The sequence below is a fragment of the Sorex fumeus genome, unplaced genomic scaffold (genome assembly GCF_029834395.1).
Source record: "Sorex fumeus unplaced genomic scaffold, SorFum_2.1 ptg000003l, whole genome shotgun sequence".
Lineage (NCBI taxonomy): Eukaryota > Metazoa > Chordata > Mammalia > Eulipotyphla > Soricidae > Sorex > Sorex fumeus.
The window spans coordinates 42,686,054-42,830,232 of NW_026606060.1; the positions used below are offsets into that span (position 1 = coordinate 42,686,054).

The 144,179-nt window shown below is 41.6% G+C and overlaps 2 protein-coding genes across 4 annotated transcripts; one reads left to right on the forward strand and one right to left on the reverse strand.

Moving 5' to 3' along the window:
- The first annotated feature begins 29,432 nt into the window (after positions 1 to 29,432).
- Positions 29,433 to 68,620, forward strand: METAP2 (methionyl aminopeptidase 2). Of its 2 annotated transcripts, none has more exons than XM_056116284.1 (11): positions 29,433 to 29,661; positions 31,695 to 31,802; positions 42,760 to 42,825; positions 47,558 to 47,660; positions 60,028 to 60,189; positions 61,160 to 61,341; positions 62,204 to 62,298; positions 62,615 to 62,711; positions 66,288 to 66,391; positions 66,891 to 67,006; positions 67,929 to 68,620. In XM_056116284.1, exons 1-11 carry the CDS (start codon positions 29,511 to 29,513, stop codon positions 68,179 to 68,181), a joined length of 1,437 nt encoding a protein of 478 aa, XP_055972259.1. In that variant the 5' UTR covers positions 29,433 to 29,510; the 3' UTR covers positions 68,182 to 68,620. The 2 variants fall into 2 exon arrangements, with proteins under 2 accessions (XP_055972259.1, XP_055972265.1); XM_056116290.1 differs by having other exon boundaries at positions 31,698 to 31,802.
- Positions 68,621 to 70,291: 1,671 nt separating this feature from the next.
- USP44 (ubiquitin specific peptidase 44) lies at positions 70,292 to 96,500 on the reverse strand. Of its 2 annotated transcripts, none has more exons than XM_056116272.1 (6): positions 96,465 to 96,500; positions 85,538 to 87,017; positions 76,112 to 76,307; positions 75,387 to 75,495; positions 73,217 to 73,422; positions 70,292 to 72,455 (listed from the first exon to the last, which is right to left on the reverse strand). In XM_056116272.1, exons 2-6 carry the CDS (start codon positions 86,945 to 86,947, stop codon positions 72,256 to 72,258), a joined length of 2,121 nt encoding a protein of 706 aa, XP_055972247.1. In that variant the 5' UTR covers positions 86,948 to 87,017; positions 96,465 to 96,500; the 3' UTR covers positions 70,292 to 72,255. The 2 variants fall into 2 exon arrangements, with proteins under 2 accessions (XP_055972247.1, XP_055972240.1); XM_056116265.1 differs by lacking the exon at positions 96,465 to 96,500 and adding an exon at positions 96,163 to 96,190.
- Positions 96,501 to 144,179: the final 47,679 nt, after the last annotated feature.

The following is a 144,179-nucleotide window of genomic DNA, read 5'->3' on the forward strand; positions in this document are numbered from 1 at the left end:
AGATGTTACTGGTGCCCACTCGAGCAAATCGATGAACAATGGGAGGATAGTACTACAGTGCTATTAAAACTAATTTTTTTTCCCTTTATTGTATTTTATTTTTTTTAAAGTTGTAGATTTACAATTTTTGGTGCTTTGGTTTCAATTATACAATGATCAGATACCCATCCCTCCACCAGTGCCCATTTTCCACCACCATGGATAATATCCCTCCCACCCCCATCCCCCCATCCCCCCTGTCTCTGTGGCAGGGCAATCCCCTGTGTTCTCTCTCTCCTTTTGGGTGTTGTGGTCTGCAAAAGAGGCATTGAGTGGCAAACATGTTCAGTTCATAGTCTACTTTCGACATGCATCTCCCCTCCTGGGAGGATCCTCCAAACATCCTTTATTTGGTGCTCCCTTCTCTATCTGAACTGCCCTTTCCTCTAGGATACCCGGCTGGCCTCTAAGTTATGGAGTAATCCTCCTGGTGCTGATCTCAGCTATTCTTGGGTATTAATCTCTTACTTTGTTACTTTATATCCCCCAGATGAATGCAATCTTTCTATGTCTATCCCTCTCTTTCTGACTCATTTCGCTTAGCATGATACTTTCCATATTGTACCACTTGTATGTAAATTTCATGACTTCATCTTTTCTAAGAGCTACATAGTACTCCATTGTGTAGATGTACCAAAGTTTCTTTAACCAGTCATCTGTTCTTGGGCACTCAGGTTTCTTCCAGTTTCTGGCTATTGTAAAGAGTGCTGCAATGAACAAACAAGTGCAGATGTCACTTCGACTATACATTTTTGCCTCTCTGGGATATATTCCCAGGAGTGGTATTGCTGGGTCAAATGGGAGCTCAATTTCTAATTTTTTGAGAATCGTCCATACTATTTTCCAGAAGGGCTGAACCAGTGGACATTCCCACCAACAGTGAAGGAGTGTCCCTTTCTCGCCACATCCACGCCAGCATCGGTTGCTTTTGTTCTTTTGAATGTGGGCTAGTCTCTGAGGTGTGAGATGGTATCTCATTGTGGTTTTGATCTGCATCTCCCTGATGATTAATGATGTAGAGCATTAAAACTAATTTTTATGTTTTATTTATGATTGTCATCTAAGAACTGTTCTTCCACTTTAAAACTACTGAAAAAAAATCATGATTTATTTTCTTTAGCAATTAGATAAGAATCAGAAATCTGTTGGTATTAAAAATAAATCAAAACAACAACAACAACAACAAAACAAAAAAATCAGGTTATCTGGACACCAGATCTCTTCTTGTATTAAGTTTTGGATAAATTATAAATCAAAGACAAAACAGTATTAATGTATAAAAAGAATGAATTTGTCCTGAGGAGAAAAATACAAATGTTTTCAAATCTTCAAAACTTCTCCCACCCCCCTTTTTTTTTTTTTTTTGCTTTTTGGGTCAAACCCAGCAATGCACAGGGGTTACTCCTGGTTCATGCACTCAGGGGTTACTCCTGGCCATGCTTGGGGAACCATATGGGATGCTGGGAATCGAACCTGGGTCGGGCCGTGTGCAAGGCAAACACCCTACCTGCTGTGCTATCACTCCAGCCCTCAACTACCCCCTTTCTTATGGAGCTAATATTCTAATATAAAGATATAGATGCTAAGAAAAACAAGGCCCATTACTATTATTCCCTGCCCCCACATTTGCTTATTTAGTAAAAAAATAATAATGCAAATGAATAGAACAAAGGAAAGCTTTGCTATTTTATAGAGGATACTCATAGAAGCTTTATTTAGTTAATTTAGTTTTGGTTTTTGAACTCCTTAGCTATGCTCAGGGACATGTGTGGTGCCTGGGATCAAACTCAGATCTCCAACATGCAAAACATGTGTTCAGCCCTTTTAGCTATCTCTCTGGCCCAAAGTATGCAATTCTTTTGTCAGTAATGACTAGCATCTATTATTAAACATTGCTTAACTTTTTCTTGGGATGGGATCATACCTAGTGGTACTCAAGATTTATTCCTGTCTCTGGTTTTGGGGATCACTCCTGGCGGTACTTGGGGGATCAACCCAGGTCAGCCGCATACAAGGCAAACACCCTATCTGCTGTATTATCACTCCATTGCCTTATTGTTTAACATTTTAAATTGCTCTTTTGGTAAGAATGCTGAAAGATTGCCAATGGCCAAAAAAGGCCAAAAATTCTATCTTTAAGAAGTATTTTTACAAAAATAAAATTCTCCAAAACCACAATGATATCTCACTAAACATCCATTAGAATCACTGAAATGGAAAAAAAATGATGTACTATAAAAAAATCATGTACTATAAGGATGAAGAAATGGAATCACTCAGCCATCACCGATGGGAATGTATAAAGGAATTCCCTAAGAATAACTCTAACAGTTTCACATAAAAATAAATATGCAATTAATATACAACCCAGCAATCATTTCTGGGCATTTATAAAAAAAGCTTACATTTATAAAATACTTTATATACGGATGTTGTAGAAACCTTTATAATATGCAAAAACAGAAAAAGACCTATGTATATTATTTAGGGAGTTCTTGTTTAAACCACTGGGGTATATTTATATATGGAATACTACTCAGCAATTAAGAAGAAACAAAATACCAATACTGATACATCCTAACTGGATACATTTCCAGAGGACTAAGTTGATTAAAAAATAGCCAGTCAGAAAAAGTTACAGGTTGTATAATTCCAGGTTCATGACATTCTTGAAACGACAAAAATATAGACATGGGGAACACATTGGTGTTTGTCAGAGTGGGGGTTAAAGGTAAGTGGTATGGCTATACAAGGAATCAAGTTAAGACATCTTTGGGGTTCAAATTTTTTTGAATCCTGACTATATTAATGTCAGTATCCTGGCTGTGAGCTGATAATATATGAAGAAAATAGGTGAAGAATCTATAGATTCTCTTTGCATTATTTCTTACAACTTCTTTTGAGTCTGAAATCATCTTAAAATATGTTTTATTTGGGGCAGAGCAGAGGCAGAGTAAGTGTATGCCTTGCATGAGTGAAATCTGGGGTTTGATTGCTTATATCCTCCCCTCCCCACAAACAAGGTTTAATTCAAGGTAGTGTAAATGTGGCTAGCATCATATTCCTTTTGGGTCATGCTGCTGTGAGAAAAATTGTAGGATCCCCTACGGCTGAGAAGATTGAAGCATAATAAATATGATGTATACTTGGTGCTTCATTTAGCTGGACGCACTACAATTAATAAAACCTTCCTCATGACATGCACAAATAACTTTTCCACATGATAACACAAACCAAATACTGAAACATAATGTTCTGTTATTTCATTTACTTGCTGATCTTATTCCTTAAAAAGAAAAAATCCTGGAAGAAAGACACTACAGGGAGGAAAGCACTTGTCTTGCAGGTGATTGCCCCAGTCTGATCCCCAGCACCACATTTGGCACCCTAAGCCCTGCCAGGAGCGATTCCTGAGCAGAGAGCTAGTAGTAAGCCCTGAGCATCCCCAGGTGTGGTCCAAAAACAAACAACATCATCATGGAGGATTCTTTATAAATCTAATCATTTCTACTTACCCTTTTTCCCCATATTTTTCCTGAGTTCACCAGGGTGGTGACCTTTTCCTTTCAGCTGATAACTGTCCTCAGGAAGTATATCTCCAGCAGAGTGCGTTAGGAGGACTTTGCATTTCTTTGAATCAACTATATCCTTGGACTCAGGATATTTGAATGAGTCCTGGTGTTTTCTCAACACTAAAGCTTTGGTTGAATACTCATAGAAACCTTCAGTAAGATCACGCCAACTGTAATCCACAAGATTTATAGCTCCCATGGGGAAAGTAATATTATAGTCAGCATATTTCTGGAATGTTTCCTCAAGTTCAGCCAGTATTTCAGCAGCAATGAGTTTGTATTCTTCAAATGTATTCTTTCTCAGAAGTATATTCCCTCTGCTAAGATCAGCAGAACCATGATGAATTTGTGAGTTGTTAAATGAGTACAACTCATATTCCTCCTCTGCAGACCATTTAGATAATACTGCCTTATCTTGTTCTCCATATTTTTCATACAATGTGCTCCTGTAAAAGACATGTAACCTACAATGTAACCTAGTAAATAAGCTTCTGGAAAATCATCTTAAAATATAACCAAAAGGAAATATTACATTTTTGCTTTAAATTGCTTATTGTAACATGGTTCAAAATTAGAAAAATTTTTAAATAGCTTAATGACTATCGGGTTGGAGAAAGAGTGAAGTGGTTAAGAATCAAGAAACAAAATCCAAATTTTACTTACAAGAGACACATTTTAACTCTGATGATAAACACAAGTTCAATGTGACAGGATGGGGGAAAAAATCATACAGGTTAATGTTAGGTTGAAAATACAGGGACAGCCATATTTGCATTAAACCAAACAGCATTCAAATGAAAGAAATAAAGTTAATGATGGATATTACAAAGTGGTTATCAATAGACTATCAATGGATCGTGAAAATTTAATTCTCTCTTTCTACGCACATGCACAAGTATGCACGCACACACACACACACACACACACACACACACACACACACCCTAAACAAAGGAGCAGCAAAGTTTTATTAATTGCTCGGGTGGGCCAGAGCAATAGTACAGTGGGTAGGGGTGTTCACCTTGCAATGCAGCAGACGTGGGTCCCCTGAGCCTGCCAGGAGTGAGTCCTGAGAACAGAGCCAGGCGTAACCCCTGAGCATTGCTGGGTGTGCCCACCCCTCCCCTACAAAAGCTACTGCTAATAGATCTGAGTAGATACATAGAAGTGGCAACATCACTCTCATCTTTGGACACATCAGACAGAATTAATAAGAAAACAAGAGCCCTAAACAAGAAATTAGAAGAACTGGGATTAATAGACATGAATAGTACCTTCTAAACACCGCCTCCAAGGCCAAAACAAGAAAATATTTTGAAAGAAGAAAATATGCATTATTCTTCAGTGCACGTGGAGCAACATCCAGGATACTCATGCTGGGGCACAATTTGAGCGTCCATAAAGTCATGAAAATGGACACTATATATCATCAATGACTGCACTGAAGATCAACATTAGATATAAGTTGGGGAAAGGTCCAATATATAGAAAACGAGCAGCATACTGCTGCTAAACTATTAAATAACTATTGTGTTAAAGAGGAAATCAAAGAATAAATTAAGATTCCTCAAGATGATACAACTGTACCTCATGGTGTCTCACTAATAAAAAAATAAAAATTAAAAAAAAAGATTCCTCAAGATGAATGAGAATGAAGGTTCAGGCTCTCAGAACCCACAGAACACAGCAAAAGTAGTACTTGGGATAGTTATCAGCAATGTAGGCTAACATTAGGAAACAAGAAAAAGTTAAAAACCTAGAGTGAAACAACTAACGTGACCACACAGCTTGAGAAACCAGTAAAAGAACAACAAATGAGTTCCAAAGTAGAAAGGAGGAAATAAAAATAAGACTAGAAATCAACAATACAGTAATCAAGAAAACTATACAGAAGGTCAATGACATAAGAGCTATTTTTTAAAGAATGACAAATCCTTAGCTCAACTCATGAAGAGAGAGAGAGAGAGAGAGAGAGAGAGAGAGAGAGAGAGAGCCCAAACAAGACGAAAAAGGAGAAATTACAACAGACAGACATCTCAGAAATACAAAAGACCAGAATGTTTTTTCTTCTGACACCGAGAAGGAGAATCTAGAAGAAATTTCAAGACAACTTAAAGACTCGCACAACCTCCCAAGATTAAATCCGGAGGAAGTAAAAAACTTGAGCAGATAAATCATGAGAAAGAAAATTGAAACAAGAATTTTAAATCTCCCTAAGACTTTTTAGACATGATCCTATTGCCGTGTTTCAAATGCAGAAGATGAAAGATGAAATAGGTCCTAAATCCTAGGTCCATTTACATTACATTGCAGATACCAATAAAAAAATACTTTAAATCAGCTCACTCTATTACTGCTTATCATTTATAAAACTAGAGAAAATAATAAGTTGTTTTCCTGGAAATGTGTGTGAGAGTGTGTGTGTGGGGGCGGGAGGGACTGTTCATTCTGGCATCCAGTAGACTGCAGTCCACCTTTCTTTCCTGATTTTTTTCCCTAAAAAGTATCCTTGCCACTGTTCTTTCTCAATCTGGATGGGTATATTCTGCTCACTCTCCTTTGAGAAGCCAGAGTTCCCTCGGTTTGATTACCAGCTCTCTCTCTCTCTCTCTCTCTCTCTCTCTCTCTCTCTCTCTGTCTTGTTCTCTGGCTCTCTAGCTTTATCTCACTCTCACTTGCTCTAACACTCTTATTCTCTCTCTCTCTCTCTCTCTCCCTTTGTCATTTGCTCACACTTTGTCACTTATTCTCTCTCTTCCTCTCTTTCTCACACATGCCATTTGCTCTCTCTTTTACTATTTCTGTTGCTCTCAGTCTTCTTTGTTATTTGCTCTCTTGCTCTTTGTCTCACTTTTCATTCTCTTGTTCTCACTCTCACTAACTCTCATTCTTTTACTCTCGCTTACTCTCTTATTTTCTTTCTTGCTCTCTCTTACACACTCAATCTTTCACTCTCTCTTTTGCAAGCTCTCTGCTCTCACTCTCTTTTGTTCTCACTCGCTTATTCTCTTGCTCTGACTCTTCTGTCTTCATTCCTTGCTCACCCTTGCTCTCCCTCTCCCTCTCTTGCTTTCGGTCTCTCTCACAAGTACTCACACTTTTGTTTTTGTTCTCTCAGTCCTCTCTCTCTCTCTCTTTCTCTGTTCCACCACTCATAACTACTAGCAATGTTCTTTTACAATTTTGTCTAATTGTTTTTGGGGTCGCACCTGTTGGTGCTCAGGGTTTACTCCTGACTCAGTGCTTAGGGATCACTACTGCAGGCTTGGGAGACCATATGTGGTGGCAGGGATGGAAACCAGGTGAGCACCATGCAAGGCAAATGCTCTACCAGCTGTACTACCTCTCCGGCCTCAGGAGTAATTCCTGAGTGCAGAGCCAGGAGTAACCCCTGAGCATTGCCAAGTGGGCGACCATCTCCCCTGCCTCCCCTAAAAAAGGAAAGAAAGCTATTCAGACCTTTCTTTTTTCCTCCCCCAAAAGCAAAAGAACTACCATGTGATGTGTGCTTTCTCTGTACCAGTAAGAAGAAACATGCTTATCACCAGTGAGGGAATCAGGGCCAAGAAAAATCTGTAAAACCGGATTTGTGAAACTCACTCTTTTCAAAGTGAGAGAAAGCTATCAGATGATTTCTCTGATATGTGGAATATTTATTAATTAAAGGAAGTGAACTAGAAAAAAGAACCAAGTAAACTCAGATTTGGTGAAAACTATGACTCACAGAAATAAAAGGGGTGAGGGGTGGTCCTGAGAATTGAGTACAGGCATCTTTTTGTGGCAGGATAGCACAGAAACTGGTTGAGTGACAATTACACACAAATAAAAGTGTGACAATAACTTCCAACTCCCTAATATTGTACACTAATGATGAATCAATTTAAAAAATTAATCAGAATAAAAAATACACAAATTCAATAAAAGGGATTAGTGTTGGGACATGTATGACTGAAACCCAATCATGAACAAATTTGTAACTATGTATCTCACAGTGATTCAAATTTTGAATTTTGCTGAATTTTTAAAAAAATTTGTTAATTTTTTAAAAAATTATTTTAAAAGAGTAGTCGTATTGGGGTTGGTGAAATAGTACAGGATAAAGTCACATGCCTTGCAAAAGCCAGGTCCAGATTAGATCCCTGGCACTGCATGGTTCCATGAGAAGGATAGGGTTAGCCCCGGAGTTCCCCAAGCACTGCCAGTTATGTTGCTGAGAGCCCCTGAGCATCACACGGGTGTTCCAGGTAGTCCCTGGCACCACAGAGCCTGAGCACCGCTGTATCTTTGGTCCCCATATTGAACTGTCCTGCCTAGTTGGCTGAGAATCACTGCAAAAAGCACCGGGGAAACTTGAAAACCTTGCTTGGAATATGCGCACACACAAACACAAAATCACACTCACATAGAGAAATCACACAGTATATTTTCATTTGTGATTCATTTCACTTAGCAGAATCTCTTCAAAATTTATAAAATTCATCTTGGATTTTTGCTTTTGTTACTGGCCCCAGGAATGAGCCAGTAACAAAAAAGCACCTGCCTTGCAAGCATGAGGACTTAAGTTTAACCTCCAATACTGCCCGCATGCACTTAAGCCAGTCCTGTGGCTCTGCTATTTGGGACTCAGTCCTTTCATGAAGCAACAGAGTGTGAAGTCCTTAGGTGGGTATGTGTGAGGTCCATAACTAAAAGTGTGAGCACTTAATGTCAGCTCCACAACCAGTCCCTGCAGGCCCTATGCCAAAGTGTTTTCCAATGACAGAACTAAAAGAGTGCAGACCAGAAGAGCATAACACAAGGGCTGCAGGTGAGCCAGGTGACCATCAGTGAGCACCTCATCTGTGCTCTGCAACCAGATGTGCAAGCCCCAGAAAGGGCTACAGCCAAGCATGTACCACCCCTGATTCTTGCAATAGCAGCAATGAAAAGAGAAGGATAGGAGGAAAATAAATTTAACCATGCTGTAGCATGTGTAAAAACTTCCTTCCTTTTGCAAGCTAAGTAATATTCCATTGTATCTGTGCACCAGCTTTGGTTAGTATCTTCAAATGGCTGTTTGGTTACTTCTTTCTCTTTGGCATTTGTGAGTGAGTAATGCTGAGAACATTGTGGGCAGTACCTAGTGAAGTCCCTGCTCTCACTTTTTGGGCATATACCCAGAAGTGGAATTTCAGAACCACAGGATAATTCTGTTTAAATTTTTGAGAATTTGCCTTATAATTTTCCACAGTGATATTTTCAATGCCATGAACATTACATGTGGATTTTAATTTATCCATATTTTTGCTAACACTTACCTATCTTCTGTTTTGTTGTTGTTTTATAATAACCACCATCCTAATGGGCATGAAGTGGCATATAATAAAATCTTTAAAAATTGTTTAATATCTGCCCCCGGTCTTTATTCAGTCATTTTATTTGTGTATGATATCACAAATAACATCTTTAAAAGCCACCCAAATCCTTCCTAATGCTAAATCCAGTGACTGCTATTCCATTCTTGTGTAGACACCATGCATTATCTGCCAAAAACAGGCCCTACTGAAACACTTCTTTTCTTTGCTTTTCTGGAAGCTTCTCCTCTTTGTTTTCCTCCTCTACTTGCTTTTCATATTTCCCAGTTCTTAGCTGGTTTCTCTTCATCTTTGGGTCAACTTCTCTCACACTCATCTTCTTAAATTTTCTTAGGTAATACTCTCTATGTGATCTTATTCAACTTAGAAACCATCTAGACCCTGACAAATAAAAAATGCATAACATCCAGCAAGATGACTCAAAGGACTGAGATATTTGTGGTAGCCCTGAGTTTGATCCTGGAACTACATGATCCCTGAGTACTGCCAGGAGTGACCCCTGAGCACAAAGTCAGAAATTCCCCTGATCAGCCCCAGTACTGACTCTCAAATAAAAACAAAATAAAATGTATATTCAATTCTGACCTCTTACTGACTGTAGACTTGTATATCCAACCTTCTACATAAAATTTGTAATAGGTATCTCAAATTCAGTTTAGTTCTATGTTCTGAACCCAGTTCCTGAGTTTTCCTACTTTCAATAAATGGCAATCCCATTTTCTCAATTATTAGCAGGGTAATGTCTCTGGATTTATTTTTGCCCTCTTTCTCACATATTCTATATTCTTTCCATAACAAAATTCAGTCATTTTTACCATACACTCCAGAATCCAGCCTCTTGCCCTCTTCCACCAGTTATATGGGCTGATTCCACATTTATGTGTCATCTGTATTATTATAATGAATGGCCTTTTATCTGTATTTATTCTGTTCTTTTTGCTATTCCTTAAATTTTTAATTTGACACAGAAGTCAGGAAGTTTAATTGGATCGAAGAGTCCCTCTTGGCTCATCTTCTCCAATAGTTTCCGATCTCTCTCAGTGTAAAAGTTGGTGTACCAGTAATCTTAAATATTCTTAATCTTATCCTCTCCCTCTCTTAGTCTGATGATCTTATCATCCATGATTCTGCCCCAACTGCTTCTACTGCAGTCATACTGGCTCCCTTGCTTCCTCTAACATGTATTCCAAGGTTGTTCCCACCTTTACATACCTGTACAGATCTCTCACTTCCTGCAAGTTTCTGCTCAAATACTATTGTGGGAATGAGACCAGTCTGGATGCCTTTTTTAGAAAAGTATCACCTACAGTTCCTTATACCTGTTTGAAGTTTTTCAAAGCACATCGCTATTCTATATATATCAATTTATCTACCTTCATTTATTTCATTTTTGCTTCAATGAAAGCTCCATGAAGCAGGAAAAAAGATCTTTTTTGCTTTTTTCCTAATACAAAGTATGCTCAACAGACGGAAAGAAGATAGGGAAATTTACATTAGTGAGTTCAAACTTTGTTCGGCTATGATTGACAAGGCAGAGGCCATGAGTTAAATACACATTTATATTTCACTGAGCAGACTCAAAAGTATCTCCACACCTCTAGATAATTGATACAATAAAATCTGAGGACTGCTCAAGCAAACATTGTGGAGGCACTGTGATCTATGAACTATGTAGAGAAAGCACTGTCTTTCCCTTTGAGGGATTTAAAATCTATACTTTGGAACTGGGCGCGGGGGATGAATCAAATGGTAAAACACATAATAACTACGCATGAGGCCCTAAGTTTGATCCATGAAATAGCATGACCCCCTCACCTAAGCACTACTGGGCTCTGAGAACTGCTGGGTATGGTCTCTTTAAAAGAAAACTTGTAATCTGGTCATTATCTTCATTCACTCATTCAACACACTGCAGCTATTTCACTAACTGCAGTGATTTTGGTACAAAAGCACTCAAGGGGGTATAATGCCACCAACAGGTCAACCTGTATCTGTGGGGTGAGTGCATCAGCAGCCTGATGGTGCCTTCAGGTTTCCTGACAACCCAAAATTGCCGCTGTGCCTTTGGCTGGATTCCAACAACTTGGGACCAAGTTTACCAAGAAATAAAATGGTTAAAAGTTAGGTACATGGGAGCCACAACCACAAACCACCTCCAGCCCAGCTATACAGGCTTATTTATTGGCCTTATTTCAGAGACCCATAGATAAATCTCGAAACAGATCAAAAGACACAGTTAATCTTGGACCCATGCATGCCGGAACAGACTGGGGTAAATCGAAGGGACTAGGTTGACCTGTGCCTGCCCAAGCAGAGCTCCCAGCAGACACTTGCTTCTACAATCTAAAATCACCACCATATCCCCAGCCTGACTCCACTGGCTCAGTATGGACCAAACCAAGATATATAGCACTGTAGCATTGTCCTCCCATTGTTCATCGATTTGCTCGAGCAGGCCCAGTAACATCTCCATTGTCAGACTTGTTGTTACTGTGTTTGGCATATGGAACACGTCACGGGTAGCTTGCCAGGCTTTGCCGAGCGGGAGAGATACTCTTGGTAGCTTGCCAGGCTCTCCGAGAGGGATGGAGGAAATGAACTCTGGTCGGCCGCATAGGCCACGTGCAAGGCAAACACCCTACCCTCTGTGCTATCGCTCCAGCCCACCCACCACCAAGATTAATCTGCTGAAAATGCTGGTATGCAGGTTTTGTGACTGAAATGTCGAGGCTTTCATGGAGTTGGGGTGGGGTAACCCCCCCACTTCCCAATACACATGGAAGCACTGGCAGTCACCACCACAAGCCAACTCCAGTGCCAACCTGTAAACTCTATTACTTGCCTTGCTTCAGAGACCCATAAACAAATCTCAAGAGATCAAAAGTCAGAGACATAGCAGTGAGTCCCGGAGGACACCACCGAGTTGGAAATCTCTCCGGGCCCCATACCGAGCCAACTTCACCAGGGCACCCCAGATGGAGCAGGTCCAGTCTCTCCGCCTACTCCAGATGGAATCCCGGCGACCAAGAGCTTCCACATGCAAAGCCCAGGCATGCGGGTTCCAGGACTAAATCTCCATGCTGCATGGCGCCAGAGGCACTGGGCTGTCCCTCCCCAGCTCTCGCCCGCTCACAGGCTTTGCTATCACACACAATGTGCCTTCAGGTGCCATCGAAGAGTACCAACAGCCCTGGTCCAGAGAAACCCAATTGAATCCCAAAATGGATTAGTGCCCTACAGAAATGTTTCTGGAACCCAACCATTTATAATCTCAGATTCCAGAAGCGCATGGGCATGGCACCCAAGATAGTCTAAATGAGTAATGGACAATAAATGATCTATCATCTCTCCCTGCAGGCAGGCTTGAATGGTGGGAAGATTTGAGCAAAATATAATGCCCAAAAGTAGAGAGAGAGTATTGGGGAAATTGCCTGCCACGGAGGCAGAGTGAGGACTGGGATGGGGGAGTGGGGTATGCTGGGGACACTGGTGGTGAAGAGTGTGCACTGGTGGAGGGATGGGTGTTTGATCATTGTACGGCTGAATCTCGAACATGAAAGCTTTGTAACTGTATCTCACAGTGATTCAATTTAAAAAAAAAGCACTTGAAATGTTCTCACCTCTGAAAAATCTCTAAACCAGATGCTCTGAGACTTCTAAAGGTGACTCCATCACCGATCACCATTTCAAAGTTTTCTTTTACCAAGTCAATATAGTGAAACATGTCAATACCTGATAGAGTTCACCTGAATAAATTTTTAGTTTTTGTTTTGTTTTATTAGGAAGAGTGGGGATAGGCACATTCACAGTACTAAGGGACTATTCCTGGCTCTGTGCTCAGAAGTGATCCCTGGTGGTACTTAGGGAACAATACATGGTGATGGAGATTCAAACCAGGGTAGTCAGTCAACCACTATCTCCAGGCAAGTTCTCTGACTGACTTCATGGTCAACTTTAAAATGGCAATTCCTTGATGCAACTACCCAGGGAATAAGGAATAAGATAGGATTGGTTCTAAGCACCCTATAGCCCTTGGAAAATGCAAAGTGACCCCCCAAATCCAAGCGTAACTCTAGTGGTTTACCTTGAGGTTCGTCTCACATTGGGATATAGGTCTTCGCATTCACCTTTCCCCCATGTTTTCCTTTTTGCTTTAACCTAAAATGAAATAAATCTGATTAAAACCATAGATTAAAAAAATACCGTTCAAATTTTTTTCTTTCTTTTCTTTTTTTTTCTTTTTAACAGTAAGCTATACTTTTGATGAAACTGAACTGAATCATTACCTGGTCAAAGTGGGCTAAAGAGATACTACTGAAGGTAATATATTTGCCTTGCTTATGGCTATGGAGGCTGCAAACCCTATTCAAACCCTTGGCACCACATATGATGCCCTGAGCACTGCCAGGGATCATTCTTGAGCACAGAACTAGGTGTAGCCCATAAATACTGCACGTTGTGGGCCCAACCTCCCCTCACCCTAATTTACTCAAAAGCAAACAAAAACATTACCTGGTCAAAGAAGTAGAGAGGGCCTAAATTTTGAGTTTGAGTAAAGTTTTCCATTGGGCCATGAACTCTAAGAAGAAATTGGAAATACAAAAACAAATTATTATGTCTGTAGGTGAAATTTCAAAAATAATTAGTGATTTTAACACTTAATGTTTTTTTTGTTTTGTTTCTGGGTCACACCTGGAGATGTTCAGGGATAACTTCTGTCTCTGCAGTCAGATTTCACTCCTGGGAGTGCTCAAGGAACATTATAGGATGCTGGGGAACTAAACCCACGTGGACCCCATGCAAGGCAAGCACCCTACCTGCTGTACTATCTCTCTAGCCCCTAACACTTAGATGTTATAGTTCTAAGAATATTTTAAAAAAGAATCGGGGGGATGGGGGTTCATAACCATGCCTTTATCTTCATTTTAAATTTAAAAGTTATTGACCTAACAGATGTCATCAAAAGGACTATGTACTATTGGCCAACAGCAATAGCAATCAATATAGCTTCCCAGTCTCTGCACTACTGATGCTTTGGGCCAGATCATTCCTTGTGGTGGGAAACTGCCTTTAGCACTGAACGATGCTTAATATCATCTTTGGTCTTTACCTATCAGGTGCTTGGAGCATGTGATTCAAAGCAACAAGAAGTGTCTCCTGACTTTGCCCTATATTCCCTGGTATCAAAATTGTCCCCAGTTGAGAACGACCATGACAATACAATGGGAAAAGACAAGTTTAGAGCAAAAAGTTAGCTTCAAGGGGTGGAGCACATGTTCTATCTGGGCCTCCACACTTCAATCCCGGGGACTGCCCTGACAACTGACCAGTGTAGCCACAGAGGCTTGCAGCACCATCAGATTGAGCAGCACCCCATCACTAAATCCAAAATCACCAAGTATGGCCCTCCATGTTTCCTGAGCAGCTCTGGGGAGACCCCAATTAAAAAAAAGTTTGATAGGAAAGGAATCGGTGGCTGGGAGAAGGAGGGATACTATGGGTAGTAAGGTCAGTGAAGTCAGAGTGCCTGTACCAATCACTACTGACTACTGCAGCTGGGACCCTGTAAGAAATAAAATCCTCAACTCAGGTCTAACCCACCATAATGTGTCATCCTCTCCAGAGAGAACAGCCAGGCATCGCCAGTGAAACAATCCCTCCAGGATCTTTGAAAGCATCGACTAAAGGGCCATATTTTATTTTATTTTTGATTTTTGGGTCACACCGGCGTTGCACAGGGATTGCTCCTGGCTCATGCACTCAGGAATTACTCCTGGCAGTGCTTGGGGGACCATATGGGATGCTGGGAATCGAACCTGGGTCAGTCGTGTGCAAGGTAAATGCCCTACCTGCTGTGCTGTCCCTCAAGCCCCTGAAAGGGCCATATTTTAGTCCGAAGCTTATTTAGACCCTGTGGCTGTGCCTTGGAGAAACAGAGGGTTAGCTAAACCAAAGGTCACTGGCCTTGGGGGTTGCAAAGAGGACGATGAGCACATGGTGAAGGTCAGGATGGCAGCAAGAGCATCAAAGGACATGGAGTTGACTGAGGCTCGCTAGTCACAATCATTCTTAATAGTAAACATTTTTGAGACTGGAAGATAGTTCAGAGGGTATGAGGACCCTCTCCCCCAGCACTGTGATGTGTAGCCCGGTGGCTCCAAACATCTCTGGGTCTGATCTTCGAACCATGACATTGGGTAGGTTCAACATTTCTGGAAATGGTCCCAGGGTCCCTTGAACATTGCCTGGGATTTCTCCCCCAGCAAAATAGTTTTTAAATTCAGAATTAATCAGTCCTTCCTTCTAAACTCCTACTGTTATTAACTTGTATTCATTCATGTATTATTTTTCACCATGCTTATTCTAGCTCATGCATGAGAAAGGGAACAATCCTGAACAGGAGGCATTTAGAAAAATTGGTGGGAGTGAGGTTGGAGCACACCTGGTGGTGATGAGGGGCTACTCCTGGGTAGGACAAAGTGGGACACATGCAAGCAAGGCAAGTAAGTGTCTTAAATCCTCTGGCTTGAAAAAAACTATTCTATTTTTTCTCTTTAATGTTATAATGAAACAATGTTGAACAAAAGAAATTATTCAAGGGGCTGGAACAATAGCACAACAGGTAGGGCATTTGCCTTGGACGCGACGACCTGGGTTTGATTCCCGGCATCCCTATGGTCTCCTGAGCACCGCCAGGGGTGATTCCTGAGTGCAGAGCCAGGAGTGACCCCTGTGCATTGCCGGGTGTGACCCAAAAAGAAAAAAAAAGAAATTATTCAAGAAACTGTTGTTCTCTATACTTTAAAAAAAAATTAGACAAGGTTTTTGGAAAACAATATGGACATTCCTTCAAAAACTAGAAATTGAGCTTCCATATGACCCTGCAATACCACTTCTGGGAATATATCCTGAGGGTGCAAAAAAGCACAGTAGAAATGACATCTGCACCTATATGTTTATTGCATCACTGTTCACAATAGCCAGAATCTGAAAACAACCCGAGTGCCCATGAACAGACGACTGGTTAAAGAAACTTTGGAACATCAACACAGTGGAATACTACGCAGCTGTTAGGAGAGATGAAGTCATGAAATTTGCTTATAAGTGGATGGACATGGAGAGTATCATGCAAAGTGAAATGAGTCAGAAAGAGAGGGACAGACATAGGAGGACTGCACTCATTTGTGGAATATAAAATAACATAAGACTGACACCGGGGACAGTAGGCACAAGGGCCAGGAATATTGCCCTATAGTTGGAAGCCTGTCTCATGAGCTGGGGAGAAGACAGCTTGAATAGAGAAGGGATCACTAAGACAATGATGGTTGAAGGAATCGTTCGGGATGGGAGATGTGTGCTGAAAGTAGATAAAGTACCAAATGTGATAACCTCTCAGTATCTGTATTGCAAACCATAATGCCCAAAAGTAGAGAGAGAGTATGGGGTACATTGTCTGCCATAGAGACAGGGGGAGGGTTGGGGAGGGGGGCTACTGGGGACACTGATGGTGGAAAATGTACACTGGTGGAGGGATGGGTGTTCGATCATTGTATGACTGAAACTCAAACATGAAAGCTTTGTAACCATATCTCACCATGATTCTCTAGAAAAAAAATTTTTTAAATAAATAAAAATAAAATTCACTGCAAGGGCCAGAGCCAGCCCGGGGTTCAATCCCCAGCACCACATATAGTCCCCAGAGCTCCACCTGGAGTGGTCCCTGAGCACAGTTGTGTATTGTTCAAAAATAAAGAAGTATATGAAAAATAAAAATGCAATGTGACTCTTCTTCCCCCTCTGATATAACTCTTTGAGAAAAATGGAATATTGACCCCTCATGGATTCCAGTAACCAGATTCCCTAATCTGGCAAATGTGTTTTCTGTGATTAAACAACCCTTGTGGTGATATTGAAGGGGGGAGATGATTCTTGATTTTTTGGATATACAAGGATCCTTATAAATAGAAGAAAGGAAGTGGGGGGCAGATACAGAATAGGGGACAGAGACGTGGCAAACCATAATACCCATAATAATACCCATAAGTAGAGAGAAAGAGGGAAATTGTCTGCCATAGAGGCATGGGGAGGGAGGGGTGTGACGGGATGGGGGAGTTGAGGGGGAGGGATTCTGGGGACATTGGTGGTAGAAAATGTACACTGGTGGAGGGACAGGTATTCAATCATTGTATGACTGAAACTCAAATATAAAAGCTTTGTAACTGTAGCTCACAGTGATTCAATAAAAATGTATAAAATATATTTAAAAAGTAATAAAAATAATGAAGAAATTAGGAACCTCATATAGTGCTGGAAAATGGTGTCGTTATTTTTGAAAATTGGGAATTCATCAAAAGGTCAAAATGGAGCTATCAGATGATTCAGAATATACTCTCAGGTGTATACAGACGAGAGAAATGGAAACATTCAAATAAAAACTTGTACAAGAAAGTGCATAGTGGAATTACTCATAATAGCCAAAATAGTAACAATACAAAGTATCTATTGATTGATGAACAGATGTCATTCTGTAATTAAATTGGGTGAGAGTTGAATGCCTTTAATATATTGTAAAAAAGAAATGTTCACTTTTAAATTATATATTTAATGGCCTGTAAATTATCTTCATTTGTTTAAAGGCTCTAAGAGCCATACCTGGCCCCAGCTTCTCGTCACACCAACCTTCAAGAATGAGTTTCTGGAGATCAAGTCCTTGAAAAGATCTTCCTTAAAAATATCTTCTATTCCATCAGTTTCTGCAACTTTCAGGCCCAAAGAATATTAGGGGTGTTTGTTCTCACCCCCAAATAATAACTTTATACCAAAGTTCCACTCAGAACCATTCATTCCATTCATAGTTTTTCTGTCACTGGAAATGTAGCATAGAATTTCTGGGTGACAGCTAACTGCATCCTTAGTCCTTTACATTCTGGAATTTAACTCAGCTATAGTGACCTAATAAACATCAAAAAAACTTAGGTTGGAGAGATATTTCAGTGGGTGTCAGTGCATGCTTTGTATACAAAGACCCTCTTTTGATCTAGTGCCAAATTGTCTCCTGAACACCAACAGGAGTGACCCTGGAGCACTGAACCAGGGGTGGCCCATGAGCACTACTAGGCATGGCCCCTAAACAAAACTAAAACCAAAAAGTAAGTATTCAAAATCTCTTAAAAAATAAAAGATATGGTGCTGGAGTGATAGCACAGCAGGTAGGGTGTTTGCCTTGCATGTGGCCAACCCGGATTCGATTCCCAGCATCTCATATGGTCCCCCAAGCACAACCAGGAGTAATTCCTGAGTGAAGAGGCAGGAGTAGCCCCTGTGCATCGCTGGGTGTGACCCCAACAAAATAAAATAAAAAGATGTATCTTGCATGAGTTTGGTTTTGTTTTGGGGTCTCACCCACCAGTGTTCAGGGGGCTCAAGGAACCATTTGGGGTACTGGGAATCAAGCCTTGGTCAGTGGTGTATAATGCAAGCACCCTACCCACTATACTATCGCTCTGACCCCTATCTTGCTTCTTTGGAGACTAGTCTAGGATTTTTCTAATTCAGTAGCTAAAGAACTTCATTAAGGTCTCAGCATCCTTCTAAACTTTTTTCAGATTTTATTTACAAGACTCATTCTCAGACTTGAAAACATCAAACAAAAAATGGAATTACATTTTTTGTCTTAAAAGACAACAAACCTTTTTTCAGAAGATTTCAATGTTTTTCTTCATGCTTGACAAAAATTGCAATACAAGTTTATGCCCAAACAAATCACTAGGAAGGGGAATTAGAATTGCTGTGTATTGATTCAGCCCCATTGGGATGAACCTTTGAGGCCAGGGAAGGTTTGCCTGGTTTGTCACACAAGTGGAGAAGCCAGTATGCCGAAGCCAAATGAGACATTCAGGAAAACCCACAGCACGGAAGTAAAAAGACTCCGAAAACTCTCCATCATGAGAGATAAGTGATATTGTACACAAGAGCTAATTTTAAGACCCTTATCTAAAAAATATGAACTTTAATCCGAAATTTAAAAATGACCAACAAGTAACCAAATAAGTAACCAACACAGCTGTGAGACTGGAGGTGTTTTCCAGGCCACAGCTCAGGGACAGGTCAAACAGCGTGGCAGTGCCCCTGAGCTGGGGAGACAGATACCCGATGTCAGGAGAAAGAAGCTGTCTGGAGAAGTCAGCCCTCAGGGAACTCCATGAGGTTAAAGAAAGGCATTTTTTATATTATTATTTTTTTTTACAATCATTCAAATTAATGATTATTTATTTATTGGCTTTTTTGAGTCACACTCAGAAATTGCTCCTTGGTGGTGCTTAGGCAGCCATTATATAGAAAAATGCCAGGGATTGAGCCTGGGTTGGCTGTGTGCAAGACAAATGCCCTACCCACTGTTCTATCACTCCAGCCCCGACAAAGGTACCTCTTTTTTTTTTTCTTTTTAGGTCACACCCGGCAATGCACAGGGGTTACTCCTGGCTCTGCGCTCAGGAATTACCCCTGGCGGTGCTCAGGGGACCATATGGGATGCTGGGAATTGAACCCGGGTCGGCCGCATGCAAGGCAAACGCCCTACCCGCTGTGCTATTGCTCCAGCCCCAAAGGTACCTCTTAAGGCAAGTAGGGGGTCATGAGCAGAACAATGAACAGAGCTTGCACAGTATGGGAAGTAAGGGTGTCCCAACCAGTCACAGAGAATAACTCCAGGAATCTAGCAGACATTCCATTAAGGTCATTCTTTTCTTTTTTTTCTTTTTGGGTCATACCCGGCAATGCACAGGGGTTACTCCTGGCTCTGCCCTCAGGAATTACTCTTGGCTGTGCTCAGGGGACCATATGGGATGCTGGGAATCGAACCTGGGTCGGCCGTGTGCAAGGCAAACGCACTACCGGCTGTGCTATTGCTCCAGCCCCCCCATTAGGTCAGTCTTTTTCTAACATTACACCAGTCTCATTAAAAAAACATAGCCTGTGTTATAAATGCAATTAATTTTTTTCTATTAGCTAATAGGGGGAGTAAAACTGGACATAAAAGTAATGTTAAAAAAGTATTTTATTGACTTCAAATATCCAAAGATAATAACTGTAACATGTAAAGAACACAGAAATTTATTGAGATATTTTACAGGGTTTTTTGTAATTTATTTTTTGCTTTGGGGCCACACCTGAAATGCTCAGGGGTTACTCATGGCTCTGTACTAAGGAATTACTCCTGGCAGGCCTTGGGGAACCATATGGGATGCTGGGGATAGAACTTGGGTCAGCTGCATGTGAGATAAACACTACAGCCCCATATTTTACAATTTTAAAAATAATGTCTTGAGGGCTGTTGTGATAATGCAGAGGATAGGATGCTTGCCGTGCACAAAGCGAGCCTGGGTTCCATCTCTGGCACTCCATATAGTGCCCTGAGACTTCCAGGAGTGATTTTTGAGTGCAGCCAGGTGTGCCATCCCCCCAGCCCCCAAGCTCCCTACACCAAAAAAAATTTAAAAGCCGTATTGGAAATTCAGTGTCTACTCGTATATATATTCAGCATTCATGCATTTTGTTTACTCATATTTTAAGTGCTTAATGTCATTAGAGAAATTCATATTTAGATAGAGCAGTTTTATTCGATAGTAAAGCCTACTTTAGCTGTCTTAAAAAAAAAACTTACAAAAAACCTTTTATATATGCAGTCTTCTACCACACCTCTAATCAAACAACTTTTACATCTCTAACATCCATATTCCTAACGGACCACCTGGTTATCTTTGCTTGGATGCCCTGCAGGCAGTTCAAACTGAAAATGCACAAAACTTATCTTTCTTCTGCCTCCCGTTGAAGCCTCCTCCCGCTCTATTCCCTATCTCTGGGAGTAGAACCATGAAACACTCTGGAACTCGAGCCAGAAGCCTGAGTCCCATCCTCAACTCCTCCCTCTCCATATTCAAAGGACTATTCAGTTCTCTTAGTTCTACCTTAGACGCATTTCTGCAATGCAGCAATGGAGCATCTCCTCTCTAGTCCTAATGGAGCCTCTCTTCTCTAGCTCCTATCCACTGCATTATCACAATGGCCCTCAAGACAGTGTTTTTAAAATTGTGAAATATGGGGCTGGAGTGTTTATCTCGCAAAGTTCTCATCAATACAATTAGCAACAGGATGTTTGGCAAGTTTTCACTAATTCCTTCCTTTCATTTTATATTCTTCCTTTAGATTAGAGGACATTAGACTGAGGGATTTCACCTCTGAAAATTTAAAAAATTATTTTGAGAACCAACATAATGTGGTCTTTAAAATTTTTTTTGTGAGGGCATAAGAAATAAACATCATTTTCTCACTTAGGTCTCATAATATTTTTTAAAGAGTATTCAATTGAAAACAAACAGAAAATAACACATTCTTGAAAGAGAAAACAGTTTTATAAAGATTTCCTGCTCTTTATTATTTCAACATGATGCCAGGAATCAAACCACATTTGCAGACATGTGCTTTATCACTGAGCCACATCCCAGACCCTGTATTTGGTTCTTATATGAAACACAGTTTGCTGGATGGGAACCACCATTCCACTCTGGACTCCAGGCTGTCATCAGAGTGATCTTTCACAGAACAAAAGTGGACCACGCTTCCCTATCTCCAAAATCTCTCAATGCTCTGTATAGACATATCAACTTATGTATATAACCTATAAGCATTATCACTTGACTCATTTCTGAAAACTAAATAGGATTCATTGCGTCAATATGGCATTGTTATGTCTGCTGTGGTCTTTATTAGGCATGTTTTAAAATGTCAAAAATTTAAATATACCTGTCACATACCACCTCTTCAAGGCATTACAATACAATCTACTCTTTTAGGGTAATATAGTAGGCCCTATACAACATGGTCTCAATTTCCTTTTTTCTCTAAAGAACATAAATTGGACCCATTCTTTGATGTGTACCTTAAAGGGTTTACTTTTATGAGGTATAAAAAGTATAAATGAGTGGCTGGCGCGGTAGCACAGTGGGTAGAGTATTTGCTTTGCATGCGGCTGACCCAGGTTCGATCCCTGGCATCCCATATGGTCCTCTGATCACTGTCAGAGGTAATTTTTGAGTGTAGAGCCAGGAGTAATTCCTGAGCATCACCAGGTGGACTCAAAAAGAAAAAAGTATAAATGACATATAACATCTTACATAAGTGTGACATAGCATTTTTATATTTTAATATTTAATTAAATTTGATACATGGCATAGAGTCCATCACCATATACCTCTACAAATTTTTTTTTTGTGATGAGAACTTTCAAGATGTACTTTTAGCAACCTCCCAATATCTATTATTTTAAAAATGAACTTATAGCATAAGTTTCATGTTTCCATAGTTATAACTTGATATTACAATAAAATATTACTGACTATAGTTACCATGTTGTACATTATATCTCCACAACCTGTCTATTTTATAGCTGGGAATTTGTACTTACCATTTTTTATTTTTCATTTTTATATAGGGGCCACACCCAGCAATGCTGGGTGCCTAAAACTGTTCCCAGTGATACTGGCCTTGAAGTGTGGCCCTGCTGGTCAGGGCTCAAGTTCTCTAGACTTGTGCTCTACTACTTAAGCCATATCCCCAGCCCAGTATGTACTCTTCAGTCCCTTTACCATTTCCTTCTTGCTCTGGCAACCACTAATCTGTTCTCTGTATCTATGTGTTCCCCTACTCTCTCTTTTGGTTTGCTCTTAGGCCACACCCAGTAATGTACAGAACTTACTCCTGGCTCTGCACTCCGGGATCACTCCTGGCAGGGCTTGAGGGACCATATGAGTACTGGGGATCAAATCTGGGCAAGGTACATTCAAAGGCAACTGACTACCCGCTGTATTATCTATGCAATCCCTTTTGTAAAAGACTTTTTTGCCAGGCATTCTCAACAGGATCAAGTTCCTGTCCCCTTCTCCATGGAGACAATTGGCAATGTGCGTTCATGGTATAAAATCTGTCCCTCCCCAAATTTATATGTTGAATCACTAACCTAATATAACTGTATCTGAGTATACATGTGTACATATATATGTCAATGAGTAATACATATGTTAGTGGTTATATTTGTACATAAATTAATGATTATGTATACTAGCCATACCAGTTATGATCGTACATTTAAGTTTTATGGCATTTTTAAACTATACATATGTATAAAAAGTCCTTAGTACTTCCTTTAATGTAAGATAATTAAATTGTTTCTAATAACTTTCTTTTTGGGGTTTTGGGCTTCACTTAGTGGTGCTCATGATCTTGTGCTTAGAGTTTACTCCTGGAGGTGCTTGGGGGACCATGCAGTGCCGGGGATGGAACTGGTGTCTGCAGCATGCAAGGCAAAGATCTTAACCCCTTGTACAATTTCTTCAGGCTTCAATTGATTTCTTATTGTATTTCTTGTTAATCTATCCAAAGGGCACTTAATACAAAGGTGTTAAAAGTAGCTAACCCATTATATAATGCACTTGTCAAAAGTCCCATATTATTAGAAGAACTTCAAAGAACTTTAAGTTGGGCTAGTGCAGTTGTCCATTTTAGAATAAAGGTTTTCTTTTTCAGCAAAACTAGATTTGGGGTATATTAGCTCTTTTATCACAATTCACTGACTTTTATAACAGAAGTAACTCTTTACTGGGGGAAAATACCCGGTTTCTGTCTACTTATCAGTATCTGTCTACTTATGTGAGACAAAACAACTTCTGTAATTAGGAAAATTAATATTCTAAGAGCTGGAAATAGCACATGGGTTAATATGCTTTTTGCACAAGGTTAACCTGGTTCAATTCCTGACACTGTTAGGAGTGATCCCTAAGCACAGTGAGGAAAAAGCCATCCTAAACACTGCCATGTATGAGCCTTCCCCACAGTCCGCCCTTTGAAAAAAATATTCTAGTCAGTGTTGGAACTGAGTCACACTTTCAAAACTGGACTCACTTTATTAGATTTTAGTAATAAATTTTTCATTAGATTTTTCCTTAGGTTTTCTCAATCCTTTATCCCATTCCATTTTACCTTGTTAAGAAAACTAAATGACAAAATAAGAAGTGAATCATTTACTGTGTCTAGCTTAGTTAACTCAAACTCTTGAATATCCTGCAAAATAATCACCTAACTGTGCAGTCTTTCTCTCTCTTCTTTCCCTCCCTCTCCTTCTCTCTATGTGTATGTGCATACACACACACACACACACACACACACACACATACACACACATGTATTCCTAGTCTTTTTTTTTTTTTCAGCAAAAGGAGCTAAGGTATAAACCCTTTGCAGCAAAGAGATTTCATGTTTTTCACTGAACAAACGTTACTTTGACATTGGTAATTCTGTAGGTCAACATGTACCTCAAGCACCCCCTTGTTATAATTCATGAACCCTAGGAGGGCTAGAGAGATAGCATAGCAGATTCGGTGCTTACCTTGCAATGCAGCCAACTGTGGTTCTATCTGTGGCACTGCATATAGTCTCCCTGAGCACTGGCAGGAGTTACTGCGAACCACAGAGCTAGGAATAGACCCTGAGAACCTATAGGTGTGACCCAATCCACTCCCCCAACAATAACAAAAATCATCAGCCCTGTTGCCCCGGGTTCCAGGACTCCTGAATTGGGCAGGAATAGTAGGTAGCTATGGTTCAGGTGTTTGTACAATTGACAAAGGAACTTGAAAGACTCACAACAAAGTTCAAAGACACTTTGGGGGATAAAGGTGTAGGGGCTTCTTCTCCAGTCCCTTTGGCAGGTTTATCTGTCCCACCCACCTATTTAATATTTTCTGAAAGCTTAGTCCCAGGCTCTCCTTTCTTGCTTGAGACTTCCACTGTTCAATAAAAATATTGAGCCACTTATAATTATAAATTTTTTAGTATTCATGTTTTCAAAAGTGAAATGAGGGCCTGGGAAAATGCTGAGGTGGTAAACACATGCCTATTACGCAGAAGGCCAAGACTGATCTCTGACACCACATGCCCCATCCCCACCACAGTCGCACTCAGCCTCTAGGCACTCCTGGAATGGCTTCCGTAAAATGGATAAAAATATATAATCATGTAAATGTTTTATTGTTTTATTTAACCCAATGTATTTTTAAAGGATTATTTTAACATATAGGTGCAAAACACAGTACAATAGGTAGGGTGCTTGCCTTGCACAGAGTCAATCCAGGTTTGATCCTTAGCACCATGTATGATCCCCTGGGCACTGCCAGAAGTCATTCCTGAGAACAGAGTCACAAATAAGCCCTGAGTATTGCTTGATGTGGCTCAAACCCAAAAAACCTGAAACACACACACACACACACACACACACACACACACACACACACACTCCAACAGCAACAAGATAAAACATAGTCAATATTCTGTTTTATTTTATAATGGGTACTTATAATCTGCTGGTGTATTCTAATTTAGAGGGCATCTCAATTTAGGCTAGCCATATTTTAAGTACTCCAAAGCTACATGTAATTAATGATTTTAGCTCTGTTAAAGATATGATTCTTACCTATTAGTCGATGATTCAAATGTTTATATCCAGTTCTGGCTCTTTTCTGAGCTCTAGTTTCGTACAGATGACAACTGGTCATCTCCACTCAGATGCCCCAAGACTTCTGACTCAGTATATCTATATCAAATTCATGATCCTTCCTTTCAAATCTAACAGTTTCTCTTTCTCTGAAATTTAAGCTACCATTCACCCAGTTTTAATCACACAATAAGGGATCTCTTTAATGTTTCCTTCTTTCTCAAGCCTCTTACACAATTCCATCAAGTACTACCCATTTTATCTTCCAAATATTTTTTTTCCAAATATTTCTTAAATCTATTCATTTCTTAAACGAGCCTTCTACCTCTACCTGACATACACCACTATCATCTTTTTCCTGGAGGTCTCTAACTAGCATAGTGTGTGTGTGTGTGAGTGTGTGTGTATGTGTGTGTGTGTGTGTGTGGAGAGTAGAGGGGGATGATTCCTACCCTTGTACTTTATTCTTAGACCAGATGGGGAATCAAAATATCATTAGGCAGGTTAGCAAAGAAACAGCTCCAGCCCTTAAAAACATAGGTGTAGAAAATTTAAATTAAAAGTCTAAAGACAAATTTCTGTGGGTTTTTTTTTCTGTTTTCACTTTTGTTTTTAGTCTGGGGGGCTACACCAAAGTGGTCAGGCCTTACTTCCTGTTCTGCCTTTAGGGATCACTCTTGGCAGGGCTTGGGGGACCACATGGAGTGCCAGGGAACAAACCCAGGCTGGCCCCAAGCAAGGCAAGTGCCCTGCCCATTGCACTATCTCTCTGGCCCCTAGAATTTGGCTATTTATTCTGTGTATCAAGGAGAGAGGACGATTTCACATAACAAGGAAAATTATTTCATTTTTACCTAGTGTTGAGGGATGAGTTTCTCAGAGAGGTAATTTTCACTGATAAATTATTTTAAAATAATAAACTATGAATTACAAATTATCTTAATTATAAATTATCTTCATTTGGAAGATACCCCAAACTACATTTTTCTGTGGCATAAAGGGTAGAAACAGTGACTGCTTCTTTGATAAGGAAAAGAGCAAATGACTTAGAAAAAGAAAAGATTGTTTCTTCTCAGCTTCTAGAGCTTTCACTGCTCTTAACAGAAAATAATCTGCATTCCAGGGCTGGTGACATAGTACAGTTAGGGTGCTTGCCTTGCATGTGGCCAACCAGGGCTCAATTTCCAGCACCCATATGGTGCCCTGAGCCCTGAGGCGGTGTAATCCTTGAGCGGAGCCAGGAGTAAGCACTGAGCAGCTCTGGATGTGGCCCCTAAATTTAAAAGAAAACAACTATGTTTCTTAAAAACAAAAGGAAATTCAACATGCTCCGCCTAGGCATTTATCCAAATGATATGAAAACATATTTGAAAAGGTATTTATACCCCTAAATATACAGCAGTATAATTCATAATAGCCAAACATGGAATTAACCTAAACTACTAAGCAGCTGACTGGATGAAGAGAGTTTGATGAATATTTTCAATGGACTACTACTCTACCATTAAAAATGATGAGGGGTCTTTTTGGTGTCACTGGAAGTTTGGTGGTGGAATTACATACCTATAGAGGTATATAATTATATATTTTATATATATAATACATATAAACCCTTGAAACTATACTGTAAATCAATGATAAATCAATTTTTAAAACAAAGGTACAGTCTAAAAAAAAACTGCATTACTTTCTCCTGAGGTCAATAGAAATATGACTAACCCTTATTTCCCCATTCAATGACAGGAGAAAAGGCCTAGTTTAGGCATATTAAGAAAAGCAGACTTAACTTTTGGGGTAACTATCCCTTTCAGGAGAAATGATTTAACACTAGTCTGCTTTCATTCTGGCCACCCCCAAACTCACTCAAACTCACTTCACATGCTGCAGCCCTGACAATTAAAAATTAAAAAAAAAAAGTCTTACCAGGTTTGGGGTCGGTCAAAGTACAGCAGGTAAGGCTCTGGTCTTGCAATTATGAACTGGGTTAAATACCCAGATCCCCAGAGGGTCCCAGAACCCACTAGGAGTGATTCCTGAGTGCAGAGCCAGGAGTAACCCCTGAGCACCTCATGGTCTGGCCCCCAAACAAACAAAATTTTACCAAGCTAATTGTAAATCTCATCAGCTTACTCTTTCATCCACTGAAATTCTTAGGGAATTTTCATTGTTCTTGGGACAAAGGACAAAGCCTAGGTCAATGGCCCTGAAAGGTCTCCTTCAGCCCTTTTCCTTTCTCCAAGGATTGTATTTACCTGTGCAGTAGCTTTTCAGCACACTTAAAACCCATCCACCTTGTTAGCCTCCTCACAGTGACTGTTCCTCAGCTCCTTACATGCGTCCCCCTCCCTCCTATTTATATGACAGCATAATAGAGCTGAAAAAAAAGGAGTTGTCCAAAGTTCCACCTAGGTAACTACTCTTAACACTAGAATCTTTAATCCTTTTCTTAAATATGTCAATACTCTCCTTATCCCTCTTTTCAGAGAATATTCTCCCTTCTCCTCTTCCCTATCCTTTGCCAATGATCTTTCAGATCTCAGCTTGTCAACATTTGATCAAAGCCTTACTGGATTATTTTGCCCAGGCAAATCCTTTTATAATGCCCTTGTATCATTAGTCATAAATTTGTCTTATTAGGATTATTAATACTTATTGGCTTTAGGATGACAAGGGCCATATCTATTTTTCCTTTTGTAAGACTCAAACACAAACACAAATTAAGCACTGAATAATGAAGGGAAGGACGGATAATGGCTTGTTTGGACGGAGGCTGGACAGAAGGAACAATGTGTGCGCACAATGCTCCAAGATCAGGAAGAAAGAAAAAAAAAAACTTTCGAGAATCAGAGCCCAGCACGAGTAGGAAGACGCAACAAGGCACCTTCGCGAAAAGGCAGATTTGAGAATTTAGCAAATTACACAGTATCTACCTCGATTTTTGTTCAGCCACCTCCAAAGTGCCAGCGTGTCAACTGAAAGGATGTAATTTAAGGGGCGTAAAAGAATGAAGGAAGTCGTGTTTAGGATTAAAGAGGCATTGCCTGAACCTCCAAGGCAGGTAAAACGTGGTCTTACGCAGCAAAAAAAGAGCTGACCTGAAAGTCCGGGAGCACCGGGAGCAGCCCCCGGTGCTCCCGCGAGCAGAGCCCGGAGTGGCTGCTGAACCCCGCTGGGTGTGGCCAAGAAAACAAAAGATGAAAATTAAGGGGGGCGGGGGGGGGGGGGAAGGAAGGCTTGCTCAAATTCTAACCTTTCGTGAGAAATTGATAAGGGAAATTGGAAATGTGAATCTTGGCATTCCAGGGCGAGAGAGGGGCGACTTTCCAATGTTTGGGTCATGCCTGGTTGGCAGAGGTGGGGGCGGGGGTGGTACGAGGTGAGTTTTGAACCTTCCCGGGTTGCGGGCACACGCGATGCACAAGGAATTCCAGTTTCCAAATCTGTCTCCAAGAGTCCCCCGGGCGGCCCCGCTGAGGAGCTGGGGCTGCTATGTGCATAACCACGCATCCAAGTTGGAAGGCTACCCGCGAACACGCGCATCCTCGCCGGCTTCCGGGGCGTTTTGGCGAGGCGCCCGGAGCAAACTTTTCGGAGCCCTTCCCCGAGTCGCTCCGCAGACGCTCGCACGAGCATCTCCCCATCGCTCTCTGGGGCTCGACCCTCTCTTTCGACTGCCCCCCACCCTCTCGGCGGGCAGATTCCCAGGAGAGAGCGAGGCCGAGGTGCGGGACCGACGCGGGCCGACGCAGGCTGGCCGCAGCCGTGGGTCGGCTGGAGCACGGCGCGGCGCGGCGAGGCCCGCTCGGGCCCCACCTCCACTCTGGGCGGCGGGCGCGCCGGCCACCACCTGAACGCGCGAGGTCCGGCCGGCGAGTCCGCCGCCGTCCCAGCATCCCCCGCGGCCGCAACCATCGAGAGGCGCTTCCGGCGTGGCGGGTGTAGGCGGGGAAGAAGGAGCGGGCCCTCTGCGCTCCGTCTCACTCTCGCGCTCTCTCGGGCAACATGGCGGGCGTGGAGGAGCCCGCGTCCTCCGGGAGCCACCTGAATGGCGATCTGGATCCCGACGACAAGGACGAGGGAGCGGCCTCGACGGCTGAGGAGGCAGCCAAGAAGAAAAGACGGAAGAAGAAGAAGAGTAAGGGGACTGCCACAGGTAAAAAAAAAATGGAGTTTGGGGTTGGTTTTTTTTTTTTTTTTTTTTTTTTTTGGCGAGGGAGGGAAATCTCTTAGGCTTGCCAGGGATGGCCGAGGCCCTCTAGGGGGTGGCCGGGTCTGCGCTCGCCCAGCCCTGGGACCGGGCTGGTTCGGGGTCCGAGCTCTTGATTGGTGGCGGGCTCCAGATGGTCATTCCCGGCGAGCGGCAGCGTCCGCCGCCCCCACCCATGTGGGGAACGGGAAGCGGGAGGAGAGGGCGCCTCAGCTTCCCGGGAGGTTGCTCCGGGGTCTCGTTGGACTCGAACTCCGCCAGGGCGGCGGGGACTCAACCCTTCAGACAGAGGGTGCCGCGAGGACTTGGAGCCGTGCAACCCCTCCCCCCACCCCCACCCCATGCCTTGCCCGGCCCTGCCATCCTCCTCGCTGCGGGGGCCACTTGCCGCACTTAGAGTGTGTGTGTGTGTGTGGGGGGGGTGTTCAGCCATCCCCCACCCCTCCCAGGTGCTGCGACCTCTTTGCGGGAGCAGCTGGCACTTATATTGTTCCCTGCAGGTGGAGGTGGAGTGGGCAAGTGTCGAGGCCTGTCGGCACCTACACTCCCCGCCACCTTGGGTGTCACGGGCCTGCGCTTTCCGGGTGGTCAGTGTCGGGCCGGGGGCTCCCCCGCGCGCTCGGGCCTCCGAGAGAAGGAAATGCAGCAATGTGGGGGCTGGAGTGTGGGGGGCGGTGGTGCGTGCGAGAATTTTCACCTGCTCGAACTCGGCCACCGCCTGGGCCCGGCTTGCGGCTGTCTTGGGCTGGGCCGGGATCTCTGCTCGCAGCCCGCCACCGGGCTCCCGGCTCCTCCCCGGGGCCCGGGGTCCGGCGCGGGCGGCTCTGCGGCGCCAAGTCGGGACTAACCATCATCCCAGGAAGCCCCGACGAGTCCGGCTTCTCCGGGCGCACCGGGGTGGGGGATGGGCGTGGGGGCCCCTGGTTCCGAGGCGCCGGCCCGGGCGTCTGTTTCTGATTAGGAGCAGCCCTCGAAAGAGAGCGAGAGACGCGCGCGCGCCAGGCCTGGCGGGCGGGCGGGCGGGCGGGCGGCGAGGGAACTTGGCGTGGGGCGAGCCTGGCTCGCGTCTTTTTCCGAGATTCTGATTGGCTGCGAGTTGGACGAGGGCGAGCGGTAGATGGCTGGGACCTTGGTAAAGGGAAGATTGAAACCCCGCTGTCCCCAAGTACCCGGGTCGCCTGCCGGTTTCTGGCTGTTGGATAGGATCCACGCCCCCCCAGGTTCTTCTCGAGTGTTCAGCGCAGTGTTCCTAACGGGTGTGCCTTGAGGTTATGTCAGTCTACCTTGCCTCCGTGTGCATATAGCGCATGCTCTGCATGCTCTGCACCGCACCGCCAAACTTGCGGTGCATACACGCGAGGCATGCGCTCTGTCACCGACCTGTATTTCGGCCGAGCAAAATGTATTTGCACAGCTTTATTTCCCCGTTGAATCTCATGCAGTAGCTATGATGTCACTCCATTATGCACTGCCTAGTTTTATGCTACCTCTTTCTGCACACACATGCACACTGCCTGGATTGTGTTCTATCCCAGAGAAGGGTCTGGTCTTCATGCCCAGTTACTTAAGACATTGTTAATTTTGGAGTATCTTTCCCATTTTTTTATTCTTCTGAAGCTTAAGAACTTTCTTCGTGAAAGTCCAAAGCTCCTAATAGCCCATGGAAATTCTCTCCAGAGGTCTTTGCCAGTTATTGTCTTTTATTTTGTTTTTGTTTTTGGTTTGGGGGCCACACCCAGTAGTGTTCCAGGTCTCCTCCTGGTCCTGTACTCAAGGATCATTCATGGCTGGTGTCTTGGGACAGTAGGTAGTGTTGGGGTTTGAACCTGGGTCTGCTCTGAGATCACTCCTGGAAGGCTCTGTGGATGGTACTGAGTGCTGGGTCAGCTGGGAGCAAGGCAAGCTGTTGTACTATCATCGTTCAGACTCTGATTTTTTTTTAAACAAACTATATAATTTGTCCTATTTAATTTGCTCAGCAGGGCAGCAGGAACCTGATAAGGAATCAGGAATGTCAGTTGATGAGGTTACAAGACAGTTGGAAAGACAAGCTTTGGAAGAAAAAGAAAGAGATGATGATGATGAAGGTAAATGATTATTTTTGTTCTTGTGGTGCAAAAAGCAAGAAAGTAGGCATTTTATAAGAAAAACCTATTTGTACATACAATATATTCTCTAATGTTTTGATTGACTTTTAAGCTTCATTGTCACAGCTAAACAAGAGATAGTATTAGCAACTCTTTAAAATAGTTATACATATTGAATGACTACTCATATTACATGCATCCAGCTTTTAAAAATGTACTTGGTAGGAGCTCCAGTGGAGCATTCAATTCGTGCATGGTACTTATAAAAATGTACTTGGTAAAAGGCCACATTGTGACTAAGTATTAGTGAGATAATATTGAAGTACTGTTTGATTTTTTTTTTTTATTGAACAGCTAGTACGTACTGGCACTATCCATGGAAGATTTCATTTTTATTACCCTCATAAAATTAAGCAAAGTAGGTGCTCTATTCAGGAAATGATTGTTTTTGTTATTTGCCAATATTACTGATAGTATATTTAGAATCAGTACAAACTTGGAAAATAGTACCTTGTCCAAAATCTGTTCCTTTAACTTTCTGCATCAAAACTACCTTTCACTACTTTCAAAGGAATGTATTGGAGAGTTTTTAACTTCTGTAAATTCCTTAACCCTAATTTCTTTGGGCGTGTTGTTGTTACATAGTCCTTTAAAGTTAGCAACTGGTGAAATTCTGGGAGTTGATGTTATCAGAGAGACAGTAGAAGGAGACATTACATTATAATTACATTATTATTATTATTATTATTATTTGACATCCCCTTTTGACAGAGTGGGAAATAGGTTGTCCATTTTTAGTTATATACAACTATCACTGTATTGTTCTGCCTAATCCCTGCCAGTCTGGGTTTACACCTTTCAGGCATTTGTAGAAATATATAGTCATAATTGTGTTAGGGTAATGCAGAATACTTACTTTTCTTTCGCTTTGGAAGCTATGTTCTCTGCTTTTAAGGCAAACAGTCAATTAACCTTTTTCTAAAACAGTTAAAACTTATTTCCTAATTTGATTTATGAAATAAGGAAGAAGTAGCTTCCAAAGAAGAGTAGGTAGCTCTTCTCTTCTTAGCAAATTTTTGTCCTTTCTTCGTTTCATAACCAGAGTCAACGATTAGTATTCTATTAGTAATGGAAAAGCTAGTATTTTATGGTCTCTGACTGTAAGGAAAATTTATGGTGGAGAGACAAAAAACATAAGTGAGAAATTATAGTTGGTACCTGCAGTAAAGCTTTGGAAATTTGGAGGTGAAATTTTGGGTGGAATATTGATGGAAGGTTTATTAGAAGGAAAAGGTCTAGAATAAAACTTAAACAGAAGAGACCATTTTGTGGGCAGGATAGTGATGAGAAAGTTTTTGAAGCATAAGGAACTGAGATGTTTCCATTGAGGGAGCTCTTGAACATTTGTAGCCCCCATATATCACCCCGCCCTCCCACCCCCTCAGTGGGTGTGTGGGTGGGTGGTGTATACTGGTCATTGAAAATGGAGTTTCACATCTGTAAGTGCTTACCCGTTACTGTATCTGCAGCCCAACTTTTGGGCATTTTAGAAAGAAAATGCTACAGGAGCCATAGAACAGCGGTGGGTAGGGTGCTTTCTTTGCACATAGCCAACCCAGGTTCAATCTCCAGCATAGCACAGGACTAAGTCCTACACACCACTGGGTGTACCCCCTCCCCGCCCTCACCCCCAAAGGGGCTGGAGTAATTGTACAGAGTGTCCACACTTGCCTTACATACAGTGGATCTAGGTTTGATCCTGATACCGTACTGGTCCACTGAGCCCACCAGGAGTGATCCCTGGGCACAGAGCCAGGAATAAGCCTTGAGAGCATCACCAAGTGTGGCCCAAAATGTAAACAAATACAAAGAATATTATGGAAATATATGTAGCCTTAAATAGATGCAGGGTTGTTAGGGAATAAGAAATAGGGATCATTCACAGATCATTTTAGGGGACACTTAGCAGTAGCCCAGATATATGATAATGACAGTTAATTGTTGGCCATAAATGAGACAGAATGGAAGATTTCTTTGGAACAGTGAGATATTATAGAAGCAGAATTCAGAGGACTTGGAGGCTTAGAGATGCAGTAAAGGAAGAAGGGGAATTAATAGAACTTGTAACAGTCTGAACATCCAGAGAGCTAGTTAAGAGATTGGGGATATATATTGCAGGCAAAACTTGTATGAAGTTTAATTGCTTAGGGTTTAAAAATATATATATTTTATTTCATTTTAGATATATTTAAAATTTATATGTTTGTATGTTATTCCTGTGGGCACTTAGCAATGTGCCAGAAGTAATTTATTCGATTAAAAAAATTTCTTTTGAACTTTGGTACATCTACACAATGGAATACTATGCAGCTGTTAGAAAAGATGGAGTCATGAAATTTACGTACAAGTGGTTCTACATGGAAAGTATCATGCTAAGTGAAATGAGCCAGAAAGAGAGGGACAGACATAGAAAGACTGCATTCATCTGGGGAATATAAAGTAACAGAATGGGAGTTGAACACCCAAGAACAGTTGAGATAAGTACCAGGAGGTCCAAGGCTTGGAAGCCGGCAGGCAGCATATGCTGGAGGAAAAAAGGCAGCTCAGATAGAGAAGGGAACACCAAGTATAGGATGTTTGGAGGTCTCGCTTGGGATGTGAGATGCGTGCTGAAAGTAGACTATAGACCAAACATGATGGCCACTCAATACCTCTATTGCAAACTACAAGACCCTGAAGGAAAGGATGAGCAAAAGGGAATGCCCTGCCACAGGGGTGGGATGGGGTGTAGGGTGGGAGTGCTACTAGGATCATTCGTGGTAGAGAATGGGCACTAGTGGAGGAATGGGTACTCGATCATTGTATAACTGAAACCCAAGCACGAAAGTTTGTAAGTCTACAACTGTACCTCATGGTGTTTCACTAATTAAAAAAAAATTTTTTTTCTTTTGGTGTTTGGGATTGAACCTGGGACTTTACACATGCAGGGCAAGTGCTCCACTACTTAGTATTGTTTAATACATTTTAGTCAGTTTTATTAAGATATAATTTGCCGAGGATAATGTTCACCATTGGGGATTGTGGCGGGCATCCCAGGCAAGGCAGTAACTCCTGATGTGTTGCTTAGAGTACTGTGCATTGGTTCAGGAGCTCAAATTCAGGACTTTCATATACGCAGAGTATGCACACCAACCCTGTGAACTATTTCACTCACCCAGTATTCACTTTTTTTTTTTAAGTTTCTTATTTCCTAGAGCAGTTTTAGGTTCACACCAGAATTGAGCAAAAAATAGAGGTATTACACTGTGTAGTCATCACATCTCCTTTTTCATGTTTGAGCCACACCTGGCAGAGCTCAGGGCTTATTCCTGGCTCTGTACTCAGGTATCACTCCTGACTGGGCTCAGGGACCAAATAGGGTGTTGGAGATTGACACTGGGTTGACCAGGTGCAAAACCAGTGGCCTGTCCACTGTACCATCTCTCCAACCCCATCACAGCATATTTTTAGCTAATACCAGCAGTTAAATAATAAACCTTTACTTAATGGTCTTATCCCATGGTTGTACTATTGTTGTTTGTTTGAGGGCCACACCCAGTAATGCTCAGGCTTAACTCCTGGTTTTATGCTCAGGAATCACGGGTGGTGGTGCTCAGGGGACAATATGGGATAACAGATTGAACCCTGGTTGGCTTTGTGCATGGCAAGTGTCCTACCTACTATACTAATTTTTTGGCTCTAACCCTCCCCCCCCCCTTTTTTTTAAACAAAAAGCAGCATAAAATCTAGAGTAGGTTGGGCAGTGTAATGCTGTATGCCCCTGCTGTATTACACATACATAACCTCTGCTATTAGCAACATTCGTCAGCAAAGATACCTTACTGCAATTGATGAACTTTTGCATATGGGAATCCTGTGGACTGCACTCAGAAATTACTCTTTGTAGTGCTCAGCGCATGCCAGGGATTGAAGCCTGGATGGCTGCTTGGAAGGCAAGTGCCCTACCTGATAGACTCTCTCTCCAGCTCCTATTTATTCCAGCACTTTTATAGTCATTTAACTTTTAAAACACTACTATAGTTGAATATTAAAATAAGTAGTGACTGACAGTCCACCACTCATTCACTACTGCATAGAAAATGTGACTGACAGTTCATCACTCATTCACTACTACATAGAAAATGCCAGCAGTGTAACTCACCCCATTAAGAGGCCTGACACTGAACACCACCCTTCATAAGCTTCTCCATTATAATGGTGCCATCTTTTAAGATTTGGATTAAATTCTACCAGGTTCACTTCATCAATCTCTTCTACTTTCTTCCTCCTGGTAAGGAGTTTTTCTAGCAAAGAGAATTTATTAGAAAAGAGCCATTCTCAGCAAAGTTTACCCTAAATTCAAAGGTTAGGTGACCCTTTTCATATAGTTATAATAAATTGGCATGCCTTCATATAGCACACTTGGTATCTCTGTGTTTTGACTATCTGATCTGGATGAAAAGTAATGACTAGTTGTTAAGAGTATGTATTGGCTTTTGGTAGCCACACAGTTCTTCAACCAACTGTATGTCCATACACACGAATAAATCTTCTCCCACCTAGTAAAAGCAAGATCTTCCTGATCTAAAATAATGACTGAAGTTTCCTGGCTTCAGTCTTGGTTTTTGGTTTCCTTCACTATGGAAATCACCTTCTCCCCTTCCTTTTCCTCCTCCTCCTCCTATTCTTTTTCTGCTCGGGTTACTCCTTGCTCTGTGCTCAGGAATTATTCCTGGTGGTGCTTGGGGGACCATATGGGATGCTGGGATCAAACCCAGCTCAGTTATGTTCAAGGCAAGCACCCTACGCTACCCAATCAGAACCCTAAATTCTTATTTTGTATGAATTCTTAATTTTCTTCCTTAGCTTTTGGGACAGCACAGTACTGCTCCTTTCTTACCACCTTGGCCTTCATCACGGTCATGGTCCTATTGTTCATCGATTTGCTCAAGCAGGCCCAGTAACGTCTCCATCGTGAGACTTGTTGTTACTGTGTTTGGCATATCGAATACGTCACGGGTAGCTTGCCAGGCTCTGCCGTGCGGGTGAGATACTCTCGGTAGCTTGCCAGGCTCTCCTAGAGGGGCGGAGGAATCGAACCTGGCACGGCCTGGCCGGCTGCATGCAAGGCAAACGCCCTACCACTGTGTTATCGCTCTTCGGCCTTCATATTTGTCACAAATTAATTCTTTTGCAGAGTGAGCTTTCTTACTGTATCCTTTCATAAATCTAATAAAACTACAAAGGGTTGATACACTACATTTTTACCTCTCCATTCTCTGCATCCTTCCTCCTCCAAAAATCTTATCAAAGGTAGAACCAAATCTTCCACCTCCTCCACCTTCTATAATTGCTTATATCGTATAGATCCTGTATCAGGTCTCATTTCTTTGTGGAAGAGAGCTTTACATAAGCTTGAGAAATCTGTTTAACATCTCTCTTTCATTTGGTTTCGTAGCGGGATTGTGCTTCAAGGCCAGTTTCCTGAAAACCTTTTAATGTTCTTCCTTGGTGCCATTGGGTTTGATCCCCAAAAATAGAGTAAGTGGTTTCTTTCACCATTTTCTACAACTGATAAAGTTGAGGCTGATTTAGAGAACCAACCTCAGCCTGTTGCTGTGTGCAGCTTAGCTGTCTCTCAGCCAAGCATTCTAGAAAGTTCCCTTCTAATGTATTCATAATACAAGTCTTTTTTAACACAGGTCTTCTACTAGACTTTTCCCTGTAGGGTGTGTTTCACTTTTTTATGGTACTAACTGTAAAGTAAAGGCCCTCCCGTTGATCGTCGATTTGCTCGAGCGGGCCCAGTAACGTCTCCATTGGAGACTTTGTTGTTACTGTGTCTGGCATATTGAATACTCTCGGTAGCTTGCCGGGCTCTCCGAGAGGGGCGGAGGAATCGAACTCGGGTCGGCCATGTTGGCTGCGTGCAAGGCAGACGCCCTACCGCTGTGCTATCGCTCCAGCCCCGGTACTAACTGTAGACTAATTGTAGAAAAGGATTTAATTTTGAGGGATCATTTACTTTTTTCTTTATGGATTATAAATTTTTATCTATTGGGATTTTTATATAAAGTGCAAGTCAAGGATTGAGGTTCCTTTGTTTTTTGCATGTTTAGTTATCTGTATCACTGTATCACTGTCCTCCCTCCCGTTGTTCATCGATTTGCTCGAGCAGGCCCAGTAACGTCTCCATTGGAGACTTTGTTGTTACTGTGTCTGGCATATCGAATACGTCACGGGGAGCTTGCCAGGCTCTGCCGTGCGGGCGAGATACTCTCGGTAGCTTGCTGGGCTCTCCGAGAGGGGCGGAGGAATCGAACCCGGGTCAGCCATGTTGGCTGCATGCAAGGCAAACGCCCTACCGCTGTGCTATCATTTAGTAACTATTCATTGATTTGGGCACATTGTTAAATATAGAAACTATGTCTGTTAATATCTTGGTATCTATGAAAGATAATACAAAAACTATGTCTGTTAAGAATATCTTGGTATCTATGAAAGTTAATACAAAACTATGTCTGTTAAGAATATCCTGGTATCTATGAAAGAAAGACATTAAAACTGAAAGAGCGATAAAATAGTTCAATGAGTATATAAATACTGAGTGTACCATTCTGTTACAAAAGTTTGATAGATGATGGCTATTACTTTATACTGGAATATCAGAGAACAATACTTTATCTTGCATTAAAAACAAAGAAATCCACAGTAAACACTAAAAAATTTTAAGAAATTGCACTTATTATTTTATTTATGTTTTTGGCTTTTTTGGTCACACCTGGTGATGCTCAGGGGTTACTCCTGACTCTACACTCAGGAATTACTCCTGTTGGTATTTGGGGGACCATATGGGATACCTGGGATTGAACCTGGGTCAGCCGTGTTCAAGGCAAACTCCCTACCCACTGTACTGTCATTCTGGCCCTGCAATTTTGTAAGTCAGAGTATTCTCAAATATTGGCGATTTCCTCCTTTTTATTTCTTAGATCATGTTACCATTGTCGTTATACTTCAAATATTTTGTTTCTCAATTAGTTAAAAAAACAAATAAAATGAGTACTTATCGTATGCTTGACATTGCTTAATTTGAGAAATGGTGCCTAAATCCTTAAAATGCTCATAGATGGGTCAATCATAGGGAATTAGTATTAAAAAAGTTGTGGTTAGTATATAAAAAAAATTGTATCTATTTTAGCAAAAGAGAATAACCAATCAGTCACGTGTGATTTTTTTTTCACTGTCTAAATTTTGATATTAACCACTACATTTAAGAGCTTATTCTTACGTGCCAGGGAGATATTACAAGAAGCACTGGGCCTTGCTTGCAGCCAGCCCTGGTTCAAATCCCTGACACCACATATCACCCCCCTCCAGTGGTCATTCCTAAGCACAGAGTAAACCTGAACACTTCTGAGCCGTAAAAAGAATCTCATGCTATACCAATGAAATAACTGAGCTACTAGATGAAACTAGATAAACATTTAAAAGGATAACCAGAGCAATAACCCAGTAGTAGGGCGTTTGCCTTGCACGCGGCCGACCTGGCTGACCCAGGTTCGATTCCTCTCCCCCTCTCGGAGAGCCTGGCAAGCTACCGAGAGTATCTCGCCTGCAGTGCAAAGCCTGGCAAGCTACCTGTGACGTATTCAATATGCCAAACACAGTAACAACAAGTCTCACCATGGAGACGTTACTGGGCACGCGCGAGCAAATCGATGAACCAACGGGAGGATAGTGCTGCTGTGCTACCAGATAGGGTAGTATGGGGGTGTAGATGTTTGCCTTGTATGAGAAGGACCCCCGTTCAGTCACTGGTACTGTGGTACCCTGTGCACTGTCAGGAGTGTTCCCTTAGCAAAGCCAAATGTGACCCCAAAATTAAAAAATTCAAGTGACAAACTAAGGATAAACCAAAGTCAGTCAACTTCTTATTATTTGAGAGACCACTTACTCATCTCTATATTCCATAGAGTTGTGCTTTATATTCGGTCCTTCCGTAATAGAGCCACTCCTGGTAATAATGCACTTGGTGGTGTAGGGTTGAGGGTTCATTGTTTGTCAGTGCTGTGGTTAATTTTCAACTATATGGATGTTTTTTCTATTTACTAAACAAGCCTAATCATCTGTTGTACATTGTTGGTACAGTTTTTCCTATGACATAAACATCAGTATCACTATCATCCTGTTCATCGATTTGCCTGAGCGGGTGCCAGTAACATCTCCATTCATCCCTGTCACGTGCTAGTGTAGCCTGATGGCATATTGGGGGTTCTTTCAGGGGAATGAGGACCATCATTGTTACTGTTTTTGGCATATTGAGTATGCCACGGGTAGCTTGCCAGGCTCTGCCGTGCGAGTGGGATACGCTCAGTAGCTTGTCGAGCTCTCTGAGAGGGATGGAGGCTTTTGGAGCAGCCTCTAATCACCTTTACAGGTGTTCCCAGTCAGGCATATATGCGGGCAGGATTCTCTCCGTAGCCTGCTGGGTTCTCTGAGAGTGAGAAATACTAGAGATAAGAGGTCACGAAGCCTTGAATGTGGCCGCACTTCCGGGAGCTTGGTTTTATAGTCTTTGGATCCTGGCCATTGATGGGGTTACACAGCAGATGGTGGGTGTAACTGTCTAGCTACTGGAAGATGGGAGATCTGGGTGGAGGAGGTCCAGTCCCAAACCAAGAAGGCTTGGAGATCTCAGCCCCAGGTCCCACACACCTGGGTTCCTCTGCTGGTTCCTTCATGTGTGAGACTTGTCCAAGTGTGTGGAGAGTGGTCTCAGCATAGCTGTGGCTGGGTCCCGGAGGTCTTCAGCTGCCGGGACTCTGCTCGGGGCGGAGAGGGAAACTCAACCTGTCCTACAAGGACCCGGTGAGGACAGCCAGGTGCCGGGGCAGGAGATGGCGTTGTTCTCTTTCGGGAGCTTGGTTTTATAGTCTCTGGATCCTGGCCGTTGATGGGGTTACACGGTAGTTGGTGGGTGTAACTGTCTAGCTACTGGAAGATGGGGGATCTGGGTGGAGGAGGTCCAGTCCCCATCCAAGAAGACATAAAAATATGAGACATTAATATTACATGCTGTCCAATAGGCTCTCCGAGAGTGAGCTACCAGTGCCAGGCATTAGCGTCTTAAACAGCATTTTCAGAAACTTAGATCAGATTTTTATACTTAAAGTGTTTTTGTTTTCAAACTCTTTGGGTCACACCTGGTGTTGCATGGGGGTTCTCCTGGCTCATGCACTCAGGAATTAATCCTAGTGGTGCTTGGGGCACCATATGGGATGCTGGGAATCAAACCTGGGTCGGCTGCGTGCAAGACAAACGCACTACCCACTGTGCTATTGCTCCAGCCCCCATTAAAATGTTTTAAGCCATTATTTTGCTTTATTTTTTTCCCCCTAAATGCTATCTTTTCCTTAAAGTTCAAGGGTATGGGCACATATTTATAGATGATTGTGAATGATCGGCAGATAATTATTTTGTGTACTCTTTGTCATGTTTTCCAAGATAGCTTCTTTTTTTTTTTTTTTTAATCATCAGGTTCTTTTGAGAATCTAAGAGCTATGGACTAGGAAAGGTGCCCTGTGATGTTTTGCATGTAATTTGATCAGAAAAAGAACTCCAATAACTATGCAGAAAAGATTTTTTTTCAAGTAAGGCAGGATAGTTTTTACTGAATGAAACTTGCTTATAAAGATGTGAGAGGAGTGAGCAAGGAGAAATGTTTTCAGTAGGGAATACAGGTTACTCCACAGTGGAAATAAGCAGGTAAAGAAACAGAGAGACAAATGAATGATATATTTGAGAGAGAACATGGCCTTGAAGAGGAAGGAAGGATTTATTTTTATTTTTATTTTTTTTTGCTTTTTGGGGTCACACCTGGTGGTACTCAGGGGACCATATGGGATGCTGGGAATCAAATTTGGGTCAGCCGTGTGCAAGGCAAACGCCCTACCCACTATGCTATCGCTCCAGCCCCAGGAAAAATTATTTTTTAATGTGAAACCCTAAATACCTATCATCGGATGAAGAATCTGATGACCTACTCTAGCAGGTCTAATGACCTGCTCTAGCAGGTTTCTATTTGGGATTATCTTGAGCACATTCTTGTTATCTCTTGGAATGCTTTGATGGTGGCATGATGCCGTGAAACATGTTTAAACTGCAAAGCAACATAAAAATAATGTAGCTACATGAAATAACACTCATTATTTTGGGTATATAACCTATTTTTAGCTTTTAAAAATGTGAAATTTAATACTTCAAAAAATTTTTTTTGTTTCATTTTTTGGGCCACACCTTGCTTTGCTCAGGGCTCACTCAGGGATACTACTGGTGGTGCTCGGAATCCATGTCAGGTGCTGAGGGTTAAATCCCAGTTAGGTATGTGAAGGACAAGTGCATTTCCCACTGTACTGTATCTCCAGCTCTTTTTTTTTTTAATTTAAAAAAAAATCTTAATTAGCAATTCTTTCCTGAAAGGCAAAGTAAAAAGTGTTACTTTTGATTCTACAAGTCAAATTCTAATACTTAAATAGCAGTTTGTAAAGTTTTAAGAATATTATTGTTCCCACTTGTCATATATTATTCGAGATGGATTTTTTTTATGATATCAAAAGGGAAGGGGGGGGATGATGTTGGGTAAGAGGGAGGGGTATTGAGTGAACAGTGATCTATGAAAACAAGACCTTTAGTGATGGGCATAATTTGATATACCTATATACATAGAATGAAGAGTTATGAAGCTCTATACCTGAAAATTATAGTGTTTATCATTTTTGCCTCAACTTTAAAGGAAAAGGATCTACTTGGGGATAAAATGTATATTCATAAAAGAAGAGTTGTGTGTGTATGTACTTGTCTGATTGCTCTTTATTCCTATACTTAGAAGGTTGAAATGAATATGAACTTCTTTTTCTAGATGGAGATGGTGATGGAGATGGAGCAACTGGAAAAAAGAAAAAGAAGAAAAAGAAGAAGAGAGGACGTTAGTGTCTTGAATTGATTTTACTTGATAAATTAGAAGTGGTTGCTAACAGGTTTAATAACAACTATTAGCAGGTTTGAAATTAAGATCCTTAGAGGTGGCATTTGGTAAAACTGATAACTTATAAACATGGTGTTTTCTTTAGCTGTTAATTCAGAGGGATGTTATGAGTTAGATGCATTTTGCTGCATATTAGAAATTGATTCCTTAAAATGTGATTTAAAACTTGACTAATTCGAGTAACAATCCAGTCAGGCTGTCACCACATGATAGGTAAAAGTTTAAAATACTTTACAGTCTACCAGTCAAGTTAAAAATTATGAGATTGTTGATGAGTATAGGTAATGAGGCTTCCTATTTCAGTTATATGTATATTGGGGCGGGAATGATAGTGTGGTGGGTATGGTGCTTGCCTTGCAGGCAGCTGAGATGAGTTGGATCCCTGGCTTCCTATATTGTTCCCTGAGTACCGCCAGGAGTAATGCCTGAATGCACAGCCAAGAGTAACTCCTGAGCATTGCCAAGTGTCACCCAAAAAAACATAAAAAAGTATGTATGTGGTGAAATTTTATTCATAGCATTATTTTGCACAATTTCAGATTTGTTTATAATCCTATTTGTATTTTGTGTATATAAATGGCATAACCAAGCTTTTTTTACGAATTTGTAGCTTGTTTAGGACAACCAATGGGAGATTATAGTGTACGAAACAAAGATTGGGGTGAGAAACAAAACACTTCAATCTTGAACGCCCTTTAGACTACTAAGCCATAGAGAAGCTTTCTTTTCCTTTCTTTTAAAATTGTTTAGGCTTAAATTTTGTGAATCAAGAATTTTGAAAATGACTTCAGTTATTACCTAAATTGAGAGAAATACATGTTATTTTTTAAGAAAGTTCTTGAATTTGCCAGCCATTTCTTTTGATGTTTTTTTCTAAGTGGAAAAGAAGTAAGTTTCTGTGCTTGTTAGACTTTCTCTTCTTTTCGGAGTCCTGTCCCTCCCGTGGGCTGTTTAGTCACTACATATTTGCATTCAGGAATCTTATTGGAATTATAAGATCATATTCCTTCCATTCAAAAATTGTTAAAAAAGTGTTTTTGTGAGGTGTGGTATTATTCAAGAAGTACCTGAGAGAACTATTTGACCAAATGCTCTTAATTTGCCCGCTACAAAGTTAGATAATAAGGAGTTATGCTAAAGGACTGCATTCTTTGGAAGAATTCTTCCACTGACAGGTATTTTAGTCTGATGCCATTCGCCTTTATGCCATTATGCCTCCTCTGAGGATGTTGAACTTACCATTTAATATTTAACTTTAAGAGCATTTTCAAGAGAGCTTTTTTGTCTTAGAATCAAGAATGTGCATTTCCTGAGTAGGTAATGTGTTTTTATTTCAGAAACATGAACTAGTGCAGTCACCAGCTTTTCTTTTTAATGATGGCTGGTAAAGGGCACAGAGCCAAAATCTGTGGTGTTTGTGTTGGCCATAGTTTAGACCCTATTTCTTTTGTTTTTAGATCACACCCTACTGCTGTTTAGGGGCTTACTCCTGGCTCTACGCTGAGGGATCACTCCTGGCATGGGTTGGGAGACCATTTGGGTGCCAGGGATTGATCCTTGGTCAGCCATGTGCAAGGCAAATGTCCTGCCCACTGCGCATCAGTCAAGTTCTATTTTAGATTCTATTTTGTTCCTTTTTTTTTTTTTTTGTAATTTTGATCCTTGTCTTGCAATTACATTCAGTATCTCTTACTTGTGTGTTTTAGATACTCTGGTAGACTTAACCATAACTCTCTTTGGTCCTAGCCAAAATAAGTAATCATGGGCATGTCTTTTGTTTTTTAAATTTATTTTTTAATTGAATCACTGTGAACTGCACAGTTAAAAAGTTGATCATGATTGGTTTCTTTCATGCAATGTTCCAGCACCCATCCCTTCACCTGTGTGTATTTCCCACCACCAATTATCCCCTCTCGCCACTACCAGCATGCCAATCATAAGCAGTCTTTGCCCAAATTTTTTTTATTTGTACATTGAGAAAATTAGAAATGATAGTCCATAATAACTGCAGTCTGGATTATTACAGATCATTAAATAGTTTTGGTTAATAACTTGATACACATAATTTTTATAGTATAGTCAAGATTTGATCTGGCTCTTCATATTGTAGATGAGAAAACTGAGAAACTATATTTTTCTAAGTCACAGTTAATAAGTAGTAAAACAAAGATTTCCACTCATAATTTTTTTTTATTGGGGGGGTTACACCCAGCAATGCTCAGGTGTTACTCCTGGCTCTTCACTCAGGCATTATTCCCGTTCGTGCTAGGGGACCTTATGGGATGCTGGGGATCAAACCTGGGTTGACTACATGCAAGGCGAATGCCTTATCTACTATACTATCGCTCCAGCCCCCATTCTTACTTTTTTTTTTTTTGCGTCACACCCGGCTATGCACAGGGGTTACTCTACCCGCTGTGCTATCACTCCAGCCTCACTCTTGCATTTTTATTATAAGGTATTTCTTTCTCTGGTTTTAAATTTCTGATAATTTTAAAAATCATCGTTTCTAAGTAACACTGGGAGAAATCTCTGGTATATAGCCAGTGACCCAAAAGTCAAAATTTAAAAATAACAGACATGAGGCTGGAGCCATAGCACAACGGGTAGGGGTTTGCCTTGCAGGTGGCCAACCCAAGTTCGATTCCCAGCATCCCATATGGTCCCCTGAGCACTGCCAGGAGTAATTCTTGTGCATTGCTGGGTGTGACCCAAAAAGCATTAAAAAAAAAAACTAGACATAAAAGTCAAAGGGGAGGGGCTGGAGGCATACATAGCACAGTGGATAGAGAGCACTTGCCTTGCATGCAGCTGAACCACTTTCGGTACCTGACATCTCACACGGTCTCCTTAACCTTGCCAGGAATGATCCAAGTACAGATCTAGCAGTGAGTCCTGAGCGCTACTGTGTGTGACCCATAAACCAAAATGTGCACGTGTGCGCGCGCACACACACACACACAGGACACAGTGATATGATCTTGTTTGGATCTTTTGTTTGTATTCCTGGCAGTGCTCAGAGATCACTCCTGTCAGGGCTTGGGACCATATAGGATGTCGAGGTTTGATCCCTAAATTAGCCACATGCAAGGAGTCTTGTTTGTTTAATTTTGTGGAGCCAGGGATTGAACCTATCTTATGTTTTAAATAGCAGTTGAGGTTTTATCCTTAACACCATATATGGTCCCCAGCACATTACCAGTAGTGACTTAAGAGCATAGAGCCGGGAATAGCCCTGTGCTCTGCAGGGAATGACCCAAACTCCTCCCCAAAATAAAAGTCAATTTTAGTACCTTAAATTAATAAAAGGAATGTTGACAAGTTCAAGGTTTGCAAAAATGGTTTGTCATAGAGACACTTAAAATTGTTATAGGGAGGAATCAGTAAGATAATCCATTTTTTAAAAGTTAGTTGCAAAGAATAACTAGAATACATGAAAGGGAAAGAGATGTGAAAGTAAGAAGAAAGAACTTTTTATATATAGCTTTCTCCAAATTAATAGATTTAACTCTGGGGAAATAGTAACTACGCCATTGTTAGCAGCTTAGAGCCGTTTGTCAGGGATGCTAAGACAGTGATTCTAAAACATAAAGCTAAATTAAATGCTGTCTTAGATTTTGTTTGGTTTTATAATTCTGAGTCTTTTTGGAGGAACCCATGACAGTGTTTCTCAAGTTTATTTCATCATTCATTGAACACGTCTAAGCATAGTGTTAAGAGAGAATACCAATTTGGTGTTTATGAGGTACCCAGAGTTTGACTTAAAGGCAGTTACTAAGAAGTTCTTAGATAAATGATTTATCTATAATTTTTTTCATAGATAAACACAAAGTATTTGCATTTCCTCACCATTGTAAATTAAAAGCAAAATAGTGCTAAGATTTAAGAAAAAAAAAACCAAAACGTAAAATCAGTTAAAATTTAAAGAAAGTCAAATACTGACAATAATTGTCAAAAGCTGCAGTATACATGGAAGGTCCTTTGTGACTACCTGAATTAACTCAACTTTCTGGCATTCCTTGGATATAGCATTAATCACTAAAAGGCATTTCATATGCTAAGAACTGTTCTTAAGTATTTTTAAAATGTAAGAAGATACTTTTAAAAAAACTTGTAGAAATAAATCTTGAAGTATCTTTTTAAAGCATCTAAATCTAGTGACATCTTTTTTTTCTCTCCAAATTTTATCAAAGCACCTTGAGTTATTTTAATGACATCTTTTAAAATGTAATTTAAGAAATAATGTCTTTGAAACAATACAAAATTACACAGCTTTTTAAAAGGTATCTGAAAGTCCCTATATGGTTATTTAAAGTCTTTTAGAAATATATTCTTGACTCTTAGATCTTTGAAGTTTTTTTCTTTTAACAGTAGTTTTCTATTTTTACTTTATTGCCCTAGATTTATTTTATTGCTGCTTCTTTGATATTTAGTTATGCCAAGGCAATACTGTTTAAAAGTATAATGGAATTCTAAAGAGTTGAATGTTTCTTTCCCTAAGCAAAAATGAATCAGATGAAGTTATGAACTTTTTTCTTTTTTTTATTCTAAGATAATAGTAAGGAGGTGACTCAAAATTAGAACCGAAAGCAACCATTAGGAACTGAAAAAACTGCAATGATAACTGCTTATTTTTAACTATGGATGTTAATGCTTTATTTGTATTTCACAGCAAAAGTTCAAACAGACCCTCCCTCAGTTCCAATATGTGACCTGTATCCTAATGGTGTATTTCCCAAAGGACAAGAATGCGAGTACCCACCCACACAAGATGGGTAAGGATCATAAAATAACTTTTAGTTTGACTTTTAAAAACAGTAGTTTAGTAGTAAAGTATACTTGATATTTTTTTCCCTCAGAACTTTCCTCCACTACCTTAATAAAAGCTTGTGAATTTGTAGTAGAAACAATATTAAGCAAAATAATTGGAACTGTTAATGAACTGTAGAGGTAGTACAGAGGTTAAGGTGCCTCACCTAGCACACAGCCAAGCCTGGTTAAATCTCCTTGGGCACTACCAGCAGTGATTTCTGAGCACAGAGCAAGGTGTATGCTCTGAGCACTACTGGTGCAGCTCAACACCTTCTCCTCCACCCTCACCCAAAAAAAGTATGCTGAAATATGGAGATCATGAAGAAGAATGAAAAGCTTATTGATAAAAATGAATATAAAACAGCTAACTTATCTGTGATTTAAAAACTTGATATTTGAACACTGATTTGCAGTGAACTCAACTTTTTTCTCCCCAAAAATTGTTTCTGCAAGGCATTGTGAATGACTTCCATTTTGAGTTTCTGTGAAGAGCAGGAACTGAATAATGTGAGGGCTGATGCCTTTTGGTTGAGTTTATTTCTGAAAATTATTTACAGGAGGTTTATCTTACAGAAGGTTATCTTCCTTCCTAACCCTATAGTTTTTAGCTATAAACTTAAAAAAATTTTTTTAATGATTTACCAAAATAATGTCGTAGAAACAATTGTTTCATGCAACATATGGTTAAATTGCAGTTATAATAACAAGTATAGGGTCTTAAACAGGTTTGGGAACATATTCAACCAATTCTGAAGGATTCATTTAAGCTGGTTAATAAACCTTCATGGTGGCATTATTTAGAATAATAAAAGATTTAAGGAACTGGAGAGATAGTACATTAGGATAATAAAAGATTTAAGGAACTGGTGAGATAGTACAGTGGGTAGGGTATTTGCCTTGCATGTAACCAACCTGGGATCCATCCATAGCTTGATATATGGATCACCCAAGCTCCACCAGGATAGATTTCTAAATGCAGAGCCAGAGTGGTCCTGGGCATCACTGGTGTGGTTCAAAAATTAAAAATAGAAAAATAAGAGTTGAAGTTAAGACCAGGTTACATGCATTGGAATCCTGGCTCTTAACACTTTACTTGCTTTTTGTCTTAGGTAGTTGTTTATGTCTGTGCTTTAGATTTCTCATCCATAAAATGGACACTTCATTGGTGGGATCAAGGGACAGTAGCATGTAAGGCGCTTACAAGAGCAGTAGTCATATAGTAAGAATTAAGTGTTGATTACTGCTATTACTCGGAAGTCCATCAGCCATATTGATACTTGAAATTCAATGGGTTTTGGTCATTGAACCAAGGAATCAAGAGAATTGTAATCTTGTGGTTGCAGTGATGGTGAAGAAAACTTATACTACAGCATTGCTTCAATAACAAATTTTTTTCTTGTAAAAAGAATGCAGTTCTATTTTTGATGCAGTTATATTTTCATACCTTCTTCACTCCCAGTACTCTATAAAATTGGAATTTATGACTTGGTTTCTTTACTTTGAACTTAAAGTTCCTCTATTACTGTCCCTGTCTTATGCAATAGAAATATTAATACAGTAATCGATTTCTTTATTAATCCACTGATCCGTTTATTTCTTAAGTAAATTCAATTTTGACTTGGTGTCAGAAACTAAACTTTATAATTTGTTTAAGTGGGTCTTCAGGGGCTGGAGCAATAGCACAGCGGGTAGGGCGTTTGCCTTGCATGTGGCCGTCCCGGGTTCGATTCCCAGCATTCCATATGGTCCCCCAAGCACCGCTAGGAGTAATTCCTGAGTGCTGAGCCCAGGAGTAACCCCTGAGCATGGGCTGGGTGTGACCCAAAAAGCAAATGAAAGAAAAAAAAGTGGGTCTTCAGTCTTTTTCTACACAAATAAATGCTCCGCGTGGTTTGGAAAAAATGTCCTGGTTCCCGCATGCCCGAGCTATGCTCGTAGAGACTCATGGTCACCAGGGTTCCATCTGGAGAAGGCGGGATGCAGCACCTACCCCTTCTGGGACCTCCCTATGAGATCGGCTCTGTTTGGGACTTGGAGTATTCTCTGGGAGCTGTGGTGCCCTCTAGCAGTGTTCTTCTTTGTTGCTGTGTTGTTTTTTATGTTTTCCTGAGCAACCAACCCAGGTTTAATCCCAGCATCCCCTGTGGTCACCCAGTCTCTGCCAGGAGTAATTCTTGAGTGCAGAGACAGGACTAACCCCTGAGCATCACTGGGTATGGCCCAAAAAGCAGAGAAAGAAAAAATTTTGTCACAAAAATTTTTAACAAAATGAAAACTTATCTTTTCCTCCTTAGTATGTTTATTGCAAAATAAGCATTACAAAGCTAGTTTAACTATTTTGTTTTTAAAACAATGGAAGATGATGTTACTAATATAATAACAGTACGTCTTGGGGTAATAGCTATAGATTGATCTTTTCTTCTTTTTCTGTTTATTGTCAGATATTAAATCTAGGGTGTCAGCCTTGTGAGGTGAGCACTTTACAGTTGAACTATATATTTCACTCCTTTCCCTCCCATATATTAAAGGCATCATTTTATGCTGTAGTGGTGAAATATAGGAAGAGATTGAGATTGTGGATTGTTTTCTTTTAAATAGTAAAATTTAAAAAATATTATATATTTTCTGACATTAATATAATCATTTTCAGATGGAGTAGAGGCAGTGTCTTTACAGATTTGCTAAAGCATTTCATATTCTGTATCTTGCTTCATTTCTTTTCTTAATAACTTCCTGAGAAATAAATGAATTAAGTCAAAGGACTTGCCATTATAATTACCATTCAGCTCATGCACTTATTAGCATTATTTGGGTTTAACTTGTTTTTATATTTAAAATGGTAATTCCAGGGACTAAGGGTTTGATTCAGCAGTAGAGTCTCAGAGTTTGATTCCTGGCACTAAAAAATTAAAATATTCCATACTATGTATATATGGTTCACTAGTGTGTAAACACAAAAAGATAGCAGCGGTCTATCTCTTCTGCCACCTGTGTTCGGTAGCCTCGCGCCGCTTGAGGTCGATGGCGGTGGGCAGGCAAAGGAAGGAGACAAGGGCCAGGCTAGTTGGTGTCAGTTGCAGTTTATTCCATTCCCATCTCCATTCTCCTCTTGATTCTCCTCCTGCTTCTGCCTCCCCTGGCTACTTCATTCTTCTTCTCTATCCCCCTTCATCCTCCTTCTCCTTCTGGAGACTGGATCCCTCAGCCCACTCTTACAGTCTCATTATATCCCCATCCTTCCCCCCCACCCCACCCACCCCCCCGCCCCCCCGCATGAGGGGTTGGGGTAACAATTACACATAGGTGTGGTCACAATCAATAGGGGTAAAGTTCTTTCTCTTGGGGAAAGCCGCTTCTAGGACAGATTCTCATTTAGCAGGTCCACCTACCCTAGGGCGGAATCCCATGGGTATGTGTCTCCTCTCCTTGTCCAACAAACATATAAGCATTCATAATATAAATCATTTTGTATGGACACAATAAGAAATACTTTAAGCTTATAGAATTGCCTCCTAGGGCCATCTCAATTTCAGACTGCAGTGCTCAGGCCAGATAGTCTTTCCTATCCTAGCAGGGTCCTAGTCTCATCGTTACTTCTGATCATGACAGCATTTGTCTATGATCAAGCTCTTATAGTTAAGAATCGTGGCACTTTGGCCTGGTCCATTTCGATGCCAGGGTAGCTCACAGCTTGCTCTGGGTTCATTCAGTACCTCCTCGGGAACCTGCTTTTGGGGTGCTAGGAACTAAGGGTAACTGAGGCTTAAGTCGGGATAGCAGATGAAAGTTACCCGGGAGTGAAAAAAAAAAAGCCCTCCCGTTGATCATCGATTTGCTCGAGCGGGCCCAGTAACGTCTCCATTGGAGACTTTGTTGTTACTGTGTTTGGCATATTGAATACGTCACGGGGAGCTTGCCAGGCTCTGCCGTGCGGACAAGATACTCTCGGTAGCTTGCCGGGCTCTCCGAGAGGGGCAGAGGAATCGAACTCGGGTCGGCCATGTTGGCTGCGTGCAAGGCAAATGCCCTCCCGCTGTGAATAATACCCGGGAGTGAATAATACTCAAAACCAATTAAATCCTAAATTAATCACTTCACTTAATCACTTAATCCCCGTTATTCATCGATTTATTCGAGTGGGTGCCAGTAACGTCTCCATTCATCCCGGTTGCGTGCTAGCGTAGCCCAATGGTATCTGTTCGTTTTAGGAACATGTAGAGCCTCAAACCGATCATTTAGGGTCTTGACGAAGAAGTCTGACCATCTTATAGGTGGGCGTCCACATGATCTTTTGATGTCTCGTGGAATCCAATCAGTAATGGCTCTAGTCCAGCGGTTGTCTGTAAACCTCATTACATGTCCAGCCCATCTGATTTTTGATGTCTTGGCAAATGAGACAGCGTCTCTGATTCTTGAGCGTTGACGAAGATCAGAACTCCGGATTCTATCTCTCATTTGAGTGAATCGTGATATTCCAAGCATAGTTCTTTCGATTCCTCTTTGAGAGACCCGAATAGTGTTCTCATCCTGTTTTCGTAGGGTCCAGGTCTCTGAGGCATATGTTAATGCAGGAAGAATAGTGGAATCAAAGAGATGTGCTCGTAGTTGGAGGTTCTTTGTCCTTTTAGTTATTTCTTCAATGCTCTTGAAGGCATTCCAAGCCGCTCTCTTCCTCCTGCGTAACTCAGGTGCCAGGTCATTCATCATGTTGATTTCTCGACCTAAGTATATATAACTGTTGCATTCGGAGATGGTGGTTCCGTTGAGAGCGAATGGAGCGTCAGGAACAAGGCTGTTTCTCATAAACATTGTCTTCGTAAGATTCAGCTGTAGTCCAACCTTTCCACACTCACGGTCAAAGTCCGCAAGCATTTGTGCCGCTTGGTTGATGTTTGGTGTTATTAGAACGATGTCATCAGCAAAGCGGAGGTGGTGTAGTTGCCGATCATCTATCTTCACTCCCATGTTTTCCCATTCTAGTCGTCGCATGATGTTCTCGAGGGTGGCACTGAAGAGTTTTGGTGAAATGGTATCACCCTGCCGAACCCCTCTCTTGATATGGATGATTACTTCTTTGTAGAATGGTGAGATCTTGGTAGTGAATCCGCAATAGAGCTCACGAAGGATCCTGATGTATTGAGTTTGTACGCCCTGATTGGCTAGGGCTTCCATGACCGCTTCCGTCTCAACAGAATCAAAGGCCTTCTTTAAATCAATGAACGTTAGACAGAGCGGCATCTTGAACTCCCGAGATACCTCAATGAGCTTGGTTATTGTGTGGATATGGTCGATGGTACTGAATCCTTTTCGGAATCCAGCTTGTTCACATGGTTGTCCTTCATCTAGTGTTCTGCTAATCCTATTCAGGATGACTCGAGTGAATAGTTTGTAGATGACAGACAATAGGCAGATTGGGCGATAGTTGCCAATGTCGTGGATGTCTCCTTTCTTGTATAGTAGTACAGTCTTGCTGGTTTTCCATTGGGATGGAACCTTGCATTCAGACAGGTAGCGTGTGAAGAGTCGAGCTAATGTATTGATGAGTACTGATGGTAAGTTCTTCAGGTGTTCAGGTCTGATCTTGTCTGGGCCAGGTGCTTTTTGTTTCTTTACCGATGAGATGGCATGTTGGATTTCGGAAGGGAGAACATTGGGAACGACATATCCATCATGTGGTATGTGGTATGTGGGCAAGTGGATGTGGCTATTAAAGAGATCTGAGTAGAATTCATGAATAATCTTCTCCATTGCCCTTCTGGAAGATGTGATAGATCCATCATGATGTCGGAGGGCAGTCATCTTGGTTTTGTAGTTGGTGAAGGACAGGCGGGCATTACGAATGTTTTTCCTAGCTTCTGCTGCATCTACTAGTACTGCTGCTCTCCTGTTTTTGAGGTCATCCTTGATGGCTTTTCTGCACTGTTTTGCCAGTTCGGACGTTTGCTTGTGGTTGCCTGAGGCACGTGCCACGCCACGTTGGCGAATAAGTTCAAGAGTGTTCGAAGAAAGACGGTTTTTTGTGGTTATCTCTCTCTTGGCATTCCTTGCACAATCATGGAGGTGCTGAATCATTCGATCGTATTCCTCATCAATGTTGTCAATGACGGCATCTTCCCATGTTGCTGCAACAGAGCCAAAGAGTTCCCAGTTGGTGGTTGTTCTGGGAGTCTTCTTCTTAAACCTTGCATTCTTTTCTCCTCGTTCTGTGAGGTAGAATTTTGCACGAAGAAGACGGTGGTCTGATCCCGTTTGGAATTTTGGGACAACAGCAACATCGGTTAGGCAAAACCGCCGATTGAATATGATGTGGTCTATTTCATTGTGGAACCGTCCATCGGGAGACTCCCATGTCCAACGTTTAGATTCAGCCTTTTGGAATTGTGAGTTACCATGGAAGGTTTTGGTTGACATGATGAACTCAGACAGTCTGTCACCTTGTTCGTTCCATTCCAGGCCATGGGTTCCGATGTGGAGTTCATCGACTGATCTTCTTGGTCCTATCTTGGCATTAAAATCACCGACAATGATCTTGTAGAAGGTGTGATCTTCTTTATAGAATTTCTCCAGCTCCATGTAATCCTAAATTACAAAGCATAATAGTAACTGTCTTCCTGTATCTATACAAAAAGGACATTGCATTAAAATAAACTATTCAAAAGACATAAGGAGAGGAGAAAGGCAATATTAACGTAAAATACAAGTTCAGTGTCCTAGAAGGATCTACCCTTAAAAATTAACAGAGTCTGATTAGGGGGAAAAGCTGATTAACTGATTGGGGGAAAAGAACATAGAGAAGTTGTTACAGATAAATGAAGGAATGGGAGTGACTCGGGAGCACTGTGATGGGTGTAACCTGATAAACCTAACCTCCTTGTGGCAAGAGAGAAAGGACAAATCAATTGTTATCCTACAACTAGTGTTCCTTAGCATTTTGCCACATTTAAGACATTCCACTTTAGTGTGGAAAATATGGGACCGAGCGATAGTGCAGCCAGTAGGGCATTTCACTTGCAGCCTACTTGGCTTCAGTTCCCAGTATCCCATAAGGTCCTTTGAGCACTACCAGGAGTAATTTCAGAGTGCAGAGACAAAAGTAACCCCAGATCATCTCCGAATGTGATGCCCAAAATAAACAGATCTTGATATGTTTTGAGCTGAAATCCGAAAGACATGTTGAGTATTAACTAGTTTCACCACGCAGCCCTCATTAACCTTCCCAGAATTTTATTCATAACACCAGATTAGCCAGCAACCTCCACAGGGTTCCTTGGACAATACTGTACTACAGAAGTAAACGTAAGTTACTCCTAGAAAAGGAGGGAAACTATGCCCTAAAAAAATTGGTATTGACTAAGAAGAAAATATAAGACTCAGTAAGAGTTTTTGGGGTCTGGCCAAAGGCACAGCAGCAATTTTGGGGTATCTGGAAGTCTGAAGGTGCCCTTGGGCTGTTGATGCACTCGCCTCACAGGTACAGATTGACCTGCTGGCGGCACCATACCCCCTGAATATTTACTTTTTATACTTTTTTAAGATTAGTTATTAGAAAAAAATTGTGATGACTATTATAGTATGTTTTTTAGATGTGATTTTTTAAAAATTTTGCATCTGTAGAAGTATGAACAGTTACTATGAAAATTTTAATAGTTATTTCTAAGTGTAGTAGACAGTTTGTGGAATTCATGTTAATTTTAGAAACTTTACATATTTGTAGAGAACGATTAGGAAATATATGTAAGCATAAAGAAAATAAGAATCACCTTAATTCTTCCAGTGAATTTAAAACAAGGTTAGCGTGTGGATTTTTTCTCTCCAATGCTTTTTTGTTTTTTGTTTTGGGGCCACGCCCTGCTGCTGTTTTCAGAGCTTACTCCTGGCTCTGCACTCAGGGATCATTCCTCCTGGTCCTCTTGTTGATGATGGGATGCTGGGGAGTACCTGGTCAGCTGTGGGCAAGGCAAAACACCCTACCTGCTACATTACTGCTCCTGCCCTTCTAATACTCTTTATATAAAAGGGTTTATTATGAATACCTGGGAATGTTTTCCTCCCACCCATCAACTCCTATTATTTTGTGTAGGTAGAGTCTAAGGCCTTATATATACAAAGCATGCCTGCTGTCCCTGAGCTCCATCTGTATCGCCCTTTAAAATTTGTTTTCATGTTTGTAAGGAAATCACCTAAATTTCTAATGACAGTATTTGCATGTTTATGTGTATGCCATAATTTGTCCACTTCTTTTTAAAAAATAGAATCACTGGGAGAAAGATCCATGATTTTCAGGTGCAAGATGTTCCAACAATCCCTTCACCAGTTTCCACTACCCTCCACCAATGTCTGTAGCAGTTTCTCTCCTGCTCCCCTTCCCGCTGCCCCTGGCCTGCCTCTGTGGCAGGTGCTCTTCCCTTCCACTGTTGTGCTTGTGTTCCCTTGCCTGATTTATCCCATACCCTAATCCACTGAATCAGAAATGAAAGGGGAGTTCACACAGATACTACAGAAATTCAAGGAACCATCAAAGATTACTTTGAAAATCTTCATGCCACAAAAATGAGAGAATTTAGGAAAAAATGGGCAAATTTTGTACTCTTATAATCTCCCATGGCTGAACCAAGATGATCTGAATCCTGAACAGGTTTATCACTGAGAAATCAAAATGATAATCAAGTGTCCCAAGGATGGCTTAACAAGCGTAACATACAGAAGTCATATAAAATAATAAACCCTATCAAATAAAGAAAAAGTAAAAATTATATTAAATGTAGAGAAAGCAATTGACAAAGTCCAGCACCCATTCATGATAAAAACTCATGAAAATTGAAGCAATTTTTGGCAAGATAGTCAAGGCTGTTTACCACAAAAGCCCACAGCAAATACTATAATCAACAAGGAAAAACTAAAAGTCTAAGATAAGGCACAAGACAAGGTGTTTACAATATGTTGAATTTCTAATTGTAATACTACATTTATTAGATGACATTCTGTAAGTAGAGTGTTTCTCTTTTCCTCTGGGGACAGACTAGACTTGGGCTCGAACCGTAGTACAGCAGGTAGGGCAGTTGTCTTGAATACAGTCAACTCAGATTTGTTCCCTGATACCACATATTGTGCCTAGAGCCTACCAGGAGTGATCCTTGAGCACAGCCAGGTGCAACTCAAAAATCAAAACAAAAATTAAAATTAAAATAGACTATAGTTTTTATACTTTATTTTCTTCCCTTTTTTGTGATAGTATTCAGGGGTAGGAATTGTTAAATCTTCATGTATATTTTAATTCTGGAATAAAGACAGGCATTTTGTTTTTTTAAGAGAGAGAGAGAGGTATTTTTATTTGTTTTGCTTTTTGGGTCACACCCGGCAATGCTCAGGGGTTACTCCTGGTTTTGCACCCAGGAATCACTCCTGGTGGTGCTTAGGGGAACCATATGGGATACTGGTAATCGAACCCGGATTGGCCCCATGCAAGGCAAACGCCCTCCCCGGTGTGCTATTGCTCCAGCCCTGGAACTTAATTTTTTACTGGGAAATGTGAGGAAATATTAAAGAGTCACATATCAAAGATATTGGAAGAATTTACATGGTGTATAAAATAATTCTTAAAAAGATGCTTTCAAATAGTTCTCTGGCTTTGTTTTATAGACAACAAAATTATGAAGCACTTTTGCCCTTTGTTAATCAAATGAATTAGTTGCCTTTTACGGTAATTGTTACAAGGTCGGAATGTTTGAAATCAATCAGATCTTAATAATTTCTGTATTTTAACTTGAACATCAAAAAGTTTTATTTAGAAAATTTACTCCTTTATAATATTCTACGTCTTTAATTTGAGCTTGAAATGTCAACTAAAGAACCTAGCAGTTTATTGAATACAGCTAAATTAGAATATAAAATTTGCAAAAGAACTTCTTCAAATCAGTTTCTGATGTGCCAGTGATGCAAAACATTACATAATGCTTTAAAGAAACACTGTCCTAAGAGCCAGCCATGTGGCCATCAGAAGTATGGAAGATAATTATTTGAGATATGTTGGTTTTAGTATTTGGACATTCCTATTTTATAAGTAAAATGATGGGAAGTTTCTTCTCTCCTTCAAAGGAGTTCTTTTAATGCTTCTTGCAAAGTTGGTTTCAAGGCTATGAATTTTCTAAGCTATTGCCTGTCTTATAAAATTCTGTATAGTTCTTTCAAATCTGAATGGTAATGTAGCTGGATAGAATATTCTTGAAATTTTACTGGCTCTTAGGACAGTATGTAAATATAAAATTTTTTAGAGCATTACGTAATGTTTTGCATCACTGGTACATCAGAAACTGATTTAAGAAGTTCTTTTGCTAATTTTATACTCAAATTTAGCTGTATTCAGTAAACTGCTAGGTTCTTTAGTTGACATTTTGGGCTCAAATTAAAGACATAGAATATTATAAAGGAGTAAATTTTCATGTCCCCAGGATATCCCCTCTACCCCCATCCCATTTCTCACCCTGCCTCCATGGCAGGCAGTTTCCCCAATACTCTCTCTTTACTTTTGGGCATTATGTTTTGCTCAAATTTCCCCATTACCATTCTAGCCTGCCTGCCAGAGGCAGATGCTAGATCATTTATTGTCTTTTGCTCATTTAGAATATTTTGGGTGCCACAGCCGCACACTTCTGGAATCCTCGATTGTAAGTGGTTGGGTTCTAGACATTTCTGTAGGGCACTAATCCATTTTGGGATTCAGTTGTGCGTCTCTGGACCAGGGCTGTTGGTGCGCTAAGATGGCACCTGGAGGCACATTGTGGGGGTGACAGCCAGGCCAATGAGTGGGAGGGGAGCCTGGGAGGGAAAACCCAGCACCTCTGCCACCATGTGGCCTGGAGATTTAGTCCTGGAACCCACATACCTGGGCCTTGTGGAAGCTCTTGATTGCCAGGATTCCATCTGGAGTAGGTGACTTACCATGTTCCTGATTTCTGCCCATAGTAGTTTTTTCATTTTGACTAGCATACTTTCTTGTGTTTTGCTGACGACCTATGCTATAATTTCTCTGAACTCAATGATCATCCTCATCATAGTGTCACTAAAGATACTGAGGATTTGCTGTTTGAGTAAAGCTGTACCTCAGCTACTGATGTGGCTGCTCACTTCAGGTGCTGTGATATGGCACAGATGTGGAGGCTGTGGGGACCCGGTAGTAGGGAGGGCTCTTCCTTCCATTCTAGAATAGGCCCTTTGACAGCAGAAGGCAGGCCTCACTTGGGATGGTGGATCCGTAAGCAAAAGGTCAGTAGGAGCTTTGTTCTCTCCGAGAACATATTAAGTCTGGAGGTATTCCATTGAATATCTGGTTAGAAGATGCCGTTGGAGTTTTTAACCTATGAAATTTATTTCCTTAGTTGTTTTGTTTGGGGGCCATACCTAGAGCTCAGGGGGACCTTATATGGTGCTGGAAATTTGAACCAGGGTCAGCTACATGCAGGACAAGAGCCTGTATTAACTTGGTGGCCCATAAGCCAATGTTTTTCTCTTTTGTGGGGCCACACCCAGCTAGACTCAGGACTTACTCCTTGCTCTGCTCAGGAATCACTCCTGGCAGTTCTTGGGGAAGCATATTCAGTGGTGCGAATAGAACGGGTGCTGACTGTATATAAAATAAGCTCCTTAACCTCTGTACTCTTTCCAGCTCTTGTTAAGGGAGTTTAAAACTCCCTGATTTTTAACTGATGGTATCATATTATTTCAGTTGTCTATTAATATAAGTAGATAAGAGTTAAAATACACTTCCAAACAAAATAAGTATGCCCCTTTTTAAGATTTAGTTGAATAACTGTGAGATACACATTTAATAAAGGTGCTTGTGATTGAGTTTCACAAATGCAGTGTATCAACCTAACTTTTGGCCGTTTACTTTCTTGGTAAACTTTGCCCCAAGTTTTTGGGGTCTGGCCAAAGGCACAGCAGCAATTTTGGGGTATCTGGAAGTCTGGCGGCTTTTTTTTTAAATGTTATTTTGCGTGACAAAAGATTTCCTCTGACTATAATGCATTATCGTGAGGATTTTTTTTTTCTTAGGAACCTAAAGAAGTTTGAGTTTCTTGGATTGATTGCAGGTGTATGACTGATTAGTTCACCAAATATATAATTAATTTCATTTGTACATAGTATCTGTGTGTACTCTATAATTATAAACAAATTATAATTTTTTATAATTACAAAGTATATTTTTTATGAATACAAAGTATATATAAAAATTGTTTAATTTTATCTCAAGTTCTTAAATTAGTATATTTTTATCTTTTATGTTTATTCTGTTTGTAAAATGACTAATACTATGCTGTGCCTGCTTTAAAGGCGAACAGCTGCTTGGAGAACTACAAGTGAAGAAAAGAAAGCACTCGATCAAGCTAGTGAAGAGATTTGGAATGATTTTCGAGAAGCTGCAGAAGCACATCGCCAAGTTAGAAAATATGTTATGAGCTGGATCAAACCTGGAATGACAATGATAGAAATCTGGTAAAGGAATATGTTTTGTGATGAGATAGAGCTTAAGCTGTAGAAATTATTCATTGTAACAAAAAATGCTTAATGTTAAACTTTCTTTAGTACCTTTTTAATACTTTTGAATTCTTATGTCTAGGTAACAAGTCAACCTTAAGAGACAAATATTTGCACCCCAGTCACCTTGTATAGTAATGTACAATATTCATCCATGCAAACGTACATGGTACTGACTCTTACCTTCTGTCTAGACATCTGTTCTGCCATCTAACAGTTTATATTAAATCAAAATTCTTGGACACACAACATTTATGATGCAGTGAAGAAACCAATAACAGTTATTTCTCCAGTTTTGATTCTCAGAAATAATTAGTACTTTAGTTATCTGATTACAGTTTTTAAGACTGCCAAAACTGAGCAAATAAAATGTTAGTTTACAACTCTTAACCTCCAGAGCTGGAGAGATTGTACAACAGATAGGGTGCTTGCCGTGCATGCAGGCCAGATCTGGTTTGATCCCTAGCATGCCATAATTCCCCAAGCATCACCAGGAGTAGTGCGGAGCCAAGAATAACCCCTGAGTATCACTGGGAGTGGATCAGAAACAATAAATTTAAAAATTGTTTTTAAAAAGTTTTTACCTCCAAATATGCACGGCAGAGCCTGGCAAGTTCCCCATGGCATATTCGATATGCCAGTGGAGTAATTACACAATGGAGACATTACTGGTGCCCATTCGAGCAAATTGATGAATAATGGGAGGACAGGGCTACAGTGCTACCTACAAATAAAGTAGGTAAAAATGGCAGTTTTGTTTCCAGATTTCTAATGGAATTAGATACTTCAGCTACTAGTTTTATAATATCATTGAACTGTTTTATTTATATCCAGAAAATTCCCATGTCATTTCCAGAGTTGTTGTAGAATTTCTGTATTAGATGTATATAAGGGTAAGAAAGTAATCCCCCCCCTTTTTTTTCTTTAGTGAAAAGTTGGAAGACTGTTCACGAAAGCTAATAAAAGAAAATGGATTAAATGCAGGCCTGGCATTTCCTACAGGGTGTTCTCTCAATAACTGTGCTGCCCATTACACTCCCAATGCCGGCGACACAACAGTATTACAGTATGATGACATCTGTAAGATAGACTTTGGAACGCATATAAGTGGTGAGTGCTTGGAAACAATTCTCATTGCACCTTCAAAAAATACCCATCATACCTATTGGATGAAGCTATAAATAGTGAACTCCCAAATTTCATTGATGCCTCACCTTTCAGTAGAGCTGTATTGAGGCAGATTTTGAGATTAGTTTTTAAGCCCTTATAGAAGACAGTGCCAACCTCTGGGTATAATTGAGGATTATTACCTTTTATATGGAGGCATGAAAAAATATGTCTCTTTAGATCATTCACTTTGACAGTTTATCAAATTATGATGACCTACATATTTTTAGGGGTGTGTGTGTGTGTGTGTGTGTGTGTGTGTGTGTGTGTGTGTTTTCCCTGAATCATGTTAGGTAAATACGTTATTTCCTTGTAAGTGTGTTTTGAATATGAGAAAGCAAAGCTTAAAACCTGTAACACTAACTGAATTGGAGAAGCTGGGACTGATGGCTAAGTAGCATGTTGTGATCTTGCACATTTTCTTTGCCCTGTACTGCTACTGTGTAGTTGCTGAAACTGTTCTCACTTTGATCTTTTTCTTTTTATATTTTGCTTAACTGCCTGAATGAGTACTGTCCAGAAGTGATACATAACATATGTTTACATATATATGTGTTTGTATGTATCTATACTGATTCTAGAATTAATCTTTCATTCCGAAATATTTATGTAGCTTTTTTGTAATCCACCCCCCACCCCCCCCCCCCCCCCCAATACACACACACACACACACACACACACACACACACGTTTATCTGGGTAGAGCTGCTATTATTTAAGTCAGTATTTTACTTCTGTTAGGTAGCAAGGTTAATTGTTACAGATGCAAAAAGTAAATGACTTAAAAGAGAATTTTCTATTTCAGGTAGGATTATTGACTGTGCTTTTACTGTCACTTTTAATCCCAAATATGATACATTATTAAAGGCTGTAAAAGATGCCACTAACACTGGAATAAAGGTATGTGCATTTTAAATACCTTTCATTGAATACTTCATAGTCTGATTATGGCCTTTGAGTTACAGAAGACATACTATGCTTGAGTCTTAGTAGTAGAATACTAGAGTTAAAATGTATCACGCAGTTGTTCTAATTTTTATTGTGTGAGGGGAAAGGGGGCTAGTTTGGGCACATTCTGAACACTGTTGGGGGACCATTTGTGGTGCTGGGGACCCAACCATGGAGAGAGGCCACCCGGAAAACTAGGATCTTACCCTTGTACTGTCTCTTTGGCCCTGCAGTCTAAGTAGCAAAATATACCTGTTTCTGTTTTTAGTGTGCTGGAATTGATGTCCGTCTGTGTGATGTTGGTGAGGCTATCCAGGAAGTAATGGAATCATATGAAGTTGAGATTGATGGGAAGACCTATCAAGGTATATACTTTAAAAATGTATCTTAGAAGCAGAGATGTGACTTTGTGATTAAAAAAGTGCATCCTTTGCATTTCTGAATCCCTTGATTTGAACCCCATCATCAAGAAAAAAGAGAAAGTAGTATTTAATTTGTATGTGACCTGCAGAACTTATTTTACAGAATAGTGTGCTTGCTCCAGGTTAACACTTCATCTTTATTTCTTGAGGGTTATAGAGGAGGAAAGGAAGGAAATTACCTGCTCATAGTAGGAATTCTTTGGGCACTACCTGGGAACTATTGCCAGGCTACCCTGGTTGCTGATATGAATATACCTTGCCTCAGAATGTATCTCATGGTGTCCAAAGTGTGACTAGGGGTTTTTGTTTTGTTTTCACTATCAGAAAGAAGCTCAGAGAGAAATTAGAGATCCTTTCCATTGATGAGCCTTTAATTTTATTTGGTTTTAGAGACCAGGTAATTCCTGTGTTTCCCTTCTTTCATCTTTGTTTCCTTTGCTTTCTGGTTTTTCCTTGACACTGCCTTCAGTGCACAGTCCCAGAGTCACCTGTAGTTTATGGTACTCACCCCCACTATAGCCGTCCTCCATCTCCCAGTGTCTGTCTGATCACCCCAGTAATGTCTCCTTCCTCCTCTTACCGTTTCCTTGCTCTTGAAGAGTTATAACTTTCTTTATGAACTATCTCCTATATTTCTTTGAACTGATTCTTCTCCTTATGGTTCTTTGAGTTTACACTGATGCTTTTTTTGCCCCTTTAGTGAATGCTTATCATTCAGCATTGATTGCAGTCCCCTGTGACACATACAGATTGTGATATTTCTACCGAGTGCAGAAGTAATTCTCTAAGACCTAACAGAAAGGAATCCTGTGAACATCTGTAGAAAAATTAAAATAAACCTTACACTTGTATAGAAGGTCTGTTTAAAATATATAAATGAAGATAACTTGTTTTGGGGTCAGGCACATCTAATTTGAGCCTGACCTCCTCTTGTTACCTGTAAAAACTAGCATTCTTCTGTTGGTGATATCGGTGATTTTTTTTTCTTCCTTTTTTTTTTTTTCTTTTTGGGTCACACACAGTGATGCTCACGTTATTCCTGGCTCTGCAGTCAGGAATTACTTCTGGCAGTGCTGAGGGGGCCATATGGGATGCCAGGGATTGAACCTGGGGTTGGCCATGTGCAAGGCAGCACCTTACCCACTGTACTCTCACTCTGGCCCCTAGTGGGGTTTTTTTTGTTGTTGTTGTTTTGTAAGAAATGTAAAGGTTTGATGCCATAAGAAATACTTATTGTCAAATTATCTCTCAGTTTTTCCTAATTCTGTAAATTTGATTGATGTGTTGTCTTTCGAGATATAGTAGGTGACCGTTTGACAGTGTGTGTTGTTCCTCCATACTTATTATGACTTGTAATATTGGAATCCTTTATAACCCTGGGCTGGAGTGATAGCACAGTGGTAGGGCGTTTTGCTTTGCACGCGGTTGGCTGGCCGGCAGACCTGGATTTGATTCCTCTGCCCCTCTCAGAGGGCCCAGCAAGCTGCCGAGACTATCTGGCCGACACGGCAAAGCCTGGCAAGCTACCCATAACATATTCAATATGCCAAACACAGTAACAAAGTCTAACAAAGGAGACATTACTGGGCCCGCTTGAGCAAATCGCTAAACAACGGGAGGACAGTGCTACAGTGCTAATATCCCTGCCTTCCTACCTTGTACAGTAAGTCTGTGCGACATTTTACGTTTTACTCTTTTTGCATTCCTTTTTTTGGTTTTTGCCTGGGGACTGCTCCCAGCAGTGCTGGGAATTGAACCAGTGCCATGGCCCAGCTGCATATTAGGCAGTTGCTTTAACATTTGTACAATCTCTCTGGTTCCCTTTATATCCCCCACCCCTTTTTTTAAGTGTTTTATTTTTTGTATTGAATCACCTGGAGATACAGAGTTGTTCATGATTGTATTTCCATCAAATAATGTTCCAACACCCTTCCCTTCACTGCCCCCATCCCCCTTTATAAGCACTGTCATTTGCAGTACTGTTACAAAAAGGTTATCAAGCTTATCACTTCACCTCCTTTCAGCACCCCTGCCCCATCCTCCTTGTGACAGACTTCCTACCATGAACCAACCAGTCCTAACTCCTGTTTCTGTTGTCATTAGGTATTATCCTCATATTGTTTATTTTATATTCTACAAATGAGTGCATCTCCCTCTGACTCATTAAACTCAGCATGATACTCTCCATGCCCATCCATGTATAAGCAAATTCCATGACTTCACTTTTCCTAATAGTAGTATTCCATTGTGTAAATGAATCAAAGTTTCTTTATCCAGTCACCTGTTCTTGCATACTCAGGTTGTTTTCTAGATTCTGGCAATTGTGAATAGTGCTGCAATGAACATATGAATGCCTATGTTTGGAGCCCCTAGAGTACATTCAGCAGTATTGCTGGGTCCTGTGGAAGCTCAATTTCTAGTATTTTGAGGAATGTCCATATTGTTTTACAAAATGGCTAGATCAGTAGACAGTTACCACCAAAAAATGAGAGGGAGGGGCTGGAGTGATAGCACAGCCAGTAGGGACAGCAGCCGGCCCGGGTGTATTCTCTGTCTGGCTCTAATTTTTCCTCTCTTTTTGATCACACCAGCAGTGATCAGGGTTTATTCCTCAATGGCTTAATCTGTGCTCAGAGATCATTTTTGGCAGGCTGAAACCCAGGATAGCCGCCCTGTGCAAGGCAGGTGTGCTACCTGCCGTACTATGGCTCTGCTAAACCCTCCTCTTTTTTAGTTTGTGAAATAAACACTGAAAATTCACACAAAAATCTATTTCCTAAGCCAGAATTGTAAAATCTGGGCCTCAGAGATAATACAGGAAGCAAGGCACTTACTTTGTATGTGGCTGACCTGGTTTGATGCCAGCACTGCATATGTCACCCTCTGAGCACTGCGAGGAGTCACCCCTGAGTGCAGAGCCTGGACTAAGTCCTGAACACCACCAGGCATGCTAAAACCCACATGACAACTCCAACCCCAAATAAAGAATTGTAAAAAAAGCTCTGGGACTTCATCCTTCAGAAGTAGAAGTAGAATATTGCTCACATTCCAAAAGCGCTTCAGTTCTAATATTTCTTCTCAACCACAGCAGCTTTCTCTATATTATACCACTGTCTTGAATATAAAGTATTTGCTTTTGCTTTTTTGTATTTATCTAATTATGCTTAATTTTGAACTGTATATATGGAATTGTAGGGGATTTTACAGATATTAAAATTATACCTGAATATTTTGATTGTTGGTTTTCTAATGTAGAAATCATTATTATACCAATCTATGACTATAACAACTTGTTACTGATGTTAAGGTCTTGGGTTTTTTAATTTTTCTTTAATATTTGAGTGGGTATCATTTACTGTCTGGTAATCCTTTCAACATAGATTCTTGTTTCACATTACCTTTAGTTCGTCACCTTAACAGATAATTGTTTCAGATTGCTTGAACTCTGAACTGAAATGCCAAGAGATATTTGTCTTTCTAGATATCTTATTTTCCCCCCTCTTTTTTATTATGTGCCAGTGAAACCAATCCGTAATCTAAATGGACATTCAATTGGGCCATATAGAATTCATGCTGGGAAAACAGTACCCATTGTGAAAGGAGGAGAGGCAACAAGGATGGAGGTATGTATATTATTAACTTTGGTTTTTTGTGAAAAATAGGTATTTTTTCCCCATAAGGTTAGTGATAATTTATAGGTAAGGTAGATAAGGTACATTTGAGCAAAATTAACTTGCCATACACACTCATCCCAACAGGAATGGACTGTGTGGGTGTGCAGATTGTGTTAGTTAAATCAGGGCTCCACCAGCTAGTACAAGTGGATATGTCACAGAATTTTTGAACACAGTGAATATTTATTGGTCTTCTAGTTTCCAGCGTCAGTTGGCAATGAAGATGTAGTAGTGAACAAAATTCTCTGTCCATGTTAAAGCTACATTCTAATTGGACGCAGAAGGATCAGAAAGTGCTAAGGAGAGGAAGCAGAGGAAGGTGAATGAAGCCGCCAAAGATGATTTTGTTGTTTCTTAAAAGGATTTGTTGGGGGGGGGGAATGTTTCAGCCTGCAGTTGAGTTATTTTTGTTTAGTTTTGAATTTCCCTTCTCTCCCTTACATTTTAGGAAGGAGAAGTATACGCTATTGAAACTTTCGGTAGCACAGGAAAAGGTGTTGTTCATGATGATATGGAATGTTCACATTACATGAAAAATTTTGATGTTGGGCATGTGCCAATAAGGTGAGAGACTTAATTTTATATGACTAAAGCAGATTGTCATCTTTGTTAATAGCATTTAAAAATATGAAAAGCCTCTACAGTAGTAGATTCATGAATGTTCTATAGTCTAACAGTGAGTTCTGTGATTTCTAGAATACTGCAAAGAAACTGCCTAAGTAAAGAATTTTAACTGATAAAAGTTGATGAAAATGCTGTAGGCAAATACTTTCTTTAGATCCAGTTTCCAGCAATTACAATAATTTCAAATAATACTACTCTGGTATTTTTAGGTTTTTTGTTTTTTTCTGTATTCCCAATATAGAAAAAAATCATTAAATGCTAGATTTACAACTCACACCTTGTTGCTGGATACACACTTGGATATTAATATGTTCAGGCCATGGGCCGGAGCAATAGTACAGCAGATAAGAGGTTTGCCTTGCACGTGGCCAATGCTGGTTCAGTACCTGGCACCCATAAGGTTCCCCTGAGCATTGCTAGGTGTTCAGGCAGCTCACGCTTGAGAAATTTTCATATATACTATTGACAAGCCTATAGTGAAACTTTGAGGCACACATGCTGGTTCATAAACATAAGATAGATTTCAGCTAACCAGCTGTTATGTGTAAGTAGGAATGGGTTGTTACAGATTCTGGTTTTTGAAAAAGGTTTTCTATTTCATTTTGAGGGGAAGGGAGGTTTGGGGCACACCAACTAGAGTGCTGGGGATCAAACCAGGCTACGCAACACAGAAGGCAAAGGCAAAATTAACCCTGTTATATCTCTCTGGCACCAAGAGGAATGTATTTTTCATACCTACTACCGATTTTGAACTGATGGCTTTAAAATCATACATGTAAGTGGTTTTATTTTTCAATTAGTAAGGAAAATGAGTTGGTGACCTGTAGGCCTGCTGATTAATTTTGGATTTTTCTCCTCTTAGGCTTCCAAGAACAAAACACTTGTTAAATGTCATCAATGAAAACTTTGGAACCCTTGCCTTCTGCCGCAGATGGCTGGATCGCTTGGGAGAAAGTAAATACTTGATGGCTCTGAAGAATCTGTGTGACTTGGGCATAGTAGATCCTTATCCACCATTATGTGACATTAAAGGATCATATACAGCGCAGTTTGAACATACCATACTCTTACGTCCAACATGTAAAGAAGTTGTCAGCAGAGGAGATGACTATTAAAACTTAGTCCAAAGCCACCAAAACATCTTTTATTTTCTAAGCTTTGTTGGATTATACCAGAATTAATTTGCAACATGTTGTCTGTTAACAGTGGATATAATACTTTTATCCATGTTTAAAAAGGAAGGAATTTGATCAAAGGCAAACCATCTAATGTAATTAACCAAGGAAAAAGCTTTCAGGACTTTGAGATTTAACTGTTCATCTTCCCCTCTCCCCACTTCTAGGAAATGCTATTAAGCTCAAATTAGTTAGAAATGACTGACATATTTTGAACACCTAAGAGATGCTTTTCAGTTATTTATATTGCCATATTCTTAATTGAATGCTTCGAATGACTACATCCGATTCTGCACCTATACCCTCTGGTATTGCTTTTTAAACCTTCCTGGAATTCATTTTCTAAAAAATAAAGACATTTTCAGATCTGAGAGCTACATTTCAATGTCTGTGGTTATAATTCTGCACAGGAAAATATTGGGAAATGTGTTTTATTTGGATTGTAGAACTCTAAAGTTGAAGCTTACATGTGGCTAAAACAAGATCTATACATGCATAAAGTTGGAGGAGAATCTTAATTATACTGCTTTGGAGACTGTTTTATTTTTCTTATTAGAACCTTAATAGTCCTTGTCTTTCATATTTTCCCCTGGCATTGGATATTGTAAATTGAAACATGAAAGAATTGTATGAACTTGGAATTTTTTACTGGAGCTTAGTTTAGTCAAATTTCAACATCAGATCCTTTATCCAGCAGTATTATTTATAGGGAAATTTATTTAACTGATTCAGTAAACCAAAAGGACATTTAAAATCACCAAAAAAAAAAAAAATCCACAAGAAAAACAGGAAAAATTACCATGTTTGGATCTTGTTCTAGTTAGCAAAGTTAAGTGGAATTTTTGGTTTATTTGGTAGTTGAGTCAAATCCTCGAATACCCCATCCCTCCCCTGGTGTAAATTCGTTATATATGGGAGCTATTTTCAGGAAGTGAAATTACATGACACCTTTATGGTAGCTAAGAACTTAAGTTGAATGTAAAACTTCTTTGAATCCCACTATCAACTATTGAACTGATTGCTTGAAGTCATACATGTAAAATGATTTGTTGGTAATGTACCAACAAGTTGAAAATTGTTATGTACCCAGGTATACCAAGCCTTAATTTGTATATGCTTTAGCACATAAGACTTATTGCCTCTAGGCTGTTTAGTTTGTATTTTGTTAAATGTTTCCTCATAGGAAGAAAAACCTATGATTTCTATATTTAGATCATTTATTATAAATTAAAAGGCTGCTCTTTAAACATTAGAGCTATAAATGAATGTCATCTTGTGGGATAGACAATCTAGTTTTTAGCTATATGAGCCATGTTATTATGGTGCTAATGTTCACTAGCTACCTTTGAATAGTTTCTCGTTTTCTGTGATGCTAATGGCTAATGGCATTTTCTGTGATGCTAATGGCAGAGCTCACCTATTGATGCCTGCTACTGGGCTTGGGCCTCCAGCTTGATCTTCTGGGTTTTAAGTCCAAACCTTTTTGATGTGCTCTGGTTGAAGGTATAAAATAAATATCTTGATTTTTAAGTCTAAGAATTTTAGAATTGATCCTGTGAGTGAAGAGTTTTGGAGCTTTGTATAGACCTCTTCAGTAGTAGTGATCTCAGAACTACCTATTCTGAGCTTCAAGCTCCCTTTCCCAGGTAACTTGGAAACAATGGTACACTGGATGCCCCTGGAATGGCCTGAAGGAACATGATCTTGTAAATAGGAAAGCTGTCACTTAAGGGAAAAAAATTGTATTGTTTACCTGTTAGCCATGTATCTTTTGAAATAATTTTGTCATGTTTACAATGATGTACCTTATTGGTAACAAATTCTTAGTTTGATGTTTAACAATAGTGCCTTTAGTAAATTATTTTATAACAAAAACATGTTGTTTTTTGTTAGATCAACATAGCAGAATGTAGAAAAGATGTACAGTAAGTTTTTCTATTCATTTTTAGTTTTAGGTTCACAGCAACAGCATAAAGAACCGAGAGTCCCTATAACCCCATCTCCACCCACACCACCTCCCTCACGGGTTTTAGTTTCAAGGAATAAAAATGTCAAGGGCTAAGTCACTTTATTTCTTTCTTGTATGTTTTTACATTGAAACAAAAATAAGTACTGAAACAAGCAATTTTATCATTACAAACAATAGAGCTTCCAGAACTACCTTTAAATTTTTTTGACTAAAATGAGGTTAACTGCTTACATAAAGTTTAGCACCTCAGAAAACGTCCTTGAAATTAAAAAAAGGCTAGACTTCAGTGTCTTGACCATTTAAATCTTTAATGAGGTATAATTGTGTAACAGTTTGAGGTAACAACTTGCATAGGTATATTTAATAAATGATCTTAAGCCATAGCTACTTAATACTCAAGCTGTATTTTTGGCATTAATGGTATTTGTGGTCAGTGATAAATTCTCATTGCACTTCATGATTAGCTGCCCCAGGTGACTGGTTCTGAAGTTTAAGAAAAATCTGCTAAAAGAGGTCCCTTTCAAGATTACTTTTAAAGATCATTATTTGAGAACAACATTTTGAGTTACTATTTTTCGTTAAAATTTCAAAATGCAAGTAACTCCACTTAAAAGGGATTGATGGTCTTACAGTGTTTGTTAAAACACTGCACTAGGTTAGTGTTTTTTCCTCTTGAATAAGATTAATTAGCAGCAGTAAAATTTAAAGAGTATAAAAGTTAAGATTGTTTGAGATTAAGATTAAGAAATAACAGTATTTTATATATTCTTAATATAATTCATTTAGATAATTTTTAATTTAGATGCCAGGGCCCAGAGTTTGAAGAGGTACCTAGTATTTACATAATCCCAGCAAGAGTTAAAATTTCAGGCTTTGGTTATTAGAAAAATAAAATGCTGAATATAATGCCTGGTTACTAATTTTAAACAATTATTTCTGGCCTATGCAATTCTCTTGAAAGACTTTATATTCCTTAAAATAGCTTTAAGAGATCTAGTGTTAAATTTGTATGTAAGTTAAACTTTTTATAGCCTGAGAATAGAATTTGCTATATTAAAATTTGCCGTGTGGGCGAGATACTCTCAGTAGCTTGCTGGGCTCTCCCTAGGGGGGGCGGAGAAATCGAACTCAGGTCGGCCATATTGGCTGTGTGCAAGGCAAACGCCCTACCCGCTGTGCTATTGCTCCAGCCCACATGGCAAAGCCTGGCAAGCTACCCGTGGCGTATCCGATATGCCAAACACAGTAATAAGTCCTACAATGTTACTGGGCCCACTCGAGCAAATCGATGAACAACGGGACGGCAGTGACAGTGATATTAAAATTTATGATATCACTGCTTTATCTGGACCAAACCAGTTTGCTGCCAAAAATTTTTTATGTCCACAGTACTGGTTATTTAAATATAAAGCTGCTATTTTCATTTGTGTAGCAAGATTACATTAAATACTTTAAAATTTCATTAGCCAAAGCAATGTCACTTCTAGGCCCTGTATTAACAAAACCTTTAAGTATCTCCACAAGTGAGTAAAGAGTATGGAGGTGACAGAACTTAATAATTCAGTTTGAATGTAGTAATTTATCTATCCTATGTCCTGTGGGGGAAAAGCCTTTTCTTTTTTTGTAAGACTATTTATGGGGACAGTCTAATTTTCCATTAATGAGAAGTTATATAGAAAATAGCTACAAAAGATAAGAAATGTATAAAATGAAGCCATTTGGACTTCAGTAGAAGATTGCACAAATTCATGATCTAAGCCAATTAAGACATCAAAATATAAAAGAGGTAAACCAGTCTGAGGTAAAGGCTAAAATTGTAAAACTCCAAAGTATTTGAAAAAGGTTTAGTTGACCTGCTGTTGATATACATGAATTTATGCTAACTTAGGCTATTAAAAGAATTTTTCTTGTGGTTAGATACAAAATATATAAACATAGTGTGCACTGATTCAGAAGTTAAAAAACAAAACAATGCAGCTCAAAATTTTAAGTCAGCCCTTTTAAAAAGTATATACAAATCACAAGAAAGCCCCACTGTCTTTGGATCAGCTAAGGATTTCATTAGAAGAGGTATCAGCTTCTTCAATGGAAGGTTGGCTACCAGCCAGCAGTTCTGGAGGCAAGAGTTTAGAATATCCATTCTCGGTAACTCGCTGTGTATAAAACAAGATATAAGCTTGGGCCTTGCATACTTCGTCCATAGTGCACATGCTTAGCTTGGAATCATTGCAGTGTACCCAGAACCCTAAGAGTGAAGCACAGAAATATACCTTAACGTTTATAATCTAGACATTTCTAATGTACATTAATAACATGTAAGTTTCAGTAAGAGCCAATTTTTTTGTTTTGGAGGGCACAAATGAGCACTGTTGGAGGCTGCTCAGTGGACCTTGTGCTTGAGACTAAACCTGGACTTTTTATATTAAAAGCATGCACTCAGCCTGCAGTGCCATTCTTCTTGTCCCAGGTTTATTTTTCTGTAGGGAAAGTTTGTCTAACTCCTTTCCTTCCAGTGAGAGATACAACTTGGACAGTATGTTACTCTGAGATACGTGATATTGGGAAGGTTCAATTTATTCTGCAGAATGTCAAATCAGAAGCAGATGACACCTAAATCTAATCACTTCTGCTATGTATGGTCCCATAGAAGCAGTACTGAAAGCTTTGGATATTGAAACTTTTACTTCTGTGACTTTCCCGGTTCATTAGATGTCATTTCTCTAATAGAACTGACAAACCAGCAAAACAGAATCTACTCTTGAAATGTGACTGTGAGAACACTCTGACTTTAACTCATTTTGAGTCAATGTTTTGCAACCCCACAGAAAGTATGTCTCATTTTTTGCACAAAAGTTTTCTATGCACAATACTCCAGCTTCTTTTTGAAAGTTAAGAGGCCTGATGGCTTGGCCTAAAAAGTTTCTATGGCCAATTTAAAAATCAGGCTAAACCCATTCTGAACCTTAGCTTCCAAGTTTAACCCAATAGGAAATACCCCATCTGTACCTCCTTCAGAATTATAGCAGTAGGCAGTGTAGTGTCCTGAGCCAAATCCTTTCCCATGGTGCATAACTACAGCAGACAAGTCATAGATAAAGCATTCTGGTCTAAGGGATTTCAGTGATTCCCTACAGCAATAGGGCTCCATATTTAAGATTTCTTCAAAGCCAACATGAACTCCAATCTTCTCTCGGTTATTTCGTCCTGACCACCTATGGAAATTAACAAAAATGAAAGGAAATTAAAGTTGTACTAGGTTCAGTCTCAGTAGAAGACTTCAATAAAGAATATAAGTATCAAGTAGAGCTGGGCTGTTTAAGCTTTTTCCATTCAGGATCTTTGCTCATATATAGATAGATATACCCCTGACTTTATATATATATATATATATATATATATATATATATATATATAAAATAGATAAACATCAAACACTTAACTGTAAATCAAATTTACAAGATTTTTTTTTGTGTGGCCTCCCCATTCTGCTATATAACCTCATGGAATCATGACCCATAGTCCCAATAAGCTAGATAAAATACGTAAATATAAAAATCAGTGCTGAAGCTGGCTATATATGGGAGGAATTTAAATTTATTAAATAGGTTTCTTCCTCTATTTGGATTTTAAAGTAAATATTTGCCTTCTGTTAGATAATGTAAGATGAAATTAACGTTCAGAAAAGTAGAGTCCTATCTGGCATTTTCCCCTTTCTAAATTCAAGGCAACAAATGTTTTTTAAAATTTCTTTGTTGCCTTGCAGCAGTAGAACAATAGTTCAGAATCTGTTTTTCTGTTTGTATTTTGGGCCACAACCAGCAGTACTCAGCCATACTCCTGGCGCTGTGCTCAGGGATGCGGGGTGCAGGTGACATGTCAGGGATCCTGAGTTGATCGTGTGTGCAAGGTAAGTGTCCTATGTGTTGTATTATGATTCTAGCCCTTAGAATTTGCTCTTCGAGAGACATAATCTGGACCTTTTATGGCAAGGTATAGAGAAAAACTAGAACTGTGGGGCAAGGGTAATATAGCTGGTAATGTTAAACATTTAAAGTGTAATGACAACAAAAATTTAAAAAACCTTGAAAATTTGGGGGCCAGAGCAACAGTTCAACAGATTGAGCACATGCTTTGGAGCCTAAGATCTGACCCTGGCACCAAACACCCCTCACCCTTACTAAGCAAGGAGAAAACCCCTGAGCACTACCAGGAATGACCAACCCCCTGGCAAAAACCCCCTGAAAAACTAAACAGGGCACCTCTTACTCCTCAGAATAATTCAGAATTCAGGGCCTGAGAGAACAGAAGTTAAGGCACTTGTCCTTGTGTGCAGCCAACTACTGTTTGATCTCTAGCACTGTATATGGTCCCCCAGGAGCGATCCCTGAGCACAGAACCAGGAGTAGCCCCTGAGTACTGCTGGGTGTGGCCCCAGTCTTCCCCCCGACCAAAACCAAAAATTTAAGAATCCTGTGATTTTCACTGCTCAACCACTTTGGTTAAAACTGCTAGTCTACAGACTGGTCTTGCAGTACGTACAGGTGCTGGTTCGCAGGTGGTGGTGAACTCAGCTACTGAGCCAAATACTACTAAGCCAGTTTCCCAGAGTGGATAATACAACCCTGCTCTAACCACTGGTGCTGGAACTATTAGGGGTGAGCATGGGTATTGTAGTAGTTTCAAGTACAATGGATGGCATTTTCTTTTCTCTTAAGGCAGGTGGATTTCTAAGGGTGAGTTTGTGGGGTCTAGTAGTCTTCCCCCGCAACCCCCCCCACCCCCCCACCCCCCTGGAAAAGGGAGTTTTAAGCGAAATAGGTTTTGAGGATCTATACTCTTAAGAATTAAAATTTAAAAAACTAGACCTATAAAGATGCTTTGATTAAAAACTTTGACTAAAAACTGTATGCAGACTCAAACTCAAGACTAATGCTACTTAACAGAACAAAAGCTATTGATCAGCAAAGCACTCTACAAGGAAAGCTCATCCAATTTGTTTGCTTAATATGGTATTTGCTGGTCAAGGTTCAAGACAGTGACAGTAGTGAATATAAGACATCTTCCAGCCAATTATACCACATTAAAACTTAACTAATCATGGGCTGGCTTTTGAAGCAGGGGTAATGATCAAGTTAGATGTTTAGTTTGTAGGCAATTGTAAGTTTCCACTACTAACCTGAACCGTTTGAGATGTAGTCTGAGAACCTGAGGTAGGTGGCATATCATAAGCTGTTTCTGTGCTTCTGTGAGTACAACTGGTTTTGAAGAAAACCTTCTACGCTTTGCTATGATAAAGACAAAATGGGAATGAAATTTAAGGATCCAAGTAAGGCTGAGTCAACTTGACTAATTCATACATGTATTATCAAACATCTGTTGTACTATAGGAACTATATTAAGGTGATAAAAATGTGTGGCCTTGCCCTCAAGAAACTTAAATCACATAACTACAAAACACTCAATTTTTGAGGTAGTCATAATAGGCAAACGTGTATCAGGCTAGACTCAACCGACTCAGGTTCAATTCCCATCCCTGAGCACAGAGCCAGGAGTAACCCCTGAGCATTGCTGGGTGTGACCCAAAAACAAACAAAAAGTTAATCCTAGAGGGCCTGAATTCTTACTGGCCACAACACCCCTCTCTGGGAGATTCACTTCAGCAAATATACACATATGGATTTATTTTGGATTCATTCATATTGTTTTACTCCCCCCCCCCCGCGACCCCCCCCCCCCGGATTCAGGATAAAAAAGAATCTAGGATCACTGTTACATTCAAGAAAAAAAATAAGCTTTTTGGGTAAATTTTTTCATAACTGCTACTGAAGGACTTTCACACTTCTTCTGGTTTGTGCTTCACTTTGCTAATCTTAGAAAAGCAAGAATATGGTGTCTACTCACAGTTGCACTCATCACATACATAGACTTTTCCTTCTAAAGCTTCGGTTTCTGTGAATTTGGCCAGCATTTCAGTAACTAGGCATGGCTGAGAAGCAACGTCTTTTCCACTGCATTGATACCTTTCTGGAAATTCCAGTGACAAGTCCCAGAAAGGTTCTATAGTATTTGATTTGTTGTCACATGCAAGACATGTAACCTGCAAATAAAGATATTTAATTCTGATAGCAATCCTAATGTGAGAACATTTACTCCTTTCTCTCCAGGGGGATAGTACAGGGGTTAAGGCATTTGTCTTATATGCAGCTGACCCCAGTTTGGTTTTGTTTACCAGACATGGTCCTCCAAGTCATACTATGGTTCACTTCTGAGCACAGAATCAAAATAGGCCCTGAGCACTGGTAGTTGTGACCCAGCACCCCACCCTACCCACAAAATACACTTACTTCTTTTGCTAAAGGTTACTGTCAATAAATAAGCTTTTCTTCTGAAAATGTACCATCAGAATTTTGAATTATCTACTTTATATTCCATGTAGGGAACTTTAATTTTCATATATCTTCCAAAAACTTTATTTGGGGACAAAGAGATAGTAGAGCGGTTAGGGCCTTGCACACAACCCACCTAGGTTCGATCCCTGGCACCTCCAGCACTTCCAGGACTAATTCCTGAGCACAAAGCCAGAAATAACCTCTGAGCATTGCCAAGTGTGGCCCAAAAATAAAACAAAAAAGACTGTTAACTTAGCCTATTAAGCATTGGTAGGCTTTTACTGTAAAGATTTAGAAAGCTCATAGGCATTACTTGAATCTGATTTCAGTTTTTAAAAAAAACACTGCAATCAATGTAAGTGGATGGACAGGAAGAGTATCATGCTAAATGAAATGAGTCAGAGACAGAAGGACAGACATAGAATGACTGCACTCACTTGTGGAATATAAAGTAACAATGGGAGACTAACACCCAAGGATAATAGAGATAAGGACCAGGAGGATCGCTCCACATCTTGGAAGTCGGCCTCACATGCTGGGGGGAAAAGGCAGCTGGGATAGAGAAGGGACCACTAAGTGAATGATGCTTGGAGGGTTTGCTTGGGATGGGAGATGCGTGCTGAAAATAGATTACGAATCAAACACGGCGGCCACTTTCTACCTATATTGCAAACCACAACACCCAAAAGGAGAGAGAAAGAGTAAAAGGTACCTGCCACAGAGGTGAGGGGGAAGGGCGGGGGTGGCGGGAGGGATACTAGGAATGTTGGTGGTGGAGAATGGGCACTGGTGCTCTGGTGGAGGGATGGGTACTTGGTCATTGAGTAACTGAAATGTAATCATTAAAGTTTGTAAGTATCTCACAGTGAGTCAGTATATATCAACACTACAATCAGGAAGATGGCTTAAAGAGCTGGAATACAAGTTTGCATGTGAAGGTTCTGGGTTGGGTTGGACCTCTGCACTCTGTGGTCCCTCAGTGCCACCAATGTGGCACCAAAACCAAAAATATACATAAATGTGTTTAGACAGTTTGACTGGAGGTTCTTCAACTTCATCTATTTTCTCTGCCCAAGTCCTCTTAGTCTTGATAAAGTAAATTTTCAATGTAGAAATAACACCAACGTTGGGCTAGAAAAACAGTACATTAGGCAGGGCTCTTGCCTTGCACTAAGTAAATCCAGGCTCATATTCCCATCACCCTCTATGGTCCCCTGAGCCCACCAGAAGTGATACTGAATGCAAAGCCAGGAGTAAGCCTTAAGCACAGCTAATGGATATACCCCCGCCAAAAAAAAAACAAAAAACAAAAAAACAAAGGTAATATGCCCACCAAATAAATATCCCTATATTAAATTTTTCACCAAAAAATAGAAAACACAGGCTGAAGCAGTACCATAGGAGGTAGGGAGCTTGCCTTGCATGCTGTTGACTCAGGTTTGATCCCACACTACACATGGTCCTGAGTTCCCACAAGGAGTGCTCCCTGAGTACAGAGCCAGGCCTAAATCCTGAGCATCGAGTTTTAGCCCACAAACAAACAAACATGGGACTGGAAAGACAGTAAGGGAGGTAAGGAATCTGCTTAGCATGCAGCCTAACCCTGGTTTTATTTCCAGCAACATGTATGTCCCCAGTACAACCAGGAATAAGCCCTGAGCACAGTTAAATGTGGCCCAGAACTGGAAGAGAAAAACAGAAAGGAACCACAAAATTATGGAATGGTTTTAATAATTTCTATTAGGAAATACAGTCACTAGAAAGGGAATAAATAAATTCTTTACTGAAGTAAAGAATTCAGCAGGATCTAATGCACAAAATTGGGGGGAAAGAGACTAGAAAGCTAAAAGTAACACATGGCAAGAAATTATTACTGGGGTGGAGGAGTGGCATAGTGATAGAGCTCATGCCTTGTATGTTAAAGTCCTGGGTTCTGTGCCCAGCAACAAAAGAAAAATATTACTAAGTTCTTTCGTATAAGCTTCATTTCTGAAACAAAAAACATAAACAACTGCTCCTCCCACCAAAGGAAAAAAAAAGAAAAACAGTTCTAATTTTATAATTAATAAACTAGCACAAAGGAAAAAACTTATTAGGGGTCAGGGTCTTAACCTTTGAGACCAGTTTGTTGAATTTAAAACACAAAAACCCATTTTGGAGTCAGAGAGACGGAACAGAAATTAAGTTACCTGCCTTACATCTAGCCAATCCCTTGGTTGATCATTGGCACTGCACAGTGCCCGTGAGCACTGCTGGGTGTGGCACCCTTTGGTGGTTCAGGTAAAATCCCTTCAACTAGGTTCCCCACACCCTTCAGCTCCCCAAAAAGAAGTGATCCCAGAATCTGAATCTTCTGAGATAACCTATTTCCCTAAGACAGTTTATTAGATATTCAAAGAAAGGAAAGCAAAGAGTTGACAATTTTTACTGATTCCTTATTTTTCCATGAAGAAAGGAAAGAAAATAAATATGCACAAGTTGAAAAAATAAAAGGGTGACTTTTTGGAATGGGATTTGTCACCAACAATAAAATATTTGACTAAATATCTCAACATCTATGAATGATTACCAGAAAAAAATGTATTGATACAATAATGGAAAAACTAAGTTGTTTACAAGTCAATAATAGGCAAATGGTTAAAAGATGATATGGGAACACTATGGACATTGAAATATAAAGAGAAATAATAATCAGATATAAAAAAATCTTGTTAAATTTTTTAAAGGTAGCAAATTTAACATGCCAGTTATTAAGTTAAAAAAGAAGAAAAAAGGCAAATTTAAAATGACATTGTTAGGGGAAAATAAATAAAAATGAGAAGAATTTAATGATTAAGCTTTGGAGTTATGGAACTTATTTATTTAGACTTCTTATGGTCACACCTGATGGTGCTCAGGGATTATTTCTGGCTCTGCACTCAGAAATTACTCCTGGTAGTGCTCAGGGGACCATATGGGATGCCAGAGATCAAACCCTGGTAGGCTGTATGTATGCAAGGCAAACTCCACTGTACTATCAATCCATCCCCATGTTAAAAGTTTTTAGACAGTTCATCCCTCTTTTGCTTTTATAGGAAGTTGGTATCTGAAACCATAGTAAGTGTACACCAAATACCTTCTCAGTACAGTGACATCATTATATATGTCCCTCTAGGACAAAGTTCTCCTCCTGTCCCTTCCTCAGGAAATAAAAAATATATTATTGAGCCAAAAGGCTATTTTTCAATTTCCATTTCCCACACACAAAAAGCTTTTGATACCATGATCTAACACTACTTCCAATGATTCATGAGTATTTTTAAGAGTTGACTTCTTTATACACATTTATAATAACTATCCATTTTGACCTAAAAACAGTAACTAGTTCTAAAATCTGATATAAAGGAATGTGTTTTATTCTCTTTTGAGGCCACAGTAAGTGGTGCTTGGAGGACCATGCAGTGTTGAGAATGAACCTGGGGCATGCTTTGCAGGTATATACTCTAGGCCCTTGATCATCTCCCTAACTTAAGTTTATTTCAGCATTCACTTATTAATTTCTCAAGATGAAAATAAATTTTTTAAAAATGGGTGGGGGCAACAGTATAGCAGGTAGGGCATCTGCCAACCTGGGTTCAATCCCCAACACCCCTTATAGTCCCCTGAGCACTGGCAGGAGTGATCTTGAGTTGGGCCAGGAGTAATCCCCAAGCACTTCTGGGTGTGGCCCAAAAAACAAAAATAGAAGAAAGGGCAGGGGTGGGGGGGTGGGGGGACGGACCAACAAGCTAGGGCTGGAGAGACTGTTCAATAAGCTAGCGTGCACTGTAGAAAATCTGGACTCAATCCCAGGCACAGCATGGTCCCCCAAGCATTGCTGGGAGCAACCCCAAGAACACAGTGGGAGTAGACCCTGAACAACACTAGATATGGTCCAAAACCCAAAATCAAAACAAAGTTGAAAAACAACCCACGCTGGAGCTGAAGATATAGTACAATGGGTAAGGCATTTGCCTTGTACAGGGCCAACCAAGGTTCAATCCACAGCATCACATATGGTTCTGAGAGCAACACCAGGAGTCATTCCTGAGTGCAGAGCCAGGAATAATAGCTGAGCACTGCCAGGTATGGCTCAAAAAACCAAAACAAACCACTCACACCTTTAGACAAATCAGCCAGATAATTAATGAAAACAGACTTAAATGAGAAAGCCAGAGGTGGGTTTTTTGGTTTGTTTGTGGGTTTTGTTTTTTTTTTTTTTTTTTTTTTTTTGCCATGCCTGGTGTACTCAGGGTTTACTCCTGGCTCTACAGTCAGGGATCTCCTGGTGGGGCTCAAGGAGTCATATGTAGTGCTCGGCTTAAACAGAGTACTTCCAAGAGTGATTTCCTAAGTACAGAGCCAGGTGTAAGCCCTAAGAAAAAAAACCTAAAACATCAGAAGGCTAACCAATATGCAGTTCAAGAAGTATTGGGCAAACGAAATTAATAAATCCTGCTCATATAACTATCTACTGTTACAGTTACGAGATGGTCAGACTTCGTCAAGACCCTGAACGATTGGGTTTGAGGCTCTTTGTGTTCCTGGAGCAAGCAGACACCATTGGGCTATACTAGCACGCGACAGGGACGAATGCAGATGTTACCAGCGCCTGCTAGAGCAAATGGATGAGTAACGGGATCTCAAGTGATCAAGCTCATAACAGATTTTTTTTTGGAATGGCAGCAGTAAAAAGAGGAGGTTGAAAGGGAAGTGTCTTGCTCTAGGGACACATGGTATTGGAATATGGACAATGAAAAATTATCATTAATAGTACTGTAAATCAGAGTACCTCAATGAAGATATTTTTTATTTCTAGAAATATGAGAATGTAGATATGAACTATCAGTACATATCTGTAACAACTAAAGCATACTAAGGGTCTAGAGAGAGATAGTATAGTGGGTAGGCCATGTACCTTGCACACAGACAACTCAGGTTCCATCTCCAGTACTCTGTATGATCCCCCTGAGCCACTCCAGGAGTGATTCCTGAGGGCAGAGCCAGGAATAAACCCTGAGCTGAGCCAGGAATAAGCCCTGAGCATAGCCAGTCTGCCCCTTCTCAAATACTATGAAGTTTGTAAAAATATACCCTTATATCAGCAAATAAGAAAAAGCTCACACAGAAACTAACCTCACAACTTAAGAAATTAGAAAAATTAGAACAAAAGAAACCTAAAGTTGGGGCTGGAACAATAGCACAGTGGGTAGGGCATTTGTCTTGCACATGGCCAACCCGGGTTCAATTCCCAGCATCCCATATAGTCCCCTGAGCACCGCCAGGAGTAATTCCTGAGTACAGAGCCAGGAGTAACACCTGTGCATTGCCGGGTATGACCCAAAAAGCCAAAATAAATAAATAAATAAATAAATAAAAAGAAACTCAAAGTTAAAAGAATGAAAAATGAGAGCAGAAATAAAAGGTAAAGGTAAAGGCACTCCCGTTGATCATCGATTTGCTCGAGCGGGCCCAGTAACGTCTCCATTGGAGACTTTGTTGTTACTATGTTTGGCATATCGAATACGTCACGGGGAGCTTGCCAGGCTCGGGCAAGATACTCTCGGTAGCTTGCCGGGCTCTCTGAGAGGGGCGGAGGAATCGAACTCGCATCGGCCATGTTGTCTGCGTGCAAGGCAAATGCCCTACCACTGTGCTATCGCCCTACCACTGTGCTATCGCTCCAGCTCCAGTCCAGAGCAGAAATAAATGAAATAAAAATGGAAAAGGGATATATAAAATATCAAACCAAGAGCTGGTTCTTTGAAAAAATAAACAAGATTGACAACCCTTAAGCTAGGCACATGAAGAAAAAAAAAGCCTTAATAAGTTAATCAGAAATAAGTTAATAAGTTAATCAGAAATAACAGTTAAAACAGATGCCACAAAAAACAAAAGATCACAAGACACTACTATGAATAACTTTATACCACTAAACTGCAGAACCAAATAGAAATGAAGTTTTAGAATCACACAACCCCATAAGACTGGATCAGGAGGAAACAGAAAACTGAATATGCCAATTACAAGCAGGGAGATTGAAACAGTAACTTAAATTCTCCCAGAAACAAAAGCTGGGATCCAGAAGGTTTCACAAGTTAGTTCTATCAAATCTTCAAAGATTATCTCTTGTCTTCAATCTATTCTAAACAAACAACCCTGGAGAAACAAGCATTCTTCCAGTTTGGGGGCTGGAGAGATAATAATGTACAGCAGGCAGAGCTCTGATGTTGGTTCAATTCCAGCATCTCATATGGTCCCCTAGGCACTGCCAGGAGTAATTCTTCAGAGCAGAACCAAACGTTATCCCTGGGCATAGTTGGGTATGAAACCACCCCCCCCAAATAATCCGTCCAGTTTCTATGACACCAGCATTACCCTGATACCAAAAGGAAACAGAAGAAAACTATAGCCCAAGAATCATGATAATCATAGATGTAAAGAATGTAAAGAACTTCAATACAATCTTAGCAAAACAAATTCGACAATACAAGTGGGCTTACTTCCCAGATGCAAGAATAGTTCAATATATGCATAAAGTAATGTGACATATCACATCCCCAATAAAAGACTGTGATAGAGTTAACATCTTAATAGTGAAAAATAAAAAAAAAATTGCTAAGGTCAGGCACAAAACGAGAATGTTCACTGTCACTAGTATTATTCAATGTAATATTGGGAGCACTTGACTATTGTAGTTAGGTAAAAGATGAAAAAAGGAACCAAACTGCAAAGTGGGTAAACTATCACTATTTGCAGACAACATAGAGAATTGAAGTGATCCCCACCAGAAGTAATTCCTGAGCACAGAGCCAGGAGCAAGCACAGAGCCAGGAAAACCACAGGACATGGCCAAAAAGACAACAAAAAAGGACTATTTGAATAAATGAACATAGTAAAGTGACAGACTACACAACCAAAATACAAAATTCCCTTGTATATGCAAATAATGAACTAGAAGACAAAAATAAATAACAGGGATGTATAATAGGTGGCCAACCTGGGTTCAATACCCAATATTGCATATGGTCCCTGTAAATGTCATGATTGATCCTAAGCATCACTGGGCATGATGGGGGAAGGAAGGAAGGAAGGAAGGAAGGAAGGAAGGAAGGAATGAAGGAAGGAAGGAAGGAGGGAGGGAGGGAGGGAGGGAGGGAGGGAGGGAAATTGGAAGGGGAATAGGGAGGAAGCTACGTTTACAATTATTTGAGAAATAATCAAGTCCTAAGAACCAATGAGGTGAAAAATTATACATCAAAACTTTGATTCCCTTTTGAAAGAAAACTGAAGACATGAGGAAAATATTCCATGTGGATTGGGATAGTTATTTTTATTAAATGATTATCCTGCCCAAAGCACTAAAGAGTTAAACAAATTCCCTATCAAAATTCCACAATCCTTCTTCAAGAGCATTAAAATATTACTGTAATGTGTACAGAACACCATAAAACAGGCGCCAATAGTGAAAACAATTCTGAGAAAAAAGATAGGAGTCATATTACCCTCAAACTTTCTACTACAAAATTATAGTAATCAGAATGGTGTGGTACTGGAATTACGGTAGATTCTAAGATCAATGAACTAGAAAGGAGAATTCAGAAGTAATTCCTCATTGTATGGAAAATTAATTTATAATGAAGGAGCCAAGAGGATAAAATGGAAAAAAGTCTCTTCAAAGTACGTTAGGAAAACTGTGTAATCACATGCAAAAGACTAAATCCAAACCACTTTCACAATGCAAAAAAAATTCAAAATATGTTAAGAAGTCTTGGAGGTTAGACCTAAATCAAAAAATTACATGAAAGAAAACGCGGGAATAATATTCCGTGATACTGGCTTCAGTGGTGCCTCCACTTATTAGGCTCCACTGGCAAAGGGAGGAAAAAGCTAAATTATACAAATGGGATTACAGCAATTCAAAAAGCTTCTGCACTGCAAAAGAAACTATCACTTTCCCCCCAAAAAATAACTAAAACAAAAATGACACCTTATTGACTGTCAAAAATATTTGAAATCATACATATCAAAACTTAGTAATAAAAAAACACCATCAAAATGTCTTCATCCAAAGAAGATATATGATAAACGAGACACAGAAAAAAAATGTTCATCATCACTAATTATCAAGGAAATGCAAATCATATAATGATGTATCACCTCACATTTAAACAACCAAGTGCCCCATTACAGAAGAATGAATAAAGAACTGTGGTATTTAAGGGCCAGAGTGGTAAGTAGAGCAGGTAGGGTGCTTGCTTTGCACAGAGCTGACCCAGATTCAAACCCTGGCATTCCATATGGTCTGCCAAGCACCACCAGAATTAATCCCTGAGTGCAGAACCAGGTGTGGCCCACAAACAAACAAAAAAGAACTATAATATTTATACACAATGGAATATTACTCATCTATAAGAAAAGATAAAAGTCTAGGACATGAATGGAACAGAGGAGTTTTGAAATTATGTGAAATAAATCAAAAGAAGATAAATAAGGGATAACTTCACCGATATATGGTGTATTAAGAAGTGATGCAAGGAAATAGGTACTGTCCCACTGAAAACAAACCCTTAAGATCTGTCACAGAAATGAAGTGACCAAGTTAGGGGGAAGTGGGTTGAAAGCATCTATTGGTCTGTGGTAGAGGAATACTGACACTTTGTTGGCAGGCACTATACCATTAAAATATATAAACGTTCACATTTTGTGAGGGCCACATCTGGCAGTACTCAGAGCTTATTCCTGGTTCTGCGCTCAAGGATCACTCCTGGCAGGGCTCAATGGACCATATGAGGTGCCAAGGATCAAACCCATGTTAATCACATGGAAAGTAAGCACCTGTTCTCCAACCCCATAAACATTCACATTCTTATAAGCCAATATTACTCCTCAGTGAAAGATAAAATTAAAGAATCCATACCTGACTAAGAAGTTGTCCATGAAAAATATTATTTACAACATTCAGAACCTGTTTGATAATTTTCCTTTGAGAAGTGGGGATAAGAGCTGGTAATCTGGTACCCGTTGTCTCCAGTTCATGTTGTACTTTATCCAAAAGTTCACAGAGAAATTCCTGAGCATCTTGTTGGGCATAGCCACGAAATGCAGGAATTAGTCTCCACACTGAATGCAGCATAGCAAATGGTGAGACCAAGGCCCATTTTCCGGACCACATAACTTGAAACAAAGTATGCAGCTCATGACAAAGAGAAATGTACTGTGAACTTGGCTCCCTTGGTTGAATAAGTTCCATCTTTCTATTCTTTGATGCTCCACCACTCAGTCCTAATGACAGACTTGGATGTCTGGAGCGCACAGAGCCTGTATCTTGGTATTCATTCACTTGATATACTGTCTCTGTGATCTGTGGGTGCTTGTAGGATGTTCTTGTCTTATCACTAGCTGTCACAGCCAGCCATTGGTTCAGATCAAGTTTCAGAAAACATTGCCGAAAAATAAGTAAGTGACTCAATACTTGAAGAACAGAATTCATGTAACAAGTATTACCTAGATTTCTCAATCCTGTTACACCAGGAGTTACTACTGGCCTTCGTTTTATTGGGGAGTCAGTGGCTTTTTTAAATCTAACAGCTGCTGAGGTAGATATTATCTCTTTTGCTGGTGATGCTGGGCTTTGTTGTGGTATTTGAATAGGAACTATTTCTATTGTTGTGGACTGAGCCAGACCTTGCAAGCGTAAACTCTTTCTTGGGGGCACACTTTCCAATTCCGCTTTTACTTGATGCTCTGATTCTTGCCTTCTTTTCTTCACTTCTTTTTTGGCTGTTATTTTTTCCTGAAGTTGCTCTTCTTGCCTTTTTCTTCCTTGTTCAAACCACGTCCGAAAGATTTTACCCATAAGTATCCTTCTCCTGTGCCAAAGAGCAGTATACATTTGATCTTCATTTTGCAGCAGAGTTTGGGTGCCATCATGTAAGAAATAAGAATCATCACTTGTACCCATAGACCGTAAAACTCTTCCACTACGAGTGGTGCAGTGATAATTTTGACTTTTGATTGCACTTAAGGTACTTCGTAGTAACTTCAGGTCTCCAGTTGCATTATCATTTAGAACATAATCATCACAAAGATAACAGAAAACATACATCTCATTCACCTCAAATGCAACAGGATGGCTGCTTTCTTGAAAGTGCTTGAGTGCATGCTCTTCAATATATCTTCCACAGGCAACATGAGAACAGCTAAGGCAAGCCCAAATTGACTCAGTTGTATTGCAGTCTACACAATGCCATTTCTGAGGGTTGAGGATAGAATGGTCTTGAGCAAGCCGCAACTGCCCAATGTGTTTGCAATTATCCATTGTTAACATTTATTTAGTCTAGCTGAGAAATACATAATCCAAATAAGTCTCTGTTCACAATACTTGCAGCATCTGAAAACTAAACAGAAAAGCCTTTTTTAAAAATGAAAACAGGAAGCCAACATTATGTTTTTTATAAAGTATTTTTCTAAGAATTTTATAAGTCTGCACTTCATGCTCCCAATTTCTAGGATAACCGTCACTACCTAAACAGTTAAGTGTCCTCCTTTAGTCATCCACATTCTTAGAACGCCTTTCTTTGTGGGGATGGGGGGTGGGGGAGCGGGGACTTGGGGCTTTTGGAACTTTGTTTTCTGCCTCCACCTAGTGGTAAAGAATAGGTAGTGACCATTTTTCTCTAAATCCAAATAAAATCTGGCATTTTTACCCAATCCTGTCAGGGGCAGTTTCAAAACTTTTAAAAATGAGAATGGGACCAGAGAGCTCTTAATGGGCTAGGAACATACTCTGCATGCAGGAGGTATGGGTTTCACCTCCTAGCACAGCATGGTCCCCAGAGCATAGAAACGGGAGTAGCCCCTGTGGCCCTAAAACAAAACAAAAATTGGGTCTGGAGTTACTAAATCCTAATTTTGTTTCTTTTTGGCCACTCTCAGCCATGCTTAGGGCTTACTCCTGGCTCTGTACTCAGAAGTCACTCCTAGCAGGGCTTGGTGGACCATATGCAATGATGGGGAACAAACCCAAGATAAGCGCTCTAGCCCCCATACTATTGCTTTGGCCCCATACAGCCTAACCATAATTTTAAAGCTCTGGTTTTGAAACAGTAACAGCTCTGAAGAGCCTCTAGCATATATCTGTTGTTTGATTTGGGCAAATACCTTAAGTTCTTCCTCTAAACTTCACCTATGAAGTGGAGAACATATCACTTGATCACTTGATCCCCCGTTATTCATCGATTTACTCGAGCGGGTGCCAGTAATGTCTCCATTCATCCCTGTTGCGTGCTAGCGTAGCCCAATGGCATATGTTCGTTCTAGGAACATGCTGAGCCTCAAACCGATCATTCAGGAAGAAGATGGTCAGAAGTCTGACCATCTCAAAAGAATGGGAGAATGACCATTCCAAAGAATGGGAGAACATATCAACATCACTAAATTGCTTAAGGACTGAGTTCACATTTAATGGGCACATTTGCCTTATAAGCAGCCAACATGGCCGACCCAAGTTCGATTCCTCCGTCCCTCTCGGAGAGCCTGGCAAGCTACCGAGAGTATCTCGTCTGCAAGGCAGAGCCTGGCAAGGTCCCCGTGACGTATTCGATATGCCAAACACAGTAACAACAAAGTCTCCAATGGAGACGTTACTGGGCCCGCTCGAGCAAATCGATGATCAACGGGAGGGCCTTTACCTTTACCTTTACCTATAGGAAATATTTAATAAATAGTAGCTATCATGAACAAAACTCATTCATTTAAATAAAACACACTAAATATCATTTTTTCTTCATGTTAGAGCTATATCTAGTGGTGCCCAGGGGCTATTCCTGACTTTGTGCTCAGGGGTGACCCCTGGAAGTGTTTAGGAAACCATATTTGGTGCCAGGAATTTGAACTGGGGTCAGCCACATGATGTAGGGCAGCACATTACCTATCTATCCAGTCCTAACTACCGTGTCTACACCATCTCTGTTCCCTCTCTCCTGGAACAGGAATATCCTCATTCCCATCCTGTAGTGATGAATAATCAGTATCTGTTCCTCTTCCCTTATCAGACATTCAAACCATGGGGTCCAAGAGACAGTCCAGGTTAGTGGAGACACAAAAGTGTATATGTATGAGTATGTGAGTGTGTGAGTGTGTGTGTGTGTGTGTGTGTGTGTGTGTGTGTGATAGTGGGGGTGGGGGGCGACACAGGATTTTTCCACTGTCCTCTAAGGCCAGAAGTGGGAAAGAAAGAAGGGCAGAGCAAGACACGTATTTTCCCCAGGAGAGATGGTGGTTGGAAACTGCTGCAAAGGGAAAAAAAATCTCAGCCAAATGACTAGTCACAGTAGTAGTGGGAAAAGGGCAGTCCACAGTAAATATAAAAATGGTGGCTTGGAAACCTCTACTCCAAATGAAGGAGCTGGGTACACTAAGCACTTATGTCTACTAAAAACATATCCTGCCTCAGAAGTTTCAATCAGGGAGAGATAGGGGGTTAATTAAAAGACATAATAGGGGCCAGAGAAACTGCATATCCAGTAAGGTACTTGCATTGCATGCAGCTGACTCCGGTTTGACTCCCAGCCCAGCATATGGTCCCCCACCCCATCAGGCATGATCCCTGAGTACAGAGCCAGGAGTAGTAAGCCCTGAGCACAGCCTGAGCACAGCCAAGTATGGCCCAAACTGCCGCTCCCCTCACTACTCCCCCCCGCCACACACACACACACACACACACACACACACACACACACACACACGTACATGACATTAGCAGACTCGTTCAGATGAGAAGGACTACCAGAAATAGGTTCTGCTGTTTCTTACAGGGAACCTCTGTATTTCGGTACAAGAGGAAATGGGCAGCAATGTAGCTGTGGCAGAGGGAGGAGACCAGAGAAAGTCTTCATTCATGCATCTCTACTTTCCTGAATGACTGTGGAGCTTCCAAATCAGGCTTCCCATTTCATTAGTGAATCAGTAATGATATGATTTTATAACAAAACTGACTTAAGGGGCCAGAGAGACAGAGAGCGAGAGAGACAGAGACAGAGACAGAGACAGAGACAGAGAACAGCAGGTAAGGTGCTTGCCTTGCATGCAGTCAACTTGGGTTCCAGCCCCAGCACCACATATGGTCTCGCAAGCTCTGCCAGGAGTGATCCCTGAGCACAGGGCCAGGAGTAAACCCTGAGCATTGCTAATGTGGCCCCAAAACAATTTTTTTAAATTAAAAAAACGTAACACACCTAACTAGATATTCTTTCTTAAAAAAAGAGAACAAATAAATTTTCAGTAATAGATGAGAGCATATAAGCAAATTAAAAAGCAGCATATAAAGTGGATGATAATATAATGAATGCATACATACTATCAAATCCACATATTATCTGAAACAAGCTTGTACTATTTTGGGAGGAGTGTGGAGGATTCTGTGGTTCAAACCTATGGCCTCACACCTGCAATCCAAATGATTTAGCTCTGTGCTACTTCCCTAAACAAGCTTATTCTAAAACACGCGCACACACACACACACACACACATACCCCAACATAAAAAAAATTTTTTTTAGATGTGGTACCGAAAGGTAGTAAGTGTTATGCAAGAAACCCTATCAGTAACATATTGTAAACCACAGTGACTAAAGCGGGGTGGGGGGTGGGGGGGGGGGGGGACACACAGAACACTACACCTGGGTGGGAGGGAATATGAGGACATTGGTAGAGGGATGCTGACACTGGTGATGGGACTGGAGTTGAAACATTGTATCCCTAAAACTCAATCATGCATACTTTTGTAAATCTCAGTGCCTCAAAAAATTTTTTTCAAGCAGTGATTAGGACAAGGAGACAGCTCAATGATCTAGAGCACACAGCGCATGCTCTGCATGCTAATCCTGGGTTCAATTCCCAGCACTACATGGTTCCCTAAGCACTACAGGGAGCAAACGCTGAGCAGTGATCCATGAGTAGCCTCAGAGAATTATCGAGTATGGCCTCAAAAAAAAAAAAAAGGCAGTGACCACAAAACAGTGATCACTATAGAAAAAATTGGATAGTGGTAAAGCATATGCTTTGCATGTAAGAGATTTGATACCAAGGTTTGATCCCTGACATAACCCCACTTCCACTCTCCTACACTCCCAAAATCAGTGAATGACTAACCAGGAATGAAAAAAACTATTTTCAAGGCCAAATAGATAGTGTGGAACTTCTGCATAGGAGTAATGGAGCTTGTCTAGCATGTGATCAATCCCGGTTTGATTCCTGGAATTATCTATAGTCCTCCAAGCACCATCAGGAGTGGAATGATCCCTGAGCACAGAGCAAGGAGTAACCCCTGAGCATTGCCAGGTGTGATCCAATCCCCCAAAATATTTTCATTTATTTAAATACACAATTAAACTAACACAGATTTCAGGTTACAAGTAGAAAATTGTGGAGCATGCAGAACATTCCATGTAGCATGACCTCTACTTTAAGGTTTAGGGTTTTTTTTTTTTTGGCTTTTTGGGTCACAGCTGCCGATGCTCAGGGGTTACTCCTGGCAGTGCTCAGGGGACCATATGAAATGCTGGGTATCAAACCCAGGTTGGCCACGTGTAAGGCAAACACCCTTTCCACTGTACTATCGCTCCAGACCCATCACTTTAAGTTTTTAGGGCAGTAAAACATGAATTTTAATGGGTATCTGTACTAAGCAATATGCAAAAGTAAGAATATTTTTGGTTTAATCCCACCTTTATTTTGTAAATATTTTTTTCAATCCCGGGCATCCCATATCGTGCCCCGAGCACAAGCAGGAATAATTCCTGAGTGCAGAGCCAAGAGTCCCACTGTGTATGGCCCTCCACACCCCCAAGAGATGTTGTAAAATGAAGGAAAAGAATTAAAGCAATTTATATTTTAGAATCTGACTAGATGTTAAAACAACATAATTACTGTCTATTAAGTTCTTCCTTTCAAGGCCAGGGAGTTCCGCTCTTTTAGGAAGATTGCTCAGAGGGCTGGTGCACATGATTTGCATGTAAGAGCCCTGGGTTCTATTCCAGCACAGTCTCAATAAGCACTACCAGAAACATGAGTTGTGAATCCAGCCCCACACCCTCAAAGGGTAAGTACCCCAGCTTCTGTAGCTCATACTTGGCAAAATAATCAACCTGTTATTCATTTTCTGTAATTCATAGTCTCTAGTAAAAGCAGTTTTACGATTATTAAAAAGGGTTGCTCCAGAGTCTAAGACAAATCTAAACTTCTTAACTTCATTTGAGAGCCTTCAAATTGTGGTTACAATACATACTTTTCTACTCTAATCTATAACCAGCCACTTTCCACACATCTTTTGTTAAGATGTTTTTATAGACAAATGACCACACTACGAATAAGTTGATTTTTTTAAGCTTTTCAAAATTGGAATAATGAACTTTTTTTCATAGGAAATGGATGAGCACATTCTAATTAAAGAAAGCTATAAAAGTACCGCTGGCCATAAAGTAGAATAAATAAACTGTCACAGTAACCATCTTTATCTCATTAAAATTCTCCCGAGACCTCCCAGAGGAATAGATATAAAAGCATAGTCATAAATGGACCGTTAAGCAAAGATAATTTTTGTAAAGGAACTTCACAAATTTTCTTTTAACAGTACCAAATAGCCCAAACAGATCCTCTAAAAAAATTAAATGTAGAAAAATCCATTATTATCTTTCATAAGAGAAAATGAATAATTTCAATAGGAAGTGGTCTTTTCATGTATTTGGAAAGAAATGAAAATAACTTTGTTCATAAGTAATTGGGGCAAACCCTATCAGTTCCTTGTAAGCTTTTTTCAATTTTTCATTTCTTTCATAGAATCACTACAGGACTATGTCCTCTTAAGAGCTGTTTGTAAAATGTCAAGGGTCAAGCACAGTGTCTGGTACACAGAAGAATGTTCAATATTTTTGAATGAACAAATTACTGAACACACACACACACACACACAATGGTCTCTCAAGTTCTCCCTGCTCTCTCTTAGGTATGCTATTATGTCTATTATTTGCTACTGCATCTCTCCCTGTCAATCATGATTGTATTTCCTTTATATCCCTAGAAGGCCCTGTTATTCTTTCTTCCTTTAGAGATATAAATGCATAATTGCCCTGAATTTGCTTGAAAATCCAGATTAAATAATGAAGGATATCATTTCGACCTGGGCCTTCTTTAACTCTCTAACATGCCTTTCTTGAAGGATTGAGACTGAATGTGTCTAAAAAAAAGAACATCAATTAAGTTCGGCAAGTATTGCTCACCTATCATGTAGACAACTATCGAATTCATGGAATAAATATTTACCATTAGCATCATACCATCAAATTGACAGATCATTTGGCTATAGGGAGCTTAACAATGGGGCAAACAAAACGACTGAGCACTCAAAGGGTCCAGTAAATTAAGCGCAAATATTACGTATAAAAATGCCCAGACTGGCTAACCTTCCAGATATCATTCATATCAAAGGGTGTGTGTCGGCTTTAGTTTTTCAGTCAACTGGCCGTGCTGACTCAGAGACCATATGCAGTGTCAGGGATGGAACCTGGATAGGCTGTATGCAAGCGAAGTGGTGCCTACTGCACCATCTCTCCAACACATTCAAAAGTGTATTCTTGGGCTGGAGTGATAGCACAGCGGGTAAGGTGTTTGCCATGCATGCGGCCAACCCAGGTTCAAATCCCAGCATCCCATATGGTCCCTCGCACACCACCAGGAGTAATTCCTGAGTACAGAGCCAGGAGTAAGTAACCCCTGTGCATTGCCGGGTGTGACCCAAAAGACCAAAAAAAAAAGTGTATTCTTGAACATAGTTTCTTCCTATGCCATGTAAAAATTCTTGACAAAGTTTTTTTTGTTTGTTTGTTTGTTTTTTTGTTTTGTTTTGTGATAGCCTGCAATGTACACCGAGAATCAAACCAGGGTCACATACAAAGCAATTGCCTTAACCTCTGTGTACTACCTCTCCAGTCAGTTTTTTTTAAACTTTTTTCTTTTTTGGATACCGCTGGTGGTGCTCTGGGATCACTCCTGACAGAGTTCAGGGGGACCATCTGTGGTACCAGGAATAAAACTTGGGTTGGCAGCATGCAAAGCAAGTACTATCTCTCCAGCTCAAATAAAGGATTTTTTGTTGTTGTTTCATTTTTGCTTTGCAGTACCAAGGATCAAACCTACCCCACACATTTAAGGCATAGGTTCAACCAAATTTGAGGCACATGTTTATAAGTGATAAAAATCAAGTATTGTACAATAATCTCAATCTGTGCCAGACGACAGCTATTTGTAGAATTCTTTAATTACCTGTCAACTAGTTAGGCTAAGCCTAACTGCATATTTTCTATATGGGTTCACCTTCTTATACTGTGCTCTGGCCTCTCTCAAGTAACTCTTCAGTGGACAAGTCTATTACAATCTGGCAACCACCTTTGTTCTGCCTAAAGAGAAAGAAACTTCAAAGCACTTTTTTTTTTTTCAAAAATGGTGCCCTTGTCTCTACCTCACTACCATTCAAAAACCTAATCAAGAAAAAGAGAGTTCTGATCTATGTTAAGCTGTAATCAGGTTTTTAGAGGGTAATACAATATAATGAGACTCCATCCTCAAACCACCCAATAAGCAGCAAATCCTCTTATGTACCACCAATAGTATAGATATGAATTACATATATGTTAATAACACTAATTATGATTCAAGTGTGTTAGAGAAAATGTTTGGTAGAGGATATATGTACCTTATTCCTTTCCCTTTTTTTTTGTAGTGCAAAAAGAAAAATCTGTGAAAAAAGGAAGCAAAGGTAATTAAGCTGAAACAATACATCCCATATTATTTAACCCAAATCTTCAAATTTTCCATTCCAAATACTCTAAAAGTTGACTGTAAATCATGCTAAAAACTGATTCACTTTTCACTTAAATGTATTTAAAATAAAACAATGGAGAAATAAATATTTTGGATGAAAAAAAGTTGAAACATTTCAACTTTCTACAATGTGTAAACTTAATTTAATATCAAGTATCTAAATTTCTGTGAGTTATTTACAGTGATAAACACTAAATTGAAAAAAAACTGCTATCCATTACATAAATCAACAGCAAATAAATGAAAAACTAAACTGTGCACGTGTGTGAAGCTAAATGAGCCCAGAAAATCTCTTTCAAATACCGAGAAGCCAAATTAAGGATACAAAGATTAGACTTCCAAAATACAAAGTTTTTAACCTCTTCCAAAATTACCGAATATTAAAATCTCATTGAGATCATAAAATACTCTTCAAACATATGCTTAACTCATATTTAGCATGAACTTGATGACTGTGAATAACCAATTCTTTTTCCTTGTTTACGGCGTTTGCAGGTTTTGAAAGAAGACTCAAAGCGGAATTCCAGGCACAATGTTACTACCCGCCGCCTCTTACCCCACAAGCAGCCACTTAACCGGTAATAAGGAATTCAAGTGCAGGGCCTGGAAGTCGGAATTTCCATGCTAATTTCACAGCTCCGTTACCCGCCAGATCTGACAATTAAGTTTTCAAAGTGGGGGGAAGGTGCCTGAGGGCGCTGCGACTCTCCCCCAAGGGCTGCTACAGGGTTTTTCATTTCCAAAATTGAACACTGCAAGAACGTAACCGCTCATCAAGTAGAATTTGACAAACAGGCTTGAGCTTGCATTAAAACCATCGCGTTTCACTTTCTTTTTTAGTGGGGTGTCGGGCAAGGGCGGGGGAGGGGGTGAAGGATTCAACCACCTCGAGAACTTGCAAGGCATCTCTGATCAATCATCTCTCGGTGACATTTTTTCCTGCACTGCCCACCCCACCACGTCCCAGAGAAGTGTCGCCCTAGTCCCAGTCCTTTTCCTGGGGGAGGGGGGAGGAATGGAGCAGCAAGCGGGGATTCCCAACGCCCGAGAGTCCCGGAGCGGCAGCAGGTGCCCGCCGCGCTGGGGGCCACCCGAGCGGGTGGAAGGGGAAGGCGGGGAACTCAAACAGCCGCCGCTCCGGGCAAAGCATCATCCCTCCGGGCTGCGGGAGGCTTCGACAAGAGCCCCGGGGCCCGGGAGCCGGGGTAGGATCCGGATTTTTAATCCCGACCGCGCCAACTCTGCAGAGCCGCCTCAGCCCGCGTCAGATTCGCGAACCCGTCCTTCCCCGACGCTCGGGAACGCGGCTCCCCGCCCGGAGACCGCCGCGTCTCCTCCAATCTGCCCTCAACGCCCCCCCTCCCGACCCTTGTCCTGCCTAACTCGCTCCCCCCCCCAGCCCGACACCCCGGCCCGGGAGTTCCCGCGCGGGGTGGCGATCCCGCTGCCCGCCTCCCCACCACCTTCACCCCCGGGCACTGGGGACGCGGCCCCTCCCGACATCCTGGGGTGGTGCTGGGGGCGGGGGAGAAGGTGGTGGTGGTGGTGGTGTGTGTGTGTGTCTGTGTGTGTGTGTGTGTGTGTTGGAAGTGCAAGTGGGGGGGGGGACACAGCAACAGGGGCTCCCCCGCGCCGGGACACCGGGCAGCAGCCACGCACGACCCACCGAAACTTCCCAGACGCGCCAATTCTAAGTTCGCCGGCCCCGCCGCAGACTGAGCCGCGCCCCTCAGCTCGCTCCCGGGCAGTCGCTCCGCCGCCCCCGGCTCCCTCCCGCAGGACTTCCCAGCGCCCCGAAGCGGCGGGGAAAACGCCGCCAGGTGCCTCCCGGCCCAGAGAGGCCGGGGGTGGGGTGGGGGGGTGGTAGTGGGCGGGGGAGGGGGCGCTCTCTAGTCCGACGATCCGCTCCCTCAGGGAGCCTCGCTTCGCCAACCGCCGCCGCCTCGCGTGCCCCTCGCGCACACTCACCAGCCGGAGCCGGGGCGGCCATCTTAGCGCTCGCCCCAATACCCACTCCCCGCCCCCGCCCCCCGGTTCGGCGGCGGCGGTGGTGGCGGCTGGCGGTGGCCGCGGCGGCGGCGGCCCGGTGAGGGCGGCGAACGTCAGCGGTGACGCCATGGCAGGCCCCGCCCTCCGGCTCTGGCCCCGCCCCCGCTCCGCGTTGGCTCCGCCCCGCGCCTTGGGGGCTGTGGGCGGGGCCGCCCCTGCCCCTGCCCGGCGGGACCTCTGGCGAGCTGCTCCGGGGAGCCGTCCAGATCCCGGGGAAAGCGCCTCCCTCCGAGAGAACCTCCCCAGGAGCCGGCCTCCTGTCTTGGGTGGGGGGGATGGGAGGGGGAACTGGGGCCCGGCCCCGAACTCGGCGGCGTCGAGCAATGCAGGGGTGGTCGCTAGCGCTGCCCGCCGAGCTAGTCGCAGCTCTCTGCAGGCGCGCTTCACACCTTTGGGGGGGTTGGGGGGGGTGGTACCCGACGGGAGGGCCTGTGTTTCCGACGAGCTCGGGAAAGGCAACGATTGCTCCAAGGCGTCGCTTCCCCTTCCCTGGATCTCGGCGACTCACACCATCGACCTGTGGGGCAGAAACGCGCCCCGATGCCGTTGTCTTCCGAGTGGGCGCTCGTTGAAGCGCGGTCGAAATGACCCCAGCCAACGCTGCCGCCTTCCTTAAGAAAACAGCTGGGTGCGCGCGCCCAAGCGGCCGGGATTTCCTCAGATTTCTTCCAAAGTGGGAAGCTTCCTGAGAAATAAGATTTCAGGGGCACGGAAGGACACATCTGTCTGTACAAACTGCCTTACCTGAGGGACTGCAGAGTAGTACAGCGACTAGGGCGCTTGTCTTGCAGGCGTTGATCCAGGTTCGATCCCCGGCATCCCACAAAGCCCCCCCCTCCCCCCGCCAGTCCAACACCACTAGGAGTAATTCCATCCCCGGCCCCCCAACACCACTAGGAGTAATTCCGGCCCCGAGCTCTGCTAGAAACAGTGCCATCCCCCAGCACTGCTAAAGGCAATTCCTGAATGCAGAGCCGAGTAATCCCTGAGCATCGCCGCGTGTGACTCCCCAAACAAACGAAAAACCCCCTATCCTCTCCAAAAACCGACTCTTTTACCTGAAACGGTCAGTTTCCGATAATGACGCTCAGTCAAACAAAACAAAATAAAACGAAGAGGGGAGCTAGTAAAGGAGGAAAAGTGGAAAGATAAGATAGTACAGCGGGCTGGAACCTTGCCTTGCACGCGGCCAAGGTTCGATTCTGGGCATCCCATAGGGTCCTCCCCGAGCCAGCAGGAGTGATTCCTGAGCAGAGAGCCAGGAACAAGCCCTAAGCACCAATAGGTGTGGCAATAAAAAGGGGGGGAAGGAAAAGGACCGAGGGAGAAAGTCATGCCTTCAAATCTACCGGAATATGAAGATGTCGAAGCATTAGTATTAATCGGGCTGCGATTTTGTGTTCAGCACGGAGCTAATTCTGTCGACTCAACTACCTTGTGGGGAATCTGTAAGGGAAAGGCGATTTTGTATCTTCCTGCGTGCTTGGGGGCACAGCAAGACAACGCGCAAAGTTTAAAACGTGCCGAGGGGGTTCGAGAGCTTGCGATAAACAAGGCAAGCACAATAAAGAAGGCAAGCTCTAGGTTTTTTGTATTTCCTTTAAATCAGAAATTTCACTTTGGGGAATATTTTTTAAAGGAAGGCATGATCTTTTTTTTTTCTTTCTTCCCCCAAGTGCACTATCTGTAACTTATTGTTCAATCAACAAAAATTTGAAGGGAAATCTGTCTTCACGAAAGGGAAATGGCCAATTAACAGCTGGCATGTTAACCTAGGCCATTCTTATGCAGATACAAAGTGGCATGCATCAGTTCCTCCTCTTTAAAAATCAATCCCTACTTTTTAAAAACACCAAGTCCATGCATTGTTTTACCTCATCTCAGAAGAGTCTAAACTTTTTTCCATAAGAACCACAAAGAAGAGCCTCCTCTTCCCATCTTTATCCACGGACTTACCTATCTCCTTACTCAAAAGCAGCCTTTTCCCAATCGGTCTTCGGATGGCTTGGAAATCAATCTCCTTCTGTACCCCGACCCCCATCCACCGCTACCACGCATCACCACACTACAGTCTCTTCTCACCTTTAAATCGTGCCAGATGTTTATCGGCTGAAGACTCTGCAACTTTCACTGCAGCAAATCATTACCGTCAACCTCTGTCAGCGCTGGCCCAAGCTCTCACCTCCTCCAAACGACTTTCCTAGTAAGGAGCGGGCTTCCACAGTCCCCTCCCCCACCCCCACTAGGACATTATTATGCACTCACAGCTTTTGTTCTGAGTTCCGAGCCTGGTTCTCTCTCTTTGCATAGTAACCTCTTTGGGGGGCGGACTGTGCACTTGCTCTATTTTGTATACCTCGCCACATCCCTTAGTACCGCGCTGCCCAAAAACACTCCTAAAATGCTTATTGAATAAACGAAACTAGAAATTTTCTCCCCTAAATGGGGGGTGGTGGAAACAAGGTAAAGAGTATTTCCTTGTTCCCGAGGTCCCATACTGGGAGAAGTGGCAATTTGCCCTTTTCCCAAGGAAAGCATTTTCTCAAATAAAATTACATTTTAATGACTGAAAATTCTGAGGCCACGTTTGAAGTAGATACAACACAAGCAGGGTTGTTTCTAGTATCCTCAGAGGAGAGTGAATGAATTAAAGGAAGACAAAATAGTCAAAAGTCTGTGAGCCTGAGAGGTTTTTTTTTTTGTCTTTGTGTTGATTGTTAGAAATTTTGAGTGCAGTCTTAGATGGTTCTGAGAAATAGTTTACTAATCCTAGTTGTAGATGAAAGAGTTGATGAGATTGTAATTAAACCACTTCCAAGAAATTTCAGCTTTGCAGACTGAATATTCCTATCGAATAACTTTAAAATTATTAAAGATTTGTTTGACAAATATTTCTTTGAGCACACAATGTTCTTAGTACTTTCCTGGGTGCTGAGATATCCATTGCTTTGTCATCTTCATGTGTTTTAAGGATTAAATGGAGAAAGTGGATAAAATACTGGAGAGCTCAGGCCTAAAATTTGATTCAAGTGCTGCACATACTATAATTTTCTAAAATGAGAATCACCAGGGAAATTCAACTTTGTGGTATATGAAAGGAGATTTAAAAAGTATTAATCAAACAGCAGATCGAAAAATATAGTTTAGTGGGTAAAGAGAACAGAGCAGAAAAAAATGACTTCAGAATTGTCTTTTTTTAATTCCAAGAAAGAATGAAGAGTGAGGGTTTGGGATGTGGCTCAGCAGTAGGGCGCATGCCGCTTTTCAGCTGACTAAAAAGAAAAAGGAAGAAAGAAAGAAGAGAACGTGTGACTGGTTGGTAAATGCAAATTGGGAAGTAGATGGTACTAAAGCTGATTTCCTTGTAAAGGACCATTATTAAGTGTTTATATGGAGGTCTTGGTGGACTTTTGTACCTTGGCAGTGAATTTCCAATGTCTAACTACTGGAAACAGAAAGTGAGCCCAGAATTTGGGATTTCATCCTACTTAATTTGGAAGGGATCTGCAAGCTGCTTGGGCCCAGGCCTCATCTCTGTCTAACTATGCAGGCAGGCCTTTTTCTCTTTTCTTTCCCTTTTGTTCTAGGACTCTTAGCCCAAACTTTTTCTCTTAGGATACGAATATCCATATAGTAAATTGACCCACTTGTAAGTTACTAATGTTTAGTAAATTTTTTGGCATGTCTATTTAAGACTATGTTCTATGGAAGCCTCCTGGAAACACCTGCAGTATCTCTCTCTCTCTCTCTCTCTCTCTCTCTCTCTCTTTCTTTTCCTTCCTTCCTTTCTTTGTTTCTTTCTCTTCCAGGAAATTGCTCCCAAGGATTGAGCCTTGCAAACCCTCACACATGCAAAGTAAACACTCTACCATGGCACTATATCCCAGCCCCTAAACAGATATTTTCTTAAGTCAAGGCTTCTGTAAGATACACTAAGGTTTTGTAAACACTAGTAGAATTATTTTCTTTTCTTGAAATTGGTGGTAAAAGATGATTTAAACACTTACATACTTATGCCACTAATATTATCCTTAAACCAAATAAAACTGTGCAAAGTAATAATCTTGACTCATCTCACTATGAACCATTGACCTCTTCATTATTTTAATACTGATATACATGTAAATAAGATTATTTCTGCTGAAAGATATCTGATACATTATGGCTTGTGTTGGTAACTTCCTTGGCTTGGTTACGAGGCATGTTATTATTATTATTAACTCATATTATTAAACAATTTAGGGCCCTAGGTTAAAATCCAAGTCTGGGAGGAGACAACTTGTTAAACTCTCAACAATTGTAAAGTCCTAAAAACTTTGTGAAAACTAATGGAATGAATTAGGTAATAGTTCTGGGAAGAGAAAAAGAAACAGATGTTTCAACTTAGGTTGTTGATGATGGGAGTGGTAATGAGTGGACTTGAGCAGTAAAAGAAAAAGTTGTGGGTATATTCAGTTGCTTTTGGGAAGTCTGATCAAAGAGGGCAACATCAGGGCACCCACTGGAACTTTGGGGAATTAGAGATAATGGAAAGCATTTTAACTAAGACAAGCTCTATTCTGGTATCCCAAACCCTAAACATAAAGAGTCCTCTGAATGAAAACAACCTTTCCCCCCTTTTTTAAGGGGTGAGGGTGGCCACCCCCTGAAGTATTCAGGGGCCACTTATGGCTCTGTGCTCAGAGATTACTCATAGAGCAGCTTGGTAGATTATAGGTGGTGCTGAGGATTAAACCCAGGTTGGGTGCTGGAGTGGTAGCACAGCAGTAGGGTTGTTTGCCTTCCATGCAGCTGACCCTGGTTCGATTCCCAGCATCCCATATGGTCCCTCGATCACCACCAGGAGTAATTCCTGAGTATAGAGCCAGGAGTAACCCCTATGCATCGCCTGGTGTGACCCAAAAAGAAAAGAAAAGAAAAGAAAAGAAAAGAAAAGAAAAGAAAAGAAAATAAAGGAAAAGAAAAGAAAAGAAACAGACTGGCTGCATGCAAGGCGAGTACCTTACCCACTTGCCTTGTCTACTATCTCTCTTGAGTCTTATGATATTTTAATGTGAAAAGCTTTATTGAAGAATTTTCCCCCTTTTTTTTGGCTTTTTGGGTCACACCCAGCAAAGCTCAGGGGTTACTCCTGGCTCTGCACTCAGGAATTACTCCTGGCAGTGCTTGGGGGACCATATGGGATGCCGGGGATCTAACCACAGGCGAGCAAGGCAAATGCCCTACCCACTGTACTATCGCTGGGGACCCTCCCCTTCATTCTCTTTCTATTCTTTTTTCCTTATGGTTTGGGGGCTTACTCCTGCTCTGTGCTCAGGGATCACACCTGGCGGGCCTCAGGGTATCCTATGGTGTGCTGAGGATCAGAACCTTCTGGGCCACATGCAAGGCAAATGCCCTGTCCATTGTACTTTTGCTCTGGCCTTATTCTCTTCCTTTTCATTGATTCCTTACCCTGAGCTTTCAAACATGTTCCAATCAAGAAGTTGTTGATCTATTGCTCCTGTCACTTATTTTTCTTTTTTTCTGGTTCATGGATGAATAGAAATGCAACCTTCAGGCAGTGCTCTAATCATTTAAAATTTAAAAGTATAGTTATTAGAATTTGGTGAGTGATAACATAAGTTAAACTTTAAATATATATTTAATATATAAAAGTAGCACTGTAGCACTGTCCTCCTGTTGTTCATCGATTTGCTTGAGCGGGCACCAGTAATGTCTCCATTGTGAGACTTGTTACTGTTTTTGGCATATCGAATACGTCACGGGTAGCTTGCCAGGCTTTGTCGTGAGGGTGGGATACTCTTGGTAGCTTGTTGGGCTCTCCGAGAGGGGCAGAGGACTCGAACTCGGGTTGGCTGCATGCAAGGCAAGCACCCTATCTGCTGTTCTATCACTCCAGCAAATTATACTATATTATACTATAATCATACTATATACATAAAGTATATAGTATAATTTGTTCAACGTTGAGTGGAGTTCACTGGACCATTATAATGACAGAACAGAATTTAGTTTTAAACATAAGTTTTATATATATATATTGTTTTCCCCAAAGTAAATAAAGCATAAGAGCAATGTCATTTATTTACAAAAGACTTCTTAAGGTATTCAAACTTTCTTCCCCTTCTGCCCCTTTTGTCTCCTCCCCTCCTCTCTCCTACTCTTTCCATCTGAGTTTTTGGGCCACATCTGGTAGTGCTCAGGGCTTATTCCCAGTTCTATTCTCAGGGATCACTCCTGGTGGGCTCTGAGGACCATACAGGATGCCAGGGATTGAATCCAGATTGACCACCTGTAAGGCAAACTCTTAACCACTGTATTATTGCCCCAGCACTGACCCCTCTCCTCTCTCCCCCTCCTCACTTTTTGGGTTTTATACCATACCTGGCAGTGCTCAGGGATATCACTCTTTGTGTGAGTTGGGGTACCGTATGGTGTGCTAGGGATTGAACATGCAAAGCAAGAGCCCTACCTTCTGTACTATCTCTCCAGCACCAAGTTTTTCTTTTCTTGAAATTGCCACTACCCGATTCTTATTCTCAGCATTTCCTGAAAGAGTTCTTATAATTTGTCTCTATGTTATTTCACTACCTTTATTGTCTCTGTTCTAACCTATTACATGGTCTAGCATTTTATGGCCTGCTGTTCTGAGAAAGTAAAAATATGCATATGATAAACACAGTATATGATAGAATTTATAATCCAAATCTAAAATATATGTTTGGCCACTCAGTACCCTATAGTTAGGCATTACTACTTTCTGAAATGATGGAGATGTTTGTCTGGAAAAGTGGTTTGAAGGCTAGGTGAGAGTGGGACATGCAGAGTAGAGTTGAGAAAGCATTCCAGGGGCTGGAGTAATAGCACAGTGGAGAGGGTCTTTGCTTTGCACACAGCCAACCTGGGTTCAATCCCTGGCATCCCATGTGATCCTCTGAGCACTGCTGGGAGTTATTCCTGAATGCAGAGCCAGGAGTAAGTCCTGAGCATTGCCGGGTATGACTCAAAGAGTCAAAAAAAATTTTTTTTTAAAAAGAGAAAGCATTCTAGTCCTACTTCATAGAAATAATCAGTGACTCACATTCAAGCATATTTATTAATAATAACAATACAGTGCCATTTATGGAATACCTACATTATTGTTGTTTATAGGGAAGGTATTATTACTTGTCCCTGAACACCTCCTGATCTGTATAGAAGACATTTAAAATAATATGCCTAATATCAGCCAGTAAATTGCAACACCATGTATCTGAATGTGAGGTCATTTCTAAGGCACCAAAAGCTATATTCATGACGGTCGTCATGAAATCAGGAACTATATTAGAAATAGATAGAACATCATTACTGCCTTTAAGGAGCTCAGTGTGATGGGCAAAGCTGCTAACATTGTGTTCTCTGTGTTTCTTATAGTAAAATGATTAGAGGGGACCAGAAAGATGGGGTTAAAGTGTTTGCCTTGCACTCCTGGGACCACAAATGATGCCAGCAACGGTCACTCCTAAACACTACCCAGGAATAGGTCATGAGTGGAACAGGAACCACCCAAACTTCCCACCACCACCCCAAAATAAAGATCAGGGGATTTGTAGGTTAACACTCAATTGACTCTCAGAGATGTTGCTCAGCGGTAGAGTGCTTGCCTTGCATATGTGAGGCCCTGGCTTCTATCTCTGGGTTTTGCAAACAAACTCAAAATATTAACCCATCTTTTGTTATTATCACAGTTACACTGGAGAGGTACTTTCTCAAAGCAGGAGCAAATGCTTTGCTTTCATGCAAATGCTTTCAGTTATTAAATAGAAAGGAAAAAATACTTAGATGACAAATTTCTGTTCTGGGTCAGGGAACTTCTTTGTTGTTTATTTTTGGGATACATTTAGCAATGTTTAGGGCTTACCCCTGACTTAAAAATCAGGATTACTCCAGGTGATGTTCAAGGGATGCTGTGCATCAAACCTGGTTTGGCCATTTGCAAGACTAGCGCCCTTCCTGCTGAACTATCACTCCAGTCCTGAAATATAACACAATGAAGAACCCTCTAATACACACACATGTATAACATACTTTGCTATGATTTTATTTTCCTTCTCAATTGGTTTTTGGATCACAACCAGCAGTGCTCAAGGCTCACTTCTGGATCTGGGCTCAGGGGGTCACTCTTGGTAGTGCTGGGCAACCATATATGGTGGCAATGGTCAGACCTAGGACAGCAGCATGCAAAGCAAGTGCCCTGCACACTGTATTATCTCTATGGTCTCTGTACTATGTTTTTATATTCAGGAAGCACTGTGACTGTCACTGTCCTCCCATTGTTCATCGATTTGCTTGAGCGATCCCAGTAACATTGTGAGACTTGTTACTGTGTTTGACATATCAAATACGTCATGGGTAGCTTGCCAGGCTTTGCTGTGCGGGCAAGATACTCTCGGTAGCTTGTCGGGCTCTCTGAGAGGGGCAGAGGAATCGAACTCGGGTCGGCCATGTTGGCTGCATGCAAGGCAAATGCCCTACCCGCTGTGCTATCGCTCCAGCCCTCAGGAAGCACTATGGAAAGTATTTATCAAGTCAAGAGAGTTGAAGAAGTCAATATTTTCATTTCTATATTATGATGTTCTCGAGGGTGGCACTGAAGAGTTTCGGTGAAATGGTATCACCCTGCCGCACCCCTCTCTTGACATCAACGATCACTTCTTTGTAGAATGGTGAGATCCTGGTAGTGAATCCGCAATACAGCTCACAGAGGATCCTGATGTATTGGGCTTGAATGCCCTGATTGGCTAGGGCTTCAATGACCGCTTCCATCTCAACAGAATCAAAGGCCTTCTTTAAATCAATGAACGTTAAACAGAGCGGCATCTTGAACTCCCGAGAAACCTCAATGAGCTTGGTTATTGTGTGGATATGGTCGATGGTGCTGAATCCTTTGCGGAACCCTGCTTGCTCGCATGGCTGTCCTTCATCTAGTGTTCTGCCAATCCTATTTAGGATGACTCGAGTGAACAACTTGTAGATGACAGACAATAGGCAGATCGGGTGATAGTTGCCAATGTCATGGATGTCTCCCTTCTTGAACAGTAGTACGGTCCTGCTGGTTTTCCATTGGGATGGAACCTTGCATTCAGACAGGTAGCAAGTGAAGAGCCGAGCCAGTGTATTGATGAGTACTGACGGCAGGTTCTTCAGGTGTTCAGGTCTGACCTTGTCTGGGCCGGGTGCTGTTTGTTTCTTTACCGATGAAATGGCGTGTCGGATTTCGGAAGGGAGAACGTTGGGAACGACATATCCATCCTGTGGAATTTGGTATGTCGGGAAGTGGACATGGCTATCGAAGAGATTTAAGTAGAAGTCATGGATAATCTTCTCCATTGCCATTCTGGAGGATGTGATGGATCCATCAGGACGTCGGAGGGCAGTCATCTTGGTCTTATAGTTGGCGAAGGACAGGCGGGCGTTACGAATACTTTTCCCGGCTTCTGCTGCATCTACCAGTACTTCTGCTCTTCTCTCTTTGAGGTCTTCCTTGATCGCATCTCTGCACTGCTTTGCAAGCTCGGACGTTAGCTTGTGGTTGCCTGAGGCATGCGCCAAACCACGCTGGCGAATTACCTCAAGAGTTTTTGAAGATAGGCGATTTTTTGTGGCTATCTCTCTCTTGGCGTTCCTCGCACATTCATGGAGGTGCTGAACCAGTCGATTGTATTCCTCGTCAATGTTGTCAACAATGGCATCTTCCCATGTTGCCGCAATAGTACCAAAGAGTTCCCAGATGGTGGTCATTCTGGGAGTTCTCTTTTTGAACTTTGCAGCCCTTTCTCCCCGCTCTGTGAAGTAGAATTTTGCATGAAGGAGACGGTGGTCCGATCCCGTTCGAAATTTTGGGACAACAGCAACATCAGTCAGGCAAAACCGTCGATTGAATATGATGTGGTCTATTTCGTTGTGGAATCGTCCACTGGGAGACTCCCATGTCCATCGTTTAGATTCTGCCTTCTGGAACTGTGAGTTACCATGAATGGTCTTGGTTGACATGATGAACTCAGACAGTCTCTCACCCTGTTCGTCATGCGACGACTGGAATGGGAAGGAATGGGAGTGAAGATAGATGGTCAGCAACTACACCACCTCCACTTTGCTGATGACATTGTTTTAATAACACCAAACATCAGCCAAGCGGCACAAATGCTGGCCGACTTTGACCGTGAGTGTGGAAAGGTAGGACTACAGCTGAATCTTACGAAGACAATATTTATGAGAAACAGCCTTGTTCCTGACGCCCCATTCGCTCTCAATGGAACGACCATCTCCGAATGCAACAGCTATGTGTACCTAGGTCGAGAGGTCAACATGACAAATGACCTGGCACCCGAGCTGCGCAGGAGGAAGAGAGCGGCTTGGAACGCCTTCAAGAACGTCAAAGAAATAGCTAAGCGGACGAAGAACCTCCGGCTCTGGGCACATCTCTTTGATTCCACTGTTCTTCCTGCATTAACATATGCCTCAGAGACCTGGGCCCTACGCAAACAAGATGAGAACGCTATTCAGGTCTCCCAAAGAAGAATAGAAAGAGCTATGCTTGGAATATCACGTTTCACTCAAATGAGAGAAAGAATCCGGAGTTCTGACATCCGTCGACGATCGAGAATCAGGGACGCTGTCTCATTTGCCAAGGTGTCGAAAATCAGATGGGCTGGTCACGTAATGAGATTTAAAGACGACCGCTGGACTAGAGCTGTTACCGACTGGATTCCACGCGATGTCAAAAGACCGTGTGGCCGCCCACCTTCCCGATGGTCAGACTTCTTCGTGAAGATCATGAACGATCGGTTTGAGGCCCTTCATGTTCCCGGAGCGAACAGATGCCATTGGGCTACACTAGCAGGCGACAGGGACAAATGGAGATGTTCCTGGCGCCCACTCGAGCAAATCGACGACTAACGGGAAGTTAAGTGATTAAGTGATATTATGATACCCTGTTATAGTTCCACTGCTAAAAATAATACTGTAAGTGCTTTGTCTTTCATTGCACAAAAGGTAGGGTTCAAAATAGACATGCCAGGCTAGGGATATGGCTTAAGTGACAGAAAAGATGTGTAGCATATGTAAAGTTCTGGGTTTGATCCCCAGCACCTTCTGTTCCTTCCCCTCAACTACAGCATCATTGTGTGTGGCCCTGGTGGGCACCTTCTACAAAAGCACGAAACAAAAAGATTTAAAAAATAAGGTCACATTGATGGTTTCCTTGCTTTTAATTTACATATACTTAAAAGATTGTCATTTCTTATTTATTTTCAGATCACAATTGGATAGACTTCTTTTTGGTTTATTTGGGACTGAGGGGGGTGGGCCACTCACACCCCGTAGTGCTCAAGGATCACTTCTGATCAGGCTCAGGGGACAATTTGGGGTGCCATGGATTGATCCTGGGTCTGTTGTGTGTAAGGCAACTGTTGTACTATTGTTCTGGCTTCTGGAAAAAATATATATATAGATATAATTTTAAAATTTTTTATTTTAGATTTTTGGGTCACAACTGGTGATACTCAGAGCTTACTCCTGGCTCTGTGCTCAGGAATCACTCCTGAAAAGCTGGGGAGCCATGTGGAATGCTGGTGATCAAACCTGGTTGACTAGGTTTGAGGCTAATACCCTACTTACATCTTAGTTGCCCTTGATTTTTTCATTCAGCTGCTGTTATTTTGCAGTTTAGAGCTTCCATTGAGGTTTTGTGTTTAATTTTTATATCACCTACCATGCTCTTCATTTCTGTCATTTCTGGTTGTAGTAGTTTTCTATTTAGATTCCTATTTTTTTCTGCTTTGCCAAGTATCTGTGTTTTGTATTGAGGATGTATTGAACATCCTGACTGTTTCTAGTGCAGTCTAATGCAATGTATCTCAACAGCTTCCCAACCTCTGACTGTGTGTTTTTGTTTGTTTGTTTTTTTCTGATCATATTTCTTGGTTCTGACCCTCTTGGATATCCTGAGGGCCCACAGGGAGTTAATATGTGCCCCAATGTAGAAATGCTGGTCAATTAGGTATCACTGACTTGTAAGGATGCATTTAATTCATTTTTTTACCATGCACTTGCAAATAGCAGTGCCTATTGGATTCTTTGTTTTGAAAGGTTTGTTGGTATCTTTTGGATCGTAAACAGCCCCAGACTGGATTCTAATGATTCTACTACTCAAAGTTCCCTCTAAGATTGTTTGCTTTTTTTTTTTTCTTTTTTGGGTCACACCCGGTGATGCACAGGGGTTACTCCTGGCTCTGCACTCAGGAATTACTCCTGGCAGTCTCAGAGGACCATTTGGAATGCTGGGAATCGAACCCGGGTCGGCTGCATGCAAGGCAAACACCCTACTCACTGTGCTATCGCTCCAGCCCTAAGATTGTTTGCTTTTTAAGACACAGTATAAAGCCTACATCTTTCCTTAAGCCTGACTGGTTTAGATGAATCCTAGTGCTGAAACAAGAGACTAGGATCCTTTCTGCAAATGTTTAGGGAGAGTAAGTAGGAACTCAAGGGTACCTAGCATCCTCCTCAGATGAAGAGGAGTTTTGCTAGATCTTGTGAATAAGCCAACTTCAATGGCTAGATGAGTAAAGTCAGGAATAATAGTTTAAAAAAAACTCTACAAAACACCCCAAAATATCAAGGCCTTTATTTTTTGATAAACTCCTAAGCCTTAAAATCCCCAGAGATGATCTTCTTATATATCCCAGCCCAAACCTTCAAATCCCCCAGGCCCTCTCTCCTTTTGCCCTCACCTGCCCCATGCACACACCAGGCCTTGTTGAATTCTCCGATCCCCCAGGTAGGCTAACACCAGTTCTGCTCACCCAGAGCTTTCCATTTAGGGCCATGGAAAATCCCAGGAGGCTGCTACCGGGAGAAGGGGAGATTGTGAACTCACACAGGCATGTGGGGGCTTCCTATCTCTCAGTGCCGATCACTCAGCTTTAAACAAATCTGCATCACACTGGGGGTTTCCACCCCTTTTTCTATGTCAATGATCCCCATTTGTCCTCAGTGCCTGGGGTTTTAGGTCCTGGGGAGCCTTTCTCATTTATCTTCCCTTTGTTTTCAGCCCCGCATTCGGTCTTAGCTGTGGACAATTATCATTGATTCTCACTCTTCCTGAGTTTGATGGTGAATGCTGAGGCTTTGCCAGCCTTTTAGTTTTGCTATTCAAGCTCTTTCTAAAGAATTGGGGGCTCAAACATCTAGCCCTTGATCTGTCTCTGGGAAGCTAGGATAATCTCAGCATTGGAGAGACTTTCTGAGTCCAAATGTTTTTAGTTTTCTTGGTGTCAAGGAAGAGGGATTGAATGGTGGTGGTGGTGGTGGGGAGTTGTTGGCAGTGAGTAAGGTGCCGTCTTGCAAATGACCAACCCAGGTTCAATCCTGAGCACTGTTACTCAGTCCAGAGTAATTCCTGAGTGCAGAGCCAGGAGTAACCCCTGAGCATCACTGGGTGTGGCGCAAAAACCAAAAAATGAGGGGGGAAGGAGGACCAAGTGAAGGTGGGCATATAGAGACAGAAACATAAAAATCCTTGCGCTCCCTTCAGTCTCTTAGAGAGAAACTTCAAGAATGAGAGTGGAGAGTGAGAGACAGAGAGACAGAGACAGAGAAGCTTTTCCTGTGGTTCTGAGTCATGCTCTCAACACACACACACACACACACACACACACACACACACACACACACACACCCCACAGGGTGGGGGGTGGGGGGTGGGGTAGGGGGGAGAAAGACAGAAACAGAGACACACAGAGTAGGAAGGAATAAGTTGTGACTGTGATTTTTGAGAAGCCATACATGGATTTCCACAAGCACCATCAGCCTCATGTTTGACATTCTGGGAGCACTTTACATGGGAAAGACAGAACTAATTTCCAATTTGCTATGCCTTGAGACTTCAATACCAGCATTTAATTTCTAACCCTTTTAGGAAAAAAATCAATCCCCTCTACATCACCTGTGGTAGTAAAGTGACCCCTACTGAAATTTCCTGGTAGCTTCTAGTGAATTCCGGATGAGGAGCTGTTATTGGGGGCAGAGGGACCCACTGAAATGAGTTGGAGGTCACTTTGTGTCTTGAAGTTCAGCTAGGTGCATGGTCAAGGAGGAGTGGGTATATTTGCATGAAGCAAGAGTCACTGCTGTTGAAAGTACCTTTAGATCTCTTTGGAATCAACATTTTTCTAGAGAAAAATTATAATTATTGGACCAGGCCCAATCCATTGGATAGATTTTAGAGGGAAAAACAACTTTTTGAAATAATTAGTAGAATAACTTGAGGTCATGTTAGTGATTACAGATATTTTTTGTTATAGGTGCCATACCCGGGGTGGGGGTGGGGGTGGGCATAAGGTGCTGAGGATTGAACTCAGGGAATTACTCTTTGCCTCTTACTCCTATCCAAAGCCCCATGAGAGACACTTTAGGCAAAGTGTTGGGGAGAAGTATTCCACATTGCTGGAGGTCACTCCCAGCAGTGGTGCTTGGGGAACCATGTGGAGCCTGAGATGGGGTGCATCCTGCATACAAAGCAAGAGCTTTGCAGTTGATCTGTAGCTCTGGCCCTGAGCAATGCCAGGAGTAATTCCTGAGTGCAGAGCCAGGAGTAACCCCTGTGCATCGCTGGGGTGTGACCCAAAAAAGCAAAAGAAAAAACAAAAACAAAATAACAACAAAATTAACTAAAACTATACACTTTTATTGGGAGAGGTTGGTGGTGGTGGTGGTGGTGGGGGGCATACTCTGCCCTGCGATGGTGCCCAGGGGTTATTCCTTGCTCAGAAGTGCCACATAGGGGCTGGAGAGATAGCACAGCGGGTAGGGCTTTTGCCTTGCACGTGGCCGACCCAGGTTCGATTCCCAGCATCCCATATGGTCCCCTGAGCACCGCCAGGGGTTATTCCTGAGTGCAGAGCCAGGAGTAACCCCTGTGCATCGCCAGATGTGACCCAAAAAGCCAAAAAAAAAAAAAAGAAGTGCCACATAATGGTGTGCTGAGGGCCCATATGTGCTATCTGGTTGGAGCAGGGGTCAGCTGCATCCAAGACAAGTGCCTTATTTCCTGTCCTCTTTCTCCAGATCTAATTGTGACTATTCTTATGAAAGCTAAGGTGATATCTGATTTCCCATCACAGATAGGAAAGCAGTAAGAAAAGCGCTTATGGTGGAAACCATTCTGTATTTTTAACATCAGAGGGCGCTCTGGGATAACATTCAGCAAAGCTGCAGCTTTTCCTCAGTTATATTGGGGAGGGGAAGAGAAAAAAGCAAATGTTTCTGTAACCTTTAAAAAAGTGATATTTATTTAAGTGTGTGTGCAAAGGGGAGAAGGCAGATGGAATAGAGAAGGGATCGCTAAGAAGATGATGGCTTGAGGAACCGGTCGGGATGGGAGATGTGTGCTGAAAGTAGATAAAGGACCGAAAATGATAACCTCTCGGTGTCTGTACTGCAAACCATAATGCCCCAAAGTAGAGAGAGAGTATGGGGAATATTGTCTGCCATGGAGGCAGGGGGAGGGTGGAAAGGGGGGGGGGGTAGGGGGGTGTATCGGGGATATAGGTGATGGGGAATGTGCACTGGTGGAGGGACGGATGTTTGATCATTGTGTGATTGTAACCCGAACATGAAAGCTTGTAAGTATCTCACGGTGATTTAAGAAAAAAAAAGTGTGTGTGTGTGGGGCGGGGGGGGGGGGGGGGAACAGGAAAAGCAAGCATTTTAAATATAAACTTGTCTGCTTGACTTGTAAGGAATAGACAAATAAGGGGGAATGTTTTGTATAGACTTTTGTTTATTTTTATGTGAATAGATTCATGATGAATAGAAATTGCACCTAAATTCTCTTGCTGCCAGAACTGAGGCTTGGGGATAGGGTGGGGTTAGCCTTTGCTCTTGTACTTAGGTTATTCTTCTTCTTCTATTATTTTGGGGAGACCTTACCTGACAGTACAGTGCCTTACCTGCTGTGCTAGCTCACTGGTCCCCTGTATCTCTTCTTTGAGGAAGTTTCTGTTCATCTTTCCCCTTCATTTTGGGGATGGAGTTCTTTATTTTTCTTGTAAAATTCTACCGGTACTATACAGATTATGGATGTTAGACCTCGATTACTGGTGGACAAATATTTTCTTCCAGTCTGTGGAGTGTCTTTTTTATTCTGGTCATGATTTCTTTTGTGCAGAAGCATCTTACTTTGATGTAGATTTGTTTATTTTTGCTTCCATTTTCTTGGCCAATGGCATTTAATCATTGAAGACGCCTTTAGAGTCAGTGTGATGAGAACATTCTGCCTATTTTCTCCTCAATAAAATTTATAGATTCAGGTCTAATATCAAGTTCTTTAACCCGTTTTGATTTGACTTTTGTGTATAGTATTGCAAAGGAGCCTAAGTTCATTTCCTTGTATGTGAATGATCAGTTTTCTCAATACTATTTGTTCAAGACATTTGCCTTGTTCACTTTATACTTTTTGCTCATATTTATTTATCTTTTTCATTTAAAAAATTTGCTATATATATTTTTGCTTCTTTGTTTTGGGACCACACCTGATAGCTGTTTGTTTAGTGGCTGCTCATGGCTCAGTTCTTGAGGGAACCTGTGCTGAAGGAGATGAAATGGAGTATATATATATTTTTTCTGTTTCTATTAAAACAATTGTTTTATTTCCTACTCCCCTCCCTATTTTGCTTTGTGGCTATTGCCATGATGGGTTGTGCCTGCCTGTTTGTGTTCTCCAGAGGCTGATATTTCTCATGTGTGCACATGTGCTTGCTTGGGATTACACTCACTGGTGGTGTTAAGGCTGACTTCTAGCTCTGTGCTGAGGATCCACTTCTGATGGTGTTTGGGGGGGGGGCTGTATCAATGCTGGGGATCAACTTGAGCTGTCTATGTGCCAACAAGCACCCTGCCTCTGTCCTAGCTCTCTAGTCCCTCATTTATTCTCATATGGTCATGTTTCACTTGAAGCTTTTCAGTCACCTTTGGGCTGCTGCTCAGCTAATTTGAAGAGCTCAATATTGAACCAAGACCAGATTCATCCTTAGGCTTTTCACTCTGAACTCACCCAGAAGCAGTATGATCTCCTTCCTATCTTGTTTGAACAAAGGAGCTCAGGGTCTGGAGAGATAGTGTGATGGGTATGGTGCTTGCCTGGCACACAGCCAACCTGGCTTTGTTCCCCAGAATTCCATACGGTCCCCTGAGCACTGCTTGGAGTGATCCCTGAGCACTACAGCCAGGAGTAAGAAATAAGCACAAACCAGCAGCAGATGTGGCTTCAAAACAAAAACAAAACAAAAAAAAAGAAATGAATTCATACTGGGGATCACAAAGTTGAGCTGCAGACACTTAAGACACTTAAGAGACTCTTACTTAGGGCTGGAGTGATAGCACAGTGGGTAGGGTGTTTGCCTTGCATGCAGCCAACCAGGGTTAGATTCCCAGCATCCCATATGGTCCCCTGAGCACAGCCAGGAGTAATTCCTGAGTTCAGAGCCAGGAGTAACCCCTGTGCATTGCCAGATGTGACCCAAAAAGCAAAAAAAGGAAAAAGAGACTCTTACTTGGATATACTCTCACTGCACATGCATTGCCTCCATTCATGTGTCAGTTTCTATAAGAAACCACTTTCTGGGCCAGGAGGAAAGCTCAGAGGACTGAAGTGTAAGCCTTGAATATCCAAGGCCTCAATTTTTTTTTTATTATTTATTTATTGCTTTTCGGGTCACACCCGGCGATGCTCAGGGGTTACTCCTGGCTTTGCACTCAGGAATGATTCCTGGTGGTGCTTGGGGGACCATATAGGATGCTGGGAATAGAACCAGGGTCGACCACGCACAAAGCAAACCCCTACCCGCTGTGCTATTCTCCAGCACCTCTATTTTTAATTTTTAATTTTTTTTCTCTTTGGGTCACACCTGGCGTTGCTCAGGGGTTACTCCTTGCTCATGCACTCAGGAATCACTCCTGGCGGTGCTCGGGGGACCATATGGGGTGCTGGGAATCTGACCTGTGCCGGCCATGTTGGCTGTGTGCAAGGCAAATGCCCTACCCGCTGTGCTATTGCTTCAGCCCCTATTTTTAAATTTTTATTAGTGAAACACCACGAGGTTCAGTTGTAGACTTACAATATATTTTTTTCTTTTTGGGTCACACCCAGCGATGCTCAAGGGTTACTCCTGGCTCATGCACTCAGGAATTGCTCCTGGCGGTGCTCAGGGGACCATATGGGGTACTGGGAATCGAACCTGTGTCGGTCATGTTGGCTGCGTGCAAGGCAAACGCCCTACCCGCTGACAATATTTTTTAATTTAACTTTTATTAGTGACAAATCATGAGGTACAGTTGTAGACTTACAAATTTTTGTGCAGTTATACACTGATCGAATACCCATCCCTCCACCTGTGCCCATTCTCCACCACCACTGATCCCAGTATCCCTCCCCCTCATCCCGCCCCACCCCCCATCCCACCCTGCCTCTGTGGCAGGGCATTCCCTTTTGTTCTCTCTCTCCTTTTGGGTGCTGTGGTTTGCAAAAGAGGCATTGAGTGGCAATCATGTTCGATCTATAGTCTACTTTCAGCATGCATCTCCCATCCTGGGAGGATCCTCCCAACACCCTTTATTTGGTGCTCCCTTCTCTCTCTGAGCTGCCTTTTCCCCTAGTGTGTGTGCCTGGCCTCCAAGCCATTGAGTAAACCTCCTGGTGCTTATCTCGGCTATTCTTGGGTGTTAGTCTCCTATTTTGTTACTTTATGTTCCCCAGAGGGCTGGAGCGATAGCACAGCAGTAGGGCGTTTGCCTTGCACGCAGCCGGCCTGGCCGAGCTAGGTTCAATTTCTCCGCCCCTCTCGGAGAGCCTGGCAAGTGACTGAGAGTATCTCGCACACATGGCAAAGCCTGGCAAGCTACCCGTGGTGTATTCAATATGCTAAACACAGTAACAACAAGTCTCAAGATGGAGACGCTACTGGGCCTGCTTGAGCAAATCGATGAATAATGGGAGGACCATGACCTTGATGCTCCCCAGATAAATTCAGTCTTTTTACGTCTGTCCCTCTCTTTCTGACTCATTTTGCTTAGCATGATACTTTCCATGTAATACTACTTGTATGTAAATTTCATGACTTCATCTTTTCTAACAATTACATAGTACTCCATTGTGTAGATGTACCAAAGTTTCTTTAACCAGTCATCTGTTCTCGGGCACTCAGATTTTTTCCAGATTCTAGCTATTGTAAAGAGTGCTGCAATGAACAAACAAGTCAGATGTCACTTCGACTATACTTTTTTGCCTCTCTGGAATATATTCCCATGAGTGGTATTTCTGGGTTAAATGGGAGCTCAATTTCTAATTTTTTGAGAATCATCCATACTGTTTTCCAAAAGGGCTGAACCAGTGGGTGTTCCCACCTGCAGTGAAGGAGGGTCCCTCTCTCGCCACATCCGTGCCAACACCGGTTGCTTTTGTTCTTTTGGATGTGGACCAGTCTCTGTGGTGTGAGATGATATCTCATTGTTGTTTTGATCTGCATCTCCCTGAGGGTAAATGATGTAGAGCATTTTCTCATGTGCCAAGGCCTCAGATTTGATCCCTGGTATTTCATGGCCTCCAAGCACTGACTGAGTGTGAACCTTGCTTGTTCCAGGCATGGCAGAACCCAAGCAGCACTATATCCGCCAGCCCTTGTGCTGAACTGGCCAGGTTGTTTGAGTATCACTGGGAGGGGTCCTGGGCTCCCTGAGTACTGCTTGGAGTAAATCCTCCTCCCCCAAACAAAACAGAGGCTAGAGTGATAGTACAATGGGTAGGGCATTTGCCTTGCTCACAGCTGTAGTGGCTGTATTTGATCCCTGTACCCATTTGGTGCCCTACCAGGAGTAATCCCTGAACACAGAGCCTGGAGTAAATCCTGAGCACAGCCAGGTATGTCCAAACAAACTAATCCTAACTTTCCACTGATGGTTTTTTTGGGAGTATGCTTTCCACAGCAATCAAAATAATGATAAAAAAGTAAATGCTTACACTATCAAGATAGCACTTTGTCTCTATTTACAAGTGACTGAGTCTGGCATTTCTATGTTTTTTGATTCTCAAAAAATCGGATCAATTATGTTGCTTCTATATTCATTATACATCCCAAATAAATTTAAACCCCTCTTTCTTTCTTTCTTTCTTTCTCACTCTCTTTCTCCTTCCTTCTTTCCTTCCTTCCTTCCTTCCTTCCTTCCTTCCTTCCTTCCTTCCTTCTTTTCTCTCTCTCTTTCTCTCTCCCCTTTTTTGAGTTTTGGGTCACACCCAGTGATGCTGAGGAGTTGCTCCTGGCTCTGCACATAGGACTTACTCTGGGAGGTGCTTTGGAGATCATAAAAGATACTGGGGATGAAACCGGGGTCTGTTTTGTGCAAGGCAAGCACAGTCCTTCTCGCTGTACTATCTCGCTAACCACCCCACTTCTTCCATACATTTTTTGGGGAGAGAAAATAGAACCACCTCTGATAAAACATATATCAAAGTTTGTTTTCTACTTTCCAATTTTATTATTATTATTATTATTTTGCTTTTAGGTCACACCCTGCGATGCTCAGGGGTTACTTCTGGTTCTACATGCAGGAATTACTCCTGGCAGTGCTGGGGGACAATATGGGAGGTTGGGAATTGAACCTGGGTTGGCTGCGTGCAAGGCCCTATCCACTGTGCTATCGCTCCAGCCTCCAACTTTCCAATTTCTTATGTAAAGGGAGAGGTGTTTTACTTTTTCTGTCATGTTGCTTTCTTCATTATTATTTTATTCAGTCCAAAATTCTGTTTTTTTGTCTAGTTGCAATTCTCAGTATGTGAACAAGACAATACCTTTTTCCTTACTCAAAGATTTTTCTCTCTCTCATCATAGCCAGTTATAATTTGGAATCCTTTACTCTGAGAGCTTTTCTTTAATGAATTATTATAACCAATGATCCAAAAACCACAATTATGCCTAGCAAAATTCCATGATCTCATTTTCCAAATGGTCCTGGTGAGCCCTGCCCAACAACTAGGAGCCCCAGAGCTGTCAGAATGAATCCCCTAAATGCCTGTTTCTCCCCCATTCTCAACTGGTGAGTGTCTGTGAAAAACTCTCTGTCATTCTGGGAAGCAATTTTCATTAAAACGAGACCTGTTTCCTGGCCGGTATTGATATAGAGGCTCCATATTCAACTCACTCTTTGGCCAAATTCACACCCACAGAGTTTGGACATTCTTCCAGTCTAAAACTGCACCCGGTGCAAGCATTGACTCTGTGCAAAAGATTCATGAAGAGAAAAGTGTGAGTGGAAGTCAGTAATTAGTGTAAACCCTGAACCTGCCATGATCTTTACTCTGAGAGTTTTTCTTTTATGAATTATTATAACCAATGATCCAAAAACCACAGACTCGGTGAGACAAATGCAGTGTACATGTTTGACATCAAATTTAAAGACTTTTGACTTACAGATGGTTTCCACACTGGATCCGCTGGTGATGGGTCCTCCAAGTACCAGCGGGAGCAACACCCAAGCAGGCAGTCAGGAGTATTCCCTGAACACCATCAGGCTTGGTGCAAAATAAAAAAAAGAGAATAGAGTGAATTTGTGTTTAGGAGATGGAGAGATAATACAATGGTTTAGATACTTGCTTTGCATCCCACTGACCTTGGTTGGAACCCAGGAACCACATGCACTCCCCCAAGCACTCCTGAGCATAATGTCTGAAATAGTCCCTGAGCACTGCTAGATATAGCCCCTAAATAAATCTACAGATGGGAAGGAGGTAAAGAGAGAAGACAAGATGGAAAACATTTTAGATCTTGGCTGTATGGTAACTTCATAGGTTTCTAAAATCAGACTCTCAAAAAAAATCCCTTTTATTTTTATATTTTTGGTTTGGAGACCATATTCAGTAGCTTTCAGGGTGGTTAAGAAGTCTGATATGAAGACAAACTCTCAAAACATGGCCAAATTTTGGGCTGCTCTGCTCCTAGGGGCTTTTTTTTTCAGTCTGGCCTGTGTTCAATGTGCTGGTGAGAAAGAGCTCAACTGTTATAATGGTTAAGTTGGAGTCAAAGAATTCTAGGCCAACCAACAGTGTGACTTTCCCTACCTAGAGGCCGAGGGGAGAGCTCTAACGCCTGGAGCGTGAGATCTGCATGTAGGATCCCCAGGTTCTGTCCTTGGTACCATATGGGTTCCCAAAACACAGTGCAAGAAGAAGATTCAGTTGACACAAAATGTGGGGACACTCCTGGGAAACCTGAGAAAAATTGAAAAGGAACAGGAGCTGGAAATACAATAAAGCAGATGAAGAGTGGCCTTGCACACAATCTACCCAGTTTCCACTCCTGGCACCCAACTACCACCAGGAGTTGATTCCTGAGCACAGAACCAGGAGTAAGCCCTGAGCACTGCTGGGTGAGGCCCTCTCTACCCCCCAAACAGAGAAATGTGGCCACTTGTGGAGCAGAAGGATTCAGAGGGATTCAGCCTGGTCCTGGGAGCTGCTGATGACTCTGAAGAAGGAGCTGATGTTTGGGTTTCTGGGTGGGTCTGTGCTGGAAGCAGAGTGAGCCTCAGCCGCCGTTGCTACTTCTATGTCAATGTCTCTGTCACTGAGCACATGCATAAACTCCATTCCTGCCCAAGATCCTCTGTGCATGTGCCTGGGGGCTGGCAACAATGACTAGGGAAAGAGGCTGACTCATGCTCCCAGAACAGTGCCTTCCATTCAACTCTCCTCTGTTAAGGACCCCCTTTGGTGAACATTCTTGTGACAAAAATACCTTTGTGCTTTTGTTACGGCTGTTGTATGTTTTGGGGCCACACACAATGGTGCCCAGGGCTTACTCCTGACTCTGTGCTCAGAGATCACTCCTGGTGGGACTCAGGGAATCAAACCTGGGTTGTCTGCATGCCAAGCAATTGCCCTACCTGCTGTACCATCCCTCTGACCCAGCTTCAGAGAGGTCTGTTTCTCTCCATGTGGGAGATATCACCAATTCCCAGGCACGTTCCTTCCAAGCCCTTGACTTCCAGGCAAACCTTTGGCCATCATGAGGAATTGGCACACAGATACAGCTGGCCTTTCCTCTTTTTAAATCAGGTGACACTGACTGACCTGCTGCCAGGCAGAGGATCGTCCCTATCACAGTCCTATAAGAATGCCTCAGTAGGGACTGGAATACTGTAGCTGTCCATTTCCTGTTTTGTTTTTGGTGATTATACCTATTGGTGCTCAGGTGCTATTCCCAGCTCAGAATTTACAGGACTACACAGTCCTGGGGATTGAATCTGGGCTTCCCATATGCAGAGCATGCTTTGCAAGCCCCTTAAGCTGTCTCCCCTGCCTCTTTCTCTCTTTCTCTCTTGCTGTCCTTTTTGCTCCTGGAATGACAGGTCACGACACACAAGCTAATGGTGCATGCACTTTTGGGGCTCACTGAGGGCTGCACACTTCGGTGGGTGCTTACACACATTCTGGTAGCAGAATTTGTTGGGAGACACTGTGTTGCTCACAGCGTGCTCTCTCCTGGGCTCAGTGCTGGCACATATTTAGCTCAGTGCTCTGGAGAATGCACAGGTTATTTTGGTACCAGGAATCTCACACAGCAGGGCACAGGGAACAAGCGTGGTGAATGTGGGCTGGGGACTGAACTCTCAGTCTCAGGTGAGCAAGGCAGCTGTGTTGGCCTTTTGGTCATCTCTCCAGGTCCCGAGATGTGCATTTCTCCGAGGTGCCGTGGTATCACACAGAAGCACCTAGTGTGAGGCCTCACTTCTCTTTCTCTGTCAACTAATAGTGGGAAAGACCTGTGGGCCACAGCATCAGGATGACACAGAGAGAGAGAAGATGTTAGAGCGGGCCTGGGAATCTTCCATATCTGTGGTTAGGGTTAGCAGGGGTCAAGGAGATGGGACCCTGTGTAGCGAGGGCTCTTCTTAGAAGAGTCACACAGATTGCTCTCCCCTCAATACTCTCTGCAACCCACAAACTCTCACCAGAATGCCTGGACTCGCACCACACAGGCTGAGGCCATCCTGGCAGCCATGGCGATTTCCTGTTTTTTTTTTTTTTGTTTCTTTGTTTGTTTTAATTTTGCTACCCCTGGAAATGTCAGGGCTGTCTCTGCACTCAAGAATTACTCTTGGTTGTGCTCAGGGGACCATATGGGATGCCAGGATTGAACCTGGGTAGGCGTGTGCAAGGTAAGTGCCCCACCTGCTGTTTCTATTGCTTTGGTCCTGTGGCAAGTGATATCTGACCACAGTCAGGCATGTGTGAGCACCACAAAGTCCGGCCACAGGTAGGCGCTGCAACAACAGGGATGTGTGAGCTGCACAGCCAGGAAGTCACATGTGCATGCCCAACGCTGAATGTTCGAGCATCACACAGAGATGCCCAGTCAGAATGGCACAGTATCATCATTGCGACAAAGAAGGGAGAGTGAAATTAAAAAAAAATGGATATTCAAACTCCTGCTACAAATAAATATTAATTGGAAAAGTTCAGGCAGTAATATATACCAAACCAATAGTGATTATCTCTGGGGAATGGGACAGGGGGTGATGGATGGTTCTTTTCCCCTTTAATATGTTATGGTTTTTATAATTTCACTCCCAATCAGAATGTGGTTTTCTTTTCTTTTCTCTTTTGGGCCATACCCAGCAGTGCTCAGGGCTAACTCCTGGCTCTGCACTCAGTAATCACTCCTGGTAGTGCTCAGGGTACCATATGGGACGTCAGGATGGAACCTCGGTCAGCCATGTGCAAGGCAAATTCCCTAGCTGCTGTATTATTGCTCTAGCCCTCGTAATGTGATTTTCTTGGAGTCTCCTCCTAAGTAGTGATCAGGAGATCTGGGATTTCTGGCAATTCTTGATCAAGTAGGCCATTGGTTTAGAGCAAAGGCCAGATGATGCAAAGCTTCTCAGGCCCTGCAGTGCCGGGAATACCTGCATCACTCTGTCATAGTAGCCCAGTGCTGGGGGCCTACAGGGCCATACTCACAGCGTGAAGGGGACCAGGAATTTCTAGTGGTGCCAGGAATCGAACCCAGACCAGGTACTTGACAGGCATGTGCCCTAACTGCTGTACTATGCATTTTATACCTTTGACCATTAGTTTGGTGGATAATCTAACTTTTTCTTTCTTTTGTTTTGTTTTTGGGCCATACTTGGCAGTGCTCATGGCTTACTTCTGGCTCAGTGCTCAGGAAACCATATTCAGGACTGGGAATTGAACCCAGGTCGGTTTTATGCAAGGCAAGTGACCTACCTGCTATATTATCACTCCTGCTGCAGATCTGACTTTTCTTAATTTGGTTTTATTTGGGGCTTCATCTTTACACATTTTCTTATCAGTGTTCACCTATATCTTCTTGGTTTGTTTTGCTTTTTGGACCACACCAGGCTCTGCTTAAATCTTACTCCTGGCTCTATGCTCTTGGTGGGGCTCAAGAAACTAGATGTGGTCCCAGGAATTGAACCAGGGTTGGCTGCATGCAACCAAGCTGTGCTATCACTCTGACCCCTCACCTATGTCTTCTGCCAGAACATTCTCTGTGCTCTGTGTCAATGTGCAGGTGTTTCGAGACTCTCTTTCTCCCAACCTGTAGGCAGTAGAGTGTGTAGAATACGACCGAGAGGAATCTCCCTGCCCTGAAACTGTAATTTTCAGTAACTAAGTGCAGGCACATAAAGAAAGAGGTGAGAGAGTTGGTAGGAGGAGAGTTGGCCATTTCTGGTCCTCAAAGTGTTGCAAGTTGGGTTTCCCCCTGGCAGCAAGACCCAGCTTAGCATGCAGGATGTTTATTTGACAGCATGCCCTTGGGATGAACATTTGTCACGAGGATGGGGAGAAAGCAGGGCTCCGTCCAGCTGTGAGTTACACCAACCACATCTCTGCGGACCCCACAAATAGCTCTAAAGTGAGAATGGCTCTTCAGACATGTCCTCAGTTGGCCCTGGATGGTCAAGTCTTTCTCCTCTCACGTCAGGCTGTCATTGGCAATGGGCAACAGTGTGGGAAGGGACAAGACTTTGGATGAAGTGGCTCCTTCCTTCTTGGACAATCTTGGAAGGCCTGGGTTGACAGCTGAACGTTGATGGCAACAGTTCCTTAAAGACACTCCACAGGATCTGGCTGGCTGCTGGGTCACAAATCCAACACATGTGGGTGGCATGTCACTTTGTTCACTTCAAGCACTCTTCTGATCCTGACACAATTTATCAGAGTTCAAACCTATTTGAGTGTCTTTTAAAACATCAGAATGAGGGACACCAGAGAGATACTACAGCGCCAAGGGCACTTGCCTTGCATGCAGTCAACTGGAGTTTGATCCCTGGCACCACATATGGTCCCCTGACCCCCACCAGGAGTGATCATTGAGTGCAGAGATAGAACTAAGCCTGAACATCTCCAAGTGGGGCTATCCCTAAAAAATAAAAAAGACCCCCCCAATCAGGATCATCATTCAGTGATATCATTTATATGACAGTGTGTGCAAGTATCGGCTATAGTTATTATCACCATTATTAATAACAACTTAGTCTCTCCTAGTTAAGAGATGTCTTAAAACAAAACTGGGTGATACAAATTAAAAAGAAAACAAAAACATTACATTTTCTTTTTTGTTTCTTTTTTGACTGAGGAATGCTGGGAGGGATACTAGGGCTTCCTGAGCACTGCTTTGGAGTTTTGCTGCTCATTTGAAAAAAAAATCTTACTTCTAACCATTTCACTAGAACTAAGTGTCTATTGAAAATGCCTACGAGCCCAGAAGTCTCAGTTGAGTGGAATAAAAGCTAACAAGCCTTCTCCACTTTTACAAATCCAGCTGAGGGATTCCAGAATAATTAGGGGGGTGTGTTTCCTAAACCGAGTGAATCATTCACCAGTCTTCTTCATTGTCATGTTTGCCACATGAACTGTTTCTTACCATCTCTAAAATCTCTTATCTTTGGAACTTGATTTGTTCGCTCAAATCTCTCAACTGTTCAAGGAAAAAGGAGCTTAAGAAGACTTAAGGAGATTTTTATTTTCAAAATCCTTTATACCGTCTTGAAAGATGACTCAACACTTAATTCAGTATAATAAGAAACTGAAAAATAATAAATTAGTGGTGATTTATTTCGCTTTTGCAATGCTCCTAGGGAATTTCATAAGTCTAATTTATTATTTTAGTCTTTCAAAAGCCACAGTTGTGAAAAATTGGTGAGCAATGAGCTTATTTTGATGATGATGAAATAACAAAATATTTCAATAAATAAGAAAAATAAGCTTTCCATTAAGTTTCCATAATTTAGCTTCAACTTTATAAGGGATCAAAGGGCATTTATGGCAATTACAAGATAGAATGAGTGCAACATATTAAAAAAAACACAGCAATTGGAAAGACAGTATATGCATAAAGGTGCATCCTTGCCTCAAATTAACACCAGTCTCCCAAGCACCATCAGGTGTGGCTTAGAGCTCCAAAAAGCACCTCTATGGTGGTCTGAGTAACATCTCACAACTCAGGTTTCAAGAAGCACCATATTATTTTGGCTGTTGCTCTGAACCACTGGCTAGATCTGCTTGACTGAAATTTGCTGGTGGAGTTCCTGAGACTCCTGATTACACCTCAACAGAAAAAGCAGTAAAAAGGAGCAAAACCAGCTCTTTCTGATTTTGGACCATGTCTAGCAGTGCTCTGTGGCTATTCCTGGTTTGTGCTCAGGTGATGCCAGGCAAACACTTTACCCACTGTATTGTCTCTGGGGCTTGGTGGTTTTTTTTTTGAGCCTTTCTAAGATGAAACAGAAATAGCTTTTTGTATGGTGCTGGGATTGAAACTGTCACCTCATACATACGAAGCAAGTGCTCTACTGCAGAGCTATATTCCAGGCCCAACAAAAGTAATTCTTTTAGAGAAAGATCTTCATGGAAAAGAAATCCTTACAAGTAGTTAGAAATGCTCAAAATTAAAATTCAAAAAGCTAGTCCTGGGGCCAAAGAGATAATACAGAGGTTAAGGCCCCTGCCTTATAGCTAACCGATTGTGGTTCAATTCTTGGCATTGCATTTGGTCCTTTGAGCACCACCAGGAGTCACTTGTGAGCAGAGAGCCAAGAATACTTTTCTAGCAAACACAGAGCATGTCCCCTAAAACAAAACAAAATAAAAAAAACAACTTCAAGAAACACTGACATTGGGGCTGGAGCAATAGCACAGCGGGTAGGGCGTTTGCCTTGCACGCAGCCAACATGGCCAACACAGGTTCGATTTCCAGCATCCCATGTGGTCCCCGAGCACCGACAGGAGCAATTCCTGAGTGCATGAGCCAGGAGTAACCCCTGAGCATCGCTGGGTGTGGCCCAAAAAGAAAAAAAAAAAGAAACACTGACATTATACCAAAGATTGACTTTTGTAACCATTTTATGAGACACATACTATTATTGTCTCCATTTTACAGTGTTCAATTGAAAATTTAGAAAAAAAATTGGTGTTTGTTAAGAAACTTGCAGGTGATTCAGCTGGTCTATTCTGTCTCCCCTGATCAGCAGTCCCCCTATTTTTTTCTCATATCCTCTTACAGTTTTTCTTCAAAAAACAGCTTCTGGAGAAATTAGAACAGAGGATAAGGCACTTGACTTGCACAGAGCCGACCCTGGGATGAAACCCCTGCATTGCATATGGTCTCCTGAACACTGCTAGAGTGACCCCCTGAGCACAGAGCCAGGAGTAAGCCCTGAACACTGCTAGGTATGGCCCCAAACCCAATGGCTATGTAAATAAGTGAATAAATGGCTGATAAAAATCAATGCATAGTAATTATCAATTGAATCAAATAAATGGGCAATTATTTAATCGTTGTGTTTAGTACTTACTCAATATGTTAGCATGGGTAAAGGTATCTACACACTATACCACTGTCCTCCCGTTGTTCATCGATTTGCTCAAGCGGGCACCAGTAACGTCTCAATTGTGAGACTTGTTGTTACTGTTTTTGGCATATCGAATACACCATGGGGAGCATGCCAGGCTCTGCCATGTGGGTGAGATACTCTCGGTAGCTTCCTGGGCTCTCCGAGAGGGACAGAGGAATCGAACCTGGGTCGGCCAGGTGCTAGGCAAACGCCTTACCCACTTTGCTATCACTCCAACTTATCTACACACTGTAAGTATTTAAATATTGAATATATAAATATATATATACACACACTTTTTTAAAACACTTTTTGGGCCTTACCTGGAGGTGCTTGAGGAACCATATGGTGCTAGGAATCAAACCCAGGACTTTAGCAAACAATGTATGTGCTCCAACATTTGGAGCTAGCTCCCTGCCCACTGCACATATATTCTATTAAGAGCAATTTGTAATCACTTCTAGGCCATTTGGCTAAGAACAAATTCTTATCAGAGACAACTCTTAAGAGTCTACAACTCTTAAGCAAGTTGTAAACTCTGGGAAAAGAAGATCAAAACACAGTCATCAAAATAACCATAACATCATAATCCCTGCCTTCAAAGATCCTCTGAGCTACGTGGAATGTTGGGCAGCGAGCACAGACAGGCCATGAGAGAATGAGCGGTGAGGCCCGTGGGAGAGTCTGGAGAAGGATCCACAGAGGCTTTACCACACCCTGGGAATATCTCAGCTTCTCGGGAGGAGCTGTCACTAGACTCTGCTGCAGCTCAGGCACAGGGAGTTTTCCCATATATTTAACTGGAGCCTCTTTAAAAGCATTTTACAGAAAATAAAACGTTGGTGAGAAGATGTTAGTTATAGGAGGGAAGGTGGAAGTGGGAGGAATGGGTAGAGCCTTTTAGAAAGTGAGGTGAGGGCTGGAGCGATAGCATAGCGGGTAGGGTGTTTGCCTTGCATGCAACCAACCCGGGTTTGATTCCAGCATCCCATATGGTCCCCTGAGTACTGCCAGGAGTAATTCCTGAGTGCATCAGCCAGGAGTAACCTTTGTGCATTGCCGGCTGTGACCCAAACAGAAAAAAAAAGTGAGGTGGCATTGGAACTTTTGCGATGTGTACAGAGAGTCTGATACTCATATAACTGTGGAGCTGTACTCCTGAATACTGTAGTGTTGTTAATTAATGATAAAACAATAAAAAGAGAGAGAAAAATACATGTATCCTTGTTTGAGTTCTTTCTCCATTCCTGTTCAAGTAGATATGTTTTGGGATCTCAGTGTTATTTTCTTTAACTGCGACGATACAGGGGCTGGAGGAAGAGCTCGAGGAATTGGATCACATGTTTAGAAGGCCTCATTTTCACCCCCAATATGGTCCCCAAACACTGCTGCAAAGGACCCCTGAGCACTAAGCAAGTCCTTAAGTACTGTTGGGCGTGCGGCACACCCCATCCCCTCTAAATACACAGTTTGGTTTTGTTTGGGGGCCACTGTCACTTTTGTCCCTATAACACTTTTCTAAACATTTCATTTTAAAACAAAAACTTAAAAATAATTTCATTGGCCAAGAGCTGGCACAGCGCCTGCCTTGCAAGCATAAGGTTGTGAGTTCGATCCTCAGTGCTGCCCTATGCACCAAGTGTGCTGCGCTACTAGTGCCTGCCAGCTTAGCTCTCAGAGCCCTGGGGCTGGAAGAATTTCTGGCTATGATCCAGGCAGGTATGTGTGAGCACCATGACTTAATAAGCAGCATGGCCGGGAAAATGAACCCCAGTTGTATCCTGGTGAACTTTCACGGTGGGTGGGGGAGGCATATGGAGTTCTGGGGATCGAACTCAGGATGGCTGTGTGCAAGGCAAGCCCCTTATCCACTGTTCTATCACTCCAGTCCTATCCTGGTGAGCTTTGCAAACTGTGATCAGACAACAGAAAGAAAAGAATGCGACACCCTCTTGTATGAGCACTGAGACTGAATCTTTGATCACTGCAGCCTACTGCGTGATCCCTGGGAACAGCACAACCAAATGTGCAGGCACCAGAGTCAAGCAAGTGTGTCACTCAGGTTGCTGCAACAACCACCACTACAGTGAGGGGGAAGGGGGCATTAAACAAATTTCACTCTAAGTTTACTTTTTCTATTCTCCAGTGATAATTATTACGCTTCTCTGGCTTATTTCCAAAATTTTCAGATTTCTTTCAAGATGCAAAACTGAGACTTAATCATGGCCTTAAATGGGGATGATCATTTTACAATTTCTTCTTCTTCTTCTTCTTCTTCTTCTTCTTCTTCTTCTTCTTCTTCTTCTTCTTCTTCTTCTTCTTCTTCTTCTTCTTCTTCTTCTTCTTCTTCTTCTTCTTCTTCATCTTCTTCTTCTTCTTCATTTCTCTTTTATTTTTCTCTGTGTGTAGGCCATATGAATCAATCCTGATTTTTTTCCTGCCACTTTTTATATTTATTTATTTGTTCTGGGGGTGACACCAAGTGGGTTCTGGGGTGCTCATTACGGTGCTTGGGGGGCATCCGCAGTGCCCAGATTGGACCCAGATCCCGCATGGCCAGCGTGTGCTTCAGTACTGAATGCTCCCTCTGGTCCTGCCAGCTACATTTTAATTTTATAGACATTTCAGCATCAATTTTTCTCAAACTGAAATGAACCAGATGGAAAATGACAGACACCATCTGATTTCACTCATGTGTGGAAGATAGATAAAGAAACAAAGCAAACAGCCAAGTGAACCAAACCCGAGACAAACCCTTAAGATTATGAAAACAGAAGGATTGACCCTGGGGTGGAGGAGCTGAGGACGGGTAGAGCAGGTCGGGGTGGTGGGGATTAGGCTCAAGAGCAAGATAGACTTTTATTTGGGTTGGGACGGGGAGGGCGTGGTATCTAGGCATGAAAGTTTGTACCTGAAACTAACGTCATCAAGACTATGTTACCTCGACTGAAAATATTTTGGAGAATGAAAACATTTTTGATTAATTGATAGCAGTAGCATACAGTCAGCGTTGCTCAAGCGACATGTGCGCTGTGAGCTAGATGGTGCCTTGGGATCTTTTAATCCCCCTGTGCTTTCCTCTTGGATTGTGTCTGCTCTGTCAATTGTGGTTTTTGTCTTTTGGTTTTTGGTGATGTAGTGGGTATGCTCAGTGGTGCTCAGGCTTTCTCTGGGCTCTGAGCTCAGGGACCATTACTGGCACAGGCAGGTCAGGGGACCATATGTGGCTTTGGGGATTGAACCTTGGTCAATCTCTTTAGAAGCATGTGCCTGACAAGTTGTACTGTTGCTCAGGCCTGGTCACTTGCCTTAACCAGTAGGATGTGAAATAGGCCACATAGCCCACTCCAGGTCTAAGTGTTAAGAAGATGGGGTTCTCTGGGATGAGCTCCTTTGCTCACTGTGCCCACCCCAAGATGCCCATTCCGTGACCCTGTCCACACAGCCTCTCTAGGCTTCCTACCCAGCCACACGGGGAACTTTTGGGGTGGAGAACCAAGTCCCATGCCAGAGGTCCCATGGGTTTTCTTTTCTTTCTACCGTGCTAAGAATTGAATGCAGGCCTTCACATGGAAAAGGCAGGAACTCTGTCACTGGGTTACATCCCAGCACTATGTAACTCTTATTTTTGGCAGTGTTGGGCTCCACCCTAGTACTAGGTAATGGTTTTATTGTCAGTGCACTGGGGAACAAACCCTAGGTCTCAGACCAGCAAGGCTCCATTCCTCTGCTCATTTGCTAGTCAACAACTCTGAGGTTATTGTATCCCTGACTGAGGCCATGGTGAAAGTAGATTTTAGTCATGGTTTTGCCACCCTAGCAGATGCCTTGTGGACCAGTGACAATGATCTTTGCCAAGCCTGTGAGCAAATAAACAACTTTGAAAGTCATGATTTTGGGGATGATAATTTGCTAAAGAGCAAGTGATAATTGAAACCTCTCTCTGGGCAAGATTTCTTTCAGTTTGTTTGTTTCTTTATCATCTGTGAAATGAGTGAGTCAGACAAGATAATCTCTACATACTATAGACTCTAGACAGTGGTAGCCATCTGCTCACAATTTTATTTATTTGTTTATTTTTACTTGATTTATAATCTAATTTATTTAGATTGATTTATAATTTGTTTTTATAGAATTTGTTTTGTTTTAGTTTTGGTGGGAGCATCTTTAGATTTTCACTTATTTAAAATTAGAACACCATGATTTACCTGGTTGTTTGTGTTACAGTTGTTTCAGGCATTAAATGTTTCAGCACCAATTCCACCATCAGTGTGCCCGTCCCTCCATCAATGTCTCCAGTTTTCCACCCAACACCCAACATGGCTCCTCGTAGTCAACAAAACAAATTTATTTCGTATTGTTTGTTACAACACAAAGGCAAATGGAATTATCAAAACTTAAATCAATAAGAGTCAATTTGTGATCATTGTTATATCTCACAATGATGCCATTCAAGTCATATTTCAGGACTTACTATGCTGGTTTGTGCTAGTTGAGCTTCTGCATTATTGGCTCATTGAGCTTGGTGGTCTTCTTTCCACTCAAATTTGCTGTGCTGACATTTCAAATTTTTCGACTGACATTATTATGAAAACTCGAGGTGTTGCACGACCATATATAGGTCCAGGAGCTATCCACCTAGACAAATTTGGTGACTTGGCAGTTTGGTGAGATTCAGATATGTCGCTGAGTTGTGTCTATGTTTCTATGTCAGAGGGTTCCTGGTGTGACTGCAGTTACTGTGTCTACAGGCAGAAAGGGAAGCACCAGAATTGTCAGCCCAGCCCAGTCTACCTGGGAAGATTCAGCAATATCATGTTTTCTGGAGAGGTGACACTGGGTCATTTTTTGGCTGGCAAGATTGGTTTTGGTTTTGGGGATATACCCAGCATTCCTCAGGGGCTACTCCTAATGAGTTGTTGGTGAGGACAGGGGTCGCTTCTGGTGGTACTCGCTTCTGGTGGGACTCGGGGGCCAAATGGTGCAGAGGCCTGAACCCAGGCTCCTGCTTGCAAAGCTCATACTCCAGCTGCTTGAGCTAACTCTGTGTCTTCTCTGCATGTTGACTTTGCTCTCCAAAGCGCTGTTCTGCTCTCAGCCTGGTGGCATGTTCATTGAATAAGCTTACCTTCTGCTTCATTTCCTTCAGTCATCTCACAGCTGCCTCTCACAGCTGGGCCAGCAAATTCACTGTCTTTTTTTTTTTTTTGCCCTTGGAAAAATCTTATTGGCACAGTTTCTAGGATTCAGAATTCTAAAACTTGCCTTTCCCACCATTTATTTTTTTTGTTTGTTTCTGGCTCAAGCATATGCCAAAATCGTCACTTTTCCAAGACATGGCATGCCCATTCCTGCAAATTTCTTATTAATAATCTAAGCCATTAGGAACTTAATGAGAAAAATACTTCTCTTTTGGTGGAGTCTTGGCTCTGAATATTTTTGAAGCAATCATCATCAATTAATTATGCCTCAAGACGTCTGTGATAGGGGTGCAGAATAGGAATGCTTTCCTCCCCACGTCACTTTGGAATTCATGTCTCAGAATATTACAGCACATCTGCTCTCTGAGCTGCATGCATCCCAGAAGAAACATGTTTCTTTATAAATACCATCTAGCAATTTCCAAAGGCGCTTTAGGCTTGGAGAATATTAAAGTCATGGAGGCTCAGGAATTTTTAAAAAAACACTTTCAATTTTAGCCACTGCTGGCCATCTGTTTATTCACTCTTGGGAAAGAGTTCCAAACATAGCCCCGAGTCATCTGGGTTGTCCTCACAGGTTCACTGGAGCACGTGCTCTAATTCCATGCTTCCCAGGATTTTCCAGTACTCTGGGAAAGAGTTGCAGACCTTATTAGGATCCATGTTGCCTGTTTTCTAGATGATGTCCTCAGAATATCTAGGAGCTAAATATATTACCTGAGGTAATAGAAAAACAGAAAAGTTGATCTACGGGGTAGTGGACCGTCAGGTTGGCACAACAATAATACCCATGATGCAAGGAGATCAGGCCAGAAGATTACCTTTTCCCTGCTTCCCACCAGCCCTCTCGAATGGAAAGAGCATTTATGGTCACAGGCCCTTGGTGACCCGCCTCAGACGTACTGGAGTAAATTGATCTACCTGACATTGTGCTTTTCTGCTGCACTGAATATTTTTAATTCTTCCTACCCAGAATTCCTTCGTTGTTGGAACTGCTTGACCTCACTTCTCAAGATTCTGGTGGGTTACATTTCCCAGGGATCCTTCCATTCATCTGGTCTCAGTTCTGGTACATACAATAGGGGTGGCTACTCGTAGTAGTAACACCCTGTAGTGGATGTGGTGATTAGTCCTAGGGCCATTGGCTGAACTGATAGGTAAGCTATTGTCCAGAGCATTCCTTCTGCAGAACTTGCAATGCCAAGATGTAGCTTGGAGAAACACCGATTCAGAGAAAATAGACAAACTACAGCAGACTGGAGATAACAGAAAATGAAAGGTGCCAATCTTGATCGGGCCTTTGAAAAGAGCTATATTTGTTTTAGTTTTATTTTTCTTAAAAACTGGTTTTTGACCACTGCTGTGAAGGGTCAAACTCGGTGGTGCATGGAGCCGAAGCAATAGTACAGTAGAGTGCCTTGCATGTGACAGACCCATGTTCAATTCCCAGAACTCTATGTGGTTATTTCTTGTACTGCCAGGTGTGATCCCTGAGTGCAGAGCCAGGGGTAGTCCATAAGCACTGCAGGGTGAGACCCAAAAACCAACCAAATAAAAAGCCATGGTTGCGCTCAGGAGCACAGGGCCATGCCCAAGTATGCTATGGAGAAGGGCAGAGCTGGTGTGTACCTGGGTGTGGTGTCAGTGACTGAACCCAGACAAGGCAGGTGCTCTATTACTGAGCCACATGCCAGCCCCGGAGAGAACTAAATTTGAACCTCTCGGATAACCTAGTCATTTGTTATTTAGTTTAAACTCATTCAAATGATGGTTGTGTACTTTTCAACACAAACTTAATTGATAGCAATCCATTTTTTATTTTTAAAAAATTTTTATTTATTTATTTATTTATTTATTATTAGTAAAACACCATGAGACACAGTTGTAGACTTACAAACTTTTGTGCTTGGCAATCCATCTTTTAAAGAAAGCTTAACAACTTAAAAATATCTTTATGTTCTAGAAATGCCACTTTTGTGTATACATATGTATTAGTATATTAGGGAAAAATATAAGTATATATATATGGGATATACATGTTTATGCACCTGGCTGTCCTCTCTGGGGCCCCTTGGAGGAGGGTGGGTTGACTTTCCCTCGCCACCCTAGAGCCCCAGCAGCTGAAGACCTCCGGGTCCAGCCACAGCCATGCTTAAGACCACTCTCCACACATTCAGACGAGCCTCATACATGAAAGAACCGGCAGAATAACCCAGGTGTGCAGGACCTGGGACGTAGATCTCCAAGCCTGCTCAGATTGGGACTGGGGCCTCCTCCACCCAGATCCCCCATCTTCCAGTGTGTAGGCGTTATACCCACCAACTGCCCCTGGTGCTGTGTAATCCCATCAACGGTCAAGACCCAGAGACTATGAAACCCAGCTCCCGGAAGCTGGGAGAACTAGACATCTTATTATCTAGTTCTTACTCTGGAGAACCTGGCAGGCTACCAAAAGTAACCTGCCCACACGGCAGAGTCTGGCAAACTCCCCGTGGCGTATTCAATATGCCAAAACCCAGTAACAATGATGGGTCTCATTCTCCTGACCCTGAAAAAGCCTCGAATGTGGCACTTTTAAAAATCTCACGGCTAGGATGAAGGAGACGTCACTGGGACCTGCTCGAAGCAATCGATGAACAACAGGATGACAGTGATACAGTGATACATGTTTATATGATATATAGCACTGTAGCACTGTAGCACTGTCCTCCTGTTGTTCATCTATTTGCTCTAGCGGGCCCAGTAATGTCTCCATTGTGAGACTTGTTGTTACTGTGTTTGGCATATCGAATATGTCACAGGTAGCTTGACAAGCTTTGCCATGTGGGCAAGATACTCTCGGTAGCTTGCTGGGCTCTCTGAGAGGGGTGGAGAAATTGAGCCCGGGTCGGCTGGGTTGGCCGAGTGCAAGGCAAACGCCCTACCTACTGTGCTATTGCTCCAGCCCATATGATATATAACCAAAGATATATATATATATATATATATATATATATATATATATATGCCCAGCCCAGCCCTTTTTTTTTTGCTTTTTGGGTCACACCCGGCGATGCTCAGGGGTTACTCCTGGCTCATGCACTCAGGAATTGCTCCTGGCGTGCTCAGGGGACCATATGGGGTGCTGGGAATCGAACCTGTGTTGGCCATGTTGACTGCGTTCAAGGCAAACGCCCTACCCGCTGTGCTATCGAGATCTTTGGCTCCTGAATTTAATTGCAGCATTATTCACAATAGCTATGGCAAAGAAGCAACTAAAACCTTGATCACAAATTGAGTGGGTCCTTCCAGATGTTTAAAGTGTATCACTGTATCACTGCATCACTGTCATCCTGTTGTTCATCAATTTACTCGAGTGGACGCCAGTAACATCTCCATTCTTCCCAGCCCTGATATATATATATATATTTTTTTTTACGTAGGAGTACTGCTATTTATTCAGCCACTGATTAGGCTGTTTGAATTGGATATGAACTCCACCTTACTTTTTTTTTCTTTTTTTATAATTTTATTTATTAAATCACCGTGAGTGCAGTTACAAAGCTTTCAGGTTTAAGTCTCGATCATACAATGAAACACCTGTACCTTCACCAGTGCCCATTTTCCACCACCAAATACCCCAGTATACCCCCATCCCCTACCCTCCCCCACCTGTGGGGCAGATGACTTCCACATTACTCTCTCTCTATTTTGATTACATTCAATATTTTGACACCACACCCACCATTATTATTTGGGATTTTACCCCAACATTCAGATCTGCTGAAAAGGCAACAGTAGATAATTTGTTTTTTATTGCTGGTTATAAATAACATATGATGTCACGTGGCTGCAGTAGTGGATGTGCTATTTTGAAATTCAGAAATTTTAACAATAAAATCTGGAGGGATTTCTGCCAAAACCTGCTGGGTTCTGAGATTTGTTCCTGAGTCTCTTGGATCATGGCCTTTAAGCAGCTTGATCAGGAGCCAGAGAGGCCGTTCGTGGGCAGTGACCCCGGGTCTCATTGGGACAAGGGCTGGCTCCACCCCCATCCTGTGAGATCCCACGTGTCTCGTCACTGTGGGCCCAATGCTGACTGTCCAATGGTCTCTGGCGGATGGCGGCCACTGAGCTGCCAAGGGGAAGCAGATGGAGGGACAACACCCTTTCCCCCCTGGGGTGACCCAGCGACAATAACCTACTGTGGGGTCCGGACGCATTTTTGCCAAAATTCGCTGGGTTTCGAGATTTTTTTCTGAGTCTCTGGGATCAAGGCCGTTAAGCAGCTTGATCAGGAACCAGAGAGGCCGTTTGTGGGTGGCAACTCGGGTGTCTTGTTGGGACGGAGAGGAAAGGGCCAGCCTTATCCCCATCCCTTGAGGTCCTGCCCAGCCTGAGATTTTAGCAGCCTCTCCTTACTTGTCTTTCCCAACATATTGGAAGGTCTTTCAAGGTTAGAGGATTGAGACCGTTATTGTTACTGTTTTTGACATATCAAATATGCCACATGTAGCTTGCTAGGTTCTGTGGTGCCGGCAGGATATTCTCGGTAGCTTGCTGGGCTCATATATATATATATATATATATACATATATATATATATACACACACACACACACATATATATATATTTCCCTCTATGACTTGTTGCTTACTGTGTATAGCATGTTGAAAGTAGAGAAAGTAAAAGCCCTGTAATTTTTTTTCTGTTAATTTGTAGGAATTCGTGTGTGTGAACAAAACTGTTTAATTTTATTTCTCTAAGAAAATGCTGATTCTTCTTGGGTGCAGACAGAGTTCAGAGAAGTAAGGGCAGAGAGTAGGGTTCTGTGTGCTCCAAGGTTTTAGACAGATTCAGATTGTTTAACTGTAATTTTATGTGTGCATGTTAGCTAACATGACTAGGTAGAAAAGCAAGTCCTAACACCCAAAGCATACTTGTAAAAATAGTAGTGAAATAATAATGGTAAACTCATTTCTTTGTTTCATTTGGTTAATTTTTGGGAAAGTTCTGTCTTCTGGGAGCATCTGTTGATCCACCACTTGGAGCCAGATGTGCTCCTACACTTTGTTCTCTCTGTCTGGAAATCAATTTTGTTTTTATTCACTTATTTTTAAATTGAATAATCATGAGATATAAAGTTACAAAGTTATTATCGATTGGGTTTCATACAATGTTCCAACACCCATCCCTTCACCAGTGTACCTACCAGACATTTTCTACCACCAATATTCCCAGTTTCTCTACTGCCACTGCCTGCCCCACCGCCACTCCAGTCTGCCTCCATAGCAGGTACTTTCCTTCTCATTCTCTCTCTCTCTCTCTCTCTCTCTCTCTCTCTCTCTCCCCCTTTTTGGTTTGAAATACAGGTACTGAAAGGTTATCATGTATGTCCCTTTACCTCCTTTCAGCACTCAGTTCTTGTCCAGAGTGATCATTTTCAACTATCATTGTCATAGTGGTTCCTTCTCTGTACTGGTTCCTCCTCTGTACTAACTACCTTCTCCACCCCTCTCACTTGTGGCGAACTTCCAGTCATGGATGAGTTCTCCTGGCCTTTGTTTCTACTTCCCTTGGGCATTAGTTTCATACTGTTCTTTTATATTCCGCAAATCAGTGCAATTATTCTATGTCTGTCCCTCTCCCTTTGATTTATTTCACTCGCCATGATGTTCTTCACATCCATTTATTTATAAGCAGATCACATGACTTCATTTTTTCTGGCAGCTGCATAGTATTCCATTGTGTAGATATACCATAGTTTCTTTATCCAGTTGTCTGTTCTTAGGCACTCGAGTTGATTCCAGATTCTGGCTATTGTGAATAGTGCTGTAATGAACATAGAACTGCAGATGGCCTTTCTGCATTGTGTCTTTGAGCCCTAGGGTGTATTTCCAGTAGCAGTATTGTTGGGTTGTATGAAAGTCTGATTTCAAGTTTTTGAGGAATGCCTACATTGTTTAGAAGACAGTTCTAGAATATAACCACGGCTACTAATTTTGCAACATCCATGCTTTTTGTGTCCTGAGGTATGATAAAAAGAAGAGCAGTGGATGAACCAATTTGTAAATATCTTTTTTTGTAATTGCTGATAAAAAAGAAGCATCATGAACGAGGAATTGCTAAGGCATCTCTTAATGATAATACATCAAGACTTGTTCATTCAATTGGCTGCAAAAGGGCAGAAGGATATAAAGAAAGGGGAAGTAGGCTGACAAGTTCCTATTACAATGAGGTATGTGCATTTCTGTTATTGTACTGAAGGAACACATTGTTAGTACTTCTGCTAAAACATCACCTCCTTGCTAATTTTATTTTTCTTTTTGAGTCACACCTGGCCATGTACAGGGGTTATTCCTGGCTCTGCACTCAGGAATCACTCCTGGCGATGCTCAGGGGACCATATGGGATGCTAGGAATCGAACTCAGGTTGGCTGCGTGCAAGGCAAATGCCCTAACTGCTGTGCTATTGCTCCAGCCCCTCCTTGCTAATATTTTAAGAGTATAGATAGGATTATAAATTACTTTAGATACATTATGCTTTATTTACTCTGTTGCTTTGTCTCATTTTAAATAGAACATTACAAGAAGGCAGAACTTTAATTGCAATTACTCCAATATCTTTATCTAGTGGCCTATTGCCATTTTTGATTAGAAGAAATTTTTACTGCCAAGAAATACTGGGTTATATTTTTTCTTCCAGACTGAGTAGGTGTAGTGTATTCTGAGTTACCAAAATATTCAAAAAGCTTCATGACTTTGAAATGGTAGATATTCATGGTGAGCAAAAAAAGCATGATACAAACTACATGATCTCCATAATGAAAATGGATGCTTAGATATGTAGGTATGTCATTAACAGGATATAGAAGGACATATGTAATTGCCAAACATGTCAATGTGCATAACTTAGTTCTTTGTTTCTTATGTTTTTCATCTTCCTTTCAATGTTAACTTAAAAATATAAGTACCGGGGGGATGGTGCCACCAGCAGGTCAATCTGTACCTGTGAGGCGAGTGCATCAGCAGCCTCATGGTGCCTTCAGACTTCCAGATACCCCCAAATTGCTGCTGTGCCTTTGGCCAGACCCCAAAAACTTGGGGCAAAGTTTACCAAGAAAGTAAACGGCCAAAAGTTAGGTGTGTGGGAAACACACCCACAAACCACCTCCAGCTCAGCTATATAATTGGAGGCAAGGCCTCTTTGGTTCCTGATTGAATTGCTTAATGGCCATGATCCCAGAGACTCAGAAATGAATCTCGGAACCCAGCGGTTTTAGGTAGAAATGCTTCCAGTTCCTGCAGTAGGCTACTGGTGCTGGGCCAACCCAGGTGGGAATAGGTTTCGTGCCTTGAACTGTTCCCCCTGGCGGCCCAGTGGCTGCCATTTTTCAGAGGCCACTGGATAGTCACATTTGGGCCCCCAGTGACGAGACACACAGGGCCTCACGGGATGGGGGTAGAGCCGGGCCAGTCCTCCCCACCCCAACGAGACCCCAAATCATCGCCCACGAACGGCCTCTCTGGCTCCTGATCAAGCTGCTTAACGGCCATGATCCCAGAGACTCAGAAACAAATCTCAAAACCCAGTGGCTTTTGGAAGAAATCCCTCCAGATTTAAGTGTTAAAATTTTGGAATTTCAAAACCACATGGCCCTACTGCAGCCATGCAACATCATATATTATTCATAACCAGCAATAGAACACAAATTGTCTATTGTTGCCTTTTCAGCAGATCTGAGTGTTGGGGTAAAATTTCAAATAATAATGGTGGGTCTGGTGTCGAAATATTGAATGTGATCAAAGTAGAGAGAGAGTAATGTGGAAATTATCTACCCCACAGGTAGGGGGAGGGTGTGGGATTGGGGTACACTGGCGTTTTTTTGTGGTGGAGAATGGGCACTGGTGAAGGTATGGGTGTTTCATTGTATGACCGAGACTTAGACCCAAAAGCTTTGTAACTGCTCTCATGGTGGTTCAATAAATAAAATTATAAAAAAATATAAGTACCATTAAAGAAACAAAAACAGGCTGGAGAGATAGTACAGTGAAGACAGTACTTGCCTTGCACCAGTTCAATCCCCAGCACCCTATATGTTCCTCCAGCATTGTCAGGAGTAATCCTTGAGTTCAGGGTCCAGAGTGAGTCCTAAGTAAAGCCAGATGTAGCTCCCAAACCAAAAACAAACAAATAAAAGCACAATCATGAAATCAAAAGAGATGAATGGATCAAGGATAGGTGGTATAAAAATATATTTACATACATATAAAAATATGCCATGGGATATTATGCACGCTTAGACAAAGAAGGGAATTCTGCTATTTTCCACAACATAGCTGGATTGGAGAGTATTATGCTAAATGAAAAAAGCCAGACAGAAAAAAAACAAATACTGTGTGTGAAATTTAAAAACAAACAAACAAACAAACAAACAAACACACACAACCAACTCTGAACCATAGAAGCAGAGTGAAAAGTGATTTCCAGGGATTGACAATATGACAGAAAATAGGGAGAGGTTGGTGAAAAGGTTCAAGCTTTCAGTTAATTTTTTTAAAACCTATTTCTTGGAAGTATGAATCGCAGTTGAAATTTCTCATAAGGCAAGAGTGCCAGAACAGGAAGTGGTTTCTTGAATCCAAACAAGTATCGCCTTGTTTGACAAGATTTTCCCAACTAAATCTTTAGAAAGAGTAATGCTACTTACTGAGAGAATTTAGTCTAAGGAATATAATTCTAGTTCTCTGTAGCAGGAAATATTATGAATAATATAGAGTTCAGAGGATTCACTGGCCAACATCCTTCCTTAGAATTGCTTGTTAGGAATAGGCAGTAGTAACATACGATGTGCTAGTGATATGTTGAGTTGACTTATCATTACCTATTTCTGATGGGTGTGTGAACTGCAGTGAAAAGGAACTTCTAAACATAGGAGGTCAGAGAACTTGTTTTCAGTTCACCTTTAATTGCTAGCATTGTAATAATGTGTTTCTATCACCACAAAGAAACCAGGCACAAACTGCCAAGATTTTCCAAGTTTAAGAATGCCTCTTTATTCCTTCTACTTTTTCCTTTCTTCATTTTATTCTTTACAGCACTATGTATTAAACCCAAAGTCTCACACAGGCAAGGTATGGTCTCTTCCACTGACACACATTCTTATTCCCCTTTCCTAAATGCAAGGCCAATACCTTAACCCTTTCCAACCAAAGGCAGAGACTCTACATTATTCTCTTCCGATTTATTTATTTATTTATTTATTTTTGCTTTTTGGGTCACACCTGGCGATGCACAGAGGTTACTCCTGGTTCTGCACTAAGGAATTACTCCTGGCGGTGCTCAGGGGACCATATGGGATTTTGGGAATCGAACCCAGGTCGGCTGCCTGCAAGGCAAACGCCCTACCTGCTGTGCTATTTCTCCAGCCCCCTATTCTGTTCTGTTTTAGCCCTCAGGTTGATGGTTCTAGTGGTTGGCGAGTGGTTAGTGGAGACAATGGGCTGCATCCTCTGGGAGGCAAGAATCCTAATTAAAAACCATTGCTTTTGATACTGTAGGATCACTCTAGACACTGAGGGTGGGTCAGTTTCACAAAGGCAGAGAGGATCATGAACTGCAAGCAATCAGATTTCTGCCAGGAAGGTTTGGCAAAGGGCAATTTCCATTATGCTTGCTGAACACGGGGGCCTAACAGGGTCAGTGTATAGTGAGAAATTTCAGTTTTCCTCTCTCTTACATATCCTCAAAACCAATTTCTGCACAGTTCAGTGAAATTAGAAGTGAAAAAACAATAAACTTGTGTTAAAGGGATTGATTCTTGGCTTTTAGAAGTTTCTTGCAAAATTAGAACCAAATCAAGCTGCTTAAAGTAGGAAGTTACAAAAACTGAATCTAAACTGCTGATGCAAAAATAAAATTCGTCAGGCCATAGCAATAATCATAGCCACGTTTCATAAGACATTTCCCCTGCAATTTAGAATCTTTCTTAGTCCTTTCCAAGAGATTGAATACTTCAAGCAAATCCATGAATTTTTTTAACTATTCTTTCTGCACAGAAATAAAGGTATTGGTTAAGTACACTAACTAGTAAATATTGGTCGCAATTTATAAATACTATTGGAGTCCTGGGGAGAAATCTAAGAGGAAAGCCACCTTACCTGCCCCATCATCTCCCAGCTCAGATGATGAAGAGATGCTTCTTCATTCTTTATTTAATTTTTCTTTTCTTTCCTTTCTCTCTCTTTTTTTAAGGGGGCACACCCTCTTGTGCTCAGGGGTTATTTATTTATTTTATTTTATTTAAAATATTTGGGTCACTCCCGGCGATGCACAGGGGTTACTCCTGGCTCTGCACTCAGGAATTACTCTTGGCGGTGCTCAGGGAACCATCTGGGATGCTGGGAATTAAATCCAAGTCGACCACGTGCAAGGCAAATGCCCTACCCACTGTGCTATTGCTCCAGCCCCAGTTATAATTATTTTTGAAAAAACGTTTGCATCAATCACTCATATTAAAGAAGTAAATTTGGGGTGCTGGAGCGATAGCACAGCAGGTAGGGCGTTTGCCTGGGTTCAATTCCCAACATCCCATATGGTCCCCTAAGCACCGCCAGGAATAATTCCTGAGTGCAGAGCCAGGAATAACCCCTGTACATTTTTCCAGGTGTGGCCCAAAAAGCCAAAAAAAAAAAAAAGCAAAAAAAGAAAAGAAATTTGGGAAATAGTACAGTGGATAAGATGCCTTGCTATGGTGTACACTGGTTCAATCCTTGGCACCTTATATGGTTCCCCAAGCAACTCTAGTACAAGAATAAGCCCTGAGCACTGTTGGGTGTGATCCCCAAACAAAGAAGAAAAGAATGCAGGTTGCCTAGACTTAGGGGAGACCCCTCCTCTTACCATCCTGTTCTATTCCTCAGACCAGGATTTATCTCTCCGTTTGCCCTGTTTACTTTCTGATTTGCAGTGCCCTGGTTCTCCCATATTAATTAAATTTAAATTTGGTCTTTTAGTCTCACTGATTGGTGATGCTAATTTGTTTGTTTGTCTAGCCAGAGAAGAACCAGAGGGGTGGGGGAGTCCCCCCATCCACACCCCAAAACCTTATAAAAGCCCTTTGGGTCGAGCAAGTGTCCCATTTCCGTATTTGTGCAATATTTTCTAAACCTATTCAAGGCAGTGTCCCCAAGACAGCTGCGACAATAATGTCCCGCCATGACAACAGAGGCGCAGCGCCAAAGCTGAGCAAAACAAAATTTACTTGGCAGAGGAGAAAGAAGAAAAGCTTTTCACAGCTCTTTGGAAATGCTAATATGGTCTCAACCTTGAACCCTGTTTGCTTTTTATCTGGGAAACCCTTTGCCGTTATGATACCATCTGGATAAAGAGAAGGAGTCTCCTAGTTGGGAATTTATACAGTAGCTAATTGATGAGAAGGATGCGCTTTCAATCCAGGTGCTTCTGTTTCTCCTGGAGGACAGTGCATCTGGGGACACTTGCAAGCCCATAGTCCCTTTTTTTGGGTTCTTAAACTCAAGACAGCCCCAGGCTTGGCAGGCATTACCACTGGGGTGGTGGTGTGTTAAAGTGGATGAAATGGATTTGCAAAGTGTAAACAGTTGAGTCAGAGCTCAAATTTTATTCTCATGAATAGCTCTTTTTAAGCTTCCCAGCTCCTTTGTCCTGCTCTATATTGCATTGTTGGAGAAACATTAGTATTATGTGATGGCTCAACTTAAAGATATCCTAAACCAACTAAAGTTAGCCATCATAGTCATGCCCTTCTTTCCCCCCCTCTTATCTGGCACTTAATCATCTAAATTATTTGTCAGAAGACTGATGTGTGAATATGTTAAAATTGGCTTTGCTTTTATCTATGAACAACTCCTCAAGGTATAAAGCTGGCTGGCTGGGCAGAATCTCTCTCCTTTCTAGTCCAGGTCCTCCTTGGAATCATAGGACAATGCTTTTCTTCTTTATCTGCATTTTCAATGGCATGATATCCCCAAACAAATGACTCATTAAGAATTCCAAATGTCGACACTAAAATTTATGAAAATTTCTATTCCTTCTTTATTGCTTCTGAAAGATGAAGGAATTATAATTCCTTGAGGAATTATGTATAATGCTGAAACTTTTGATCATGCTTAGTTAGTAATTTATTTCCCAAAGAATTATGTCAGATAAGATTACATAGAGTATAACGACATGATCCAGGATCATGGGAAACCTAAGCTGTATCCTGGCACAGCAAGTCTTCACTTCTGATAACTGTCTTTAAGTTTTTCTATTTCTACAGAATAAACAAACAATTGCATTGTTGGCAAGCCCCTCTGAATGTTTATATTACCCATCAGCATTTCTGTCTTTAGTGCTGGGTGGCAGAGAAACAGATGGGATAAAAATAACATAGGCACTTTATTATGTCTAGGCAAACAAGATTTAACTAAGTATTGAACTTAGGGCTTATGCAAATATAAGGCAAATATTTCACTACTGGACGAGATTCTTGGCCCATCTTATCTTAATTTTGTTTTTCATTTTTGGGTGTCTCAGAAGATCCGATGGACATTCAAAGGGGTTCTTTGCCAACATGGCCTGAGGAGTCATTTGGGCCCTTGTGGGAGGGGTTGTTCCGGGGCCACACAAGAATGTTTAGAGGACCATGTGAACTAGAGTTATCTGCACTCAAAGCGTACACCTTAACCCCTATACTATCTCTCCAACTCCACACCTGAAATTTCATCAAAAAAAAAAAAATCTCAATTATTTGGTTACGTATCTTTCCAGCCATTTTTGAAACTTTCTAAGTGGTGCTCACTGGGGTCTAGCGCTCAGTCCTGGAGATCCACGGCAAACTGAGTTGGAAGGTTTGGTGCTTGGGCCTGGGAATGTGGTGCTGCTCAGGCCTGGTGGTGCGCAGGGCCATCAGAAGCCACTCTGCCAGTGCTCAGGAGCCACCAAGCCTACACCCTATTTGGTGCTAGAGTTTGAATTTGGGTTCTAGCACATGAGTTCCTCTGGATTTTTTTGTTTGTTTGTTTCTAATGTTTTGGGCCATTCCCAGTAGTGCTCAGAGTTTACTCCTGGCTCCGTGCTCAGGGATTGATCATGGAGGTGCTCTGGGGAATTTATGGGGTGTCAGGGATTGAACCCAGGTTGGTCACATGCAAGACAATTGTCTTACCTGCTGTATAATTGCTCTGGCCAGCAGAACATGAACACCTCTGACCACTGAGCTAACTGCCTGGCCCCCTTTCCAACTTTTTAAAAGAAATGCAAAAATGAAAACAAACCCAAACTGAGGGGAGTGAGAATTGGAGTTTTTCTTTTTTTCTTATTTAAAGTTTTTTAATTTTTATTTTATTTTATTTAAAAATTTTATTTTATTTTATTTTTACAGTGCTGAGGATCAAACCCAATGCCTCACTTATGCAAGGCAAATGCTCTACCACTGAACTACAGCTTTGACTGATAGAGAGTTCGATCCCCAGCAA

Bases quoted from the DNA above. Each gene is read 5' to 3' on its own strand.
- METAP2 (XM_056116284.1), top strand. From the start codon at position 29,511: ATGGCGGGCGTGGAGGAGCCCGCGTCCTCCGGGAGCCACCTGAATGGC. The intron at 61,342-62,203 runs GTGAGTGCTTGG...TTTCTATTTCAG, and splicing joins CTTTGGAACGCATATAAGTG to GTAGGATTATTGACTGTGCT. The intron at 62,299-62,614 runs GTATGTGCATTT...TTCTGTTTTTAG, and splicing joins CCACTAACACTGGAATAAAG to TGTGCTGGAATTGATGTCCG.
- USP44 (XM_056116272.1), bottom strand. From the start codon at position 86,947: ATGTTAACAATGGATAATTGCAAACACATTGGGCAGTTGCGGCTTGCT. The intron at 73,423-75,386 runs GTTAGTAGTGGA...TAATTTCCATAG, and splicing joins CTACATCTCAAACGGTTCAG to GTGGTCAGGACGAAATAACC. The intron at 72,456-73,216 runs GTACAGATGGGG...CTTCACTCTTAG, and splicing joins CTGCTATAATTCTGAAGGAG to GGTTCTGGGTACACTGCAAT.